The sequence below is a fragment of the Narcine bancroftii genome, chromosome 2, assembly GCF_036971445.1.
Source record: "Narcine bancroftii isolate sNarBan1 chromosome 2, sNarBan1.hap1, whole genome shotgun sequence".
Taxonomy (NCBI): domain Eukaryota; kingdom Metazoa; phylum Chordata; class Chondrichthyes; order Torpediniformes; family Narcinidae; genus Narcine; species Narcine bancroftii.
Window position 1 is genome coordinate 273,117,561 of NC_091470.1, and position 143,479 is coordinate 273,261,039.

Here is a 143,479-nt window from a genome sequence, read left to right on the forward strand (position 1 = left end):
GGATTCAGAGGTTGTAAATCAGAGATGGGGAATCAGAGGCGGGGAATCAGAGGTGGGGAAACAGAGTTGGGGAATCATATATGGGGAATCAGAGGTGGGGAATAAGAGGCGGAGAATGAGAAGCAGGGAATCAGAGGCGGGGAATCAGAGGCCAGGAATCAGAAGCCAGGAATCAGAGGCCGGTTATCAGAGGTGGGGAATCAGAGGCCGGGAATCAGAGATGGGGAATCAGAGGTGGTGAATCAGAGATGGGGAATCAGAGGAAGGGACTCAGAGGCGGGGAATCGGACGCGGGGAATCAGTGGCGGGGAATCAGGGCTGGGGAATCAGAGTCGGGGAATCAGAGATGGGGAATTGGAGGCGGGGAATCAGAGATGGGGAATCAGAGACGGGGAATCAGAGGCGGGGAAACAGAGGCCGGGAATCAGAGGCCAGGAATGAGAGGCCGGGAATCAGAGGCCAGTAGTCAGATGCCGGGAATCAGAGGTGGGGAATCAGAGGCAGGGAATCAGAGATGGGGAATCAGAGGTGGGGAATCAGCGGTGGTGAATCAGACGCGGGGATTCAGAGGTTGGAAATCAGAGATGGGGAATCAGAGGCGGGGAATCAGAGGCGGGGAAACAGAGTTGGGGAATCATATATGGGGAATCAAAGGTGTGGAATATGAGGCGGAGAATCAGAAGCAGGGAATCAGAGGCGGGGAATCAGAGGCCAGGAATCAGAAGCCAGGAATCAGAGGCCGGGAATCAGAGGTGGGGAATCAGAGGCCGGGAATCAGAGATGGGGAATCAGAGGTGGTGAATCAGAGATGGGGAATCAGAGTAAGGGACTCAGAGGCGGGGAATCAGACGCGGGGAATCAGTGGCGGGGAATCAGAGCTGGGGAATCAGAGTCGGGGAATCAGAGATGGGGAATTAGAGGCGGGGAATCAGAGATGGGGAATCAGAGACGGAGAATCAGAGGCGGGGAAACATAGTCGAGGAGTCAGATTTGGGGAATTAGACGTGGGGAATCAGAGGTTGTGAAATGAGAGATGGGGAATCAGAGGCGGGGAATCAGAGGCAGGGAATCAGACGCGGGGAATCAGAGGCCAGGAATCAGAAGCCAGGAATCAGAGGCCGGGAATCAGAGTTGGGGAATCATATATGGGGAATCAGAGGTGGGGAATAAGAGGCGGAGAATCAGAAGCAGGGAATCAGAGGCGGGGAATCAGAGGCCAGGAATCAGAAGCCAGGAATCAGAGGCCGGGAATCAGAGGTGGGGAATCAGAGGCCGGGAATCAGAGATGGGGAATCAGAGGTGGTGAATCAGAGATGGGGAATCAGAGGAAGGGACTCAGAGGCGGGGAATCAGACGCGGGGAATCAGTGGCGGGGAATCAGATGTGCGGAATCAGAGATGGGGAATCAGAGGCTGGGAATCAGAGGCGGGGAATCAGAGGCGGGGAATCAGAGGCCGGGAATCAGAGGCCGGGAATGAGAGGCCGGGAATCAGAGGCCGGTAGTCAGATGCCAGGAATCAGAGGTCGGGAATCAGAGGCAGGGAATCAGAGATGGGGAATCAGAGGCGGGGAATCAGCGGTGGTGAATCAGACGTGGGGATTCAGAGGTTGTAAATCAGAGATGGGGTATCAGAGGCGGGGAATCAGAGGCGGGGAAACAGAGTTGGGGAATCATATATGGGGAATCAGAGGTGGGGAATCAGAGTCCGGGAATCAGAGATGGGGAATCAGAGGTGGTGAATCAGAGATGGGGAATCAGAGGAAGGGACTCAGAGGCGGGGAATCAGACGCGGGGAATCAGTGGCGGGGAATCAGAGCTGGGGAATCAGAGTCGGGGAATCAGAGATGGGGAATTGGAGGCGGGGAATCAGAGATGGGGAATCAGAGACGGGGAATCAGAGGCGGGGAAACATAGGCGGGGAGTCAGATTTGGGGAATCAGAGGTGGGGAATCAGAGGTGGTGAAATGAGAGATGGGGAATCAGAGGCGGGGAATCAGAGGCAGGGAATCGGATGTGCGGAATCAGAGATGGGGAATCAGAGGTGGGGAATCAGAGGCGGTGTATCAGAGATGGGGAATCGGAGGCGGGGAATCAGAGGCAGGAAATCAGACACGGAGAATCAGAGGCTGGGAATCAGACGCGGGGAATCAGAGGCAGGGAATCAGAGTTGGGGATTCAGAGGCGTGGAATCAGATATGGGGAAACAGAGGCGGGGAATCAGAGGCGGGCAAACAGAGGCGGGGAATCAGATATGGGGAATCAGAGGTGGGGAATCAGAGGTGGTGAATCAGAGATGGGGAATCACAGGCGGGGAATCAGAGGCAGGGAATCAGACGCGGGGAATCAGAGGCGGGGAATCAGATCTGGAGAAACAGAGGCAGGGGATCAGAGGCGGGGAATAAGATATGGGGAATCAGAGGTGGGGAATCAGAGGTTAGGAATCAGAGGCAGGGAATCAGATGCTGGGAATCAGAGGCAGGGAATCAGATGCGGGGAATGAGAGGCGGGGAATCAGAGGTGGGGATTCAGAGGCGGGGAATCAGAGTTGGGGAATCAGAGGCGGGGAATTAGATATGGGGAAACAGAGGCGGGGAATCAGAGGCGGGGAAACAGAGGCGCGGAATCAGATATGGAGAATCAGAGATGGGGAATCAGAGGCAGGGAATCAGAATCAGAAGCGGGGAATCAGATGCCTGGAATAAGAGGCCGGGAATCAGAGGTGGGGAATCAGAGTCCGGGAATCAGCGATGGGGAATCAGAGGCGGGGAATGAGATATGGGGAATCAGAGGCGGGGAATCAGAGGCGGGTAAACAGAGGGGGGGAATCAAATATGCGGAATCAGAGATGGCGAATCAAAGGCGGTGAATCAGAGATGGGGAATCAGAGGCGGGGAATCAGAGGCATGGAATCAAACACGGGGAATCAGAGGCGGGGAATCAGAGCTGGGGAATCAGAGGCGGGGAATCAGAGTTGGGCAATCAGAGGCGGGGAATCAGATATGGCGAAACAGAGGCAGGGAATCAGAGGCGGGGAAACAGAGGCGGGGAATCAGATATGGGGAATCAGAGGTGGGGAATCAGAGGTTGGGAATCAGAGGCAGGGAATCAGAGGCGGGGAATCAGAGGCGGGGAATCAGAGGAAGGGAATCAGATGTGCGGAATCAGAGATGGGGAATCAGATGCAGGGAATCAGAGGCGGGGAATCAGAGGCGGGGAATCAGAGGCCGGGAATCTGAGGCCGGGAATGAGAGGCCGGGAATCAGAGGTGGGGAATCAGAGGCCGGGAATCAGAGATGGGGAATCAGAGGCGGGGAATCAGCGGTGGTGAATCAGACGCGGGGATTCAGAGGTTGTAAATCAGAGATGGGGAATCAGAGGCGGGGAATCAGAGGTGGGGAAACAGAGTTGGGGAATCATATATGGGGAATCAGAGGTGGGGAATAAGAGGCGGAGAATGAGAAGCAGGGAATCAGAGGCGGGGAATCAGAGGCCAGGAATCAGAAGCCAGGAATCAGAGGCCGGTTATCAGAGGTGGGGAATCAGAGGCCGGGAATCAGAGATGGGGAATCAGAGGTGGTGAATCAGAGATGGGGAATCAGAGGAAGGGACTCAGAGGCGGGGAATCAGACGCGGGGAATCAGTGGCGGGGAATCAGTGCTGGGGAATCAGAGTCGGGGAATCAGAGATGGGGAATTGGAGGCGGGGAATCAGAGATGGGGAATCAGAGACGGGGAATCAGAGGCGGGGAAACAGAGGCCGGGAATCAGAGGCCGGGAATGAGAGGCCGGGAATCAGAGGCCAGTAGTCAGATGACGGGAATCAGAGGTGGGGAATCAGAGGCAGGGAATCAGAGATGGGGAATCAGAGGTGGGGAATCAGCGGTGGTGAATCAGACGCGGGGATTCAGAGGTTGGAAATCAGAGATGGGGAATCAGAGGCGGGGAATCAGAGGCGGGGAAACAGAGTTGGGGAATCATATATGGGGAATCAAAGGTGTGGAATATGAGGCGGAGAATCAGAAGCAGGGAATCAGAGGCGGGGAATCAGAGTTGGGGAATCAGAGGCGGGGAATTAGATATGGGGAAACAGAGGCGGGGAATCAGAGGCGGGGAAACAGAGGCGCGGAATCAGATATGGAGAATCAGAGATGGGGAATCAGAGGCAGGGAATCAGAATCAGAAGCGGGGAATCAGATGCCTGGAATAAGAGGCCGGGAATCAGAGGTGGGGAATCAGAGTCCGGGAATCAGCGATGGGGAATCAGAGGCGGGGAATGAGATATGGGGAATCAGAGGCGGGGAATCAGAGGCGGGTAAACAGAGGGGGGGAATCAAATATGCGGAATCAGAGATGGCGAATCAAAGGCGGTGAATCAGAGATGGGGAATCAGAGGCGGGGAATCAGAGGCATGGAATCAAACACGGGGAATCAGAGGCGGGGAATCAGAGCTGGGGAATCAGAGGCGGGGAATCAGAGTTGGGCAATCAGAGGCGGGGAATCAGATATGGCGAAACAGAGGCAGGGAATCAGAGGCGGGGAAACAGAGGCGGGGAATCAGATATGGGGAATCAGAGGTGGGGAATCAGAGGTTGGGAATCAGAGGCAGGGAATCAGAGGCGGGGAATCAGAGGCGGGGAATCAGAGGAAGGGAATCAGATGTGCGGAATCAGAGATGGGGAATCAGATGCAGGGAATCAGAGGCGGGGAATCAGAGGCGGGGAATCAGAGGCCGGGAATCTGAGGCCGGGAATGAGAGGCCGGGAATCAGAGGTGGGGAATCAGAGGCCGGGAATCAGAGATGGGGAATCAGAGGCGGGGAATCAGCGGTGGTGAATCAGACGCGGGGATTCAGAGGTTGTAAATCAGAGATGGGGAATCAGAGGCGGGGAATCAGAGGTGGGGAAACAGAGTTGGGGAATCATATATGGGGAATCAGAGGTGGGGAATAAGAGGCGGAGAATGAGAAGCAGGGAATCAGAGGCGGGGAATCAGAGGCCAGGAATCAGAAGCCAGGAATCAGAGGCCGGTTATCAGAGGTGGGGAATCAGAGGCCGGGAATCAGAGATGGGGAATCAGAGGTGGTGAATCAGAGATGGGGAATCAGAGGAAGGGACTCAGAGGCGGGGAATCAGACGCGGGGAATCAGTGGCGGGGAATCAGTGCTGGGGAATCAGAGTCGGGGAATCAGAGATGGGGAATTGGAGGCGGGGAATCAGAGATGGGGAATCAGAGACGGGGAATCAGAGGCGGGGAAACAGAGGCCGGGAATCAGAGGCCGGGAATGAGAGGCCGGGAATCAGAGGCCAGTAGTCAGATGACGGGAATCAGAGGTGGGGAATCAGAGGCAGGGAATCAGAGATGGGGAATCAGAGGTGGGGAATCAGCGGTGGTGAATCAGACGCGGGGATTCAGAGGTTGGAAATCAGAGATGGGGAATCAGAGGCGGGGAATCAGAGGCGGGGAAACAGAGTTGGGGAATCATATATGGGGAATCAAAGGTGTGGAATATGAGGCGGAGAATCAGAAGCAGGGAATCAGAGGCGGGGAATCAGAGGCCAGGAATCAGAAGCCAGGAATCAGAGGCCGGGAATCAGAGGTGGGGAATCAGAGGCCGGGAATCAGAGATGGGGAATCAGAGGTGGTGAATCAGAGATGGGGAATCAGAGGAAGGGACTCAGAGGCGGGGAATCAGACGCGGGGAATCAGTGGCGGGGAATCAGAGCTGGGGAATCAGAGTCGGGGAATCAGAGATGGGGAATTAGAGGCGGGGAATCAGAGATGGGGAATCAGAGACGGAGAATCAGAGGCGGGGAAACATAGTCGAGGAGTCAGATTTGGGGAATTAGACGTGGGGAATCAGAGGTTGTGAAATGAGAGATGGGGAATCAGAGGTGGGGAGTCAGAGGTTGGGAATCAGAGGCAGGGAATCAGAGGCGGGGAATCAGAGGCGGGGAATCAGAGGCAGGGAATCAGATGTGCGGAATCAGAGATGGGGAATCAGAGGCAGGGAATCAGAGGCGGGGAATCAGAGGCGGGGAATCAGAGGCAGGGAATCAGAGGCCGGGAATGAGAGGCCGGGAATCAGAGGCCGGTAGTCAGAGGCCGGGAATCAGCGGTGGGGAATCAGAGGCAGGGAATCAGAGATGGGGAATCAGAGGCGGGGAATCAGCGGTGGTGAATAAGACGCGGGGATTCAGAGGTTGTAAATCAGAGATGGGGAATCAGAGGCGGGGAATTAGAGGCGGGGAAACAGAGTTGGGGAATCATATATGGGGAATCAAAGGTGGGGAATAAGAGGCGGAGAATCAGAAGCAGGGAATCAGAGGCGGGGAATCAGAGGCCAGGAATCAGAAGGCAGGAATCAGAGGCCGGGAATCAGAGCTGGGGAATCAGAGTCGGGGAATCAGAGATGGGGAATTGGAGGCGGGGAATCAGAGATGGGGAATCAGAGACGGGGAATCAGAGGCGGGGAAACATAGGCAGGGAGTCAGATTTGGGGAATCAGAGGTGGGGAATCAGAGGTGGTGAAATGAGAGATGGGGAATCAGAGGCGGGGAATCAGAGGCAGGGAATCAGACGCGGGGAATCAGAGGCGGGGAATCAGAGCTGGGGAATCAGAGGCGGGGAATCAGAGTTGGGGAATAAGAGGCGGGGAATCAGATATGGGGAATCAGAAGCGGGGAATCAGAGGTGGGGAAACAGAGGCGGGGAATCAGAGTTGGGGAATAAGAGGCGGGGAATCAGATATGGGGAAACAGAGGCGGGGAATCAGATGCAGTGAAACAGAGGCGGGGAATCAGATATGGGGAATCAGAGGTGGGGAATCAAAGGTTGGGAATCAGAGGCCTGGAATCAGAGGCGGGGAATCAGAGTCGGGGAATCAGAGGCAGGGAATCAGATGTGCGGAATCAGAGGAGGGGAATCAGAGCTGGGGAATTAGAGGCGAGGAATCAGAGTAGGGGAATCAGAGGCGGGGAATCAGAGTTGGGGAATCAGAGGCGGGGAATCAGATATGGGGAAACAGAGGCAGGGAATCAGAGGCGGGGAAACAGAGGCGGGGAATCAGATATGGGGAATCAGAGGTGGGGAATCAGAGGTTGGGAATCAGAGGCAGGGAATCAGAGGCGGGGAATCAGAGTCGGGGAATCAGAGGCAGGGAATCAGATGTGCGGAATCAGAGATGGGGAATCAGAGGCTGGGAATCAGAGGCGGGGAATCAGAGGCGGGGAATCAGAGGCCGGGAATCAGAGGCCGGGAATGAGAGGCCGGGAATCAGAGGCCGGTAGTCAGATGCCAGGAATCAGAGGTGGGGAATCAGAGGCAGGGAATCAGAGATGGGGAATCAGAGGCGGGGAATCAGCGGTGGTGAATCAGACGCGGGGATTCAGAGGTTGTAAATCAGAGATGGGGTATCAGAGGCGGGGAATCAGAGGCGGGGAAACAGAGTTGGGGAATCATATATGGGGAATCAGAGGTGGGGAATAAGAGGCGGAGAATCAGAAGCAGGGAATCAGAGGCGGGGAATCAGAGGCCTGGAATCAGAAGCCAGGAATCAGAGGCCGGGAATCAGAGGTGGGGAATCAGAGGCCGGGAATCAGAGATGGGGAATCAGAGGTGGTGAATCAGAGATGGGGAATCAGAGGAAGGGACTCAGAGGCGGGGAATCAGACGCGGGGAATCAGTGGCGGGGAATCAGATGTGCGGAATCAGAGATGGGGAATCAGAGGCTGGGAATCAGAGGCGGGGAATCAGAGGCGGGGAATCAGAGGCCGGGAATCAGAGGCCGGGAATGAGAGGCCGGGAATCAGAGGCCGGTAGTCAGATGCCAGGAATCAGAGGTCGGGAATCAGAGGCAGGGAATCAGAGATGGGGAATCAGAGGCGGGGAATCAGCGGTGGTGAATCAGACGTGGGGATTCAGAGGTTGTAAATCAGAGATGGGGTATCAGAGGCGGGGAATCAGAGGCGGGGAAACAGAGTTGGGGAATCATATATGGGGAATCAGAGGTGGGGAATCAGAGTCCGGGAATCAGAGATGGGGAATCAGAGGTGGTGAATCAGAGATGGGGAATCAGAGGAAGGGACTCAGAGGCGGGGAATCAGACGCGGGGAATCAGTGGCGGGGAATCAGAGCTGGGGAATCAGAGTCGGGGAATCAGAGATGGGGAATTGGAGGCGGGGAATCAGAGATGGGGAATCAGAGACGGGGAATCAGAGGCGGGGAAACATAGGCGGGGAGTCAGATTTGGGGAATCAGAGGTGGGGAATCAGAGGTGGTGAAATGAGAGATGGGGAATCAGAGGCGGGGAATCAGAGGCAGGGATTCGGATGTGCGGAATCAGAGATGGGGAATCAGAGGTGGGGAATCAGAGGCGGTGTATCAGAGATGGGGAATCAGAGGCGGGGAATCATAGGCAGGAAATCAGACACGGAGAATCAGAGGCTGGGAATCAGACGCGGGGAATCAGAGGCAGGGAATCAGAGTTGGGGATTCAGAGGCGTGGAATCAGATATGGGGAAACAGAGGCGGGGAATCAGAGGCGGGCAAACAGAGGCGGGGAATCAGATATGGGGAATCAGAGGTGGGGAATCAGAGGTGGTGAATCAGAGATGGGGAATCACAGGCGGGGAATCAGAGGCAGGGAATCAGACGCGGGGAATCAGAGGCGGGGAATCAGATCTGGAGAAACAGAGGCAGGGGATCAGAGGCGGGGAATAAGATATGGGGAATCAGAGGTGGGGAATCAGAGGTTAGGAATCAGAGGCAGGGAATCAGATGCTGGGAATCAGAGGCAGGGAATCAGATGCGGGGAATGAGAGGCGTGGAATCAGAGGTGGGGATTCAGAGGCGGGGAATCAGAGTTGGGGAATCAGAGGCGGGGAATTAGATATGGGGAAACAGAGGCGGGGAATCAGAGGCGGGGAAACAGAGGCGCGGAATCAGATATGGAGAATCAGAGATGGGGAATCAGAGGCAGGGAATCAGAATCAGAAGCGGGGAATCAGATGCCTGGAATAAGAGGCCGGGAATCAGAGGTGGGGAATCAGAGTCCGGGAATCAGCGATGGGGAATCAGAGGCGGGGAATGAGATATGGGGAATCAGAGGCGGGGAATCAGAGGCGGGTAAACAGAGGGGGGGAATCAAATATGCGGAATCAGAGATGGCGAATCAAAGGCGGTGAATCAGAGATGGGGAATCAGAGGCGGGGAATCAGAGGCATGGAATCAAACACGGGGAATCAGAGGCGGGGAATCAGAGCTGGGGAATCAGAGGCGGGGAATCAGAGTTGGGGAATCAGAGGCGGGGAATCAGATATGGCGAAACAGAGGCAGGGAATCAGAGGCGGGGAAACAGAGGCGGGGAATCAGATATGGGGAATCAGAGGTGGGGAATCAGAGGTTGGGAATCAGAGGCAGGGAATCAGAGGCGGGGAATCAGAGGCGGGGAATCAGAGGAAGGGAATCAGATGTGCGGAATCAGAGATGGGGAATCAGATGCAGGGAATCAGAGGCGGGGAATCAGAGGCGGGGAATCAGAGGCCGGGAATCTGAGGCCGGGAATGAGAGGCCGGGAATCAGAGGTGGGGAATCAGAGGCCGGGAATCAGAGATGGGGAATCAGAGGCGGGGAATCAGCGGTGGTGAATCAGACGCGGGGATTCAGAGGTTGTAAATCAGAGATGGGGAATCAGAGGCGGGGAATCAGAGGTGGGGAAACAGAGTTGGGGAATCATATATGGGGAATCAGAGGTGGGGAATAAGAGGCGGAGAATGAGAAGCAGGGAATCAGAGGCGGGGAATCAGAGGCCAGGAATCAGAAGCCAGGAATCAGAGGCCGGTTATCAGAGGTGGGGAATCAGAGGCCGGGAATCAGAGATGGGGAATCAGAGGTGGTGAATCAGAGATGGGGAATCAGAGGAAGGGACTCAGAGGCGGGGAATCGGACGCGGGGAATCAGTGGCGGGGAATCAGGGCTGGGGAATCAGAGTCGGGGAATCAGAGATGGGGAATTGGAGGCGGGGAATCAGAGATGGGGAATCAGAGACGGGGAATCAGAGGCGGGGAAACAGAGGCCGGGAATCAGAGGCCGGGAATGAGAGGCCGGGAATCAGAGGCCAGTAGTCAGATGCCGGGAATCAGAGGTGGGGAATCAGAGGCAGGGAATCAGAGATGGGGAATCAGAGGTGGGGAATCAGCGGTGGTGAATCAGACGCGGGGATTCAGAGGTTGGAAATCAGAGATGGGGAATCAGAGGCGGGGAATCAGAGGCGGGGAAACAGAGTTGGGGAATCATATATGGGGAATCAAAGGTGTCGAATATGAGGCGGAGAATCAGAAGCAGGGAATCAGAGGCGGGGAATCAGAGGCCAGGAATCAGAAGCCAGGAATCAGAGGCCGGGAATCAGAGGTGGGGAATCAGAGGCCGGGAATCAGAGATGGGGAATCAGAGGTGGTGAATCAGAGATGGGGAATCAGAGGAAGGGACTCAGAGGCGGGGAATCAGACGCGGGGAATCAGTGGCGGGGAATCAGAGCTGGGGAATCAGAGTCGGGGAATCAGAGATGGGGAATTAGAGGCGGGGAATCAGAGATGGGGAATCAGAGACGGAGAATCAGAGGCGGGGAAACATAGTCGAGGAGTCAGATTTGGGGAATTAGACGTGGGGAATCAGAGGTTGTGAAATGAGAGATGGGGAATCAGAGGCGGGGAATCAGAGGCAGGGAATCAGACGCGGGGAATCAGAGGCCAGGAATCAGAAGCCAGGAATCAGAGGCCGGGAATCAGAGTTGGGGAATCATATATGGGGAATCAGAGGTGGGGAATAAGAGGCGGAGAATCAGAAGCAGGGAATCAGAGGCGGGGAATCAGAGGCCAGGAATCAGAAGCCAGGAATCAGAGGCCGGGAATCAGAGGTGGGGAATCAGAGGCCGGGAATCAGAGATGGGGAATCAGAGGTGGTGAATCAGAGATGGGGAATCAGAGGAAGGGACTCAGAGGCGGGGAATCAGACGCGGGGAATCAGTGGCGGGGAATCAGATGTGCGGAATCAGAGATGGGGAATCAGAGGCTGGGAATCAGAGGCGGGGAATCAGAGGCGGGGAATCAGAGGCCGGGAATCAGAGGCCGGGAATGAGAGGCCGGGAATCAGAGGCCGGTAGTCAGATGCCAGGAATCAGAGGTCGGGAATCAGAGGCAGGGAATCAGAGATGGGGAATCAGAGGCGGGGATTCAGCGGTGGTGAATCAGACGTGGGGATTCAGAGGTTGTAAATCAGAGATGGGGTATCAGAGGCGGGGAATCAGAGGCGGGGAAACAGAGTTGGGGAATCATATATGGGGAATCAGAGGTGGGGAATCAGAGTCCGGGAATCAGAGATGGGGAATCAGAGGTGGTGAATCAGAGATGGGGAATCAGAGGAAGGGACTCAGAGGCGGGGAATGAGACGCGGGGAGTCAGTGGCGGGGAATCAGAGCTGGGGAATCAGAGTCGGGGAATCAGAGATGGGGAATTGGAGGCGGGGAATCAGAGATGGGGAATCAGAGACGGGGAATCAGAGGCGGGGAAACATAGGCGGGGAGTCAGATTTGGGGAATCAGAGGTGGGGAATCAGAGGTGGTGAAATGAGAGATGGGGAATCAGAGGCGGGGAATCAGAGGCAGGGAATCGGATGTGCGGAATCAGAGATGGGGAATCAGAGGTGGGGAGTCAGAGGCGGTGTATCAGAGATGGGGAATCAGAGGCGGGGAATCAGAGGCAGGAAATCAGACACGGAGAATCAGAGGCTGGGAATCAGACGCGGGGAATCAGAGGCAGGGAATCAGAGTTGGGGATTCAGAGGCGTGGAATCAGATATGGGGAAACAGAGGCGGGGAATCAGAGGCGGGCAAACAGAGGCGGGGAATCAGATATGGGGAATCAGAGGTGGGGAATCAGAGGTGGTGAATCAGAGATGGGGAATCACAGGCGGGGAATCAGAGGCAGGGAATCAGACGCGGGGAATCAGAGGCGGGGAATCAGATCTGGAGAAACAGAGGCAGGGGATCAGAGGCGGGGAATAAGATATGGGGAATCAGAGGTGGGGAATAAGAGGTTAGGAATCAGAGGCAGGGAATCAGATGCTGGGAATCAGAGGCAGGGAATCAGATGCGGGGAATGAGAGGCGGGGAATCAGAGGTGGGGATTCAGAGGCGGGGAATCAGAGTTGGGGAATCAGAGGCGGGGAATTAGATATGGGGAAACAGAGGCGGGGAATCAGAGGCGGGGAAACAGAGGCGCGGAATCAGATATGGAGAATCAGAGATGGGGAATCAGAGGCAGGGAATCAGAATCAGAAGCGGGGAATCAGATGCCTGGAATAAGAGGCCGGGAATCAGAGGTGGGGAATCAGAGTCCGGGAATCAGCGATGGGGAATCAGAGGCGGGGAATGTGATATGGGGAATCAGAGGCGGGGAATCAGAGGCGGGTAAACAGAGGGGGGGAATCAAATATGCGGAATCAGAGATGGCGAATCAAAGGCGGTGAATCAGAGATGGGGAATCAGAGGCGGGGAATCAGAGGCATGGAATCAAACACGGGGAATCAGAGGCGGAGAATCAGAGCTGGGGAATCAGAGGCGGGGAATCAGAGTTGGGCAATCAGAGGCGGGGAATCAGATATGGCGAAACAGAGGCAGGGAATCAGAGGCGGGGAAACAGAGGCGGGGAATCAGATATGGGGAATCAGAGATGGGGAATCAGAGGTTGGGAATCAGAGGCAGGGAATCAGAGGCGGGGAATCAGAGGCGGGGAATCAGAGGAAGGGAATCAGATGTGCGGAATCAGAGATGGGGAATCAGATGCAGGGAATCAGAGGCGGGGAATCAGAGGCGGGGAATCAGAGGCCGGGAATCTGAGGCCGGGAATGAGAGGCCGGGAATCAGAGGTGGGGAATCAGAGGCCGGGAATCAGAGATGGGGAATCAGAGGCGGGGAATCAGCGGTGGTGAATCAGACGCGGGGATTCAGAGGTTGTAAATCAGAGATGGGGAATCAGAGGCGGGGAATCAGAGGTGGGGAAACAGAGTTGGGGAATCATATATGGGGAATCAGAGGTGGGGAATAAGAGGCGGAGAATGAGAAGCAGGGAATCAGAGGCGGGGAATCAGAGGCCAGGAATCAGAAGCCAGGAATCAGAGGCCGGTTATCAGAGGTGGGGAATCAGAGGCCGGGAATCAGAGATGGGGAATCAGAGGTGGTGAATCAGAGATGGGGAATCAGAGGAAGGGACTCAGAGGCGGGGAATCAGACGCGGGGAATCAGTGGCGGGGAATCAGTGCTGGGGAATCAGAGTCGGGGAATCAGAGATGGGGAATTGGAGGCGGGGAATCAGAGATGGGGAATCAGAGACGGGGAATCAGAGGCGGGGAAACAGAGGCCGGGAATCAGAGGCCGGGAATGAGAGGCCGGGAATCAGAGGCCAGTAGTCAGATGCCGGGAATCAGAGGTGGGGAATCAGAGGCAGGGAATCAGAGATGGGGAATCAGAGGTGGGGAATCAGCGGTGGTGAATCAGACGCGGGGATTCAGAGGTTGGAAATCAGAGATGGGGAATCAGAGGCGGGGAATCAGAGGCGGGGAAACAGAGTTGGGGAATCATATATGGGGAATCAAAGGTGTGGAATATGAGGCGGAGAATCAGAAGCAGGGAATCAGAGGCGGGGAATCAGAGGCCAGGAATCAGAAGCCAGGAATCAGAGGCCGGGAATCAGAGGTTGGGAATCAGAGGCCGGGAATCAGAGATGGGGAATCAGAGGTGGTGAATCAGAGATGGGGAATCAGAGGAAGGGACTCAGAGGCGGGGAATCAGACGCGGGGAATCAGTGGCGGGGAATCAGAGCTGGGGAATCAGAGTCGGGGAATCAGAGATGGGGAATTAGAGGCGGGGAATCAGAGATGGGGAATCAGAGACGGAGAATCAGAGGCGGGGAAACATAGTCGAGGAGTCAGATTTGGGGAATTAGACGTGGGGAATCAGAGGTTGTGAAATGAGAGATGGGGAATCAGAGGCGGGGAATCAGAGGCAGGGAATCAGACGCGGGGAATCAGAGGCGGGGAATCAGAGCTGGGGAATCAGAGGCGGGGAATCAGAGTTGGGGAATAAGAGGCGGGGAATCAGACGCGGGGAATCAGTGGCGGGGAATCAGAGCTGGGGAATCAGAGTCGGGGAATCAGAGATGGGGAATTGGAGGCGGGGAATCAGAGATGGGGAATCAGAGACGGGGAATCAGAGGCGGGGAAACATAGTCGAGGAGTCAGATTTGGGGAATTAGAGGTGGGGAATCAGAGGTGGTGAAATGAGATATGGGGAATCAGAGGCGGGGAATCACAGGCAGGGAATCAGACGCGGGGAATCAGAGGCGGGGAATCAGAGCTGGGGAATCAGAGGCGGGCAATCAGAGTTGGGGAAACAGAGGCGGGGAATCAGATATGGGTAATCAGAGGTGGGGAATCATGGGCGTGGAATCAGAGGCAGGGAATTAGATGTGGTGAATCAGAGATGGGGAATCAGAGGCAGGGAATCAGAATCACAAGCGGGGTATCAGAGGCCGTGAATCAGAGGCAGGGAATCAGAGGCAGGGGATCAAACACGGGGAATCAGAGGCTGGGAATCAGAGCTGGGGAAGCAGAGCTGGGGAATCACAGGCGGGGAATCAGAGTTGGGGAATCAGAGGCGGGTAATCAGATATGGGGAAACAGGGGCGGGAATCAGAGGCGGTGAAACAGAGGCGGGGAATCAGATATGGTGAATCAGAGGTGGGGAATCAGAGGTTGGGAATCAGAGGACTGGAATCAGATGCGGGGAATCAGAGGCAGGGAATCAGATGCGGGGAATCAGAGGCGGGGAATCAGAGCTGGGGAATCAGAGGCGGGGAATCAGAGTTGGGGAATCAGAGGCGGGGAATCAGAGTTGGGGAATCAGAGGCGGGGAATCAGATATGGGGAAACAGAGGCAGGGAATCAGAGGAGGGGAAACAGAGGCGGGGAATCAGATATGGGGAATCAGAGGTGGGGAATCAGAGGTTGGGAATCAGAGGCAGGGAATCAGAGGCGGGGAATCAGAGGTGGGGAATCAGAGGCAGGGAATCAGATGTGCGGAATCAGAGATGGGGAATCAGAGGCAGGGAATCAGAGGCGGGGAATCAGAGGCGGGGAATCAGAGGCCGGGAATCTGAGGCGGGGAATGAGAGGCCGGGAATCAGAGGCCGGTAGTCAGAGGCCGGGAATCAGAGGTGGGGAATCAGAGGCAGGGAATCAGAGATGGGGAATCAGAGGCGGGGAATCAGCGGTGGTGAATCAGACGCGGGGATTCAGAGGTTGTAAATCAGAGATGGGGAATCAGAGGCGGGGAATCAGAGGCGGGGAATCAGATCTGGAGAAACAGAGGCAGGGGATCAGAGGCGGGGAATAAGATATGGGGAATCAGAGGTGGGGAATCAGAGGTTAGGAATCAGAGGCAGGGAATCAGATGCTGGGAATCAGAGGCAGGGAATCAGATGCGGGGAATGAGAGGCGGGGAATCAGAGGTGGGGATTCAGAGGCGGGGAATCAGAGTTGGGGAATCAGAGGTGGTGAATCAGAGATGGGGAATCAGAGGAAGGGACTCAGAGGCGGGGAATCGGACGCGGGGAATCAGTGGCGGGGAATCAGGGCTGGGGAATCAGAGTCGGGGAATCAGAGATGGGGAATTGGAGGCGGGGAATCAGAGATGGGGAATCAGAGACGGGGAATCAGAGGCGGGGAAACAGAGGCCGGGAATCAGAGGCCGGGAATGAGAGGCCGGGAATCAGAGGCCAGTAGTCAGATGCCGGGAATCAGAGGTGGGGAATCAGAGGCAGGGAATCAGAGATGGGGAATCAGAGGTGGGGAATCAGCGGTGGTGAATCAGACGCGGGGATTCAGAGGTTGGAAATCAGAGATGGGGAATCAGAGGCGGGGAATCAGAGGCGGGGAAACAGAGTTGGGGAATCATATATGGGGAATCAAAGGTGTCGAATATGAGGCGGAGAATCAGAAGCAGGGAATCAGAGGCGGGGAATCAGAGGCCAGGAATCAGAAGCCAGGAATCAGAGGCCGGGAATCAGAGGTGGGGAATCAGAGGCCGGGAATCAGAGATGGGGAATCAGAGGTGGTGAATCAGAGATGGGGAATCAGAGGAAGGGACTCAGAGGCGGGGAATCAGACGCGGGGAATCAGTGGCGGGGAATCAGAGCTGGGGAATCAGAGTCGGGGAATCAGAGATGGGGAATTAGAGGCGGGGAATCAGAGATGGGGAATCAGAGACGGAGAATCAGAGGCGGGGAAACATAGTCGAGGAGTCAGATTTGGGGAATTAGACGTGGGGAATCAGAGGTTGTGAAATGAGAGATGGGGAATCAGAGGCGGGGAATCAGAGGCAGGGAATCAGATGCGGGGAATCAGAGGCCAGGAATCAGAAGCCAGGAATCAGAGGCCGGGAATCAGAGTTGGGGAATCATATATGGGGAATCAGAGGTGGGGAATAAGAGGCGGAGAATCAGAAGCAGGGAATCAGAGGCGGGGAATCAGAGGCCAGGAATCAGAAGCCAGGAATCAGAGGCCGGGAATCAGAGGTGGGGAATCAGAGGCCGGGAATCAGAGATGGGGAATCAGAGGTGGTGAATCAGAGATGGGGAATCAGAGGAAGGGACTCAGAGGCGGGGAATCAGACGCGGGGAATCAGTGGCGGGGAATCAGATGTGCGGAATCAGAGATGGGGAATCAGAGGCTGGGAATCAGAGGCGGGGAATCAGAGGCGGGGAATCAGAGGCCGGGAATCAGAGGCCGGGAATGAGAGGCCGGGAATCAGAGGCCGGTAGTCAGATGCCAGGAATCAGAGGTCGGGAATCAGAGGCAGGGAATCAGAGATGGGGAATCAGAGGCGGGGATTCAGCGGTGGTGAATCAGACGTGGGGATTCAGAGGTTGTAAATCAGAGATGGGGTATCAGAGGCGGGGAATCAGAGGCGGGGAAACAGAGTTGGGGAATCATATATGGGGAATCAGAGGTGGGGAATCAGAGTCCGGGAATCAGAGATGGGGAATCAGAGGTGGTGAATCAGAGATGGGGAATCAGAGGAAGGGACTCAGAGGCGGGGAATGAGACGCGGGGAGTCAGTGGCGGGGAATCAGAGCTGGGGAATCAGAGTCGGGGAATCAGAGATGGGGAATTGGAGGCGGGGAATCAGAGATGGGGAATCAGAGACGGGGAATCAGAGGCGGGGAAACATAGGCGGGGAGTCAGATTTGGGGAATCAGAGGTGGGGAATCAGAGGTGGTGAAATGAGAGATGGGGAATCAGAGGCGGGGAATCAGAGGCAGGGAATCGGATGTGCGGAATCAGAGATGGGGAATCAGAGGTGGGGAGTCAGAGGCGGTGTATCAGAGATGGGGAATCAGAGGCGGGGAATCAGAGGCAGGAAATCAGACACGGAGAATCAGAGGCTGGGAATCAGACGCGGGGAATCAGAGGCAGGGAATCAGAGTTGGGGATTCAGAGGCGTGGAATCAGATATGGGGAAACAGAGGCGGGGAATCAGAGGCGGGCAAACAGAGGCGGGGAATCAGATATGGGGAATCAGAGGTGGGGAATCAGAGGTGGTGAATCAGAGATGGGGAATCACAGGCGGGGAATCAGAGGCAGGGAATCAGACGCGGGGAATCAGAGGCGGGGAATCAGATCTGGAGAAACAGAGGCAGGGGATCAGAGGCGGGGAATAAGATATGGGGAATCAGAGGTGGGGAATAAGAGGTTAGGAATCAGAGGCAGGGAATCAGATGCTGGGAATCAGAGGCAGGGAATCAGATGCGGGGAATGAGAGGCGGGGAATCAGAGGTGGGGATTCAGAGGCGGGGAATCAGAGTTGGGGAATCAGAGGCGGGGAATTAGATATGGGGAAACAGAGGCGGGGAATCAGAGGCGGGGAAACAGAGGCGCGGAATCAGATATGGAGAATCAGAGATGGGGAATCAGAGGCAGGGAATCAGAATCAGAAGCGGGGAATCAGATGCCTGGAATAAGAGGCCGGGAATCAGAGGTGGGGAATCAGAGTCCGGGAATCAGCGATGGGGAATCAGAGGCGGGGAATGTGATATGGGGAATCAGAGGCGGGGAATCAGAGGCGGGTAAACAGAGGGGGGGAATCAAATATGCGGAATCAGAGATGGCGAATCAAAGGCGGTGAATCAGAGATGGGGAATCAGAGGCGGGGAATCAGAGGCATGGAATCAAACACGGGGAATCAGAGGCGGAGAATCAGAGCTGGGGAATCAGAGGCGGGGAATCAGAGTTGGGCAATCAGAGGCGGGGAATCAGATATGGCGAAACAGAGGCAGGGAATCAGAGGCGGGGAAACAGAGGCGGGGAATCAGATATGGGGAATCAGAGGTGGGGAATCAGAGGTTGGGAATCAGAGGCAGGGAATCAGAGGCGGGGAATCAGAGGCGGGGAATCAGAGGAAGGGAATCAGATGTGCGGAATCAGAGATGGGGAATCAGATGCAGGGAATCAGAGGCGGGGAATCAGAGGCGGGGAATCAGAGGCCGGGAATCTGAGGCCGGGAATGAGAGGCCGGGAATCAGAGGTGGGGAATCAGAGGCCGGGAATCAGAGATGGGGAATCAGAGGCGGGGAATCAGCGGTGGTGAATCAGACGCGGGGATTCAGAGGTTGTAAATCAGAGATGGGGAATCAGAGGCGGGGAATCAGAGGTGGGGAAACAGAGTTGGGGAATCATATATGGGGAATCAGAGGTGGGGAATAAGAGGCGGAGAATGAGAAGCAGGGAATCAGAGGCGGGGAATCAGAGGCCAGGAATCAGAAGCCAGGAATCAGAGGCCGGTTATCAGAGGTGGGGAATCAGAGGCCGGGAATCAGAGATGGGGAATCAGAGGTGGTGAATCAGAGATGGGGAATCAGAGGAAGGGACTCAGAGGCGGGGAATCAGACGCGGGGAATCAGTGGCGGGGAATCAGTGCTGGGGAATCAGAGTCGGGGAATCAGAGATGGGGAATTGGAGGCGGGGAATCAGAGATGGGGAATCAGAGACGGGGAATCAGAGGCGGGGAAACAGAGGCCGGGAATCAGAGGCCGGGAATGAGAGGCCGGGAATCAGAGGCCAGTAGTCAGATGCCGGGAATCAGAGGTGGGGAATCAGAGGCAGGGAATCAGAGATGGGGAATCAGAGGTGGGGAATCAGCGGTGGTGAATCAGACGCGGGGATTCAGAGGTTGGAAATCAGAGATGGGGAATCAGAGGCGGGGAATCAGAGGCGGGGAAACAGAGTTGGGGAATCATATATGGGGAATCAAAGGTGTGGAATATGAGGCGGAGAATCAGAAGCAGGGAATCAGAGGCGGGGAATCAGAGGCCAGGAATCAGAAGCCAGGAATCAGAGGCCGGGAATCAGAGGTTGGGAATCAGAGGCCGGGAATCAGAGATGGGGAATCAGAGGTGGTGAATCAGAGATGGGGAATCAGAGGAAGGGACTCAGAGGCGGGGAATCAGACGCGGGGAATCAGTGGCGGGGAATCAGAGCTGGGGAATCAGAGTCGGGGAATCAGAGATGGGGAATTAGAGGCGGGGAATCAGAGATGGGGAATCAGAGACGGAGAATCAGAGGCGGGGAAACATAGTCGAGGAGTCAGATTTGGGGAATTAGACGTGGGGAATCAGAGGTTGTGAAATGAGAGATGGGGAATCAGAGGCGGGGAATCAGAGGCAGGGAATCAGACGCGGGGAATCAGAGGCGGGGAATCAGAGCTGGGGAATCAGAGGCGGGGAATCAGAGTTGGGGAATAAGAGGCGGGGAATCAGACGCGGGGAATCAGTGGCGGGGAATCAGAGCTGGGGAATCAGAGTCGGGGAATCAGAGATGGGGAATTGGAGGCGGGGAATCAGAGATGGGGAATCAGAGACGGGGAATCAGAGGCGGGGAAACATAGTCGAGGAGTCAGATTTGGGGAATTAGAGGTGGGGAATCAGAGGTGGTGAAATGAGATATGGGGAATCAGAGGCGGGGAATCACAGGCAGGGAATCAGACGCGGGGAATCAGAGGCGGGGAATCAGAGCTGGGGAATCAGAGGCGGGCAATCAGAGTTGGGGAAACAGAGGCGGGGAATCAGATATGGGTAATCAGAGGTGGGGAATCATGGGCGTGGAATCAGAGGCAGGGAATTAGATGTGGTGAATCAGAGATGGGGAATCAGAGGCAGGGAATCAGAATCACAAGCGGGGTATCAGAGGCCGTGAATCAGAGGCAGGGAATCAGAGGCAGGGGATCAAACACGGGGAATCAGAGGCTGGGAATCAGAGCTGGGGAAGCAGAGCTGGGGAATCACAGGCGGGGAATCAGAGTTGGGGAATCAGAGGCGGGTAATCAGATATGGGGAAACAGGGGCGGGAATCAGAGGCGGTGAAACAGAGGCGGGGAATCAGATATGGTGAATCAGAGGTGGGGAATCAGAGGTTGGGAATCAGAGGACTGGAATCAGATGCGGGGAATCAGAGGCAGGGAATCAGATGCGGGGAATCAGAGGCGGGGAATCAGAGCTGGGGAATCAGAGGCGGGGAATCAGAGTTGGGGAATCAGAGGCGGGGAATCAGAGTTGGGGAATCAGAGGCGGGGAATCAGATATGGGGAAACAGAGGCAGGGAATCAGAGGAGGGGAAACAGAGGCGGGGAATCAGATATGGGGAATCAGAGGTGGGGAATCAGAGGTTGGGAATCAGAGGCAGGGAATCAGAGGCGGGGAATCAGAGGTGGGGAATCAGAGGCAGGGAATCAGATGTGCGGAATCAGAGATGGGGAATCAGAGGCAGGGAATCAGAGGCGGGGAATCAGAGGCGGGGAATCAGAGGCCGGGAATCTGAGGCGGGGAATGAGAGGCCGGGAATCAGAGGCCGGTAGTCAGAGGCCGGGAATCAGAGGTGGGGAATCAGAGGCAGGGAATCAGAGATGGGGAATCAGAGGCGGGGAATCAGCGGTGGTGAATCAGACGCGGGGATTCAGAGGTTGTAAATCAGAGATGGGGAATCAGAGGCGGGGAATCAGAGGCGGGGAATCAGATCTGGAGAAACAGAGGCAGGGGATCAGAGGCGGGGAATAAGATATGGGGAATCAGAGGTGGGGAATCAGAGGTTAGGAATCAGAGGCAGGGAATCAGATGCTGGGAATCAGAGGCAGGGAATCAGATGCGGGGAATGAGAGGCGGGGAATCAGAGGTGGGGATTCAGAGGCGGGGAATCAGAGTTGGGGAATCAGAGGCGGGGAATTAGATATGGGGAAACAGAGGCGGGGAATCAGAGGCGGGGAAACAGAGGCGCGGAATCAGATATGGAGAATCAGAGATGGGGAATCAGAGGCAGGGAATCAGAATCAGAAGCGGGGAATCAGATGCCTGGAATAAGAGGCCGGGAATCAGAGGTGGGGAATCAGAGGCAGGGAATCAGCGATGGGGAATCAGAGGCGGGGAATGAGATATGGGGAATCAGAGGCGGGGAATCAGAGGCGGGTAAACAGAGGGGGGGAATCAAATATGCGGAATCAGAGATGGCGAATCAAAGGCGGTGAATCAGAGATGGGGAATCAGAGGCGGGGAATCAGAGGCATGGAATCAAACACGGGGAATCAGAGGCGGGGAATCAGAGCTGGGGAATCAGAGGCGGGGAATCAGAGTTGGGGAATCAGAGGCGGGGAATCAGATATGGCGAAACAGAGGCAGGGAATCAGAGGCGGGGAAACAGAGGCGGGGAATCAGATATGGGGAATCAGAGGTGGGGAATCAGAGGTTGGGAATCAGAGGCAGGGAATCAGAGGCGGGGAATCAGAGGCGGGGAATCAGAGGAAGGGAATCAGATGTGCGGAATCAGAGATGGGGAATCAGATGCAGGGAATCAGAGGCGGGGAATCAGAGGCGGGGAATCAGAGGCCGGGAATCTGAGGCCGGGAATGAGAGGCCGGGAATCAGAGGTGGGGAATCAGAGGCCGGGAATCAGAGATGTGGAATCAGAGGCGGGGAATCAGCGGTGGTGAATCAGACGCGGGGATTCAGAGGTTGTAAATCAGAGATGGGGAATCAGAGGCGGGGAATCAGAGGTGGGGAAACAGAGTTGGGGAATCATATATGGGGAATCAGAGGTGGGGAATAAGAGGCGGAGAATGAGAAGCAGGGAATCAGAGGCGGGGAATCAGAGGCCAGGAATCAGAAGCCAGGAATCAGAGGCCGGTTATCAGAGGTGGGGAATCAGAGGTTGTAAATCAGAGATGGGGAATCAGAGGTGGTGAATCAGAGATGGGGAATCAGAGGAAGGGACTCAGAGGCGGGGAATCGGACGCGGGGAATCAGAGGCGGGGAATCAGAGCTGGGGAATCAGAGTCGGGGAATCAGAGATGGGGAATTGGAGGCGGGGAATCAGAGATGGGGAATCAGAGACGGGGAATCAGAGGCGGGGAAACAGAGGCCGGGAATCAGAGGCCGGGAATGAGAGGCAGGGAATCAGAGGCCAGTAGTCAGATGCCGGGAATCAGAGGTGGGGAATCAGAGGCAGGGAATCAGAGATGGGGAATCAGAGGTGGGGAATCAGCGGTGGTGAATCAGACGCGGGGATTCAGAGGTTGGAAATCAGAGATGCGGAATCAGAGGCGGGGAATCAGAGGCGGGGAAACAGAGTTGGGGAATCATATATGGGGAATCAAAGGTGTGGAATATGAGGCGGAGAATCAGAAGCAGGGAATCAGAGGCGGGGAATCAGAGGCCAGGAATCAGAAGCCAGGAATCAGAGGCCGGGAATCAGAGGTGGGGAATCAGAGGCCGGGAATCAGAGATGGGGAATCAGAGGTGGTGAATCAGAGATGGGGAATCAGAGGAAGGGACTCAGAGGCGGGGAATCAGACGCGGGGAATCAGTGGCGGGGAATCAGAGCTGGGGAATCAGAGTCGGGGAATCAGAGATGGGGAATTAGAGGCGGGGAATCAGAGATGGGGAATCAGAGACGGAGAATCAGAGGCGGGGAAACATAGTCGAGGAGTCAGATTTGGGGAATTAGACGTGGGGAATCAGAGGTTGTGAAATGAGAGATGGGGAATCAGAGGCGGGGAATCAGAGGCAGGGAATCAGACGCGGGGAATCAGAGGCGGGGAATCAGAGCTGGGGAATCAGAGGCGGGGAATCAGAGTTGGGGAATAAGAGGCGGGGAATCAGACGCGGGGAATCAGTGGCGGGGAATCAGAGCTGGGGAATCAGAGTCGGGGAATCAGAGATGGGGAATTGGAGGCGGGGAATCAGAGATGGGGAATCAGAGACGGGGAATCAGAGGCGGGGAAACATAGTCGAGGAGTCAGATTTGGGGAATTAGAGGTGGGGAATCAGAGGTGGTGAAATGAGATATGGGGAATCAGAGGCGGGGAATCACAGGCAGGGAATCAGACGCGGGGAATCAGAGGCGGGGAATCAGAGCTGGGGAATCAGAGGCGGGCAATCAGAGTTGGGGAAACAGAGGCGGGGAATCAGATATGGGTAATCAGAGGTGGGGAATCATGGGCGTGGAATCAGAGGCAGGGAATTAGATGTGGTGAATCAGAGATGGGGAATCAGAGGCAGGGAATCAGAATCACAAGCGGGGTATCAGAGGCCGTGAATCAGAGGCAGGGAATCAGAGGCAGGGAATCAGATGCGGGGAATGAGAGGCGGGGAATCAGAGGTGGGGATTCAGAGGCGGGGAATCAGAGTTGGGGAATCAGAGGCGGGGAATTAGATATGGGGAAACAGAGGCGGGGAATCAGAGGCGGGGAAACAGAGGCGCGGAATCAGATATGGAGAATCAGAGATGGGGAATCAGAGGCAGGGAATCAGAATCAGAAGCGGGGAATCAGATGCCTGGAATAAGAGGCCGGGAATCAGAGGTGGGGAATCAGAGTCCGGGAATCAGCGATGGGGAATCAGAGGCGGGGAATGAGATATGGGGAATCAGAGGCGGGGAATCAGAGGCGGGTAAACAGAGGGGGGGAATCAAATATGCGGAATCAGAGATGGCGAATCAAAGGCGGTGAATCAGAGATGGGGAATCAGAGGCGGGGAATCAGAGGCATGGAATCAAACACGGGGAATCAGAGGCGGGGAATCAGAGCTGGGGAATCAGAGGCGGGGAATCAGAGTTGGGGAATCAGAGGCGGGGAATCAGATATGGCGAAACAGAGGCAAGGAATCAGAGGCGGGGAATCAGCGGTGGTGAATCAGACGCGGGGATTCAGAGGTTGTAAATCAGAGATGGGGAATCAGAGGCGGGGAATCAGAGGTGGGGAAACAGAGTTGGGGAATCATATATGGGGAATCAGAGGTGGGGAATAAGAGGCGGAGAATGAGAAGCAGGGAATCAGAGGCGGGGAATCAGAGGCCAGGAATCAGAAGCCAGGAATCAGAGGCCGGTTATCAGAGGTGGGGAATCAGAGGCCGGGAATCAGAGATGGGGAATCAGAGGTGGTGAATCAGAGATGGGGAATCAGAGGAAGGGACTCAGAGGCGGGGAATCAGACGCGGGGAATCAGTGGCGGGGAATCAGTGCTGGGGAATCAGAGTCGGGGAATCAGAGATGGGGAATTGGAGGCGGGGAATCAGAGATGGGGAATCAGAGACGGGGAATCAGAGGCGGGGAAACAGAGGCCGGGAATCAGAGGCCGGGAATGAGAGGCCGGGAATCAGAGGCCAGTAGTCAGATGCCGGGAATCAGAGGTGGGGAATCAGAGGCAGGGAATCAGAGATGGGGAATCAGAGGTGGGGAATCAGCGGTGGTGAATCAGACGCGGGGATTCAGAGGTTGGAAATCAGAGATGGGGAATCAGAGGCGGGGAATCAGAGGCGGGGAAACAGAGTTGGGGAATCATATATGGGGAATCAAAGGTGTGGAATATGAGGCGGAGAATCAGAAGCAGGGAATCAGAGGCGGGGAATCAGAGGCCAGGAATCAGAAGCCAGGAATCAGAGGCCGGGAATCAGAGGTTGGGAATCAGAGGCCGGGAATCAGAGATGGGGAATCAGAGGTGGTGAATCAGAGATGGGGAATCAGAGGAAGGGACTCAGAGGCGGGGAATCAGACGCGGGGAATCAGTGGCGGGGAATCAGAGCTGGGGAATCAGAGTCGGGGAATCAGAGATGGGGAATTAGAGGCGGGGAATCAGAGATGGGGAATCAGAGACGGAGAATCAGAGGCGGGGAAACATAGTCGAGGAGTCAGATTTGGGGAATTAGACGTGGGGAATCAGAGGTTGTGAAATGAGAGATGGGGAATCAGAGGCGGGGAATCAGAGGCAGGGAATCAGACGCGGGGAATCAGAGGCGGGGAATCAGAGCTGGGGAATCAGAGGCGGGGAATCAGAGTTGGGGAATAAGAGGCGGGGAATCAGACGCGGGGAATCAGTGGCGGGGAATCAGAGCTGGGGAATCAGAGTCGGGGAATCAGAGATGGGGAATTGGAGGCGGGGAATCAGAGATGGGGAATCAGAGACGGGGAATCAGAGGCGGGGAAACATAGTCGAGGAGTCAGATTTGGGGAATTAGAGGTGGGGAATCAGAGGTGGTGAAATGAGATATGGGGAATCAGAGGCGGGGAATCACAGGCAGGGAATCAGACGCGGGGAATCAGAGGCGGGGAATCAGAGCTGGGGAATCAGAGGCGGGCAATCAGAGTTGGGGAAACAGAGGCGGGGAATCAGATATGGGTAATCAGAGGTGGGGAATCATGGGCGTGGAATCAGAGGCAGGGAATTAGATGTGGTGAATCAGAGATGGGGAATCAGAGGCAGGGAATCAGAATCACAAGCGGGGTATCAGAGGCCGTGAATCAGAGGCAGGGAATCAGAGGCAGGGGATCAAACACGGGGAATCAGAGGCTGGGAATCAGAGCTGGGGAAGCAGAGCTGGGGAATCACAGGCGGGGAATCAGAGTTGGGGAATCAGAGGCGGGTAATCAGATATGGGGAAACAGGGGCGGGAATCAGAGGCGGTGAAACAGAGGCGGGGAATCAGATATGGTGAATCAGAGGTGGGGAATCAGAGGTTGGGAATCAGAGGACTGGAATCAGATGCGGGGAATCAGAGGCAGGGAATCAGATGCGGGGAATCAGAGGCGGGGAATCAGAGCTGGGGAATCAGAGGCGGGGAATCAGAGTTGGGGAATCAGAGGCGGGGAATCAGAGTTGGGGAATCAGAGGCGGGGAATCAGATATGGGGAAACAGAGGCAGGGAATCAGAGGAGGGGAAACAGAGGCGGGGAATCAGATATGGGGAATCAGAGGTGGGGAATCAGAGGTTGGGAATCAGAGGCAGGGAATCAGAGGCGGGGAATCAGAGGTGGGGAATCAGAGGCAGGGAATCAGATGTGCGGAATCAGAGATGGGGAATCAGAGGCAGGGAATCAGAGGCGGGGAATCAGAGGCGGGGAATCAGAGGCCGGGAATCTGAGGCGGGGAATGAGAGGCCGGGAATCAGAGGCCGGTAGTCAGAGGCCGGGAATCAGAGGTGGGGAATCAGAGGCAGGGAATCAGAGATGGGGAATCAGAGGCGGGGAATCAGCGGTGGTGAATCAGACGCGGGGATTCAGAGGTTGTAAATCAGAGATGGGGAATCAGAGGCGGGGAATCAGAGGCGGGGAATCAGATCTGGAGAAACAGAGGCAGGGGATCAGAGGCGGGGAATAAGATATGGGGAATCAGAGGTGGGGAATCAGAGGTTAGGAATCAGAGGCAGGGAATCACATGCTGGGAATCAGAGGCAGGGAATCAGATGCGGGGAATGAGAGGCGGGGAATCAGAGGTGGGGATTCAGAGGCGGGGAATCAGAGTTGGGGAATCAGAGGCGGGGAATTAGATATGGGGAAACAGAGGCGGGGAATCAGAGGCGGGGAAACAGAGGCGCGGAATCAGATATGGAGAATCAGAGATGGGGAATCAGAGGCAGGGAATCAGAATCAGAAGCGGGGAATCAGATGCCTGGAATAAGAGGCCGGGAATCAGAGGTGGGGAATCAGAGTCCGGGAATCAGCGATGGGGAATCAGAGGCGGGGAATGAGATATGGGGAATCAGAGGCGGGGAATCAGAGGCGGGTAAACAGAGGGGGGGAATCAAATATGCGGAATCAGAGATGGCGAATCAAAGGCGGTGAATCAGAGATGGGGAATCAGAGGCGGGGAATCAGAGGCATGGAATCAAACACGGGGAATCAGAGGCGGGGAATCAGAGCTGGGGAATCAGAGGCGGGGAATCAGAGTTGGGGAATCAGAGGCGGGGAATCAGATATGGCGAAACAGAGGCAGGGAATCAGAGGCGGGGAAACAGAGGCGGGGAATCAGATATGGGGAATCAGAGGTGGGGAATCAGAGGTTGGGAATCAGAGGCAGGGAATCAGAGGCGGGGAATCAGAGGCGGGGAATCAGAGGAAGGGAATCAGATGTGCGGAATCAGAGATGGGGAATCAGATGCAGGGAATCAGAGGCGGGGAATCAGAGGCGGGGAATCAGAGGCCGGGAATCTGAGGCCGGGAATGAGAGGCCGGGAATCAGAGGTGGGGAATCAGAGGCCGGGAATCAGAGATGTGGAATCAGAGGCGGGGAATCAGCGGTGGTGAATCAGACGCGGGGATTCAGAGGTTGTAAATCAGAGATGGGGAATCAGAGGCGGGGAATCAGAGGTGGGGAAACAGAGTTGGGGAATCATATATGGGGAATCAGAGGTGGGGAATAAGAGGCGGAGAATGAGAAGCAGGGAATCAGAGGCGGGGAATCAGAGGCCAGGAATCAGAAGCCAGGAATCAGAGGCCGGTTATCAGAGGTGGGGAATCAGAGGTTGTAAATCAGAGATGGGGAATCAGAGGTGGTGAATCAGAGATGGGGAATCAGAGGAAGGGACTCAGAGGCGGGGAATCGGACGCGGGGAATCAGAGGCGGGGAATCAGAGCTGGGGAATCAGAGTCGGGGAATCAGAGATGGGGAATTGGAGGCGGGGAATCAGAGATGGGGAATCAGAGACGGGGAATCAGAGGCGGGGAAACAGAGGCCGGGAATCAGAGGCCGGGAATGAGAGGCAGGGAATCAGAGGCCAGTAGTCAGATGCCGGGAATCAGAGGTGGGGAATCAGAGGCAGGGAATCAGAGATGGGGAATCAGAGGTGGGGAATCAGCGGTGGTGAATCAGACGCGGGGATTCAGAGGTTGGAAATCAGAGATGCGGAATCAGAGGCGGGGAATCAGAGGCGGGGAAACAGAGTTGGGGAATCATATATGGGGAATCAAAGGTGTGGAATATGAGGCGGAGAATCAGAAGCAGGGAATCAGAGGCGGGGAATCAGAGGCCAGGAATCAGAAGCCAGGAATCAGAGGCCGGGAATCAGAGGTGGGGAATCAGAGGCCGGGAATCAGAGATGGGGAATCAGAGGTGGTGAATCAGAGATGGGGAATCAGAGGAAGGGACTCAGAGGCGGGGAATCAGACGCGGGGAATCAGTGGCGGGGAATCAGAGCTGGGGAATCAGAGTCGGGGAATCAGAGATGGGGAATTAGAGGCGGGGAATCAGAGATGGGGAATCAGAGACGGAGAATCAGAGGCGGGGAAACATAGTCGAGGAGTCAGATTTGGGGAATTAGACGTGGGGAATCAGAGGTTGTGAAATGAGAGATGGGGAATCAGAGGCGGGGAATCAGAGGCAGGGAATCAGACGCGGGGAATCAGAGGCGGGGAATCAGAGCTGGGGAATCAGAGGCGGGGAATCAGAGTTGGGGAATAAGAGGCGGGGAATCAGACGCGGGGAATCAGTGGCGGGGAATCAGAGCTGGGGAATCAGAGTCGGGGAATCAGAGATGGGGAATTGGAGGCGGGGAATCAGAGATGGGGAATCAGAGACGGGGAATCAGAGGCGGGGAAACATAGTCGAGGAGTCAGATTTGGGGAATTAGAGGTGGGGAATCAGAGGTGGTGAAATGAGATATGGGGAATCAGAGGCGGGGAATCACAGGCAGGGAATCAGACGCGGGGAATCAGAGGCGGGGAATCAGAGCTGGGGAATCAGAGGCGGGCAATCAGAGTTGGGGAAACAGAGGCGGGGAATCAGATATGGGTAATCAGAGGTGGGGAATCATGGGCGTGGAATCAGAGGCAGGGAATTAGATGTGGTGAATCAGAGATGGGGAATCAGAGGCAGGGAATCAGAATCACAAGCGGGGTATCAGAGGCCGTGAATCAGAGGCAGGGAATCAGAGGCAGGGAATCAGATGCGGGGAATGAGAGGCGGGGAATCAGAGGTGGGGATTCAGAGGCGGGGAATCAGAGTTGGGGAATCAGAGGCGGGGAATTAGATATGGGGAAACAGAGGCGGGGAATCAGAGGCGGGGAAACAGAGGCGCGGAATCAGATATGGAGAATCAGAGATGGGGAATCAGAGGCAGGGAATCAGAATCAGAAGCGGGGAATCAGATGCCTGGAATAAGAGGCCGGGAATCAGAGGTGGGGAATCAGAGTCCGGGAATCAGCGATGGGGAATCAGAGGCGGGGAATGAGATATGGGGAATCAGAGGCGGGGAATCAGAGGCGGGTAAACAGAGGGGGGGAATCAAATATGCGGAATCAGAGATGGCGAATCAAAGGCGGTGAATCAGAGATGGGGAATCAGAGGCGGGGAATCAGAGGCATGGAATCAAACACGGGGAATCAGAGGCGGGGAATCAGAGCTGGGGAATCAGAGGCGGGGAATCAGAGTTGGGGAATCAGAGGCGGGGAATCAGATATGGCGAAACAGAGGCAAGGAATCAGAGGCGGGGAAACAGAGGCGGGGAATCAGATATGGGGAATCAGAGGTGGGGAATCAGAGGTTGGGAATCAGAGGCAGGGAATCAGAGGCGGGGAATCAGAGACGGGGAATCAGAGGAAGGGAATCAGATGTGCGGAATCAGAGATGGGGAATCAGATGCAGGGAATCAGAGGCGGGGAATCAGAGGCGGGGAATCAGAGGCCGGGAATCTGAGGCCGGGAATGAGAGGCCGGGAATCAGAGGTGGGGAATCAGAGGCCGGGAATCAGAGATGGGGAATCAGAGGCGGGGAATCAGCGGTGGTGAATCAGACGCGGGGATTCAGAGGTTGTAAATCAGAGATGGGGAATCAGAGGCGGGGAATCAGAGGTGGGGAAACAGAGTTGGGGAATCATATATGGGGAATCAGAGGTGGGGAATCAGAGGCGGAGAATCAGAAGCAGGGAATCAGAGGCGGGGAATCAGAGGCCAGGAATCAGAAGCCAGGAATCAGAGGCCGGTTATCAGAGGTGGGGAATCAGAGGCCGGGAATCAGAGATGGGGAATCAGAGGTGGTGAATCAGAGATGTGGAATCAGAGGAAGGGACTCAGAGGCGGGGAATCGGACGCGGGGAATCAGTGGCGGGGAATCAGTGCTGGGGAATCAGAGTCGGGGAATCAGAGATGGGGAATTGGAGGCGGGGAATCAGAGATGGGGAATCAGAGACGGGGAATCAGAGGCGGGGAAACAGAGGCCGGGAATCAGAGGCCGGGAATGAGAGGCCGGGAATCAGAGGCCAGTAGTCAGATGCCGGGAATCAGAGGTGGGGAATCAGAGGCAGGGAATCAGAGATGGGGAATCAGAGGTGGGGAATCAGCGGTGGTGAATCAGACGCGGGGATTCAGAGGTTGGAAATCAGAGATGGGGAATCAGAGGCGGGGAATCAGAGGCGGGGAAACAGAGTTGGGGAATCATATATGGGGAATCAAAGGTGTGGAATATGAGGCGGAGAATCAGAAGCAGGGAATCAGAGGCGGGGAATCAGAGGCCAGGAATCAGAAGCCAGGAATCAGAGGCCGGGAATCAGAGGTGGGGAATCAGAGGCCGGGAATCAGAGATGGGGAATCAGAGGTGGTGAATCAGAGATGGGGAATCAGAGGAAGGGACTCAGAGGCGGGGAATCAGACGCGGGGAATCAGTGGCGGGGAATCAGAGCTGGGGAATGAGAGTCGGGGAATCAGAGATGGGGAATTAGAGGCGGGGAATCAGAGATGGGGAATCAGAGACGGAGAATCAGAGGCGGGGAAACATAGTCGAGGAGTCAGATTTGGGGAATTAGACGTGGGGAATCAGAGGTTGTGAAATGAGAGATGGGGAATCAGAGGCGGGGAATCAGAGGCAGGGAATCAGACGCGGGGAATCAGAGGCGGGGAATCAGAGCTGGGGAATCAGAGGCGGGGAATCAGAGTTGGGGAATAAGAGGCGGGGAATCAGACGCGGGGAATCAGTGGCGGGGAATCAGAGCTGGGGAATCAGAGTCGGGGAATCAGAGATGGGGAATTGGAGGCGGGGAATCAGAGATGGGGAATCAGAGACGGGGAATCAGAGGCGGGGAAACATAGTCGAGGAGTCAGATTTGGGGAATTAGAGGTGGGGAATCAGAGGTGGTGAAATGAGATATGGGGAATCAAGAGGCGGGGAATCACAGGCAGGGAATCAGACGCGGGGAATCAGAGGCGGGGAATCAGAGCTGGGGAATCAGAGGCGGGCAATCAGAGTTGGGGAAACAGAGGCGGGGAATCCGATATGGGTAATCAGAGGTGGGGAATCATGGGCGTGGAATCAGAGGCAGGGAATTAGATGTGGTGAATCAGAGATGGGGAATCAGAGGCAGGGAATCAGAATCACAAGCGGGGTATCAGAGGCCGTGAATCAGAGGCAGGGAATCAGAGGCAGGGGATCAAACACGGGGAATCAGAGGCTGGGAATCAGAGCTGGGGAAGCAGAGCTGGGGAATCACAGGCGGGGAATCAGAGTTGGGGAATCAGAGGCGGGTAATCAGATATGGGGAAACAGGGGCGGGAATCAGAGGCGGTGAAACAGAGGCGGGGAATCAGATATGGTGAATCAGAGGTGGGGAATCAGAGGTTGGGAATCAGAGGACTGGAATCAGATGCGGGGAATCAGAGGCAGGGAATCAGATGCGGGGAATCAGAGGCGGGGAATCAGAGCTGGGGAATCAGAGGCGGGGAATCAGAGTTGGGGAATCAGAGGCGGGGAATCAGAGTTGGGGAATCAGAGGCGGGGAATCAGATATGGGGAAACAGAGGCAGGGAATCAGAGGAGGGGAAACAGAGGCGGGGAATCAGATATGGGGAATCAGAGGTGGGGAATCAGAGGTTGGGAATCAGAGGCAGGGAATCAGAGGCGGGGAATCAGAGGTGGGGAATCAGAGGCAGGGAATCAGATGTGCGGAATCAGAGATGGGGAATCAGAGGCAGGGAATCAGAGGCGGGGAATCAGAGGCGGGGAATCAGAGGCCGGGAATCTGAGGCGGGGAATGAGAGGCCGGGAATCAGAGGCCGGTAGTCAGAGGCCGGGAATCAGAGGTGGGGAATCAGAGGCAGGGAATCAGAGATGGGGAATCAGAGGCGGGGAATCAGAGGTGGTGAATCAGACGCGGGGATTCAGAGGTTGTAAATCAGAGATGGGGAATCAGAGGCGGGGAATCAGAGGCGGGGAATCAGATCTGGAGAAACAGAGGCAGGGGATCAGAGGCGGGGAATAAGATATGGGGAATCAGAGGTGGGGAATCAGAGGTTAGGAATCAGAGGCAGGGAATCAGATGCTGGGAATCAGAGGCAGGGAATCAGATGCGGGGAATGAGAGGCGGGGAATCAGAGGTGGGGATTCAGAGGCGGGGAATCAGAGTTGGGGAATCAGAGGCGGGGAATTAGATATGGGGAAACAGAGGCGGGGAATCAGAGGCGGGGAAACAGAGGCGCGGAATCAGATATGGAGAATCAGAGATGGGGAATCAGAGGCAGGGAATCAGAATCAGAAGCGGGGAATCAGATGCCTGGAATAAGAGGCCGGGAATCAGAGGTGGGGAATCAGAGTCCGGGAATCAGCGATGGGGAATCAGAGGCGGGGAATGAGATATGGGGAATCAGAGGCGGGGAATCAGAGGCGGGTAAACAGAGGGGGGGAATCAAATATGCGGAATCAGAGATGGCGAATCAAAGGCGGTGAATCAGAGATGGGGAATCAGAGGCGGGGAATCAGAGGCATGGAATCAAACACGGGGAATCAGAGGCGGGGAATCAGAGCTGGGGAATCAGAGGCGGGGAATCAGAGTTGGGGAATCAGAGGCGGGGAATCAGATATGGCGAAACAGAGGCAGGGAATCAGAGGCGGGGAAACAGAGGCGGGGAATCAGATATGGGGAATCAGAGGTGGGGAATCAGAGGTTGGGAATCAGAGGCAGGGAATCAGAGGCGGGGAATCAGAGGCGGGGAATCAGAGGAAGGGAATCAGATGTGCGGAATCAGAGATGGGGAATCAGATGCAGGGAATCAGAGGCGGGGAATCAGAGGCGGGGAATCAGAGGCCGGGAATCTGAGGCCGGGAATGAGAGGCCGGGAATCAGAGGTGGGGAATCAGAGGCCGGGAATCAGAGATGTGGAATCAGAGGCGGGGAATCAGCGGTGGTGAATCAGACGCGGGGATTCAGAGGTTGTAAATCAGAGATGGGGAATCAGAGGCGGGGAATCAGAGGTGGGGAAACAGAGTTGGGGAATCATATATGGGGAATCAGAGGTGGGGAATAAGAGGCGGAGAATGAGAAGCAGGGAATCAGAGGCGGGGAATCAGAGGCCAGGAATCAGAAGCCAGGAATCAGAGGCCGGTTATCAGAGGTGGGGAATCAGAGGCCGGGAATCAGAGATGGGGAATCAGAGGTGGTGAATCAGAGATGGGGAATCAGAGGAAGGGACTCAGAGGCGGGGAATCGGACGCGGGGAATCAGAGGCGGGGAATCAGAGCTGGGGAATCAGAGTCGGGGAATCAGAGATGGGGAATTGGAGGCGGGGAATCAGAGATGGGGAATCAGAGACGGGGAATCAGAGGCGGGGAAACAGAGGCCGGGAATCAGAGGCCGGGAATGAGAGGCAGGGAATCAGAGGCCAGTAGTCAGATGCCGGGAATCAGAGGTGGGGAATCAGAGGCAGGGAATCAGAGATGGGGAATCAGAGGTGGGGAATCAGCGGTGGTGAATCAGACGCGGGGATTCATAGGTTGGAAATCAGAGATGCGGAATCAGAGGCGGGGAATCAGAGGCGGGGAAACAGAGTTGGGGAATCATATATGGGGAATCAAAGGTGTGGAATATGAGGCGGAGAATCAGAAGCAGGGAATCAGAGGCGGGGAATCAGAGGCCAGGAATCAGAAGCCAGGAATCAGAGGCCGGGAATCAGAGGTGGGGAATCAGAGGCCGGGAATCAGAGATGGGGAATCAGAGGTGGTGAATCAGAGATGGGGAATCAGAGGAAGGGACTCAGAGGCGGGGAATCAGACGCGGGGAATCAGTGGCGGGGAATCAGAGCTGGGGAATCAGAGTCGGGGAATCAGAGATGGGGAATTAGAGGCGGGGAATCAGAGATGGGGAATCAGAGACGGAGAATCAGAGGCGGGGAAACATAGTCGAGGAGTCAGATTTGGGGAATTAGACGTGGGGAATCAGAGGTTGTGAAATGAGAGATGGGGAATCAGAGGCGGGGAATCAGAGGCAGGGAATAAGACGCGGGGAATCAGAGGTGGGGAATCAGAGCTGGGGAATCAGAGGCGGGGAATCAGAGTTGGGGAATAAGAGGCGGGGAATCAGACGCGGGGAATCAGTGGCGGGGAATCAGAGCTGGGGAATCAGAGTCGGGGAATCAGAGATGGGGAATTGGAGGCGGAGAATCAGAGATGGGGAATCAGAGACGGGGAATCAGAGGCGGGGAAACATAGTCGAGGAGTCAGATTTGGGGAATTAGAGGTGGGGAATCAGAGGTGGTGAAATGAGATATGGGGAATCAGAGGCGGGGAATCACAGGCAGGGAATCAGACGCGGGGAATCAGAGGCGGGGAATCAGAGCTGGGGAATCAGAGGCGGGCAATCAGAGTTGGGGAAACAGAGGCGGGGAATCAGATATGGGTAATCAGAGGTGGGGAATCATGGGCGTGGAATCAGAGGCAGGGAATTAGATGTGGTGAATCAGAGATGGGGAATCAGAGGCAGGGAATCAGAATCACAAGCGGGGTATCAGAGGCCGTGAATCAGAGGCAGGGAATCAGAGGCAGGGGATCAAACACGGGGAATCAGAGGCTGGGAATCAGAGCTGGGGAAGCAGAGCTGGGGAATCACAGGCGGGGAATCAGAGTTGGGGAATCAGAGGCGGGTAATCAGATATGGGGAAACAGGGGCGGGAATCAGAGGCGGTGAAACAGAGGCGGGGAATCAGATATGGTGAATCAGAGGTGGGGAATCAGAGGTTGGGAATCAGAGGACTGGAATCAGATGCGGGGAATCAGAGGCAGGGAATCAGATGCGGGGAATCAGAGGCGGGGAATCAGAGCTGGGGAATCAGAGGCGGGGAATCAGAGTTGGGGAATCAGAGGCGGGGAATCAGAGTTGGGGAATCAGAGGCGGGGAATCAGATATGGGGAAACAGAGGCAGGGAATCAGAGGAGGGGAAACAGAGGCGGGGAATCAGATATGGGGAATCAGAGGTGGGGAATCAGAGGTTGGGAATCAGAGGCAGGGAATCAGAGGCGGGGAATCAGAGGTGGGGAATCAGAGGCAGGGAATCAGATGTGCGGAATCAGAGATGGGGAATCAGAGGCAGGGAATCAGAGGCGGGGAATCAGAGGCGGGGAATCAGAGGCCGGGAATCTGAGGCGGGGAATGAGAGGCCGGGAATCAGAGGCCGGTAGTCAGAGGCCGGGAATCAGAGGTGGGGAATCAGAGGCAGGGAATCAGAGATGGGGAATCAGAGGCGGGGAATCAGCGGTGGTGAATCAGACGCGGGGATTCAGAGGTTGTAAATCAGAGATGGGGAATCAGAGGCGGGGAATCAGAGGCGGGGAAACAGAGTTGGGGAATCATATATGGGGAATCAGAGGTGGGGAATAAGATGCAGAGAATCAGAAGCAGGGAATCAGAGGCGGGGAATCAGAGGCCAGGAATCACAAGCCAGGAATCAGAGGCCCGGAATCAGAGGTGGGGAATCAGAGGCCGGGAATCAGAGATGGGTAATCAGAGGTGGTGAATCAGAGATGGGGAATCAGAGGAAGGGACTCAGAGGTGGGGAATCAGACGCGGGGAATGAGAGGCGGGGAATAAGAGGTGGGGATTCAGAGGCGGGGAATCAGAGTTGGGGAATCAGAGGCGGGGAATTAGAAATGGGGAAACAGAGGCGGGGAATCAGAGTTGGGGAATCAGAGGCGGGGAATTAGATATGGGGAAACAGAGGCGGGGAATCAGAGGCGGGGAAACAGAGGCGCGGAATCAGATATGGAGAATTAGAGATGGGGAATCAGAGGCAGGGAATCAGAATCAGAAGCGGGGAATCAGAGGCCGGGAATCAGAGGCCGGGAATCAGATGCCGGGAATAAGAGGCCGGGAATCAGAGGTGGGGAATCAGATTCCGGGAATCAGAGATGGGGAATCAGAGGCGGGGAATGAGATATGGGGAATCAGAGGCGGGGAATCAGAGGCGGGTAAACAGAGGCGGGGAATGAGATATGGGGAATCAGAGGCGGGGAATCAGATGCTGGGAATCAGAGGCCGGGAATCAGATGCCGGGAATAAGAGGCCGGGAATCAGAGGTGGGGAATCAGATTCCGGGAATCAGAGATGGCGAATCAAAGGCGGTGAATCAGAGATGGGGAATCAGAGGCGGGGAATCAGAGGCATGGAATCAAACATGGGGAATCAGAGGCGGGGAATCAGAGCTGGGGAATCAGAGGCGGGGAATCAGAGTTGGGGAATCAGAGGCGGGGAATCAGATATGGGGAAACAGAGGCAGGGAATCAGAGGCGGGGAAACAGAGGCGGGGAATCAGATATGGGGAATCAGAGGTGGGGAATCAGAGGTTGGGAATCAGAGGCAGGGAATCAGAGGCGGGGAATCAGAGGCGGGGAATCAGAGGCAGGGAATCAGATGTGCGGAATCAGAGATGGGGAATCAGAGGCAGGGAATCAGAGGCGGGGAATCAGAGGAGGGGAATCAGAGGCCGGGAATCACAGGCTGGGAATGAGAGGCCGGGAATCAGAGGCTGGAAGTCAGAGGCCGGGAATCAGAGGTGGGGAATCAGAGGCCGGGAATCAGAGATGGGGAATCAGAGGCGGGGAATCAGCGGTGGTGAATCAGACGCGGGGATTCAGAGGTTGTAAATCAGAGATGGGGAATCAGAGGCGGGGAATCAGAGGCGGGGAAACAGAGTTGGGGAATCATATATGGGGAATCAGAGGTGGGGAATAAGAGGCGGAGAATCAGAAGCAGGGAATCAGAGGCGGGGAATAAGAGGCCAGGAATCAGAAGCCAGGAATCAGAGGCCGGGAATCAGAGGTGGGGAATCAGAGGCCGGGAATCAGAGGCCGGGAATCAGATGCCGGGAATAAGAGGCCGGGAATCAGAGGTGGGGAATCAGAGTCCGGGAATCAGAGATGGGGAATCAGAGGCGGGGAATGAGATATGGGGAATCAGAGGCAGGGGATCAGAGGCGGGGAATCAGATATGGGGAATCAGAGGTGGGGAATCAGAGGTTAGGAATCAGAGGCAGGGAATCAGATGCTGGGAATCAGAGGCAGAGAATCAGATGAGGGGAATGAGAGGCGGGGAATCAGAGGTGGGGATTCAGAGGCGGGGAATCAGAGTTGGGGAATCAGAGGCAGGGAATTAGATATGGGGAAACAGAGGCGGGGAATCAGAGGCGGGGAAACAGAGGCGAGGTATCAGATATGGAGAATCAGAGATGGGGAATCAGAGGCAGGGAATCAGAATCAGAAGCGGGGAATCAGAGGCCGGGAATCAGAGGCCGGGAATCAGATGCCGGGAATAAGAGGCCGGGAATCAGAGGTGGGGAATCAGAGTCCGGGAATCAGAGATGGGGAATCAGAGGCGGGGAATGAGATATGGGGAATCAGAGGCGGGGAATCAGAGGCGGGTAAACAGAGGCGGGGAATCAGATATGCGGAATCAGAGGTGGCGAATCAAAGGTGGTGCATCAGAGATGGGGAATCAGAGGCGGGGAATCAGAGGCATGGAATCAAACACAGGGAATCAGAGGTGGGGAATCAGAGCTGGGGAATCAGAGGCGGGGAATCAGAGTTGGGGAATCAGAGGCGGGGAATCAGATATGGGGAAACAGAGGCAGGGAATCAGAGGCGGGGAAACAGAGGTGGGGAATCAGATATGGGGAATCAGAGGTGGGGAATCAGAGTTTGGGAATCAGAGGCAGGGAATCAGAGGCGGGGAATCAGATATGGGGAATCAGAGGTGGGGAATCAGAGGTTGGGAATCAGAGGCAGGGAATCAGAGGCGGGGAATCAGAGGCGGGGAATCAGAGGCAGGGAATCAGATGTGCGGAATCAGAGATGGGGAATCAGAGGCAGGGAATCAGAGGCGGGGAATCAGAGGAGGGGAATCAGAGGCCGGGAATCACAGGCTGGGAATGAGAGGCCGGGAATCAGAGGCTGGAAGTCAGAGGCCGGGAATCAGAGGTGGGGAATCAGAGGCCGGGAATCAGAGATGGGGAATCAGAGGCGGGGAATCAGCGGTGGTGAATAGGACGCGGGGATTCAAAGGTTGTAAATCAGAGATGGGGAATCAGAGGCGGGGAATCAGAGGCGGGGAAACAGAGTTGGGGAATCATATATGGGGAATCAGAGGTGGGGAATAAGAGGCGGAGAATCAGAAGCAGGTAATCAGAGGCGGGGAATCAGAGGCCAGGAATCAGAAGCCAGGAATCAGAGGCCGGGAATCAGAGGTGGGGAATCAGAGGCCGGGAATCAGAGATGGGGAATCAGAGGTGGTGAATCAGAGATGAGGAATCAGAGGAAGGGACTCAGAGGCGGGGACTCAGACGAGGGGAATCAGTGGCGGGGAATCAGAGCTGGGGAATCAGAGTCGGGGAATCAGAGATGGGGAATTGGAGGCGGGGAATCAGAGATGGGGAATCAGAGACGGGGAATCAGAGGCGGGGAAACAGAGACCGGGAATCAGAGGCCGGGAATGAGAGGCCGGGAATCAGAGGCCGGTAGTCAGAGGCCGGGAATCAGAGGTGGGGAATCAGAGGCAGGGAATCAGAGATGGGGAATCAGAGGCGGGGAATCAGCGGTGGTGAATCAGACGCGGGGATTCAGAGGTTGGAAATCAGAGATGGGGAATCAGAGGCGGGGAATCAGAGGCGGGGAAACAGAGTTGGGGAATCATATATGGGGAATCAAAGGTGGGGAATAAGAGGCGGAGAATCAGAAGCAGGGAATCAGAAGCGGGGAATCAGAGGCCAGGAATCAGAAGCCAGGAATCAGAGGCCGGGAATCAGAGTTGGGGATTCAGAGGCGTGGAATCAGATATGGGGAAACAGAGGCGGGGAATCAGAGGCGGGCAAACAGAGGCGGGGAATCAGATATGGGGAATCAGAGGTGGGGAATCAGAGGTGGTGAATCTGAGATTGGGAATCACAGGCCGGGAATCAGAGGCAGGGAATCAGACGCGGGGAATCAGAGGCGGGGAATCAGATTTGGGGAATCAGAAGCGGGGAATCAGAGTTGGGGAATCTGAGGCGGGGAATCAGATATGGGGAAACAGAGGCAGGGGATCAGAGGCGGGGAATCAGATATGGGGAATCAGAGGTGGGGAATCAGAGGTTAGGAATCAGAGGCAGGGAATCAGATGCTGGGAATCAGAGGCAGGGAATCAGATGAGGGGAATGAGAGGCGGGGAATCAGAGGTGGGGATTCAGAGGCGGGGAATCAGAGTTGGGGAATCAGAGGCGGGGAATTAGATATGGGGAAACAGAGGCGGGGAATCAGAGGCGGGGAAACAGAGGCGAGGTATCAGATATGGAGAATCAGAGATGGGGAATCAGAGGCAGGGAATCAGAATCAGAAGCGGGGAATCAGAGGCCGGGAATCAGAGGCCGGGAATCAGATGCCGGGAATAAGAGGCCGGGAATCAGAGGTGGGGAATCAGAGTCCGGGAATCAGAGATGGGGAATCAGAGGCGGGGAATGAGATATGGGGAATCAGAGGCGGGGAATCAGAGGCGGGTAAACAGAGGCGGGGAATCAGATATGCGGAATCAGAGGTGGCGAATCAAAGGCGGTGAATCAGAGATGGGGAATCAGAGGCGGGGAATCAGAGGCATGGAATCAAACACGGGGAATCAGAGGTGGGGAATCAGAGCTGGGGAATCAGAGGCGGGGAATCAGAGTTGGGGAATCAGAGGCGGGGAATCAGATATGGGGAAACAGAGGCAGGGAATCAGAGGCGGGAAAACAGAGGCGGGGAATCAGATATGGGGAATCAGAGGTGGGGAATCAGAGTTTGGGAATCAGAGGCAGGGAATCAGAGGCGGGGAATCAGAGGCGGGGAATCAGAGGCAGGGAATCAGATGTGCGGAATCAGAGATGGGGAATCAGAGGCAGGGAATCAGAGGCGGGGAATCAGAGGCGGGGAATCAGAGGCCGGGAATCAGAGGCCGGGAATGAGAGGCCGGGAATCAGAGGCCGGTAGTCAGAGGCCGGGAATCAGAGGTGGGGAATCAGAGGCAGGGAATCACAGCTGGGGAATCAGAGGCGGGGAATCAGAGCTTGGGAATCACAGGCGGGGAATCAGAGTTGGGGAATCAGAGGCGGGGAATCAGATATGGGGAAACAGGGGCGGGAATCAGAGGCGGTGAAACAGAGGCGGGGAATCAGATATAGGGAATCAGAGGTGGGGAATCAGAGGTTGGGAATCAGAGGCCTGGAATCAGAGGCAGGGAATCAGATGCGGGGAATCAGAGGCGGGGAATCAGAGCTGGGGAATCAGAGGCGGGGTATCAGAGTTGGGGAATCAGAGGCGGGGAATCAGAGTTGGGGAATCAGAGGCGGGGAATCAGATATGGGGAAACAGAGGCAGGGAATCAGAGGTGGGGAAACAGAGGCGGGGAATCAGATATGGGGAATCAGAGGTGGGGAATCAGAGGTTGGGATTCAGAGGCAGGGAATCAGAGGCGGGGAATCAGAGGCGGGGAATCAGAGGCAGGGAATCAGATGTGCGGAATCAGAGATGGGGAATCAGAGGCAAGGAATCAGAGGCGGGGCATCAGAGGCGGGGAATCAGAGGCCGGGAATCAGAGGCTGGGAATGAGAGGCCGGGAATCAGAGGCCGGTAGTCAGAGGCCGGGAATCAGAGGTGAAGAATCAGAGGCAGCGAATCAGAGATGGGGAATCAGAGGCGGGGAATCAGCGGTGGTGAATCAGATGCGGGGATTCAGAGGTTGTAAATCAGAGATGGGGAATCAGAGGCGGGGAATCAGAGGAGGGGAAACAGAGTTGGGGAATCATATATGGGGAATCAGAGGTGGGGAATAAGAGGCGGAGAATCAGAAGCAGGGAATCAGAGGCGGGGAATCAGAGATGGGGAATCAGAGGTGGTGAATCAGAGATGGGGAATCAGAGGAAGGGACTCAGAGGCGGGGAATCAGACGCGGAGAATCAGTGGCGGGGAATCAGAGCTGGGGATTCAGAGTCGGGGAATCAGAGATGGGGAATTGGAGGCGGGGAATCAGAGATGGGGAATCAGAGACGGGGAATCAGAGTCGGGGAAACATAGATGGGGAGTCAGATTTGGGGAATCAGAGGTGGGGAATCAGACGTGGTGAATTGAGAGATGGGGAATCAGAGGCGGGGAATCAGAGGCAGGGAATCGGATGTGCGGTATCAGAGATGGGGAATCAGAGGTGGGGAATCAGAGGCGGTGTATCAGAGATGGGGAATCAGAGGCGGGGAATCAGAGGCAGGAAATCAGACACGGGGAATCAGAGGCTGGGAATCAGACGCGGGGAATCAGAGGCGGGGAATCAGAGCTGGGGAATCAGAGGCAGGGAATCAGAGTTGGGGATTCAGATGCGTGGAAGCAGATATGGGGAAACAGAGGCGGGGAATCAGAGGCGGGCAAACAGAGGCGGGGAATCAGATATGGGGAATCAGAGGTGGGGAATAAGAGGTGGTGAATCTGAGATTGGGAATCACAGGCGGGGAATCAGAGGCAGGGAATCAGACGCGGGGAATCAGTGGCGGGGTATCAGATCTGGGGAATCAGAGGCGGGGAATCAGATATGGGGAAACAGAGGCAGGGGATCAGAGGCGGGGAATCAGATATGGGGAATCAGAAGTGGGGAATCAGAGGTTAGGAATCAGAGGCAGGGAATCAGATGCTGGGAATCAGAGGCAGGGAATCAGATGAGGGGAATGAGAGGCGGGGAATCAGAGGTGGGGAAACAGAGGCGGGGAATCAGAGGCGGGCAAACAGAGGCGGGGAATCAGATATGGGGAATCAGAGGTGGGGAATCAGAGGTGGTGAATCTGAGATTGGGAATCACAGGCGGGGAATCAGAGGCAGGGAATCAGACGCGGGGAATCAGAGGCGGGGAATCAGATATGGGGAATCAGAGGCGGGGAATCAGAGTTGGGGAATCAGAGGCGGGGAATCAGATATGGGGAAACAGAGGCAGGGGATCAGAGGCGGGGAATCAGATATGGGGAATCAGAGGTGGGGAATCAGAGGTTAGGAATCAGAGGCAGGGAATCAGATGCTGGGAATCAGAGGCGGGGAATTAGATATGGGGAAACAGAGGCGGGGAATCAGAGGCGGGGAAACAGAGGCGAGGTATCAGATATGGAGAATCAGAGATGGGGAATCAGAGGCAGGGAATCAGAATCAGAAGCGGGGAATCAGAGGCCAGGAATCAGAGGCCGGGAATCAGAGGCCAGGGATCAGAAGCCAGGAATCAGAGGCCGGGAATCAGAGGTGGGGAATCAAAGGCCAGGAATCAGAGATGGGGAATCAGAGGTGGTGAATCAGAGATGAGGAATCAGAGGAAGGGACTCAGAGGCGGGGAATCAGACGCGGAGAATCAGTGGCGGGGAATCAGAGCTGGGGATTCAGAGTCGGAGAATCAGAGATGGGGAATTGGAGGCGGGGAAACAGAGATGGGGAATCAGAGACGGGGAATCAGAGGCGGGGAAACATAGGTGGGGAGTCAGATTTGGGGAATCAGAGGTGGGGAATCAGTCGTGGTGAAATGAGAGATGGGGAATCAGAGGCGGGGAATCAGAGGCAGGGAATCGGATGTGCGGAATCAGAGATGGGGAATCAGAGGCGGGGAATCAGAGGCATGGAATCAAACACGGGGAATCAGAGGTGGGGAATCAGAGCTGGGGAATCAGAGGCGGGGAATCAGAGTTGGGGAATCAGAGGCGGGGAATCAGATATGGGGAAACAGAGGCAGGGAATCAGAGGCGGGAAAACAGAGGCGGGGAATCAGATATGGGGAATCAGAGGTGGGGAATCAGAGTTTGGGAATCAGAGGCAGGGAATCAGAGGCGGGGAATCAGAGGCGGGGAATCAGAGGCAGGGAATCAGATGTGCGGAATCAGAGATGGGGAATCAGAGGCAGGGAATCAGAGGCGGGGAATCAGAGGCGGGGAATCAGAGGCCGGGAATCAGAGGCCGGGAATGAGAGGCCGGGAATCAGAGGCCGGTAGTCAGAGGCCGGGAATCAGAGGTGGGGAATCAGAGGCAGGGAATCACAGCTGGGGAATCAGAGGCGGGGAATCAGAGCTTGGGAATCACAGGCGGAAAATCAGAGTTGGGGAATCAGAGGCGGGGAATCAGATATGGGGAAACAGGGGCGGGAATCAGAGGCGGTGAAACAGAGGCGGGGAATCAGATATAGGGAATCAGAGGTGGGGAATCAGAGGTTGGGAATCAGAGGCCTGGAATCAGAGGCAGGGAATCAGATGCGGGGAATCAGAGGCGGGGAATCAGAGCTGGGGAATCAGAGGCGGGGTATCAGAGTTGGGGAATCAGAGGCGGGGAATCAGAGTTGGGGAATCAGAGGCGGGGAATCAGATATGGGGAAACAGAGGCAGGGAATCAGAGGTGGGGAAACAGAGGCGGGGAATCAGATATGGGGAATCAGAGGTGGGGAATCAGAGGTTGGGATTCAGAGGCAGGGAATCAGAGGTGGGGAATCAGAGGCGGGGAATCAGAGGCAGGGAATCAGATGTGCGGAATCAGAGATGGGAAATCAGAGGCAAGGAATCAGAGGCGGGGCATCAGAGGCGGGGAATCAGAGGCCGGGAATCAGAGGCTGGGAATGAGAGGCCGGGAATCAGAGGCCGGTAGTCAGAGGCCGGGAATCAGAGGTGGGGAATCAGAGGCAGGGAATCAGAGATGGGGAATCAGAGGCGGGGAATCAGCGGTGGTGAATCAGATGCGGGGATTCAGAGGTTGTAAATCAGAGATGGGGAATCAGAGGTGGGGAATCAGAGGAGGGGAAACAGAGTTGGGGAATCATATATGGGGAATCAGAGGTGGGGAATAAGAGGCGGAGAATCAGAAGCAGGGAATCAGAGGCGGGGAATCAGAGATGGGGAATCAGAGGTGGTGAATCAGAGATGGGGAATCAGAGGAAGGGACTCAGAGGCGGGGAATCAGACGCGGAGAATCAGTGGCGGGGAATCAGAGCTGGGGATTCAGAGTCGGGGAATCAGAGATGGGGAATTGGAGGCGGGGAATCAGAGATGGGGAATCAGAGACGGGGAATCAGAGTCGGGGAAACATAGGTGGGGAGTCAGATTTGGGGAATCAGAGGTGGGGAATCAGACGTGGTGAATTGAGAGATGGGGAATCAGAGGCGGGGAATCAGAGGCAGGGAATCGGATGTGCGGAATCAGAGATGGGGAATCAGAGGTGGGGAATCAGAGGCGGTGTATCAGAGATGGGGAATCAGAAGCGGGGAATCAGAGGCAGGAAATCAGACACGGGGAATCAGAGGCTGGGAATCAGACGCGGGGAATCAGAGGCGGGGAATCAGAGCTGGGGAATCAGAGGCAGGGAATCAGAGTTGGGGATTCAGATGCGTGGAAGCAGATATGGGAAAACAGAGGCGGGGAATCAGAGGCGGGCAAACAGAGGCGGGGAATCAGATATGGGGAATCAGAGGTGGGGAATAAGAGGTGGTGAATCTGAGATTGGGAATCACAGGCGGGGAATCAGAGGCAGGGAATCAGACGCGGGGAATCAGAGGCGGGGTATCAGATATGGGGAATCAGAGGCGGGGAATCAGATATGGGGAAACAGAGGCAGGGGATCAGAGGCGGGGAATCAGATATGGGGAATCAGAAGTGGGGAATCAGAGGTTAGGAATCAGAGGCAGGGAATCAGATGCTGGGAATCAGAGGCAGGGAATCAGATGAGGGGAATGAGAGGCGGGGAATCAGAGGTGGGGAAACAGAGGCGGGGAATCAGAGGCGGGCAAACAGAGGCGGGGAATCAGATATGGGGAATCAGAGGTGGGGAATCAGAGGTGGTGAATCTGAGATTGGGAATCACAGGCGGGGAATCAGAGGCAGGGAATCAGACGCGGGGAATCAGAGGCGGGGAATCAGATATGTGGAATCAGAGGCGGGGAATCAGAGTTGGGGAATCAGAGGCGGGGAATCAGATATGGGGAAACAGAGGCAGGGGATCAGAGTCGGGGAATCAGATATGGGGAATCAGAGGTGGGGAATCAGAGGTTAGGAATCAGAGGCAGGGAATCAGATGCTGGGAATCAGAGGCGGGGAATTAGATATGGGGAAACAGAGGCGGGGAATCAGAGGCGGGGAAACAGAGGCGAGGTATCAGATATGGAGAATCAGAGATGCGGAATCAGAGGCAGGGAATCAGAATCAGAAGCGGGGAATCAGAGGCCAGGAATCAGAGGCCGGGAATCAGAGGCCAGGAATCAGAAGCCAGGAATCAGAGGCCGGGAATCAGAGGTGGGGAATCAGAGGCCAGGAATCAGAGATGGGGAATCAGAGGTGGTGAATCAGAGATGAGGAATCAGAGGAAGGGACTCAGAGGCGGGGAATCAGACGCGGAGAATCAGTGGCGGGGAATCAGAGCTGGGGATTCAGAGTCGGAGAATCAGAGATGGGGAATTGGAGGCGGGGAATCAGAGATGGGGAATCAGAGACGGGGAATCAGAGGCGGGGAAACATAGGTGGGGAGTCAGATTTGGGGAATCAGAGGTGGGGAATCAGTCGTGGTGAAATGAGAGATGGGGAATCAGAGGCGGGGAATCAGAGGCAGGGAATCGGATGTGCGGAATCAGAGATGGGGAATCAGAGGTGGGGAATCAGAGGCGGTGTATCAGAGATGGGGAATCAGAGGCGGGGAATCAGATATGGTGAATCAGAGATGGGGAATCAGAGGAAGGGACTCAGAGGCGGGGAATCAGACGCGGAGAATCAGTGGCGGGGAATCAGAGCTGGGGAATCAGAGTCGGGGAATCAGAGATGGGGAATTGGAGGCGGGGAATCAGAGGCATGGAATCAAACACGGGGAATCAGAGGCGGGGAATCAGAGCTGGGGAATCAGTGGCGGGGAATCAGAGTTGGGGATTCAGAGGCGGGGAATCAGATATGGGGAAACAGAGGCAGGGAATCAGAGGCGGGGAAACAGAGGCGGGGAATCAGATATGGGGAATCAGAGGTTGGGAATCAGAGGCAGGGAATCAGAGGCGGGGAATCAGAGGCGGGGAATCAGAGGAAGGGAATCAGATGTGCGGAATCAGAGATGGGGAATCAGAGGCAGGGAATCAGAGGCGGGGAATCAGAGGCGGGGAATCAGAGGCCGGGAATCAGAGGCCGGGAATGAGAGGCCGGGAATCAGAGGCCGGTAGTCAGAGGCCGGGAATCAGAGATGGGGAATCAGAGACGGGGAATCAGATATGGGGAAACAGAGGCAGGGGATCAAAGGCGGGGAATCAGATATGGGGAATCAGAGGTGGGGAATCAGAGGTTGGGAATCAGAGGCAGGGAATCAGATGCTGGGAATCAGAGGCAGGGGATCAGATGCCGGGAATAAGAGGCCGGGAATCAGAGGTGGGGAATCAGAGGTGGGGAATCAGAGTCCGGGAATCAGAGATGGGGAATCAGAGGCGGGGAATGAGATATGGGGAATCAGAGGCGGGGAATCAGAGGCGGGTAAACAGAGGCGGGGAATCAGATATGCGGAATCAGAGGTGGCGAATCAAACGCGGTGAATCAGAGATGGGGAATCAGACGCGGGGAATCAGAGGCATGGAATCAAACACGGGGTATCAGAGGCGGGGAATCAGAGCTGGGGAATCAGAGGCTGGGAATCAGAGTTGGGGAATCAGAGGCGGGGAATCAGATATGGGGAAACAGAGCCAGGGAATCAGAGGCGGGGTAACAGAGGCGGGGAATCAGATATGGGGAATCAGAGGTGGGGAGTCAGAGGTTGGGAATCAGAGGCAGGGAATCAGAGGCGGGGAATCAGAGGCGGGGAATCAGAGGCAGGGAATCAGATGTGCGGAATCAGAGATGGGGAATCAGAGGCAGGGAATCAGAGGCGGGGAATCAGAGGCGGGGAATCAGAGGCAGGGAATCAGAGGCCGGGAATGAGAGGCCGGGAATCAGAGGCCGGTAGTCAGAGGCCGGGAATCAGCGGTGGGGAATCAGAGGCAGGGAATCAGAGATGGGGAATCAGAGGCGGGGAATCAGCGGTGGTGAATAAGACGCGGGGATTCAGAGGTTGTAAATCAGAGATGGGGAATCAGAGGCGGGGAATTAGAGGCGGGGAAACAGAGTTGGGGAATCATATATGGGGAATCAAAGGTGGGGAATTGGAGGCGGGGAATCAGAGATGGGGAATCAGAGACGGGGAATCAGAGGCGGGGAAACATAGGCAGGGAGTCAGATTTGGGGAATCAGAGGTGGGGAATCAGAGGTGGTGAAATGAGAGATGGGGAATCAGAGGCGGGGAATCAGAGGCAGGGAATCAGACGCGGGGAATCTGAGGCGGGGAATCAGAGCTGGGGAATCAGAGGCGGGGAATCAGAGTTGGGGAATAAGAGGCGGGGAATCAGATATGGGGAATCAGAAGCGGGGAATCAGAGGTGGGGAAACAGAGGCAGGGAATCAGAGTTGGGGAATAAGAGGCAGGGAATCAGATATGCGGAAACAGAGGCGGGGAATCAGAGGCAGTGAAACAGAGGCGGGGAATCAGATATGGGGAATCAGAGGTGGGGAATCAGACGTGGTGAATTGAGAGATGGGGAATCAGAGGCGGGGAATCAGAGGCAGGGAATCGGATGTGCGGAATCAGAGATGGGGAATCAGAGGTGGGGAATCAGAGGCGGTGTATCAGAGATGGGGAATCAGAGGCGGGGAATCAGAGGCAGGAAATCAGACACGGGGAATCAGTGGCTGGGAATCAGACGCGGGGAATCAGAGGCGGGGAATCAGAGCTGGGGAATCAGAGGCAGGGAATCAGAGTTGGGGATTCAGATGCGTGGAAGCAGATATGGGGAAACAGAGGCGGGGAATCAGAGGCGGGCAAACAGAGGCGGGGAATCAGATATGGGGAATCAGAGGTGGGGAATAAGAGGTGGTGAATCTGAGATTGGGAATCACAGGCGGGGAATCAGAGGCAGGGAATCAGACGCGGGGAATCAGTGGCGGGGTATCAGATCTGGGGAATCAGAGGCGGGGAATCAGATATGGGGAAACAGAGGCAGGGGATCAGAGGCGGGGAATCAGATATGGGGAATCAGAAGTGGGGAATCAGAGGTTAGGAATCAGAGGCAGGGAATCAGATGCTGGGAATCAGAGGCAGGGAATCAGATGAGGGGAATGAGAGGCGGGGAATCAGAGGTGGGGAAACAGAGGCGGGGAATCAGAGGCGGGCAAACAGAGGCGGGGAATCAGATATGGGGAATCAGAGGTGGGGAATCAGAGGTGGTGAATCTGAGATTGGGAATCACAGGCGGGGAATCAGAGGCAGGGAATCAGACGCGGGGAATCAGAGGCGGGGAATCAGATATGGGGAATCAGAGGCGGGGAATCAGAGTTGGGGAATCAGAGGCGGGGAATCAGATATGGGGAAACAGAGGCAGGGGATCAGAGGCGGGGAATCAGATATGGGGAATCAGAGGTGGGGAATCAGAGGTTAGGAATCAGAGGCAGGGAATCAGATGCTGGGAATCAGAGGCGGGGAATTAGATATGGGGAAACAGAGGCGGGGAATCAGAGGCGGGGAAACAGAGGCGAGGTATCAGATATGGAGAATCAGAGATGGGGAATCAGAGGCAGGGAATCAGAATCAGAAGCGGGGAATCAGAGGCCAGGAATCAGAGGCCGGGAATCAGAGGCCAGGAATCAGAAGCCAGGAATCAGAGGCCGGGAATCAGAGGTGGGGAATCAAAGGCCAGGAATCAGAGATGGGGAATCAGAGGTGGTGAATCAGAGATGAGGAATCAGAGGAAGGGACTCAGAGGCGGGGAATCAGACGCGGAGAATCAGTGGCGGGGAATCAGAGCTGGGGATTCAGAGTCGGAGAATCAGAGATGGGGAATTGGAGGCGGGGAATCAGAGATGGGGAATCAGAGACGGGGAATCAGAGGCGGGGAAACATAGGTGGGGAGTCAGATTTGGGGAATCAGAGGTGGGGAATCAGTCGTGGTGAAATGAGAGATGGGGAATCAGAGGCGGGGAATCAGAGGCAGGGAATCGGATGTGCGGAATCAGAGATGGGGAATCAGAGGCGGGGAATCAGAGGCATGGAATCAAACACGGGGAATCAGAGGTGGGGAATCAGAGCTGGGGAATCAGAGGCGGGGAATCAGAGTTGGGGAATCAGAGGCGGGGAATCAGATATGGGGAAACAGAGGCAGGGAATCAGAGGCGGGAAAACAGAGGCGGGGAATCAGATATGGGGAATCAGAGGTGGGGAATCAGAGTTTGGGAATCAGAGGCAGGGAATCAGAGGCGGGGAATCAGAGGCGGGGAATCAGAGGCAGGGAATCAGATGTGCGGAATCAGAGATGGGGAATCAGAGGCAGGGAATCAGAGGCGGGGAATCAGAGGCGGGGAATCAGAGGCCGGTAGTCAGAGGCCGGGAATCAGAGGTGGGGAATCAGAGGCAGGGAATCACAGCTGGGGAATCAGAGGCGGGGAATCAGAGCTTGGGAATCACAGGCGGGGAATCAGAGTTGGGGAATCAGAGGCGGGGAATCAGATATGGGGAAACAGGGGCGGGAATCAGAGGCGGTGAAACAGAGGCGGGGAATCAGATATAGGGAATCAGAGGTGGGGAATCAGAGGTTGGGAATCAGAGGCCTGGAATCAGAGGCAGGGAATCAGATGCGGGGAATCAGAGGCGGGGAATCAGAGCTGGGGAATCAGAGGCGGGGTATCAGAGTTGGGGAATCAGAGGCGGGGAATCAGAGTTGGGGAATCAGAGGCGGGGAATCAGATATGGGGAAACAGAGGCAGGGAATCAGAGGTGGGGAAACAGAGGCGGGGAATCAGATATGGGGAATCAGAGGTGGGGAATCAGAGGTTGGGATTCAGAGGCAGGGAATCAGAGGTGGGGAATCAGAGGCGGGGAATCAGAGGCAGGGAATCAGATGTGCGGAATCAGAGATGGGGAATCAGAGGCAAGGAATCAGAGGCGGGGCATCAGAGGCGGGGAATCAGAGGCCGGGAATCAGAGGCTGGGAATGAGAGGCCGGGAATCAGAGGCCGGTAGTCAGAGGCCGGGAATCAGAGGTGGGGAATCAGAGGCAGGGAATCAGAGATGGGGAATCAGAGGCGGGGAATCAGCGGTGGTGAATCAGATGCGGGGATTCAGAGGTTGTAAATCAGAGATGGGGAATCAGAGGCGGGGAATCAGAGGAGGGGAAACAGAGTTGGGGAATCATATATGGGGAATCAGAGGTGGGGAATAAGAGGCGGAGAATCAGAAGCAGGGAATCAGAGGCGGGGAATCAGAGATGGGGAATCAGAGGTGGTGAATCAGAGATGGGGAATCAGAGGAAGGGATTCAGAGGCGGGGAATCAGACGCGGAGAATCAGTGGCGGGGAATCAGAGCTGGGGATTCAGAGTCGGGGAATCAGAGATGGGGAATTGGAGGCGGGGAATCAGAGATGGGGAATCAGAGACGGGGAATCAGAGTCGGGGAAACATAGGTGGGGAGTCAGATTTGGGGAATCAGAGGTGGGGAATCAGACGTGGTGAATTGAGAGATGGGGAATCAGAGGCGGGGAATCAGAGGCAGGGAATCGGATGTGCGGAATCAGAGATGGGGAATCAGAGGTGGGGAATCAGAGGCGGTGTATCAGAGATGGGGAATCAGAGGCGGGGAATCAGAGGCAGGAAATCAGACACGGGGAATCAGAGGCTGGGAATCAGACGCGGGGAATCAGAGGCGGGGAATCAGAGCTGGGGAATCAGAGGCAGGGAATCAGAGTTGGGGATTCAGATGCGTGGAAGCAGATATGGGGAAACAGAGGCGGGGAATCAGAGGCGGGCAAACAGAGGCGGGGAATCAGATATGGGGAATCAGAGGTGGGGAATAAGAGGTGGTGAATCTGAGATTGGGAATCACAGGCGGGGAATCAGAGGCAGGGAATCAGACGCGGGGAATCAGAGGCGGGGTATCAGATCTGGGGAATCAGAGGCGGGGAATCAGATATGGGGAAACAGAGGCAGGGGATCAGAGGCGGGGAATCAGATATGGGGAATCAGAAGTGGGGAATCAGAGGTTAGGAATCAGAGGCAGGGAATCAGATGCTGGGAATCAGAGGCAGGGAATCAGATGAGGGGAATGAGAGGCGGGGAATCAGAGGTGGGGAAACAGAGGCGGGGAATCAGAGGCGGGCAAACAGAGGCGGGGAATCAGATATGGGGAATCAGAGGTGGGGAATCAGAGGTGGTGAATCTGAGATTGGGAATCACAGGCGGGGAATCAGAGGCAGGGAATCAGACGTGGGGAATCAGAGGCGGGGAATCAGATATGGGGAATCAGAGGCGGGGAATCAGAGTTGGGGAATCAGAGGCGGGGAATCAGATATGGGGAAACAGAGGCAGGGGATCAGAGGCGGGGAATCAGATATGGGGAATCAGAGGTGGGGAATCAGAGGTTAGGAATCAGAGGCAGGGAATCAGATGCTGGGAATCAGAGGCGGGGAATTAGATATGGGGAAACAGAGGCGGGGAATCAGAGGCGGGGAAACAGAGGCGAGGTATCAGATATGGAGAATCAGAGATGGGGAATCAGAGGCAGGGAATCAGAATCAGAAGCGGGGAATCAGAGGCCAGGAATCAGAGGCCGGGAATCAGAGGCCAGGAATCAGAAGCCAGGAATCAGAGGCCGGGAATCAGAGGTGGGGAATCAGAGGCCAGGAATCAGAGATGGGGAATCAGAGGTGGTGAATCAGAGATGAGGAATCAGAGGAAGGGACTCAGAGGCGGGGAATCAGACGCGGAGAATCAGTGGCGGGGAATCAGAGCTGGGGATTCAGAGTCGGAGAATCAGAGATGGGGAATTGGAGGCGGGGAATCAGAGATGGGGAATCAGAGACGGGGAATCAGAGGCGGGGAAACATAGGTGGGGAGTCAGATTTGGGGAATCAGAGGTGGGGAATCAGTCGTGGTGAAATGAGAGATGGGGAATCAGAGGCGGGGAATCAGAGGCAGGGAATCGGATGTGCGGAATCAGAGATGGGGAATCAGAGGTGGGGAATCAGAGGCGGTGTATCAGAGATGGGGAATCAGAGGCGGGGAATCAGATATGGTGAATCAGAGATGGGGAATCAGAGGAAGGGACTCAGAGGCGGGGAATCAGACGCGGAGAATCAGTGGCGGGGAATCAGAGCTGGGGAATCAGAGTCGGGGAATCAGAGATGGGGAATTGGAGGCGGGGAATCAGAGGCATGGAATCAAACACGGGGAATCAGAGGCGGGGAATCAGAGCTGGGGAATCAGTGGCGGGGAATCAGAGTTGGGGATTCAGAGGCGGGGAATCAGATATGGGGAAACAGAGGCAGGGAATCAGAGGCGGGGAAACAGAGGCGGGGAATCAGATATGGGGAATCAGAGGTTGGGAATCAGAGGCAGGGAATCAGAGGCGGGGAATCAGAGGCGGGGAATCAGAGGAAGGGAATCAGATGTGCGGAATCAGAGATGGGGAATCAGAGGCAGGGAATCAGAGGCGGGGAATCAGAGGCGGGGAATCAGAGGCCGGGAATCAGAGGCCGGGAATGAGAGGCCGGGAATCAGAGGCCGGTAGTCAGAGGCCGGGAATCAGAGATGGGGAATCAGAGACGGGGAATCAGATATGGGGAAACAGAGGCAGGGGATCAAAGGCGGGGAATCAGATATGGGGAATCAGAGGTGGGGAATCAGAGGTTGGGAATCAGAGGCAGGGAATCAGATGCTGGGAATCAGAGGCAGGGGATCAGATGCCGGGAATAAGAGGCCGGGAATCAGAGGTGGGGAATCAGAGGTGGGGAATCAGAGTCCGGGAATCAGAGATGGGGAATCAGAGGCGGGGAATGAGATATGGGGAATCAGAGGCGGGGAATCAGAGGCGGGTAAACAGAGGCGGGGAATCAGATATGCGGAATCAGAGGTGGCGAATCAAACGCGGTGAATCAGAGATGGGGAATCAGACGCGGGGAATCAGAGGCATGGAATCAAACACGGGGTATCAGAGGCGGGGAATCAGAGCTGGGGAATCAGAGGCTGGGAATCAGAGTTGGGGAATCAGAGGCGGGGAATCAGATATGGGGAAACAGAGCCAGGGAATCAGAGGCGGGGTAACAGAGGCGGGGAATCAGATATGGGGAATCAGAGGTGGGGAGTCAGAGGTTGGGAATCAGAGGCAGGGAATCAGAGGCGGGGAATCAGAGGCGGGGAATCAGAGGCAGGGAATCAGATGTGCGGAATCAGAGATGGGGAATCAGAGGCAGGGAATCAGAGGCGGGGAATCAGAGGCGGGGAATCAGAGGCAGGGAATCAGAGGCCGGGAATGAGAGGCCGGGAATCAGAGGCCGGTAGTCAGAGGCCGGGAATCAGAGGTGGTGAAATGAGAGATGGGGAATCAGAGGCGGGGAATCAGAGGCAGGGAATCAGACGCGGGGAATCAGAGGCGGGGAATCAGAGCTGGGGAATCAGAGGCGGGGAATCAGAGTTGGGGAATAAGAGGCGGGGAATCAGATATGGGGAATCAGAAGCGGGGAATCAGAGGTGGGGAAACAGAGGCAGGGAATCAGAGTTGGGGAATAAGAGGCAGGGAATCAGATATGCGGAAACAGAGGCGGGGAATCAGAGGCAGTGAAACAGAGGCGGGGAATCAGATATGGGGAATCAGAGGTGGGGAATCAAAGGTTGGGAATCAGAGGCCTGGAATCAGAGGCGGGGAATCAGAGGCAGGGAATTAGATGCGGGGAATCAGAGGAGGGGAATCAGAGCTGGGGAATTAGAGGCGGGGAATCAGAGTAGGGGAATCAGAGGTGGGGAATCAGAGTTGGGGAATCAGAGGCGGGGAATCAGATATGGGGAAACAGAGGCAGGGAATCAGAGGCGGGGAAACAGAGGCGGGGAATCAGATATGGGGAATCAGAGGTGGGGAATCAGAGGTTGGGAATCAGAGGCAGGGAATCAGAGGCGGGGAATCAGAGTTGGGGAATCAGAGGCAGGGAATCAGATGTGCGGAATCAGAGATGGGGAATCAGAGGCTGGGAATCAGAGGCGGGGAATCAGAGGCGGGGAATCAGAGGCCGGGAATCAGAGGCCGGGAATGAGAGGCCGGGAATCAGAGGCCGGTAGTCAGATGCCAGGAATCAGAGGTGGGGAATCAGAGGCAGGGAATCAGAGATGGGGAATCAGAGGCGGGGAATCAGCGGTGGTGAATCAGACGCGGGGATTCAGAGGTTGTAAATCAGAGATGGGGTATCAGAGGCGGGGAATCAGAGGCGGGGAAACAGAGTTGGGGAATCATATATGGGGAATCAGAGGTGGGGAATAAGAGGCGGAGAATCAGAAGCAGGGAATCAGAGGCGGGGAATCAGAGGCCAGGAATCAGAAGCCAGGAATCAGAGGCCGGGAATCAGAGGTGGGGAATCAGAGGCCGGGAATCCGAGATGGGGAATCAGAGGTGGTGAATCAGAGATGGGGAATCAGAGGAAGGGACTCAGAGGCGGGGAATCAGACGCGGGGAATCAGTGGCGGGGAATCAGATGTGCGGAATCAGAGATGGGGAATCAGAGGCTGGGAATCAGAGGCGGGGAATCAGAGGCGGGGAATCAGAGGCCGGGAATCAGAGGCCGGGAATGATAGGCCGGGAATCAGAGGCCGGTAGTCAGATGCCAGGAATCAGAGGTGGGGAATCAGAGGCAGGGAATCAGAGATGGGGAATCAGAGGCGGGGAATCAGCGGTGGTGAATCAGACGCGGGGATTCAGAGGTTGTAAATCAGAGATGGGGTATCAGAGGCGGGGAATCAGAGGCGGGGAAACAGAGTTGGGGAATCATATATGGGGAATCAGAGGTGGGGAATAAGAGGCGGAGAATCAGAAGCAGGGAATCAGAGGCGGGGAATCAGAGGCCAGGAATCAGAAGCCAGGAATCAGAGGCCGGGAATCAGAGGTTGGGAATCAGAGGCCGGGAATCAGAGATGGGGAATCAGAGGTGGTGAATCAGAGATGGGGAATCAGAGGAAGGGACTCAGAGGCGGGGAATCAGACGCGGGGAATCAGTGGCGGGGAATCAGAGCTGGGGAATCAGAGTCGGGGAATCAGAGATGGGGAATTGGAGGCGGGGAATCAGAGATGGGGAATCAGAGACGGGGAATCAGAGGCGGGGAAACATAGGCGGGGAGTCAGATTTGGGGAATCAGAGGTGGGGAATCAGAGGTGGTGAAATGAGAGATGGGGAATCAGAGGCGGGGAATCAGAGGCAGGGAATCGGATGTGCGGAATCAGAGATGGGGAATCAGAGGTGGGGAATCAGAGGCGGTGTATCAGAGATGGGGAATCAGAGGCGGGGAATCAGAGGCAGGAAATCAGACACGGAGTATCAGAGGCTGGGAATCAGACGCGGGGAATCAGAGGCAGGGAATCAGAGTTGGGGATTCAGAGGCGTGGAATCAGATATGGGGAAACAGAGGCGGGGAATCAGAGGCGGGCAAACAGAGGCGGGGAATCAGATATGGGGAATCAGAGGTGGGGAATCAGAGGTGGTGAATCAGAGATGGGGAATCACAGGCGGGGAATCAGAGGCAGGGAATCAGACGCGGGGAATCAGAGGCGGGGAATCAGATCTGGGGAATCAGAGGCGGGGAATCAGAGTTGGGGAATCAGAGGCGGGGAATCAGATATGGAGAAACAGAGGCAGGGGATCAGAGGCGTGGAATCAGATATGGGGAATCAGAGGTGGGGAATCAGAGGTTAGGAATCAGAGGCAGGGAATCAGATGCTGGGAATCAGAGGCAGGGGATCAGATGCGGGGAATGAGAGGCGGGGAATCAGAGGTGGGGATTCAGAGGCGGGGAATCAGAGTTGGGGAATCAGAGGCGGGGAATTAGATATGGGGAAACAGAGGCGGGGAATCAGAGGCGGAGAAACAGAGGCGCGGAATCAGATATGGAGAATCAGAGATGGGGAATCAGAGGCAGGGAATCAGAATCATAAGCGGGGAATCAGATGCTGGGAATCAGAGGCAGGGGATCAGATGCGGGGAATGAGAGGCGGGGAATCAGAGGTGGGGATTCAGAGGCGGGGAATCAGAGTTGGGGAATCAGAGGCGGGGAATTAGATATGGGGAAACAGAGGCGGGGAATCAGAGGCGGGGAAACAGAGGAGCGGAATCAGATATGGAGAATCAGAGATGGGGAATCAGAGGCGGGGAATCAGATATGGGGAATCAGAGGTGGGGAATCAGAGGTTAGGAATCAGAGGCAGGGAATCAGATGCTGGGAATCAGAGGCAGGGAATCAGACGCGGGGAATCAGAGGCGGGGAATCAGATCTGGGGAATCAGAGGCGGGGAATCAGAGTTGGGGAATCAGAGGCGGGGAATCAGATATGGAGAAACAGAAGCAGGGGATCAGAGGCGGGGAATCAGATATGGGGAATCAGAGGTGGGGAATCAGAGGTTAGGAATCAGAGGCAGGGAATCAGATGCTGGGAATCAGAGGCAGGGGATCAGATGCGGGGAAACAGAGGCGGGGAATCAGAGGCGGTGAAACAGAGGCGCGGAATCAGATATGGAGAATCAGAGATGGGGAATCAGAGGCAGGGAATCAGAATCATAAGCGGGGAATCAGATGCCTGGAATAAGAGGCCGGGAATCAGAGGTGGGGAATCAGAGTCCGGGAATCAGAGATGGGGAATCAGAGGCGGGGAATGAGATATGGGGAATCAGAGGCGGGGAATCAGAGGCGGGTAAACAGAGGGGGGGAATCAAATATGCGGAATCAGAGATGGCGAATCAAAGGCGGTGAATCAGAGATGGGGAATCAGAGGCGGGGAATCAGAGGCATGGAATCAAACACGGGGAATCAGAGGCGGGGAATCAGAGCTGGGGAATCAGAGGCGGGGAATCAGAGTTGGGGAATCAGAGGCGGGGAATCAGATATGGCGAAACAGAGGCAGGGAATCAGAGGCGGGGAAACAGAGGCGGGGAAGCAGATATGGGGAATCAGAGGTGGGGAATCAGAGGTTGGGAATCAGAGGCAGGGAATCAGAGGCGGGGAATCAGAGGCGGGGAATCAGAGGAAGGGAATCAGATGTGCGGAATCAGAGATGGGGAATCAGAGGCAGGGAATCAGAGGCGGGGAATCAGAGGCGGGGAATCAGAGGCCGGGAATCAGAGGCCGGGAATGAGAGGCCGGGAATCAGAGGTGGGGAATCAGAGGCCGGGAATCGGAGATGGGGAATCAGAGGCGGGGAATCAGCGGTGGTGAATCAGACGCGGGGATTCAGAGGTTGTAAATCAGAGATGGGGAATCAGAGGCGGGGAATCAGAGGTGGGGAAACAGAGTTGGGGAATCATATATGGGGAATCAGAGGTGGGGAATAAGAGGCGGAGAATGAGAAGCAGGGAATCAGAGGCGGGGAATCAGAGGCCAGGAATCAGAAGCCAGGAATCAGAGGCCGGTTATCAGAGGTGGGGAATCAGAGGCCGGGAATCAGAGATGGGGAATCAGAGGTGGTGAATCAGAGATGGGGAATCAGAGGAAGGGACTCAGAGGCGGGGAATCAGACGCGGGGAATCAGTGGCGGGGAATCAGAGCTGGGGAATCAGAGTCGGGGAATCAGAGATGGGGAATTGGAGGCGGGGAATCAGAGATGGGGAATCAGAGACGGGGAATCAGAGGCGGGGAAACAGAGGCCGGGAATCAGAGGCCGGGAATGAGAGGCCGGGAATCAGAGGCCAGTAGTCAGATGCCGGGAATCAGAGGTGGGGAATCAGAGGCAGGGAATCAGAGATGGGGAATCAGAGGCGGGGAATCAGCGGTGGTGAATCAGACGCGGGGATTCAGAGGTTGGAAATCAGAGATGGGGAATCAGAGACGGGGAATCAGAGGCGGGGAAACAGAGTTGGGGAATCATATATGGGGAATCAAAGGTGTGGAATAAGAGGCGGAGAATCAGAAGCAGGGAATCAGAGGCGGGGAATCAGAGGCCAGGAATCAGAAGCCAGGAATCAGAGGCCGGGAATCAGAGGTGGGGAATCAGAGGCCGGGAATCAGAGATGGGGAATCAGAGGTGGTGAATCAGAGATGGGGAATCAGAGGAAGGGACTCAGAGGCGGGGAATCAGACGCGGGGAATCAGTGGCGGGGAATCAGAGTTGGGGAATCAGAGTCGGGGAATCAGAGATGGGGAATTAGAGGCGGGGAATCAGAGATGGGGAATCAGAGACGGAGAATCAGAGGTGGGGAAACATAGTCGAGGAGTCAGATTTGGGGAATTAGAGGTGGGGAATCAGAGGTGGTGAAATGAGAGATGGGGAATCAGAGGCGGGGAATCAGAGGCAGGGAATCAGACGCGGGGAATCAGAGGCGGGGAATCAGAGCTGGGGAATCAGAGGCGGGGAATCAGAGTTGGGGAATAAGAGGCGGGGAATCAGACGCGGGGAATCAGTGGCGGGGAATCAGAGCTGCGGAATCAGAGTCGGGGAATCAGAGATGGGGAATTGGAGGCGGGGAATCAGAGATGGGGAATCAGAGACGGGGAATCAGAGGCGGGGAAACATAGTCGAGGAGTCAGATTTGGGGAATTAGAGGTGGGGAATCAGAGGTGGTGAAATGAGAGATGGGGAATCAGAGGCGGGGAATCACAGGCAGGGAATCAGACGCGGGGAATCAGAGGCGGGGAATCAGAGCTGGGGAATCAGAGGCGGGCAATCAGAGTTGGGGAAACAGAGGCGGGGAATCAGATATGGGTAATCAGAGGTGGGGAATCAGGGGCGTGGAATCAGAGGCAGGGAATTAGATGTGGTGAATCAGAGATGGGGAATCAGAGGCAGGGAATCAGAATCACAAGCGGGGTATCAGAGGCCGTGAATCAGAGGCAGGGAATCAGAGGCAGGGGATCAAACACGGGGAATCAGAGGCTGGGAATCAGAGCTGGGGAATAAGAGCTGGGGAATCACAGGCGGGGAATCAGAGTTGGGGAATCAGAGGCGGGTAATCAGATATGGGGAAACAGGGGCGGGAATCAGAGGCGGTGAAACAGAGGCGGGGAATCAGATATGGTGAATCAGAGGTGGGGAATCAGAGGTTGGGAATCAGAGGACTGGAATCAGATGCGGGGAATCAGAGGCAGGGAATCAGATGCGGGGAATCAGAGGCGGGGAATCAGAGCTGGGGAATCAGAGGCGGGGAATCAGAGTTGGGGAATCAGAGGCGGGGAATCAGAGTTGGGGAATCAGAGGCGGGGAATCAGATATGGGGAAACAGAGGCAGGGAATCAGAGGAGGGGAAACAGAGGCGGGGATTCAGATATGGGGAATCAGAGGTGGGGAATCAGAGGTTGGGAATCAGAGGCATGGAATCAGAGGCGGGGAATCAGAGGTGGGGAATCAGAGGCAGGGAATCAGATGTGCTGAATCAGAGATGGGGAATCAGAGGCAGGGAATCAGAGGCGGGGAATCAGAGGCGGGGAATCAGAGGCCGGGAATCTGAGGCCGGGAATGAGAGGCCGGGAATCAGAGGCCGGTAGTCAGAGGCCGGGAATCAGAGGTGGGGAATCAGACGCAGGGAATCAGAGATGGGGAATCAGAAGCGGGGAATCAGCGGTGGTGAATCAGACGCGGGGATTCAGAGGTTGTAAATCAGAGATGGGGAATCAGAGGCGGGGAATCAGAGGCGGGGAAACAGAGTTGGGGAATCATATATGGGGAATCAGAGGTGGGGAATAAGATGCGGAGAATCAGAAGCAGGGAATCAGAGGCGGGGAATCAGAGGCCAGGAATCAGAAGCCAGGAATCAGAGGCCCGGAATCAGAGGTGGGGAATCAGAGGCCGGGAATCAGAGATGGGTAATCAGAGGTGGTGAATCAGAGATGGGGAATCAGAGGAAGGGACTCAGAGGTGGGGAATCAGACGCGGGGAATGAGAGGCGGGGAATCAGAGGTGGGGATTCAGAGGCGGGGAATCAGAGTTGGGGAATCAGAGGCGGGGAATTAGAAATGGGGAAACAGAGGCAGGGAATCAGAGTTGGGGAATCAGAGGCGGGGAATTAGATATGGGGAAACAGAGGCGGGGAATCAGAGGCGGGGAAACAGAGGCGCGGAATCAGATATGGAGAATTAGAGATGGGGAATCAGAGGCAGGGAATCAGAATCAGAAGCGGGGAATCAGAGGCCGGGAATCAGAGGCCGGGAATCAGATGCCGGGAATAAGAGGCCGGGAATCAGAGGTGGGGAATCAGAGTCCGGGAATCAGAGATGGGGAATCAGAGGCGGGGAATGAGATATGGGGAATCAGAGGCGGGGAATCAGAGGCGGGTAAACAGAGGCGGGGAATTAGATATGCGGAATCAGAGATGGGGAATCAAAGGCGGTGAATCAGAGATGGGGAATCAGAGGCGGGGAATCAGAGGCATGGAATCAAACACGGGGAATCAGAGGCGGGGAATCAGAGCTGGGGAATCAGAGGCGGGGAATCAGAGTTGGGGAATCAGAGGCGGGGAATCAGATATGGGGAAACAGAGGCAAGGAATCAGAGGCGGGGAAACAGAGGCGGGGAATCATATATGGGGAATCAGAGGTGGGGAATCAGAGGTTGGGAATCAGAGGCAGGGAATCAGAGGCGGGGAATCAGAGGCGGGGAATCAGAGGCAGGGAATCAGATGTGCGGAATCAGAGATGGGGAATCAGAGGCAGGGAATCAGAGGCGGGGAATCAGAGGAGGGGAATCAGAGGCCGGGAATCACAGGCTGGGAATGAGAGGCCGGGAATCAGAGGCTGGAAGTCAGAGGCCGGGAATCAGAGGTGGGGAATCAGAGGCAGGGAATCAGAGATGGGGAATCAGAGGCGGGGAATCAGCGGTGGTGAATCAGACGCGGGGATTCAGAGGTTGTAAATCAGAGATGGGGAATCAGAGGCGGGGAATCAGAGGCGGGGAAACAGAGTTGGGGAATCATATATGGGGAATCAGAGGTGGGGAATAAGAGGCGGAGAATCAGAAGCAGGGAATCAGAGGCGGGGAATCAGAGGCCAGGAATCAGAAGCCAGGAATCAGAGGCCGGGAATCAGAGGTGGAGAATCAGAGGCCGGGAATCAGAGATGGGGAATCAGAGGTCGTGAATCAGAGATGGGGAATCAGAGGAAGGGACTCAGAGGCGGGGAATCAGACGAGGGGAATCAGTGGCGGGGAATCAGAGCTGGGGAATCAGAGTCGGGGAATCAGAGATGGGGAATTGGAGGCGGGGAATCAGAGATGGGGAATCAGAGACGGGGAATCAGAGGCGGGGAAACAGAGACCGTGAATCAGAGGCCGGGAATGAGAGGCCGGGAATCAGAGGCCGGTAGTCAGAGGCCGGGAATCAGAGGTGGGGAATCAGAGGCAGGGAATCAGAGATGGGGAATCAGAGGCGGGGAATCAGCGGTGGTGAATCAGACGCGGGGATTCAGAGGTTGGAAATCAGAGATGGGGAATCAGAGGTGGGGAATCAGAGGCGGGGAAACAGAGTTGGGGAATCATATATGGGGAATCAAAGGTGGGGAATAAGAGGCGGAGAATCAGAAGCAGGGAATCAGAAGCGGGGAATCAGAGGCCAGGAATCAGAAGCCAGGAATCAGAGGCCGGGAATCAGAGTTGGGGATTCTGAGGCGTGGAATCAGATATGGGGAAACAGAGGCGGGGAATCAGAGGCGGGCAAACAGAGGCGGGGAATCAGATATGGGGAATCAGAGGTGGGGAATCAGAAGTGGTGAATCTGAGATTGGGAATCACAGGCCGGGAATCAGAGGCAGGGAATCAGACGCGGGGAATCAGAGGCGGGGAATCAGATTTGGGGAATCAGAAGCGGGGAATCAGAGTTGGGGAATCTGAGGCGGGGAATCAGATATTGGGAAACAGAGGCAGGGGATCAGAGGCGGGGAATCAGATATGGGGAATCAGAGGTGGGGAATCAGAGGTTAGGAATCAGAGGCAGGGAATCAGATGCTGGGAATCAGAGGCAGGGAATCAGATGAGGGTAATGAGAGGCGGGGAATCAGAGGTGGGGATTCAGAGGCGGGGAATCAGAGTTGGGGAATCAGAGGCGGGGAATTAGATATGGGGAAACAGAGGCGGGGAATCAGAGGCGGGGAAACAGAGGCGAGGTATCAGATATGGAGAATCAGAGATGGGGAATCAGAGGCAGGGAATCAGAATCAGAAGCGGGGAATCAGAGGCCGGGAATCAGAGGCCGGGAATCAGATGCCGGGAATAAGAGGCCGGGAATCAGAGGTGGGGAATCAGAGTCCGGGAATCAGAGATGGGGAATCAGAGGCGGGGAATGAGATATGGGGAATCAGAGGCGGGGAATCAGAGGCGGGTAAACAGAGGCGGGGAATCAGATATGCGGAATCAGAGGTGGCGAATCAAAGGCGGTGAATCAGAGATGGGGAAACAGAGGCAGGGAATCAGAGGCGGGGAAACAGAGGCGGGGAATCAGATATGGGGAATCAGAGGTGGGGAATCAGAGTTTGGGAATCAGAGTTTGGGAATCAGAGGCGGGGAATCAGAGGCAGGGAATCAGAGGCAGGGAATCAGATGTGCGGAATCAGAGATGGGGAATCAGAGGCAGGGAATCAGAGGCGGGGAATCAGAGGCGGGGAATCAGAGGCCGGGAATCAGAGGCCGGGAATGAGAGGCCGGGAATCAGAGGCCGATAGTCAGAGGCCGGGAATCAGAGGTGGGGAATCAGAGGCAGGGAATCAGAGCTGGGGAATCAGAGGCGGGGAATCAGAGCTGGGGAATCAGAGTTGGGGAATCAGAGGCGGGGAATCAGAGTTGGGGAATCAGAGGCGGGGAATCAGATATGGGGAAACAGAGGCAGGGAATCAGAGGTGGAGAAAGAGAGGTGGGGAATCAGATATGGGGAATCAGAGGTGGGGAATCAGAGGTTGGGAATCAGAGGCAGGGAATCAGAGGCGGGGAATCAGAGGCGGGGAATCAGAGGCAGGGAATCAGATGTGCGGAATCAGAGATGGGGAATCAGAGGCAGGGAATCAGAGGCGGGGCATCAGAGGCGGGGAATCAGAGGCCGGGAATAAGAGGCCGGGAATGAGAGGCCGGGAATCAGAGGCCGGTAGTCAGAGGCCGGGAATCAGAGGTGGGGAATCAGAGGCAGGGAATCAGAGATGTGGAATCAGAGGCGGGGAATCAGCGGTGGTGAATCAGATGCGGGGATTCAGAGGTTGTAAATCAGAGATGGGGAATCAGAGGCGGGGAATCAGAGGAGGGGAAACAGAGTTGGGGAATCATATATGGGGAATCAGAGGTGGGGAATAAGAGGCGGAGAATCAGAAGCAGGGAATCAGAGGCGGGGAATCAGAGGCCAGGAATCAGAAGCCAAGAATCAGAGGCCGGGAATCAGAGGTGGGGAATCAGAGGCCGGGAATCAGAGATGGGGAATCAGAGGTGGTGAATCAGAGATGGGGAATCAGAGGAAGGGACTCAGAGGCGGGGAGTCAGACGCGGAGAATCAGTGGCGGGGAATCAGAGCTGGGGATTCAGAGTCGGGGAATCAGAGATGGGGAATTGGAGGCGGGGAATCAGAGATGGGGAATCAGAGACGGGGAATCAGAGGCGGGGAAACATAGGTGGGGAGTCAGATTTGGGGAATCAGAGGTGGGGAATCAGACGTGGTGAAATGAGAGATGGGGAATCAGAGGCGGGGAATCAGAGGCAGGGAATCGGATGTGCGGAATCAGAGATGGGGAATCAGAGGTGGGGAATCAGAGGCGGTGTATCAGAGATGGGGAATCAGAGGCGGGGAAGCAGAGGCAGGAAATCAGACACGGGGAATCAGAGGCTGGGAATCAGATGCGGGGAATCAGAGGCGGGGAATCAGAGCTGGGGAATCAGAGGCAGGGAATCAGAGTTGGGGATTCAGATGCGTGGAAGCAGATATGGGGAAACAGAGGCGGGGAATCAGAGGCGGGCAAACAGAGGCGGGGAATCAGATATGGGGAATCAGAGGTGGGGAATAAGAGGTGGTGAATCTGAGATTGGGAATCACAGGCGGGGAATCAGAGGCAGGGAATCAGACGCGGGGAATCAGAGGCGGGGTATCAGATCTGGGGAATCAGAGGCGGGGAATCAGATATGGGGAAACAGAGGCAGGGGATCAGAGGCGGGGAATCAGATATGGGGAATCAGAAGTGGGGAATCAGAGGTGGGGATTCAGAGGCGGGGAATCAGATATGGGGAAACAGAGGCAAGGAATCAGAGGCGGGGAAACAGAGGCGGGGAATCAGATATGGGGAATCAGAGGTGGGGAATCAGAGGTTGGGAATCAGAGGCAGGGAATCAGAGGCGGGGAATCAGAGGCGGGGAATCAGAGGCAGGGAATCAGATGTGCGGAATCAGAGATGGGGAATCAGAGGCAGGGAATCAGAGGTGGGGAATCAGAGGTGGTGAATCTGAGATTGGGAATCACAGGCCGGGAATCAGAGGCAGGGAATCAGACGCGGGGAATCAGAGGCGGGGAATCAGATTTGGGGAATCAGAAGCGGGGAATCAGAGTTGGGGAATCTGAGGCGGGGAATCAGATATTGGGAAACAGAGGCAGGGGATCAGAGGCGGGGAATCAGATATGGGGAATCAGAGGTGGGGAATCAGAGGTTAGGAATCAGAGGCAGGGAATCAGATGCTGGGAATCAGAGGCAGGGAATCAGATGAGGGTAATGAGAGGCGGGGAATCAGAGGTGGGGATTCAGAGGCGGGGAATCAGAGTTGGGGAATCAGAGGCGGGGAATTAGATATGGGGAAACAGAGGCGGTGAATCAGAGGCGGGGAAACAGAGGCGAGGTATCAGATATGGAGAATCAGAGATGGGGAATCAGAGGCAGGGAATCAGAATAAGAAGCGGGGAATCAGAGGCCGGGAATCAGAGGCCGGGAATCAGATGCCGGGAATAAGAGGCCGGGAATCAGAGGTGGGGAATCAGAGTCCGGGAATCAGAGATGGGGAATCAGAGGCGGGGAATGAGATATGGGGAATCAGAGGCGGGGAATCAGAGGCGGGTAAACAGAGGCGGGGAATCAGATATGCGGAATCAGAGGTGGCGAATCAAAGGCGGTGAATCAGAGATGGGGAAACAGAGGCAGGGAATCAGAGGCGGGGAATCAGATATGGGGAATCAGAGGTGGGGAATCAGAGTTTGGGAATCAGAGTTTGGGAATCAGAGGCGGGGAATCAGAGGCAGGGAATCAGAGGCAGGGAATCAGATGTGCGGAATCAGAGATGGGGAATCAGAGGCAGGGAATCAGAGGCGGGGAATCAGAGGCGGGGAATCAGAGGCCGGGAATCAGAGGCCGGGAATGAGAGGCCGGGAATCAGAGGCCGATAGTCAGAGGCCGGGAATCAGAGGTGGGGAATCAGAGGCAGGGAATCAGAGCTGGGGAATCAGAGGCGGGGAATCAGAGCTGGGGAATCAGAGGCGGGGAATCAGAGTTGGGGAATCAGAGGCGGGGAATCAGAGTTGGGGAATCAGAGGCGGGGAATCAGATATGGGGAAACAGAGGCAGGGAATCAGAGGTGGAGAAAGAGAGGTGGGGAATCAGATATGGGGAATCAGAGGTGGGGAATCAGAGGTTGGGAATCAGAGGCAGGGAATCAGAGGCGGGGAATCAGAGGCGGGGAATCAGAGGCAGGGAATCAGATGTGCGGAATCAGAGATGGGGAATCAGAGGCAGGGAATCAGAGGCGGGGCATCAGAGGCGGGGAATCAGAGGCCGGGAATAAGAGGCCGGGAATGAGAGGCCGGGAATCAGAGGCCGGTAGTCAGAGGCCGGGAATCAGAGGTGGGGAATCAGAGGCAGGGAATCAGAGATGTGGAATCAGAGGCGGGGAATCAGCGGTGGTGAATCAGATGCGGGGATTCAGAGGTTGTAAATCAGAGATGGGGAATCAGAGGCGGGGAATCAGAGGAGGGGAAACAGAGTTGGGGAATCATATATGGGGAATCAGAGGTGGGGAATAAGAGGCGGAGAATCAGAAGCAGGGAATCAGAGGCGGGGAATCAGAGGCCAGGAATCAGAAGCCAAGAATCAGAGGCCGGGAATCAGAGGTGGGGAATCAGAGGCCGGGAATCAGAGATGGGGAATCAGAGGTGGTGAATCAGAGATGGGGAATCAGAGGAAGGGACTCAGAGGCGGGGAATCAGACGCGGAGAATCAGTGGCGGGGAATCAGAGCTGGGGATTCAGAGTCGGGGAATCAGAGATGGGGAATTGGAGGCGGGGAATCAGAGATGGGGAATCAGAGACGGGGAATCAGAGGCGGGGAAACATAGGTGGGGAGTCAGATTTGGGGAATCAGAGGTGGGGAATCAGACGTGGTGAAATGAGAGATGGGGAATCAGAGGCGGGGAATCAGAGGCAGGGAATCGGATGTGCGGAATCAGAGATGGGGAATCAGAGGTGGGGAATCAGAGGCGGTGTATCAGAGATGGGGAATCAGAGGCGGGGAAGCAGAGGCAGGAAATCAGACACGGGGAATCAGAGGCTGGGAATCAGATGCGGGGAATCAGAGGCGGGGAATCAGAGCTGGGGAATCAGAGGCAGGGAATCAGAGTTGGGGATTCAGATGCGTGGAAGCAGATATGGGGAAACAGAGGCGGGGAATCAGAGGCGGGCAAACAGAGGAGGGGAATCAGATATGGGGAATCAGAGGTGGGGAATAAGAGGTGGTGAATCTGAGATTGGGAATCACAGGCGGGGAATCAGAGGCAGGGAATCAGACGCGGGGAATCAGAGGCGGGGTATCAGATCTGGGGAATCAGAGGCGGGGAATCAGATATGGGGAAACAGAGGCAGGGGATCAGAGGCGGGGAATCAGATATGGGGAATCAGAAGTGGGGAATCAGAGGTGGGGATTCAGAGGCGGGGAATCAGATATGGGGAAACAGAGGCAAGGAATCAGAGGCGGGGAAACAGAGGCGGGGAATCAGATATGGGGAATCAGAGGTGGGGAATCAGAGGTTGGGAATCAGAGGCAGGGAATCAGAGGCGGGGAATCAGAGGCGGGGAATCAGAGGCAGGGAATCAGATGTGCGGAATCAGAGATGGGGAATCAGAGGCAGGGAATCAGAGGTGGGGAATCAGAGGTGGTGAATCTGAGATTGGGAATCACAGGCCGGGAATCAGAGGCAGGGAATCAGACGCGGGGAATCAGAGGCGGGGAATCAGATTTGGGGAATCAGAAGCGGGGAATCAGAGTTGGGGAATCTGAGGCGGGGAATCAGATATTGGGAAACAGAGGCAGGGGATCAGAGGCGGGGAATCAGATATGGGGTATCAGAAGTGGGGAATCAGAGGTTAGGAATCAGAGGCAGGGAATCAGATGCTGGGAATCAGAGGCAGGGAATCAGATGAGGGTAATGAGAGGCGGGGAATCAGAGGTGGGGATTCAGAGGCGGGGAATCAGAGTTGGGGAATCAGAGGCGGGGAATTAGATATGGGGAAACAGAGGCGGGGAATCAGAGGCGGGGAAACAGAGGCGAGGTATCAGATATGGAGAATCAGAGATGGGGAATCAGAGGCAGGGAATCAGAATCAGAAGCGGGGAATCAGAGGCCGGGAATCAGAGGCCGGGAATCAGATGCCGGGAATAAGAGGCCGGGAATCAGAGGTGGGGAATCAGAGTCCGGGAATCAGAGATGGGGAATCAGAGGCGGGGAATGAGATATGGGGAATCAGAGGCGGGGAATCAGAGGCGGGTAAACAGAGGCGGGGAATCAGATATGCGGAATCAGAGGTGGCGAATCAAAGGCGGTGAATCAGAGATGGGGAAACAGAGGCAGGGAATCAGAGGCGGGGAAACAGAGGCGGGGAATCAGATATGGGGAATCAGAGGTGGGGAATCAGAGTTTGGGAATCAGAGTTTGGGAATCAGAGGCGGGGAATCAGAGGCAGGGAATCAGAGGCAGGGAATCAGATGTGCGGAATCAGAGATGGGGAATCAGAGGCAGGGAATCAGAGGCGGGGAATCAGAGGCGGGGAATCAGAGGCCGGGAATCAGAGGCCGGGAATGAGAGGCCGGGAATCAGAGGCCGATAGTCAGAGGCCGGGAATCAGAGGTGGGGAATCAGAGGCAGGGAATCAGAGCTGGGGAATCAGAGGCGGGGAATCAGAGCTGGGGAATCAGAGGCGGGGAATCAGAGTTGGGGAATCAGAGGCGGGGAATCAGAGTTGGAAAATCAGAGGCGGGGAATCAGATATGGGGAAACAGAGGCAGGGAATCAGAGGTGGAGAAAGAGAGGTGGGGAATCAGATATGGGGAATCAGAGGTGGGGAATCAGAGGTTGGGAATCAGAGGCAGGGAATCAGAGGCGGGGAATCAGAGGCGGGGAATCAGAGGCAGGGAATCAGATGTGCGGAATCAGAGATGGGGAATCAGAGGCAGGGAATCAGAGGCGGGGCATCAGAGGCGGGGAATCAGAGGCCGGGAATAAGAGGCCGGGAATGAGAGGCCGGGAATCAGAGGCCGGTAGTCAGAGGCCGGGAATCAGAGGTGGGGAATCAGAGGCAGGGAATCAGAGATGTGGAATCAGAGGCGGGGAATCAGCGGTGGTGAATCAGATGCGGGGATTCAGAGGTTGTAAATCAGAGATGGGGAATCAGAGGCGGGGAATCAGAGGAGGGGAAACAGAGTTGGGGAATCATATATGGGGAATCAGAGGTGGGGAATAAGAGGCGGAGAATCAGAAGCAGGGAATCAGAGGCGGGGAATCAGAGGCCAGGAATCAGAAGCCAAGAATCAGAGGCCGGGAATCAGAGGTGGGGAATCAGAGGCCGGGAATCAGAGATGGGGAATCAGAGGTGGTGAATCAGAGATGGGGAATCAGAGGAAGGGACTCAGAGGCGGGGAATCAGACGCGGAGAATCAGTGGCGGGGAATCAGAGCTGGGGATTCAGAGTCGGGGAATCAGAGATGGGGAATTGGAGGCGGGGAATCAGAGATGGGGAATCAGAGACGGGGAATCAGAGGCGGGGAAACATAGGTGGGGAGTCAGATTTGGGGAATCAGAGGTGGGGAATCAGACGTGGTGAAATGAGAGATGGGGAATCAGAGGCGGGGAATCAGAGGCAGGGAATCGGATGTGCGGAATCAGAGATGGGGAATCAGAGGTGGGGAATCAGAGGCGGTGTATCAGAGATGGGGAATCAGAGGCGGGGAATCAGAGTTGGGGATTCAGATGCGTGGAAGCAGATATGGGGAAACAGAGGCGGGGAATCAGAGGCGGGCAAACAGAGGCGGGGAATCAGATATGGGGAATCAGAGGTGGGGAATAAGAGGTGGTGAATCTGAGATTGGGAATCACAGGCGGGGAATCAGAGGCAGGGAATCAGACGCGGGGAATCAGAGGCGGGGTATCAGATCTGGGGAATCAGAGGCGGGGAATCAGATATGGGGAAACAGAGGCAGGGGATCAGAGGCGGGGAATCAGATATGGGGAATCAGAAGTGGGGAATCAGAGGTGGGGATTCAGAGGCGGGGAATCAGAGTTGGGGAATCAGAGGCGGGGAATTAGATATGGGGAAACAGAGGCGGGGAATCAGAGGCGGGGAAACAGAGGCGAGGTATCAGATATGGAGAATCAGAGATGGGGAATCAGAGGCAGGGAATCAGAATCAGAAGCGGGGAATCAGAGGCCGGGAATCAGAGGCCGGGTATCAGATGCCGGGAATAAGAGGCCGGGAATCAGAGGTGGGGAATCAGAGTCCGGGAATCAGAGGCGGGGAATCAGATATGGGGAATCAGAGATGGGGAATCAGAGGCGGGGAATCAGCGGTCGTGAATCAGACGCGGGGATTCAGAGATTGGAAATCAGAGATGGGGAATCAGAGGCGGGGAATCAGAGGCGGGGAAACAGAGTTGGGGAATCATATATGGGGAATCAAAGGTGGGGAATAAGAGGCGGAGAATCAGAAGCAGGGAATCAGAGGCGGGGAATCAGAGGCCAGGAATCAGAAGCCAGGAATCAGAGGCCGGGAATCAGAGTTGGGGATTCAGAGGCGTGGAATCAGATATGGGGAAACAGAGGCGGGGAATCAGAGGCGGGCAAACAGAGGCGGGGAATCAGATATGGGGAATCAGAGGTGGGGAATCAGAGGTGGTGAATCTGAGATTGGGAATCACAGGCGGGGAATCAGAGGCAGGGAATCAGACGCGGGGAATCAGAGGCGGGGAATCAGACGCAGGGAATCAGAGATGGGGAATCAGAGGCGGGGAATCAGCGGTGGTGAATCAGACGCGGGGATTCAGAGGTTGTAAATCAGAGATGGGGAATCAGAGGCGGGGAATCAGAGGCGGGGAAACAGAGTTGGGGAATCATATATGGGGAATCATAGGTGGGGAATAAGATGCGGAGAATCAGAAGCAGGGAATCAGAGGCGGGGAATCAGAGGCCAGGAATCAGAAGCCAGGGATCAGAGGCCCGGAATCAGAGGTGGGGAATCAGAGGCCGGGAATCAGAGATGGGTAATCAGAGGTGGTGAATCAGAGATGGGGAATCTGAGGAAGGGACTCAGAGGTGGGGAATCAGACGCGGGGAATGAGAGGCGGGGAATCAGAGGTGGGGATTCAGAGGCGGGGAATCAGAGTTGGGGAATCAGAGGCGGGGAATTAGAAATGGGGAAACAGAGGCGGGGAATCAGAGTTGGGGAATCAGAGGCGGGGAATTAGATATGGGGAAACAGAGGCGGGGAATCAGAGGCGGGGAAACAGAGGCGCGGAATCAGATATGGAGAATTAGAGATGGGGAATCAGAGGCAGGGAATCAGAATCAGAAGCGGGGAATCAGAGGCCGGGAATCAGAGGCCGGGAATCAGATGCCGGGAATAAGAGGCCGGGAATCAGAGGTGGGGAATCAGAGTCCGGGAATCAGAGATGGGGAATCAGAGGCGGGGAATGAGATATGGGGAATCAGAGGCGGGGAATCAGAGGCGGGTAAACAGAGGCGGGGAATCAGATATGCGGAATCAGAGATGGCGAATCAAAGGCGGTGAATCAGAGATGGGGAATCAGAGGCGGGGAATCAGAGGCATGGAATCAAACACGGGGAATCAGAGGCGGGGAATCAGAGCTGGGGAATCAGAGGCGGGGAATCAGAGTTGGGGAATCAGAGGCGGGGAATCAGATATGGGGAAACAGAGGCAAGGAATCAGAGGCGGGGAAACAGAGGCGGGGAATCAGATATGGGGAATCAGAGGTGGGGAATCAGAGGTTGGGAATCAGAGGCAGGGAATCAGAGGCGGGGAATCAGAGGCGGGGAATCAGAGGCAGGGAATCAGATGTGCGGAATCAGAGATGGGGAATCAGAGGCAGGGAATCAGAGGCGGGGAATCAGAGGAGGGGAATCAGAGGCCGGGAATCACAGGCTGGGAATGAGAGGCCGGGAATCAGAGGCTGGAAGTCAGAGGCCGGGAATCAGAGGTGGGGAATCAGAGGCCGGAAATCAGAGATGGGGAATCAGAGGCGGGGAATCAGCGGTGGTGAATCAGACGCGGGGATTCAGAGGTTGTAAATCAGAGATGGGGAATCAGAGGCGGGGAATCAGAGGCGGGGAAACAGAGTTGGGGAATCATATATGGGGAATCAGAGGTGGGGAATAAGAGGCGGAGAATCAGAAGCAGGGAATCAGAGGCGGGGAATCAGAGGCCAGGAATCAGAAGCCAGGAATCAGAGGCCGGGAATCAGAGGTGGGGAATCAGAGGCCGGGAATCAGAGATGGGGAATCAGAGGTCGTGAATCAGAGATGGGGAATCAGAGGAAGGGACTCAGAGGCGGGGAATCAGACGAGGGGAATCAGTGGCGGGGATTCAGAGCTGGGGAATCAGAGTCGGGGAATCAGAGATGGGGAATTGGAGGCGGGGAATCAGAGATGGGGAATCAGAGACGGGGAATCAGAGGCGGGGAAACAGAGACCGTGCATCAGAGGCCGGGAATGAGAGGCCGGGAATCAGAGGCCGGTAGTCAGAGGCCGGGAATCAGAGGTGGGGAATCAGAGGCAGGGAATCAGAGATGGGGAATCAGAGGCGGGGAATCAGCGGTGGTGAATCAGACGCGGGGATTCAGAGGTTGGAAATCAGAGATGGAGAATCAGAGGTGGGGAATCAGAGGCGGGGAAACAGAGTTGGGGAATCATATATGGGGAATCAAAGGTGGGGAATAAGAGGCGGAGAATCAGAAGCAGGGAATCAGAAGCGGGGAATCAGAGGCCAGGAATCAGAAGCCAGGAATCAGAGGCCGGGAATCAGAGTTGGGGATTCAGAGGCGTGGAATCAGATATGGGGAAACAGAGGCGGGGAATCAGAGGTGGGCAAACAGAGGCGGGGAATCAGATATGGGGAATCAGAGGTGGGGAATCAGAGGTGGTGAATCTGAGATTGGGAATCACAGGCCGGGAATCAGAGGCAGGGAATCAGACGTGGGGAATCAGAGGCGGGGAATCAGATTTGGGGAATCAGAAGCGGGGAATCAGAGTTGGGGAATCTGAGGCGGGGAATCAGATATTGGGAAACAGAGGCAGGGGATCAGAGGCGGGGAATCAGATATGGGGAATCAGAGGTGGGGAATCAGAGGTTAGGAATCAGAGGCAGGGAATCAGATGCTGGGAATCAGAGGCAGGGAATCAGATGAGGGGAATGACAGGCGGGGAATCAGAGGTGGGGATTCAGAGGCGGGGAATCAGAGTTGGGGAATCAGAGGCGGGGAATTAGATATGGGGAAACAGAGGCGGGGAATCAGAGGCGGGGAAACAGAGGCGAGGTATCAGATATGGAGAATCAGAGATGGGGAATCAGAGGCAGGGAATCAGAATAAGAAGCGGGGAATCAGAGGCCGGGAATCAGAGGCCGGGAATCAGATGCCGGGAATAAGAGGCCGGGAATCAGAGGTGGGGAATCAGAGTCCGGGAATCAGAGATGGGGAATCAGAGGCGGGGAATGAGATATGGGGAATCAGAGGCGGGGAATCAGAGGCGGGTAAACAGAGGCGGGGAATCAGATATGCGGAATCAGAGGTGGCGAATCAAAGGCGGTGAATCAGAGATGGGGAATCAGAGGCGGGGAATCAGAGGCATGGAATCAATCACGGGGAATCAGAGGTGGGGAATCAGAGCTGGGGAATCAGAGGCGGGGAATCAGAGTTGGGGAATCAGAGGCGGGGAATCAGATATGGGGAAACAGAGGCAGGGAATCAGAGGCGGGGAAACAGAGGCGGGGAATCAGATATGGGGAATCAGAGGTGGGGAATCAGAGTTTGGGAATCAGAGGCAGGGAATCAGAGGCGGGGAATCAGAGGCGGGGAATCAGAGGCAGGGAATCAGATGTGCGGAATTAGAGATGGGGAATCAGAGGCAGGGAATCAGAGGCGGGGAATCAGAGGCGGGGAATCAGAGGCCGGGAATCAGAGGCCGGGAATGAGAGGCCGGGAATCAGAGGCCGATAGTCAGAGGCCGGGAATCAGAGGTGGGGAATCAGAGGCAGGGAATCAGAGCTGGGGAATCAGAGGCGGGGAATCAGAGCTGGGGAATCAGAGGCGGGGAATCAGAGTTGGGGAATCAGAGGCGGGGAATCAGAGTTGGGGAATCAGAGGCTGGGAATCAGATATGGGGAAACAGAGGCAGGGAATCAGAGGCAGGGAATCAGAGGTGGGGAAACAGAGGTGGGGAATCAGAGGTGGGGAATCAGAGGTTGGGAATCAGAGGCAGGGAATCAGAGGCGGGGAATCAGAGGCGGGGAATCAGAGGCAGGGAATCAGATGTGCGGAATCAGAGATGGGGAATCAGAGGCAGGGAATCAGAGGTGGGGCATCAGAGGCGGGGAATCAGAGGCCGGGAATCAGAAGCCGGGAATGAGAGGCCGGGAATCAGAGGCCGGTAGTCAGAGGCCGGGAATCAGAGGTGGGGAATCAGAGGCAGGGAATCAGAGATGGGGAATCAGAGGCGGGGAATCAGCGGTGGTGAATCAGATGCGGGGATTCAGAGGTTGTAAATCAGAGATGGGGAATCAGAGGCGGGGAATCAGAGGAGGGGAAACAGAGTTGGGGAATCATATATGGGGAATCAGAGGTGGGGAATAAGAGGCGGAGAATCAGAAGCAGGGAATCAGAGGCGGGGAATCAGAGGCCAGGAATCAGAAGACAAGAATCAGAGGCCGGGAATCAGAGGTGGGGAATCAGAGGCCGGGAATCAGAGATGGGGAATCAGAGGTGGTGAATCAGAGATGGGGAATCAGAGGAAGGGACTCAGAGGCGGGGAATCAGACGCGGAGAATCAGTGGCGGGGAATCAGAGCTGGGGATTCAGAGTCGGGGAATCAGAGATGGGCAATTGGAGGCGGGGAATCAGAGATGGGGAATCAGAGACGGGGAATCAGAGGCGGGGAAACATAGGTGGGGAGTCAGATTTGGGGAATCAGAGGTGGGGAATCAGACGTGGTGAAATGAGAGATGGGGAATCAGAGGCGGGGAATCAGAGGCAGGGAATCGGATGTGCGGAATCAGAGATGGGGAATCAGAGGTGGGGAATCAGAGGCGGTGTATCAGAGATGGGGATTCAGAGGCGGGGAAGCAGAGGCAGGAAATCAGACACGGGGAATCAGAGGCTGGGAATCAGACGCGGGGAATCAGAGGCGGGGAATCAGAGCTGGGGAATCAGAGGCAGGGAATCAGAGTTGGGGATTCAGATGCGTGGAAGCAGATATGGGGAAACAGAGGCGGGGAATCAGAGGCGGGCAAACAGAGGCGGGGAATCAGATATGCGGAATCAGAGTTGGGGAATAAGAGGTGGTGAATCTGAGATTGGGAATCACAGGCGGGGAATCAGAGGCAGGGAATCAGACGCGGGGAATCAGAGGCGGGGTATCAGATCTGGGGAATCAGAGGCGGGGAATCAGATATGGGGAAACAGAGGCAGGGGATCAGAGGCGGGGAATCAGATATGGGGAATCAGAAGTGGGGAATCAGAGGTTAGGAATCAGAGGCAGGGAATCAGATGCTGGGAATAAGAGGCAGGGAATCAGATGAGGGGAATGAGAGGCGGGGAATCAGAGGTGGGGATTCAGAGGCGGGGAATCAGAGTTGGGGAATCAGAGGCGGGGAATTAGATATGGGGAAACAGAGGCGGGGAATCAGAGGCGGGGAAACAGAGGCGAGGTATCAGATATGGAGAATCAGAGATGGGGAATCAGAGGCAGGGAATCAGAATCAGAAGCGGGGAATCAGAGGCCGGGAATCAGAGGCCGGGTATCAGATGCCGGGAATAAGAGGCCGGGAATCAGAGGTGGGGAATCAGAGTCCGGGAATCAGAGATGGGGAATCAGAGGCGGGGAATGAGATATGGGGAATCAGAGGCGGGGAATCAGAGGCGGGTAAACAGAGGCGGGGAATCAGATATGCGGAATCAGAGGTGGCGAATCAAAGGCGGTGAATCAGAGATGGGGAATCAGAGGCGGGGAATCAGAGGCATGGAATCAAACACGGGGAATCAGAGGCGGGGAATCAGAGCTGGGGAATCAGAGGCGGGGAATCAGAGTTGGGGAATCAGAGGCGGGGAATCAGATATGGGGAAACAGAGGCAGGGAATCAGAGGCGGGGAAACAGAGGCGGGGAATCAGATATGGGGAATCAGAGATGGGGAATCAGAGGCGGGGAATCAGCGGTCGTGAATCAGACGCGGGGATTCAGAGATTGGAAATCAGAGATGGGGAATCAGAGGCGGGGAATCAGAGGCGGGGAAACAGAGTTGGGAATCATATATGGGGAATCAAAGGTGGGGAATAAGAGGCGGAGAATCAGAAGCAGGGAATCAGAGGCGGGGAATCAGAGGCCAGGAATCAGAAGCCAGGAATCAGAGGCCGGGAATCAGAGTTGGGGATTCAGATGCGTGGAAGCAGATATGGGGAAACAGAGGCGGGGAATCAGAGGCGGGCAAACAGAGGCGGGGAATCAGATATGGGGAATCAGAGGTGGGGAATAAGAGGTGGTGAATCTGAGATTGGGAATCACAGGCGGGGAATCAGAGGCAGGGAATCAGACGCGGGGAATCAGAGGCGGGGTATCAGATCTGGGGAATCAGAGGCGGGGAATCAGATATGGGGAAACAGAGGCAGGGGATCAGAGGCGGGGAATCAGATATGGGGAATCAGAAGTGGGGAATCAGAGGTGGGGATTCAGAGGCGGGGAATCAGAGTTGGGGAATCAGAGGCGGGGAATTAGATATGGGGAAACAGAGGCAGGGAATCAGAGGCGGGGAAACAGAGGCGAGGTATCAGATATGGAGAATCAGAGATGGGGAATCAGAGGCAGGGAATCAGAATCAGAAGCGGGGAATCAGAGGCCGGGAATCAGAGGCCGGGTATCAGATGCCGGGAATAAGAGGCCGGGAATCAGAGGTGGGGAATCAGAGTCCGGGAATCAGAGGCGGGGAATCAGATATGGGGAATCAGAGATGGGGAATCAGAGGCGGGGAATCAGCGGTCGTGAATCAGACGCGGGGATTCAGAGATTGGAAATCAGAGATGGGGAATCAGAGGCGGGGAATCAGAGGCGGGGAAACAGAGTTGGGGAATCATATATGGGGAATCAAAGGTGGGGAATAAGAGGCGGAGAATCAGAAGCAGGGAATCAGAGGCGGGGAATCAGAGGCCAGGAATCAGAAGCCAGGAATCAGAGGCCGGGAATCAGAGTTGGGGATTCAGAGGCGTGGAATCAGATATGGGGAAACAGAGGCGGGGAATCAGAGGCGGGCAAACAGAGGCGGGGAATCAGATATGGGGAATCAGAGGTGGGGAATCAGAGGTGGTGAATCTGAGATTGGGAATCACAGGCGGGGAATCAGAGGCAGGGAATCAGACGCGGGGAATCAGAGGCGGGGAATCAGACGCAGGGAATCAGAGATGGGGAATCAGAGGCGGGGAATCAGCGGTGGTGAATCAGACGCGGGGATTCAGAGGTTGTAAATCAGAGATGGGGAATCAGAGGCGGGGAATCAGAGGCGGGGAAACAGAGTTGGGGAATCATATATGGGGAATCAGGGGTGGGGAATAAGATGCGGAGAATCAGAAGCAGGGAATCAGAGGCGGGGAATCAGAGGCCAGGAATCAGAAGCCAGGGATCAGAGGCCCGGAATCAGAGGTGGGGAATCAGAGGCCGGGAATCAGAGATGGGTAATCAGAGGTGGTGAATCAGAGATGGGGAATCAGAGGAAGGGACTCAGACGTGGGGAATCAGACGCGGGGAATGAGAGGCGGGGAATCAGAGGTGGGGATTCAGAGGCGGGGAATCAGAGTTGGGGAATCAGAGGCGGGGAATTAGAAATGGGGAAACAGAGGCGGGGAATCAGAGTTGGGGAATCAGAGGCGGGGAATTAGATATGGGGAAACAGAGGCGGGGAATCAGAGGCGGGGAAACAGAGGCGCGGAATCAGATATGGAGAATTAGAGATGGGGAATCAGAGGCAGGGAATCAGAATCAGAAGCGGGGAATCAGAGGCCGGGAATCAGAGGCCGGGAATCAGATGCCGGGAATAAGAGGCCGGGAATCAGAGGTGGGGAATCAGAGTCCGGGAATCAGAGATGGGGAATCAGAGGCGGGGAATGAGATATGGGGAATCAGAGGCGGGGAATCAGAGGCGGGTAAACAGAGGCGGGGAATCAGATATGCGGAATCAGAGATGGCGAATCAAAGGCGGTGAATCAGAGATGGGGAATCAGAGGCGGGGAATCAGAGGCATGGAATCAAACACGGGGAATCAGAGGCGGGGAATCAGAGCTGGGGAATCAGAGGCGGGGAATCAGAGTTGGGGAATCAGAGGCGGGGAATCAGATATGGGGAAACAGAGGCAAGGAATCAGAGGCGGGGAATCAGATATGGGGAATCAGAGGTGGGGAATCAGAGGTTGGGAATCAGAGGCAGGGAATCAGAGGCGGGGAATCAGAGGCGGGGAATCAGAGGCAGGGAATCAGATGTGCGGAATCAGAGATGGGGAATCAGAGGCAGGGAATCAGAGGCGGGGAATCAGAGGAGGGGAATCAGAGGCCGGGAATCACAGGCTGGGAATGAGAGGCCGGGAATCAGAGGCTGGAAGTCAGAGGCCGGGAATCAGAGGAGGGGAATCAGAGGCCGGAAATCAGAGATGGGGAATCAGAGGCGGGGAATCAGCGGTGGTGAATCAGACGCGGGGATTCAGAGGTTGTAAATCAGAGATGGGGAATCAGAGGCGGGGAATCAGAGGCGGGGAAACAGAGTTGGGGAATCATATATGGGGAATCAGAGGTGGGGAATAAGAGGCGGAGAATCAGAAGCAGGGAATCAGAGGCGGGGAATCAGAGGCCAGGAATCAGAAGCCAGGAATCAGAGGCCGGGAATCAGAGGTGGGGAATCAGAGGCCGGGAATCAGAGATGGGGAATCAGAGGTCGTGAATCAGAGATGGGGAATCAGAGGAAGGGACTCAGAGGCGGGGAATCAGACGAGGGGAATCAGTGGCGGGGAATCAGAGCTGGGGAATCAGAGTCGGGGAATCAGAGATGGGGAATTGGAGGCGGGGAATCAGAGATGGGAATCAGAGACGGGGAATCAGAGGCGGGGAAACAGAGACCGTGAATCAGAGGCCGGGAATGAGAGGCCGGGAATCAGAGGCCGGTAGTCAGAGGCCGGGAATCAGAGGTGGGGAATCAGAGGCAGGGAATCAGAGATGGGGAATCAGAGGCGGGGAATCAGCGGTGGTGAATCAGACGCGGGGATTCAGAGGTTGGAAATCAGAGATGGAGAATCAGAGGTGGGGAATCAGAGGCGGGGAAACAGAGTTGGGGAATCATATATGGGGAATCAAAGGTGGGGAATAAGAGGCGGAGAATCAGAAGCAGGGAATCAGAAGCGGGGAATCAGAGGCCAGGAATCAGAAGCCAGGAATCAGAGGCCGGGAATCAGAGTTGGGGATTCAGAGGCGTGGAATCAGATATGGGGAAACAGAGGCGGGGAATCAGAGGCGGGCAAACAGAGGCGGGGAATCAGATATGGGGAATCAGAGGTGGGGAATCAGAGGTGGTGAATATGAGATTGGGAATCACAGGCCGGGAATCAGAGGCAGGGAATCAGACGCGGGGAATCAGAGGCGGGGAATCAGATTTGGGGAATCAGAAGCGGGGAATCAGAGTTGGGGAATCTGAGGCGGGGAATCAGATATTGGGAAACAGAGGCAGGGGATCAGAGGCGGGGAATCAGATATGGGGAATCAGAGGTGGGGAATCAGAGGTTAGGAATCAGAGGCAGGGAATCAGATGCTGGGAATCAGAGGCAGGGAATCAGATGAGGGGAATGACAGGCGGGGAATCAGAGGTGGGGATTCAGAGGCGGGGAATCAGAGTTGGGGAATCAGAGGCGGGGAATTAGATATGGGGAAACAGAGGCGGGGAATCAGAGGCGGGGAAACAGAGGCGAGGTATCAGATATGGAGAATCAGAGATGGGGAATCAGAGGCAGGGAATCAGAATAAGAAGCGGGGAATCAGAGGACGGGAATCAGAGGCCGGGAATCAGATGCCGGGAATAAGAGGCCGGGAATCAGAGGTGGGGAATCAGAGTCCGGGAATCAGAGATGGGGAATCAGAGGCGGGGAATGAGATATGGGGAATCAGAGGCGGGGAATCAGAGGCGGGTAAACAGAGGCGGGGAATCAGATATGCGGAATCAGAGGTGGCGAATCAAAGGCGGTGAATCAGAGATGGGGAATCAGAGGCGGGGAATCAGAGGCATGGAATCAAACACGGGGAATCAGAGGTGGGGAATCAGAGCTGGGGAATCAGAGGCGGGGAATCAGAGTTGGGGAATCAGAGGCGGGGAATCACATATGGGGAAACAGAGGCAGGGAATCAGAGGCGGGGAAACAGAGGCGGGGAATCAGATATGGGGAATCAGAGGTGGGGAATCAGAGTTTGGGAATCAGAGGCAGGGAATCAGAGGCGGGGAATCAGAGGCGGGGAATCAGAGGCAGGGAATCAGATGTGCGGAATCAGAGATGGGGAATCAGAGGCAGGGAATCAGAGGCGGGGAATCAGAGGCGGGGAATCAGAGGCCGGGAATCAGAGGCCGGGAATGAGAGGCCGGGAATCAGAGGCCGATAGTCAGAGGCCGGGAATCAGAGGTGGGGAATCAGAGGCAGGGAATCAGAGCTGGGGAATCAGAGGCGGGGAATCAGAGCTGGGGAATCAGAGGCGGGGAATCAGAGTTGGGGAATCAGAGGCGGGGAATCAGAGTTGGGGAATCAGAGGCTGGGAATCAGATATGGGGAAACAGAGGCAGGGAATCAGAGGTGGGGAAACAGAGGTGGGGAATCAGATATGGGGAATCAGAGGTGGGGAATCAGAGGTTGGGAATCAGAGGCAGGGAATCAGAGGCGGGGAATCAGAGGCGGGGAATCAGAGGCAGGGAATCAGATGTGCGGAATCAGAGATGGGGAATCAGAGGCAGGGAATCAGAGGTGGGGCATCAGAGGCGGGGAATCAGAGGCCGGGAATCAGAAGCCGGGAATGAGAGGCCGGGAATCAGAGGCCGGTAGTCAGAGGCCGGGAATCAGAGGTGGGGAATCAGAGGCAGGGAATCAGAGATGGGGAATCAGAGGCGGGGAATCAGCGGTGGTGAATCAGATGCGGGGATTCAGAGGTTGTAAATCAGAGATGGGGAATCAGAGGCGGGGAAGCAGAGGAGGGGAAACAGAGTTGGGGAATCATATATGGGGAATCAGAGGTGGGGAATAAGAGGCGGAGAATCAGAAGCAGGGAATCAGAGGCGGGGAATCAGAGGCCAGGAATCAGAAGCCAAGAATCAGAGGCCGGGAATCAGAGATGGGGAATCAGAGGTGGTGAATCAGAGATGGGGAATCAGAGGAAGGGACTCAGAGGCGGGGAATCAGACGCGGAGAATCAGTGGAGGGGAATCAGAGCTGGGGATTCAGAGTCGGGGAATCAGAGATGGGCAATTGGAGGCGGGGAATCAGAGATGGGGAATCAGAGACGGGGAATCAGAGGCGGGGAAACATAGGTGGGGAGTCAGATTTGGGGAATCAGAGGTGGGGAATCAGACGTGGTGAAATGAGAGATGGGGAATCAGAGGCGGGGAATCAGAGGCAGGGAATCGGATGTGCGGAATCAGAGATGGGGAATCAGAGGTGGGGAATCAGAGGCGGTGTATCAGAGATGGGGAATCAGAGGCGGGGAAGCAGAGGCAGGAAATCAGACACGGGGAATCAGAGGCTGGGAATCAGACGCGGGGAATCAGAGGCGGGGAATCAGAGCTGGGGAATCAGAGGCAGGGAATCAGAGTTGGGGATTCAGATGCGTGGAAGCAGATATGGGGAAACAGAGGCGGGGAATCAGAGGCGGGCAAACAGAGGCGGGGAATCAGATATGCGGAATCAGAGGTGGGGAATAAGAGGTGGTGAATCTGAGATTGGGAATCACAGGTCGGGGAATCAGAGGCAGGGAATCAGACGCGGGGAATCAGAGGCGGGGTATCAGATCTGGGGAATCAGAGGCGGGGAATCAGATATGGGGAAACAGAGGCAGGGGATCAGAGGCGGGGAATCAGATATGGGGAATCAGAAGTGGGGAATCAGAGGTTAGGAATCAGAGGCAGGGAATCAGATGCTGGGAATAAGAGGCAGGGAATCAGATGAGGGGAATGAGAGGCGGGGAATCAGAGGTGGGGATTCAGAGGCGGGGAATCAGAGTTGGGGAATCAGAGGCGGGGAATTAGATATGGGGAAACAGAGGCGGGGAATCAGAGGCGGGGAAACAGAGGCGAGGTATCAGATATGGAGAATCAGAGATGGGGAATCAGAGGCAGGGAATCAGAATCAGAAGCGGGGAATCAGAGGCCGGGAATCAGAGGCCGGGTATCAGATGCCGGGAATAAGAGGCCGGGAATCAGAGGTGGGGAATCAGAGTCCGGGAATCAGAGATGGGGAATCAGAGGCGGGGAATCAGATGTGCGGAATCAGAGATGTGGAATCAGAGGCAGGGAATCAGAGGCGGGGAATCAGAGGAGGGGAATCAGAGGCCGGGAATCACAGGCTGGGAATGAGAGGCCGGGAATCAGAGGCTGGAAGTCAGAGGCCGGGAATCAGAGGTGGGGAATCAGAGGCCGGAAATCAGAGATGGGGAATCAGAGGCGGGGAATCAGCGGTGGTGAATCAGACGCGGGGATTCAGAGGTTGTAAATCAGAGATGGGGAATCAGAGGTCGTGAATCAGAGATGGGGAATCAGAGGAAGGGACTCAGAGGCGGGGAATCAGACGAGGGGAATCAGTGGCGGGGAATCAGAGCTGGGGAATCAGAGTCGGGGAATCAGAGATGGGGAATTGGAGGCGGGGAATCAGAGATGGGGAATCAGAGACGGGGAATCAGAGGCGGGGAAACAGAGACCGTGAATCAGAGGCCGGGAATGAGAGGCCGGGAATCAGAGGCGGGGAATCAGCGGTGGTGAATCAGACGCGGGGATTCAGAGGTTGGAAATCAGAGATGGAGAATCAGAGGTGGGGAATCAGAGGCGGGGAAACAGAGTTGGGGAATCATATATGGGGAATCAAAGGTGGGGAATAAGAGGCGGAGAATCAGAAGCAGGGAATCAGAAGCGGGGAATCAGAGGCCAGGAATCAGAAGCCAGGAATCAGAGGCCGGGAATCAGAGTTGGGGATTCAGAGGCGTGGAATCAGATATGGGGAAACAGAGGCGGGGAATCAGAGGCGGGCAAACAGAGGCGGGGAATCAGATATGGGGAATCAGAGGTGGGGAATCAGAGGTGGTGAATCTGAGATTGGGAATCACAGGCCGGGAATCAGAGGCAGGGAATCAGACGCGGGGAATCAGAGGCGGGGAATCAGATTTGGGGAATCAGAAGCGGGGAATCAGAGTTGGGGAATCTGAGGCGGGGAATCAGATATTGGGAAACAGAGGCAGGGGATCAGAGGCGGGGAATCAGATATGGGGAATCAGAGGTGGGGAATCAGAGGTTAGGAATCAGAGGCAGGGAATCAGATGCTGGGAATCAGAGGCAGGGAATCAGATGAGGGGAATGACAGGCGGGGAATCAGAGGTGGGGATTCAGAGGCGGGGAATCAGAGTTGGGGAATCAGAGGCGGGGAATTAGATATGGGGAAACAGAGGCGGGGAATCAGAGGCGGGGAAACAGAGGCGAGGTATCAGATATGGAGAATCAGAGATGGGGAATCAGAGGCAGGGAATCAGAATAAGAAGCGGGGAATCAGAGGCCGGGAATCAGAGGCCGGGAATCAGATGCCGGGAATAAGAGGCCGGCAATCAGAGGTGGGGAATCAGAGTCCGGGAATCAGAGATGGGGAATCAGAGGCGGGGAATGAGATATGGGGAATCAGAGGCGGGGAATCAGAGGCGGGTAAACAGAGGCGGGGAATCAGATATGCGGAATCAGAGGTGGCGAATCAAAGGCGGTGAATCAGAGATGGGGAATCAGAGGCGGTGAATCAGAGGCATGGAATCAAACACGGGGAATCAGAGGTGGGGAATCAGAGCTGGGGAATCAGAGGCGGGGAATCAGAGTTGGGGAATCAGAGGAGGGGAATCAGATATGGGGAAACAGAGGCAGGGAATCAGAGGCGGGGAAACAGAGGCGGGGAATCAAATATGGGGAATCAGAGGTGGGGAATCAGAGTTTGGGAATCAGAGGCAGGGAATCAGAGTCGGGGAATGAGAGGCGGGGAATCAGAGGCAGGGAATCAGATGTGCGGAATCAGAGATGGGGAATCAGAGGCAGGGAATCAGAGGCGGGGAATCAGAGGCGGGGAATCAGAGGCCGGGAATCAGAGGCCGGGAATGAGAGGCCGGGAATCAGAGGCCGATAGTCAGAGGCCGGGAATCAGAGGTGGGGAATCAGAGGCAGGGAATCAGAGCTGGGGAATCAGAGGCGGGGAATCAGAGCTGGGGAATCAGAGGCGGGGAATCAGAGTTGGGGAATCAGAGGCGGGGAATCAGAGTTGGGGAATCAGAGGCTGGGAATCAGATATGGGGAAACAGAGGCAGGGAATCAGAGGTGGGGAAACAGAGGTGGGGAATCAGATATGGGGAATCAGAGGTGGGGAATCAGAGGTTGGGAATCAGAGGCAGGGAATCAGAGGCGGGGAATCAGAGGCGGGGAATCAGAGGCAGGGAATCAGATGTGCGGAATCAGAGATGGGGAATCAGAGGCAGGGAATCAGAGGTGGGGCATCAGAGGCGGGGAATCAGAGGCCGGGAATCAGAAGCCGGGAATGAGAGGCCGGGAATCAGAGGCCGGTAGTCAGAGGCCGGGAATCAGAGGTGGGGAATCAGAGGCAGGGAATCAGAGATGGGGAATCAGAGGCGGGGAATCAGCGGTGGTGAATCAGATGCGGGGATTCAGAGGTTGTAAATCAGAGATGGGGAATCAGAGGCGGGGAATCAGAGGAGGGGAAACAGAGTTGGGGAATCATATATGGGGAATCAGAGGTGGGGAATAAGAGGCGGAGAATCAGAAGCAGGGAATCAGAGGCGGGGAATCAGAGGCCAGGAATCAGAAGCCAAGAATCAGAGGCCGGGAATCAGAGGTGGGGAATCAGAGGCCGGGAATCAGAGGTGGGGAATCAGAGGTGGTGAATCAGAGATGGGGAATCAGAGGAAGGGACTCAGAGGCGGGGAATCAGACGCGGAGAATCAGTGGCGGGGAATCAGAGCTGGGGATTCAGAGTCGGGGAATCAGAGATGGGCAATTGGAGGCGGGGAATCAGAGATGGGGAATCAGAGACGGGGAATCAGAGGCGGGGAAACATAGGTGGGGAGTCAGATTTGGGGAATCAGAGGTGGGGAATCAGACGTGGTGAAATGAGAGATGGGGAATCAGAGGCGGGGAATCAGAGGCAGGGAATCGGATGTGCGGAATCAGAGATGGGGAATCAGAGGTGGGGAATCAGAGGCGGTGTATCAGAGATGGGGAATCAGAGGCGGGGAAGCAGAGGCAGGAAATCAGACACGGGGAATCAGAGGCTGGGAATCAGATGCGGGGAATCAGAGGCGGGGAATCAGAGCTGGGGAATCAGAGGCAGGGAATCAGAGTTGGGGATTCAGATGCGTGGAAGCAGATATGGGGAAACAGAGGCGGGGAATCAGAGGCGGGCAAACAGAGGCGGGGAATCAGATATGCGGAATCAGAGGTGGGGAATAAGAGGTGGTGAATCTGAGATTGGGAATCACAGGTCGGGGAATCAGAGGCAGGGAATCAGACGCGGGGAATCAGAGGCGGGGTATCAGATCTGGGGAATCAGAGGCGGGGAATCAGATATGGGGAAACAGAGGCAGGGGATCAGAGGCGGGGAATCAGATATGGGGAATCAGAAGTGGGGAATCAGAGGTTAGGAATCAGAGGCAGGGAATCAGATGCTGGGAATAAGAGGCAGGGAATCAGATGAGGGGAATGAGAGGCGGGGAATCAGAGGTGGGGATTCAGAGGCGGGGAATCAGAGTTGGGGAATCAGAGGCGGGGAATTAGATATGGGGAAACAGAGGCGGGGAATCAGAGGCGGGGAAACAGAGGCGAGGTATCAGATATGGAGAATCAGAGATGGGGAATCAGAGGCAGGGAATCAGAATCAGAAGCGGGGAATCAGAGGCCGGGAATCAGAGGCCGGGTATCAGATGCCGGGAATAAGAGGCCGGGAATCAGAGGTGGGGAATCAGAGTCCGGGAATCAGAGATGGGGAATCAGAGGCGGGGAATGAGATATGGGGAATCAGAGGCGGGGAATCAGAGGCGGGTAAACAGAGGCGGGGAATCAGATATGCAGAATCAGAGGTGGCGAATCAAAGGCGGTGAATCAGAGATGGGGAATCAGAGGCGGGGAATCAGAGGCATGGAATCAAACACGGGGAATCAGAGGCGGGGAATCAGAGCTGGGGAATCAGAGGCGGGGAATCAGAGTTGGGGAATCAGAGGCGGGGAATCAGATATGGGGAAACAGAGGCAGGGAATCAGAGGCGGGGAAACAGAGGCGGGGAATCAGATATGGGGAATCAGAGATGGGGAATCAGAGGCGGGGAATCAGCGGTCCTGAATCAGACGCGGGGATTCAGAGATTGGAAATCAGAGATGGGGAATCAGAGGCGGGGAATCAGAGGCGGGGAAACAGAGTTGGGAATCATATATGGGGAATCAAAGGTGGGGAATAAGAGGCGGAGAATCAGAAGCAGGGAATCAGAGGCGGGGAATCAGAGGCCAGGAATCAGAAGCCAGGAATCAGAGGCCGGGAATCAGAGTTGGGGATTCAGATGCGTGGAAGCAGATATGGGGAAACAGAGGCGGGGAATCAGAGGCGGGCAAACAGAGGCGGGGAATCAGATATGGGGAATCAGAGGTGGGGAATAAGAGGTGGTGAATCTGAGATTGGGAATCACAGGCGGGGAATCAGAGGCAGGGAATCAGACGCGGGGAATCAGAGGCGGGGTATCAGATCTGGGGAATCAGAGGCGGGGAATCAGATATGGGGAAACAGAGGCAGGGGATCAGAGGCGGGGAATCAGATATGGGGAATCAGAAGTGGGGAATCAGAGGTGGGGATTCAGAGGCGGGGAGTCAGAGTTGGGGAATCAGAGGCGGGGAATTAGATATGGGGAAACAGAGGCGGGGAATCAGAGGCGGGGAAACAGAGGCGAGGTATCAGATATGGAGAATCAGAGATGGGGAATCAGAGGCAGGGAATCAGAATCAGAAGCGGGGAATCAGAGGCCGGGAATCAGAGGCCGGGTATCAGATGCCGGGAATAAGAGGCCGGGAATCAGAGGTGGGGAATCAGAGTCCGGGAATCAGAGGCGGGGAATCAGATATGGGGAATCAGAGATGGGGAATCAGAGGCGGGGAATCAGCGGTCGTGAATCAGACGCGGGGATTCAGAGATTGGAAATCAGAGATGGGGAATCAGAGGCGGGGAATCAGAGGCGGGGAAACAGAGTTGGGGAATCATATATGGGGAATCAAAGGTGGGGAATAAGAGGCGGAGAATCAGAAGCAGGGAATCAGAGGCGGGGAATCAGAGGCCAGGAATCAGAAGCCAGGAATCAGAGGCCGGGAATCAGAGTTGGGGATTCAGAGGCGTGGAATCAGATATGGGGAAACAGAGGCGGGGAATCAGAGGCGGGCAAACAGAGGCGGGGAATCAGATATGGGGAATCAGAGGTGGGGAATCAGAGGTGGTGAATCTGAGATTGGGAATCACAGGCGGGGAATCAGAGGCAGGGAATCAGACGCGGGGAATCAGAGGCGGGGAATCAGACGCAGGGAATCAGAGATGGGGAATCAGAGGCGGGGAATCAGCGGTGGTGAATCAGACGCGGGGATTCAGAGGTTGTAAATCAGAGATGGGGAATCAGAGGCGGGGAATCAGAGGCGGGGAAACAGAGTTGGGGAATCATATATGGGGAATCAGAGGTGGGGAATAAGATGCGGAGAATCAGAAGCAGGGAATCAGAGGCGGGGAATCAGAGGCCAGGAATCAGAAGCCAGGGATCAGAGGCCCGGAATCAGAGGTGGGGAATCAGAGGCCGGGAATCAGAGATGGGTAATCAGAGGTGGTGAATCAGAGATGGGGAATCAGAGGAAGGGTCTCACAGGTGGGGAATCAGACGCGGGGAATGAGAGGCGGGGAATCAGAGGTGGGGATTCAGAGGCGGGGAATCAGAGTTGGGGAATCAGAGGCGGGGAATTAGAAATGGGGAAACAGAGGCGGGGAATCAGAGTTGGGGAATCAGAGGCGGGGAATTAGATATGGGGAAACAGAGGCGGGGAATCAGAGGCGGGGAAACAGAGGCGCGGAATCAGATATGGAGAATTAGAGATGGGGAATCAGAGGCAGGGAATCAGAATCAGAAGCGGGGAATCAGAGGCCGGGAATCAGAGGCCGGGAATCAGATGCCGGGAATAAGAGGCCGGGAATCAGAGGTGGGGAATCAGAGTCCGGGAATCAGAGATGGGGAATCAGAGGCGGGGAATGAGATATGGGGAATCAGAGGCGGGGAATCAGAGGCGGGTAAACAGAGGCGGGGAATCAGATATGCGGAATCAGAGATGGCGAATCAAAGGCGGTGAATCAGAGATGGGGAATCAGAGGCGGGGAATCAGAGGCATGGAATCAAACACGGGGAATCAGAGGCGGGGAATCAGAGCTGGGGAATCAGAGGCGGGGAATCAGAGTTGGGGAATCAGAGGCGGGGAATCAGATATGGGGAAACAGAGGCAAGGAATCAGAGGCGGGGAAACAGAGGCGGGGAATCAGATATGGGGAATCAGAGGTGGGGAATCAGAGGTTGGGAATCAGAGGCAGGGAATCAGAGGCGGGGAATCAGAGGCGGGGAATCAGAGGCAGGGAATCAGATGTGCGGAATCAGAGATGGGGAATCAGAGGCAGGGAATCAGAGGCGGGGAATCAGAGGAGGGGAATCAGAGGCCGGGAATCACAGGCTGGGAATGAGAGGCCGGGAATCAGAGGCTGGAAGTCAGAGGCCGGGAATCAGAGGTGGGGAATCAGAGGCCGGAAATCAGAGATGGGGAATCAGAGGCGGGGAATCAGCGGTGGTGAATAAGACGCGGGGATTCAGAGGTTGTAAATCAGAGATGGGGAATCAGAGGCGGGGAATCAGAGGCGGGGAAACAGAGTTGGGGAATCATATATGGGGAATCAGAGGTGGGGAATAAGAGGCGGAGAATCAGAAGCAGGGAATCAGAGGCGGGGAATCAGAGGCCAGGAATCAGAAGCCAGGAATCAGAGGCCGGGAATCAGAGGTGGGGAATCAGAGGCCGGGAATCAGAGATGGGGAATCAGAGGTCGTGAATCAGAGATGGGGAATCAGAGGAAGGGACTCAGAGGCGGGGAATCAGACGAGGGGAATCAGTGGCGGGGAATCAGAGCTGGGGAATCAGAGTCGGGGAATCAGAGATGGGGAATTGGAGGCGGGGAATCAGAGATGGGGAATCAGAGACGGGGAATCAGAGGCGGGGAAACAGAGACCGTGAATCAGAGGCCGGGAATGAGAGGCCGGGAATCAGAGGCCGGTAGTCAGAGGCCGGGAATCAGAGGTGGGGAATCAGAGGCAGGGAATCAGAGATGGGGAATCAGAGGCGGGGAATCAGCGGTGGTGAATCAGACGCGGGGATTCAGAGGTTGGAAATCAGAGATGGAGAATCAGAGGTGGGGAATCAGAGGCGGGGAAACAGAGTTGGGGAATCATATATGGGGAATCAAAGGTGGGGAATAAGAGGCGGAGAATCAGAAGCAGGGAATCAGAAGCGGGGAATCAGAGGCCAGGAATCAGAAGCCAGGAATCAGAGGCCGGGAATCAGAGTTGGGGATTCAGAGGCGTGGAATCAGATATGGGGAAACAGAGGCGGGGAATCAGAGGCGGGCAAACAGAGGCGGGGAATCAGATATGGGGAATCAGAGGTGGGGAATCAGAGGTGGTGAATATGAGATTGGGAATCACAGGCCGGGAATCAGAGGCAGGGAAACAGACGCGGGGAATCAGAGGCGGGGAATCAGATTTGGGGAATCAGAAGCGGGGAATCAGAGTTGGGGAATCTGAGGCGGGGAATCAGATATTGGGAAACAGAGGCAGGGGATCAGAGGCGGGGAATCAGATATGGGGAATCAGAGGTGGGGAATCAGAGGTTAGGAATCAGAGGCAGGGAATCAGATGCTGGGAATCAGAGGCAGGGAATCAGATGAGGGGAATGACAGGCGGGGAATCAGAGGTGGGGATTCAGAGGCGGGGAATCAGAGTTGGGGAATCAGAGGCGGGGAATTAGATATGGGGAAACAGAGGCGGGGAATCAGAGGCGGGGAAACAGAGGCGAGGTATCAGATATGGAGAATCAGAGATGGGGAATCAGAGGCAGGGAATCAGAATAAGAAGCGGGGAATCAGAGGCCGGGAATCAGAGGCCGGGAATCAGATGCCGGGAATAAGAGGCCGGGAATCAGAGGTGGCGAATAAGAGTCCGGGAATCAGAGATGGGGAATCAGAGGCGGGGAATGAGATATGGGGAATCAGAGGCGGGGAATAAGAGGCGGGTAAACAGAGGCGGGGAATCAGATATGCGGAATCAGAGGTGGCGAATCAAAGGCGGTGAATCAGAGATGGGGAATCAGAGGCGGGGAATCAGAGGCATGGAATCAAACACGGGGAATCAGAGGTGGGGAATCAGAGCTGAGGTATCAGAGGCGGGGAATCAGAGTTGGGGAATCAGAGGCGGGGAATCAGATATGGGGAAACAGAGGCAGGGAATCAGAGGCGGGGAAACAGAGGCGGGGAATCAGATATGGGGAATCAGAGGTGGGGAATCAGAGTTTGGGAATCAGAGGCAGGGAATCAGAGGCGGGGAATCAGAGGCGGGGAATCAGAGGCAGGGAATCAGATGTGCGGAATCAGAGATGGGGAATCAGAGGCAGGGAATCAGAGGCGGGGAATCAGAGGCGGGGAGTCAGAGGCCGGGAATCAGAGGCCGGGAATGAGAGGCCGGGAATCAGAGGCCGATAGTCAGAGGCCGGGAATCAGAGGTGGGGAATCAGAGGCAGGGAATCAGAGCTGGGGAATCAGAGGCGGGGAATCAGAGCTGGGGAATCAGAGGCGGGGAATCAGAGTTGGGGAATCAGAGGCGGGGAATCAGAGTTGGGGAATCAGAGGCGGGGAATCAGATATGGGGAAACAGAGGCAGGGAATCAGAGGTTGGGAAACAGAGGTGGGGAATCAGATATGGGGAATCACAGGTGGGGAATCAGAGGTTGGGAATCAGAGGCAGGGAATCAGAGGCGGGGAATCAGAGGCGGGGAATCAGAGGCAGGGAATCAGATGTGCGGAATCAGAGATGGGGAATCAGAGGCAGGGAATCAGAGGTGGGGCATCAGAGGCGGGGAATCAGAGGCCGGGAATCAGAAGCCGGGAATGAGAGGCCGGGAATCAGAGGCCGGTAGTCAGAGTCCGGGAATCAGAGGTGGGGAATCAGAGGCAGGGAATCAGAGATGGGGAATCAGAGGCGGGGAATCAGCGGTGGTGAATCAGATGCGGGGATTCAGAGGTTGTAAATCAGAGATGGGGAATCAGAGGCGGGGAATCAGAGGAGGGGAAACAGAGTTGGGGAATCATATATGGGGAATCAGAGGTGGGGAATAAGAGGCGGAGAATCAGAAGCAGGGAATCAGAGGCGGGGAATCAGAGGCCAGGAATCAGAAGCCAAGAATCAGAGGCCGGGAATCAGAGGTGGGGAATCAGAGGCCGGGAATCAGAGATGGGGAATCAGAGGTGGTGAATCAGAGATGGGGAATCAGAGGAAGGGACTCAGAGGCGGGGAATCAGACGCGGAGAATCAGTGGCGGGGAATCAGAGCTGGGGATTCAGAGTCGGGGAATCAGAGATGGGCAATTGGAGGCGGGGAATCAGAGATGGGGAATCAGAGACGGGGAATCAGAGGCGGGGAAACATAGGTGGGGAGTCAGATTTGGGGAATCAGAGGTGGGGAATCAGACGTGGTGAAATGAGAGATGGGGAATCAGAGGCGGGGAATCAGAGGCAGGGAATCGGATGTGCGGAATCAGAGATGGGGAATCAGAGGTGGGGAATCAGAGGCGGTGTATCAGAGATGGGGAATCAGAGGCGGGGAAGCAGAGGCAGGAAATCAGACACGGGGAATCAGAGGCTGGGAATCAGACGCGGGGTATCAGAGGCGGGGAATCAGAGCTGGGGAATCAGAGGCAGGGAATCAGAGTTGGGGATTCAGATGCGTGGAAGCAGATATGGGGAAACAGAGGCGGGGAATCAGAGGCGGGCAAACAGAGGCGGGGAATCAGATATGCGGAATCAGAGGTGGGGAATAAGAGGTGGTGAATCTGAGATTGGGAATCACAGGCGGGGAATCAGAGGCAGGGAATCAGACGCGGGGAATCAGAGGCGGGGTATCAGATCTGGGGAATCAGAGGCGGGGAATCAGATATGGGGAAACAGAGGCAGGGGATCAGAGGCGGGGAATGAGATATGGGGAATCAGAAGTGGGGAATCAGAGGTTAGGAATCAGAGGCAGGGAATCAGATGCTGGGAATAAGAGGCAGGGAATCAGATGAGGGGAATGAGAGGCGGGGAATCAGAGGTGGGGATTCAGAGGCGGGGAATCAGAGTTGGGGAATCAGAGGCGGGGAATTAGATATGGGGAAACTGAGGCGGGGAATCAGAGGCGGGGAAACAGAGGCGAGGTATCAGATATGGAGAATCAGAGATGGGGATTCAGAGGCAGGGAATCAGAATCAGAAGCGGGGAATCAGAGGCCGGGAATCAGAGGCCGGGTATCAGATGCCGGGAATAAGAGGCCGGGAATCAGAGGTGGGGAATCAGAGTCCGGGAATCAGAGATGGGGAATCAGAGGCGGGGAATCAGATGTGCGGAATCAGAGATGGGGAATCAGAGGCAGGGAATCAGAGGCGGGGAATCAGAGGTGGGGAGTCAGATTTGGGGAATCAGAGGTGGGGAATCAGACGTGGTGAAATGAGAGATGGGGAATCAGAGGCGGGGAATCAGAGGCAGGGAATCGGATGTGCGGAATCAGAGATGGGGAATCAGAGGTGGGGAATCAGAGGCGGTGTATCAGAGATGGGGAATCAGAGGCGGGGAAGCAGAGGCAGGAAATCAGACACGGGGAATCAGAGGCTGGGAATCAGACGCGGGGAATCAGAGGCGGGGAATCAGAGCTGGGGAATCAGAGGCAGGGAATCAGAGTTGGGGATTCAGATGCGTGGAAGCAGATATGGGGAAACAGAGGTGGGGAATCAGAGGCGGGCAAACAGAGGCGGGGAATCAGATATGCGGAATCAGAGGTGGGGAATAAGAGGTGGTGAATCTGAGATTGGGAATCACAGGCGGGGAATCAGAGGCAGGGAATCAGACGCGGGGAATCAGAGGCGGGGTATCAGATCTGGGGAATCAGAGGCGGGGAATCAGATATGGGGAAACAGAGGCAGGGGATCAGAGGCGGGGAATCAGATATGGGGAATCAGAAGTGGGGAATCAGAGGTTAGGAATCAGAGGCAGGGAATCAGATGCTGGGAATAAGAGGCAGGGAATCAGATGAGGGGAATGAGAGGCGGGGAATCAGAGGTGGGGATTCAGAGGCGGGGAATCAGAGTTGGGGAATCAGAGGCGGGGAATTAGATATGGGGAAACAGAGGCGGGGAATCAGAGGCGGGGAAACAGAGGCGAGGTATCAGATATGGAGAATCAGAGATGGGGAATCAGAGGCAGGGAATCAGAATCAGAAGCGGGGAATCAGAGGCCGGGAATCAGAGGCCGGGTATCAGATGCCGGGAATAAGAGGCCGGGAATCAGAGGTGGGGAATCAGAGTCCGGGAATCAGAGATGGGGAATCAGAGGCGGGGAATGAGATATGGGGAATCAGAGGCGGGGAATCAGAGGCGGGTAAACAGAGGCTGGGAATCAGATATGCGGAATCAGAGGTGGCGAATCAAAGGCGGTGAATCAGAGATGGGGAATCAGAGGCGGGGAATCAGAGGCATGGAATCAAACACGGGGAATCAGAGGCGGGGAATCAGAGCTGGGGAATCAGAGGCGGGGAATCAGAGTTGGGGAATCAGAGGCGGGGAATCAGATATGGGGAAACAGAGGCAGGGAATCAGAGGCGGAGAAACAGAGGCGGGGAATCAGATATGGGGAATCAGAGATGGGGAATCAGAGGCGGGGAATCAGCGGTCGTGAATCAGACGCGGGGATTCAGAGATTGGAAATCAGAGATGGGGAATCAGAGGCGGGGAATCAGAGGCGGGGAAACAGAGTTGGGAATCATATATGGGGAATCAAAGGTGGGGAATAAGAGGCGGAGAATCAGAAGCAGGGAATCAGAGGCGGGGAATCAGAGGCCAGGAATCAGAAGCCAGGAATCAGAGGCCGGGAATCAGAGTTGGGGATTCAGATGCGTGGAAGCAGATATGGGGAAACAGAGGCGGGGAATCAGAGGCGGGCAAACAGAGGCGGGGAATCAGATATGGGGAATCAGAGGTGGGGAATAAGAGGTGGTGAATCTGAGATTGGGAATCACAGGCGGGGAATCAGAGGCAGGGAATCAGACGCGGGGAATCAGAGGCGGGGTATCAGATCTGGGGAATCAGAGGCGGGGAATCAGATATGGGGAAACAGAGGCAGGGGATCAGAGGCGGGGAATCAGATATGGGGAATCAGAAGTGGGGAATCAGAGGTGGGGATTCAGAGGCGGGGAATCAGAGTTGGGGAATCAGAGGCGGGGAATTAGATATGGGGAAACAGAGGCGGGGAATCAGAGGCGGGGAAACAGAGGCGAGGTATCAGATATGGAGAATCAGAGATGGGGAATCAGAGGCAGGGAATCAGAATCAGAAGCGGGGAATCAGAGGCCGGGAATCAGAGGCCGGGTATCAGATGCCGGGAATAAGAGGCCGGGAATCAGAGGTGGGGAATCAGAGTCCGGGAATCAGAGGCGGGGAATCAGATATGGGGAATCAGAGATGGGGAATCAGAGGCGGGCAATCAGCGGTCGTGAATCAGACGCGGGGATTCAGAGATTGGAAATCAGAGATGGGGAATCAGAGGCGGGGAATCAGAGGCGGGGAAACAGAGTTGGGGAATCATATATGGGGAATCAAAGGTGGGGAATAAGAGGCGGAGAATCAGAAGCAGGGAATCAGAGGCGGGGAATCAGAGGCCAGGAATCAGAAGCCAGGAATCAGAGGCCGGGAATCAGAGTTGGGGATTCAGAGGCGTGGAATCAGATATGGGGAAACAGAGGCGGGGAATCAGAGGCGGGCAAACAGAGGCGGGGAATCAGATATGGGGAATCAGAGGTGGGGAATCAGAGGTGGTGAATCTGAGATTGGGAATCACAGGCGGGGAATCAGAGGCAGGGAATCAGACGCGGGGAATCAGAGGCGTAGAATAAGACGCAGGGAATCAGAGATGGGGAATCAGAGGCGGGGAATCAGCGGTGGTGAATCAGACGCGGGGATTCAGAGGTTGTAAATCAGAGATGGGGAATCAGAGGCGGGGAATCAGAGGCGGGGAAACAGAGTTGGGGAATCATATATGGGGAATCAGAGGTGGGGAATAAGATGCGGAGAATCAGAAGCAGGGAATCAGAGGCGGGGAATCAGAGGCCAGGAATCAGAAGCCAGGGATCAGAGGCCCGGAATCAGAGGTGGGGAATCAGAGGCCGGGAATCAGAGATGGGTAATCAGAGGTGGTGAATCAGAGATGGGGAATCAGAGGAAGGGTCTCAGAGGTGGGGAATCAGACGCGGGGAATGAGAGGCGGGGAATCAGAGGTGGGGATTCAGAGGCGGGGAATCAGAGTTGGGGAATCAGAGGCGGGGAATTAGAAATGGGGAAACAGAGGCGGGGAATAAGAGTTGGGGAATCAGAGGCGGGGAATTAGATATGGGGAAACAGAGGCGGGGAATCAGAGGCGGGGAAACAGAGGCGCGGAATCAGATATGGAGAATTAGAGATGGGGAATCAGAGGCAGGGAATCAGAATCAGAAGCGGGGAATCAGAGGCCGGGAATCAGAGGCCGGGAATCAGATGCCGGGAATAAGAGGCCGGGAATCAGAGGTGGGGAATCAGAGTCCGGGAATCAGAGATGGGGAATCAGAGGCGGGGAATGAGATATGGGGAATCAGAGGCGGGGAATCAGAGGCGGGTAAACAGAGGCGGGGAATCAGATATGCGGAATCAGAGATGGCGAATCAAAGGCGGTGAATCAGAGATGGGGAATCAGAGGCGGGGAATCAGAGGCATGGAATCAAACACGGGGAATCAGAGGCGGGGAATCAGAGCTGGGGAATCAGAGGCGGGGAATCAGAGTTGGGGAATCAGAGGCGGGGAATCAGATATGGGGAAACAGAGGCAAGGAATCAGAGGCGGGGAAACAGAGGCGGGGAATCAGATATGGGGAATCAGAGGTGGGGAATCAGAGGTTGGGAATCAGAGGCAGGGAATCAGAGGCGGGGAATCAGAGGCGGGGAATCAGAGGCAGGGAATCAGATGTGCGGAATCAGAGATGGGGAATCAGAGGCAGGGAATCAGAGGCGGGGAATCAGAGGAGGGGAATCAGAGGCCGGGAATCACAGGCTGGGAATGAGAGGCCGGGAATCAGAGGCTGGAAGTCAGAGGCCGGGAATCAGAGGTGGGGAATCAGAGGCCGGAAATCAGAGATGGGGAATCAGAGGCGGGGAATCAGCGGTGGTGAATCAGACGCGGGGATTCAGAGGTTGTAAATCAGAGATGGGGAATCAGAGGCGGGGAATCAGAGGCGGGGAAACAGAGTTGGGGAATCATATATGGGGAATCAGAGGTGGGGAATAAGAGGCGGAGAATCAGAAGCAGGGAATCAGAGGCGGGGAATCAGAGGCCAGGAATCAGAAGCCAGGAATCAGAGGCCGGGAATCAGAGGTGGGGAATCAGAGGCCGGGAATCAGAGATGGGGAATCAGAGGTCGTGAATCAGAGATGGGGAATCAGAGGAAGGGACTCAGAGGCGGGGAATCAGACGAGGGGAATCAGTGGCGGGGAATCAGAGCTGGGGAATCAGAGTCGGGGAATCAGAGATGGGGAATTGGAGGCGGGGAATCAGAGATGGGGAATCAGAGACGGGGAATCAGAGGCGGGGAAACAGAGACCGTGAATCAGAGGCCGGGAATGAGAGGCCGGGAATCAGAGGCCGGTAGTCAGAGGCCGGGAATCAGAGGTGGGGAATCAGAGGCAGGGAATCAGAGATGGGGAATCAGAGGCGGGGAATCAGCGGTGGTGAATCAGACGCGGGGATTCAGAGGTTGGAAATCAGAGATGGAGAATCAGAGGTGGGGAATCAGAGGCGGGGAAACAGAGTTGGGGAATCATATATGGGGAATCAAAGGTGGGGAATAAGAGGCGGAGAATCAGAAGCAGGGAATCAGAAGCGGGGAATAAGAGGCCAGGAATCAGAAGCCAGGAATCAGAGGCCGGGAATCAGAGTTGGGGATTCAGAGGCGTGGAATCAGATATGGGGAAACAGAGGCGGGGAATCAGAGGCGGGCAAACAGAGGCGGGGAATCAGATATGGGGAATCAGAGGTGGGGAATCAGAAGTGGTGAATATGAGATTGGGAATCACAGGCCGGGAATCAGAGGCAGGGAATCAGACGCGGGGAATCAGAGGCGGGGAATCAGATTTGGGGAATCAGAAGCGGGGAATCAGAGTTGGGGAATCTGAGGCGGGGAATCAGATATTGGGAAACAGAGGCAGGGGATCAGAGGCGGGGAATCAGATATGGGGAATCAGAGGTGGGGAATCAGAGGTTAGGAATCAGAGGCAGGGAATCAGATGCTGGGAATCAGAGGCAGGGAATCAGATGAGGGGAATGACAGGCGGGGAATCAGAGGTGGGGATTCAGAGGCGGGGAATCAGAGTTGGGGAATCAGAGGCGGGGAATTAGATATGGGGAAACAGAGGCGGGGAATCAGAGGCGGGGAAACAGAGGCAAGGTATCAGATATGGAGAATCAGAGATGGGGAATCAGAGGCAGGGAATCAGAATAAGAAGCGGGGAATCAGAGGCCGGGAATCAGAGGCCGGGAATCAGATGCCGGGAATAAGAGGCCGGGAATCAGAGGTGGGGAATCAGAGTCCGGGAATCAGAGATGGGGAATCAGAGGCGGGGAATGAGATATGGGGAATCAGAGGCGGGGAATAAGAGGCGGGTAAACAGAGGCGGGGAATCAGATATGCGGAATCAGAGGTGGCGAATCAAAGGCGGTGAATCAGAGATGGGGAATCAGAGGCGGGGAATCAGAGGCATGGAATCAAACACGGGGAATCAGAGGTGGGGAATCAGAGCTGGGGAATCAGAGGCGGGGAATCAGAGTTGGGGAATCAGAGGCGGGGAATCAGATATGGGGAAACAGAGGCAGGGAATCAGAGGCGGGGAAACAGAGGCGGGGAATCAGATATGGGGAATCAGAGGTGGGGAATCAGAGTTTGGGAATCAGAGGCAGGGAATCAGAGGCGGGGAATCAGAGGCGGGGAATCAGAGGCAGGGAATCAGATGTGCGGAATCAGAGATGGGGAATCAGAGGCAGGGAATCAGAGGCGGGGAATCAGAGGCGGGGAATCAGAGGCCGGGAATCAGAGGCCGGGAATGAGAGGCCGGGAATCAGAGGCCGATAGTCAGAGGCCGGGAATCAGAGGTGGGGAATCAGAGGCAGGGAATCAGAGCTGGGGAATCAGAGGCGGGGAATCAGAGCTGGGGAATCAGAGGCGGGGAATCAGAGTTGGGGAATCAGAGGCGGGGAATCAGAGTTGGGGAATCAGAGGCGGGGAATCAGATATGGGGAAACAGAGGCAGGGAATCAGAGGTGGGGAAACAGAGGTGGGGAATCAGATATGGGGAATCACAGGTGGGGAATCAGAGGTTGGGAATCAGAGGCAGGGAATCAGAGGCGGGGAATCAGAGGCGGGGAATCAGAGGCAGGGAATCAGATGTGCGGAATCAGAGATGGGGAATCAGAGGCAGGGAATCAGAGGTGGGGCATCAGAGGCGGGGAATCAGAGGCCGGGAATCAGAAGCCGGGAATGAGAGGCCGGGAATCAGAGGCCGGTAGTCAGAGGCCGGGAATCAGAGGTGGGGAATCAGAGGCAGGGAATCAGAGATGGGGAATCAGAGGCGGGGAATCAGCGGTGGTGAATCAGATGCGGGGATTCAGAGGTTGTAAATCAGAGATGGGGAATCAGAGGCGGGGAATCAGAGGAGGGGAAACAGAGTTGGGGAATCATATATGGGGAATCAGAGGTGGGGAATAAGAGGCGGAGAATCAGAAGCAGGGAATCAGAGGCGGGGAATCAGAGGCCAGGAATCAGAAGCCAAGAATCAGAGGCCGGGAATCAGAGGTGGGGAATCAGAGGCCGGGAATCAGAGATGGGGAATCAGAGGTGGTGAATCAGAGATGGGGAATCAGAGGAAGGGACTCAGAGGCGGGGAATCAGACGCGGAGAATCATTGGCGGGGAATCAGAGCTGGGGATTCAGAGTCGGGGAATCAGAGATGGGCAATTGGAGGCGGGGAATCAGAGATGGGGAATCAGAGACGGGGAATCAGAGGCGGGGAAACATAGGTGGGGAGTCAGATTTGGGGAATCAGAGGTGGGGAATCAGACGTGGTGAAATGAGAGATGGGGAATCAGAGGCGGGGAATCAGAGGCAGGGAATCGGATGTGCGGAATCAGAGATGGGGAATCAGAGGTGGGGAATCAGAGGCGGTGTATCAGAGATGGGGAATCAGAGGCGGGGAAGCAGAGGCAGGAAATCAGACACGGGGAATCAGAGGCTGGGAATCAGACGCGGGGAATCAGAGGCGGGGAATCAGGGCTGGGGAATCAGAGGCAGGGAATCAGAGTTGGGGATTCAGATGCGTGGAAGCAGATATGGTGAAACAGAGGCGGGGAATCAGAGGCGGGCAAACAGAGGCGGGGAATCAGATATGCGGAATCAGAGGTGGGGAATAAGAGGTGGTGAATCTGAGATTGGGAATCACAGGCGGGGAATCAGAGGCAGGGAATCAGATGCGGGGAATCAGAGGCGGGGTATCAGATCTGGGGAATCAGAGGCGGGGAATCAGATATGGGGAAACAGAGGCAGGGGATCAGAGGCGGGGAATCAGATATGGGGAATCAGAAGTGGGGAATCAGAGGTTAGGAATCAGAGGCAGGGAATCAGATGCTGGGAATAAGAGGCAGGGAATCAGATGAGGGGAATGAGAGGCGGGGAATCAGAGGTGGGGATTCAGAGGCGGGGAATCAGAGTTGGGGAATCAGAGGCGGGGAATTAGATATGGGGAAACAGAGGCGGGGAATCAGAGGCGGGGAAACAGAGGCGAGGTATCAGATATGGAGAATCAGAGATGGGGATTCAGAGGCAGGGAATCAGAATCAGAAGCGGGGAATCAGAGGCCGGGAATCAGAGGCAGGGTATCAGATGCTGGGAATAAGAGGCCGGGAATCAGAGGTGGGGAATCAGAGTCCGGGAATCAGAGATGGGGAATCAGAGGCGGGGAATCAGATGTGCGGAATCAGAGATGGGGAATCAGAGGCAGGGAATCAGAGGCGGGGAATCAGAGGTGGGGAGTCAGATTTGGGGAATCAGAGGTGGGGAATCAGACGTGGTGAAATGAGAGATGGGGAATCAGAGGCGGGGAATCAGAGGCAGGGAATCGGATGTGCGGAATCAGAGATGGGGAATCAGAGGTGGGGAATCAGAGGCGGTGTATCAGAGATGGGGAATCAGAGGCGGGGAAGCAGAGGCAGGAAATCAGACACGGGGAATCAGAGGCTGGGAATCAGACGCGGGGAATCAGAGGCGGGGAATCAGAGCTGGGGAATCAGAGGCAGGGAATCAGAGGCGGGCAAACAGAGGCGGGGAATCAGATATGCGGAATCAGAGGTGGGGAATAAGAGGTGGTGAATCTGAGATTGGGAATCTCACGCGGGGAATCAGAGGCAGGGAATCAGACGCGGGGAATCAGAGGCGGGGTATCAGATCTGGGGAATCAGAGGCGGGGAATCAGATATGGGGAAACAGAGGCAGGGGATCAGAGGCGGGGAATCAGATATGGGGAATCAGAAGTGGGGAATCAGAGGTTAGGAATCAGAGGCAGGGAATCAGATGCTGGGAATAAGAGGCAGGGAATCAGATGAGGGGAATGAGAGGCGGGGAATCAGAGTCCGGGAATCAGAGATGGGGAATCAGAGGCGGGGAATGAGATATGGGGAATCAGAGGCGGGTAAACAGAGGCGGGGAATCAGATATGCGGAATCAGAGGTGGCGAATCAAAGGCGGTGAATCAGAGATGGGGAATCAGAGGCGGGGAATCAGAGGCATGGAATCAAACACGGGGAATCAGAGGCGGGGAATCAGAGCTGGGGAATCAGAGGCGGGGAATCAGAGTTGGGGAATCAGAGGCGGGGAATTAGATATGGGGAAACAGAGGCGGGGAATCAGAGGCGGGGAAACAGAGGCGAGGTATCAGATATGGAGAATCAGAGATGGGGAATCAGAGGCAGGGAATCAGAATCAGAAGCGGGGAATCAGAGGCCGGGAATCAGAGGCCGGGTATCAGATGCCGGGAATAAGAGGCCGGGAATCAGAGGTGGGGAATCAGAGTCCGGGAATCAGAGATGGGGAATCAGAGGCGGGGAATGAGATATGGGGAATCAGAGGCGGGTAAACAGAGGCGGGGAATCAGATATGCGGAATCAGAGGTGGCGAATCAAAGGCGGTGAATCAGAGATGGGGAATCAGAGGCGGGGAATCAGAGGCATGGAATCAAACACGGGGAATCAGAGGCGGGGAATCAGAGCTGGGGAATCAGAGGCGGGGAATCAGAGTTGGGGAATCAGAGGCGGGGAATCAGATATGGGGAAACAGAGGCAGGGAATCAGAGGCGGAGAAACAGAGGCGGGGAATCAGATGTGGGGAATCAGAGATGGGGAATCAGAGGCGGGGAATCAGCGGTCGTGAATCAGACGCGGGGATTCAGAGATTGGAAATCAGAGATGGGGAATCAGAGGCGGGGAATCAGAGGCGGGGAAACAGAGTTGGGAATCATATATGGGGAATCAAAGGTGGGGAATAAGAGGCGGAGAATCAGAAGCAGGGAATCAGAGGCGGGGAATCAGAGGCCAGGAATCAGAAGCCAGGAATCAGAGGCCGGGAATCAGAGTTGGGGATTCAGATGCGTGGAAGCAGATATGGGGAAACAGAGGCGGGGAATCAGAGGCGGGCAAACAGAGGCGGGGAATCAGATATGGGGAATCAGAGGTGGGGAATAAGAGGTGGTGAATCTGAGATTGGGAATCACAGGCGGGGAATCAGAGGCAGGGAATCAGACGCGGGGAATCAGAGGCGGGGTATCAGATCTGGGGAATCAGAGGCGGGGAATCAGATATGGGGAAACAGAGGCAGGGGATCAGAGGCGGGGAATCAGATATGGGGAATCAGAAGTGGGGAATCAGAGGTGGGGATTCAGAGGCGGGGAATCAGAGTTGGGGAATCAGAGGCGGGGAATTAGATATGGGGAAACAGAGGCGGGGAATCAGAGGCGGGGAAACAGAGGCGAGGTATCAGATATGGAGAATCAGAGATGGGGAATCAGAGGCAGGGAATCAGAATCAGAAGCGGGGAATCAGAGGCCGGGAATCAGAGGCCGGGTATCAGATGCCGGGAATAAGAGGCCGGGAATCAGAGGTGGGGAATCAGAGTCCGGGAATCAGAGGCGGGGAATCAGATATGGGGAATCAGAGATGGGGAATCAGAGGCGGGGAATCAGCGGTCGTGAATCAGACGCGGGGATTCAGAGATTGGAAATCAGAGATGGGGAATCAGAGGCGGGGAATCAGAGGCGGGGAAACAGAGTTGGGGAATCATATATGGGGAATCAAAGGTGGGGAATAAGAGGCGGAGAATCAGAAGCAGGGAATCAGAGGCGGGGAATCAGAGGCCAGGAATCAGAAGCCAGGAATCAGAGGCCGGGAATCAGAGTTGGGGATTCAGAGGCGTGGAATCAGATATGGGGAAACAGAGGCGGGGAATCAGAGGCGGGCAAACAGAGGCGGGGAATCAGATATGGTGAATCAGAGGTGGGGAATCAGAGGTGGTGAATCTGAGATTGGGAATCACAGGCGGGGAATCAGAGGCAGGGAATCAGACGCGGGGAATCAGAGGCGGGGAATCAGACGCAGGGAATCAGAGATGGGGAATCAGAGGCGGGGAATCAGCGGTGGTGAATCAGACGTGGGGATTCAGAGGTTGTAAATCAGAGATGGGGAATCAGAGGCGGGGAATCAGAGGCGGGTAAACAGAGTTGGGGAATCATATATGGGGAATCAGAGGTGGGGAATAAGATGCGGAGAATCAGAAGCAGGGAATCAGAGGCGGGGAATCAGAGGCCAGGAATCAGAAGCCAGGGATCAGAGGCCCGGAATCAGAGGTGGGGAATCAGAGGACGGGAATCAGAGATGGGTAATCAGAGGTGGTGAATCAGAGATGGGGAATCAGAGGAAGGGACTCAGAGGTGGGGAATCAGACGCGGGGAATGAGAGGCGGGGAATCAGAGGTGGGGATTCAGAGGCGGGGAAACAGAGTTGGGGAATCATATATGGGGAATCAGAGGTGGGGAATAAGAGGCGGAGAATCAGAAGCAGGGAATCAGAGGCGGGGAATCAGAGGCCAGGAATCAGAAGCCAGGAATCAGAGGCCGGGAATCAGAGGTGGGGAATCAGAGGCCGGGAATCAGAGATGGGGAATCAGAGGTCGTGAATCAGAGATGGGGAATCAGAGGAAGGGACTCAGAGGCGGGGAATCAGACGAGGGGAATCAGTGGCGGGGAATCAGAGCTGGGGAATCAGAGTCGGGGAATCAGAGATGGGGAATTGGAGGCGGGGAATCAGAGATGGGGAATCAGAGACGGGGAATCAGAGGCGGGGAAACAGAGACCGTGAATCAGAGGCCGGGAATGAGAGGCCGGGAATCAGAGGCCGGTAGTCAGAGGCCGGGAATCAGAGGTGGGGAATCAGAGGCAGGGAATCAGAGATGGGGAATCAGAGGCGGGGAATCAGCGGTGGTGAATCAGACGCGGGGATTCAGAGGTTGGAAATCAGAGATGGAGAATCAGAGGTGGGGAATCAGAGGCGGGGAAACAGAGTTGGGGAATCATATATGGGGAATCAAAGGTGGGGAATAAGAGGCGGAGAATCAGAAGCAGGGAATCAGAAGCGGGGAATAAGAGGCCAGGAATCAGAAGCCAGGAATCAGAGGCCGGGAATCAGAGTTGGGGATTCAGAGGCGTGGAATCAGATATGGGGAAACAGAGGCGGGGAATCAGAGGCGGGCAAACAGAGGCGGGGAATCAGATATGGGGAATCAGAGGTGGGGAATCAGAGGTGGTGAATATGAGATTGGGAATCACAGGCCGGGAATCAGAGGCAGGGAATCAGACGCGGGGAATCAGAGGCGGGGAATCAGATTTGGGGAATCAGAAGCGGGGAATCAGAGTTGGGGAATCTGAGGCGGGGAATCAGATATTGGGAAACAGAGGCAGGGGATCAGAGGCGGGGAATCAGATATGGGGAATCAGAGGTGGGGAATCAGAGGTTAGGAATCAGAGGCAGGGAATCAGATGCTGGGAATCAGAGGCAGGGAATCAGATGAGGGGAATGACAGGCGGGGAATCAGAGGTGGGGATTCAGAGGCGGGGAATCAGAGTTGGGGAATCAGAGGCGGGGAATTAGATATGGGGAAACAGAGGCGGGGAATCAGAGGCGGGGAAACAGAGGCGAGGTATCAGATATGGAGAATCAGAGATGGGGAATCAGAGGCAGGGAATCAGAATAAGAAGCGGGGAATCAGAGGCCGGGAATCAGAGGCCGGGAATCAGATGCCGGGAATAAGAGGCCGGGAATCAGAGGTGGGGAATCAGAGTCCGGGAATCAGAGATGGGGAATCAGAGGCGGGGAATGAGATATGGGGAATCAGAGGCGGGGAATAAGAGGCGGGTAAACAGAGGCGGGGAATCAGATATGCGGAATCAGAGGTGGCGAATCAAAGGCGGTGAATCAGAGATGGGGAATCAGAGGCGGGGAATCAGAGGCATGGAATCAAACACGGGGAATCAGAGGTGGGGAATCAGAGCTGGGGAATCAGAGGCGGGGAATCAGAGTTGGGGAATCAGAGGCGGGGAATCAGATATGGGGAAACAGAGGCAGGGAATCAGAGGCGGGGAAACAGAGGCGGGGAATCAGATATGGGGAATCAGAGGTGGGGAATCAGAGTTTGGGAATCAGAGGCAGGGAATCAGAGGCGGGGAATCAGAGGCGGGGAATCAGAGGCAGGGAATCAGATGTGCGGAATCAGAGATGGGGAATCAGAGGCAGGGAATCAGAGGCGGGGAATCAGAGGCGGGGAATCAGAGGCCGGGAATCAGAGGCCGGGAATGAGAGGCCGGGAATCAGAGGCCGATAGTCAGAGGCCGGGAATCAGAGGTGGGGAATCAGAGGCAGGGAATCAGAGCTGGGGAATCAGAGGCGGGGAATCAGAGCTGGGGAATCAGAGGCGGGGAATCAGAGTTGGGGAATCAGAGGCGGGGAATCAGAGTTGGGGAATCAGAGGCGGGGAATCAGATATGGGGAAACAGAGGCAGGGAATCAGAGGTGGGGAAACAGAGGTGGGGAATCAGATATGGGGAATCACAGGTGGGGAATCAGAGGTTGGGAATCAGAGGCAGGGAATCAGAGGCGGGGAATCAGAGGCGGGGAATCAGAGGCAGGGAATCAGATGTGCGGAATCAGAGATGGGGAATCAGAGGCAGGGAATCAGAGGTGGGGCATCAGAGGCGGGGAATCAGAGGCCGGGAATCAGAAGCCGGGAATGAGAGGCCGGGAATCAGAGGCCGGTAGTCAGAGGCCGGGAATCAGAGGTGGGGAATCAGAGGCAGGGAATCAGAGATGGGGAATCAGAGGCGGGGAATCAGCGGTGGTGAATCAGATGCGGGGATTCAGAGGTTGTAAATCAGAGATGGGGAATCAGAGGCGGGGAATCAGAGGAGGGGAAACAGAGTTGGGGAATCATATATGGGGAATCAGAGGTGGGGAATAAGAGGCGGAGAATCAGAAGCAGGGAATCAGAGACGGGGAATCAGAGGCCAGGAATCAGAAGCCAAGAATCAGAGGCCGGGAATCAGAGGTGGGGAATCAGAGGCCGGGAATCAGAGATGGGGAATCAGAGGTGGTGAATCAGAGATGGGGAATCAGAGGAAGGGACTCAGAGGCGGGGAATCAGACGCGGAGAATCATTGGCGGGGAATCAGAGCTGGGGATTCAGAGTCGGGGAATCAGAGATGGGCAATTGGAGGCGGGGAATCAGAGATGGGGAATCAGAGACGGGGAATCAGAGGCGGGGAAACATAGGTGGGGAGTCAGATTTGGGGAATCAGAGGTGGGGAATCAGACGTGGTGAAATGAGAGATGGGGAATCAGAGGCGGGGAATCAGAGGCAGGGAATCGGATGTGCGGAATCAGAGATGGGGAATCAGAGGTGGGGAATCAGAGGCGGTGTATCAGAGATGGGGAATCAGAGGCGGGGAAGCAGAGGCAGGAAATCAGACACGGGGAATCAGAGGCTGGGAATCAGACGCGGGGAATCAGAGGCGGGGAATCAGGGCTGGGGAATCAGAGGCAGGGAATCAGAGTTGGGGATTCAGATGCGTGGAAGCAGATATGGGGAAACAGAGGCGGGGAATCAGAGGCGGGCAAACAGAGGCGGGGAATCAGATATGCGGAATCAGAGGTGGGGAATAAGAGGTGGTGAATCTGAGATTGGGAATCACAGGCGGGGAATCAGAGGCAGGGAATCAGACGCGGGGAATCAGAGGCGGGGTATCAGATCTGGGGAATCAGAGGCGGGGAATCAGATATGGGGAAACAGAGGCAGGGGATCAGAGGCGGGGAATCAGATATGGGGAATCAGAAGTGGGGAATCAGAGGTTAGGAATCAGAGGCAGGGAATCAGATGCTGGGAATAAGAGGCAGGGAATCAGATGAGGGGAATGAGAGGCGGGGAATCAGAGGTGGGGATTCAGAGGCGGGGAATCAGAGTTGGGGAATCAGAGGCGGGGAATTAGATATGGGGAAACAGAGGCGGGGAATCAGAGGCGGGGAAACAGAGGCGAGGTATCAGATATGGAGAATCAGAGATGGGGATTCAGAGGCAGGGAATCAGAATCAGAAGCGGGGAATCAGAGGCCGGGAATCAGAGGCCGGGTATCAGATGCTGGGAATAAGAGGCCGGGAATCAGAGGTGGGGAATCAGAGTCCGGGAATCAGAGATGGGGAATCAGAGGCGGGGAATCAGATGTGCGGAATCAGAGATGGGGAATCAGAGGCAGGGAATCAGAGGCGGGGAATCAGAGGTGGGGAGTCAGATTTGGGGAATCAGAGGTGGGGAATCAGACGTGGTGAAATGAGAGATGGGGAATCAGAGGCGGGGAATCAGAGGCAGGGAATCGGATGTGCGGAATCAGAGATGGGGAATCAGAGGTGGGGAATCAGAGGCGGTGTATCAGAGATGGGGAATCAGAGGCGGGGAAGCAGAGGCAGGAAACCAGACACGGGGAATCAGAGGCTGGGAATCAGACGCGGGGAATCAGAGGCGGGGAATCAGAGCTGGGGAATCAGAGGCAGGGAATCAGAGTTGGGGATTCAGATGCGTGGAAGCAGATATGGGGAAACAGAGGTGGGGAATCAGAGGCGGGCAAACAGAGGCGGGGAATCAGATATGCGGAATCAGAGGTGGGGAATAAGAGGTGGTGAATCTGAGATTGGGAATCACAGGCGGGGAATCAGAGGCAGGGAATCAGACGCGGGGAATCAGAGGCGGGGTATCAGATCTGGGGAATCAGAGGCGGGGAATCAGATATGGGGAAACAGAGGCAGGGGATCAGAGGCGGGGAATCAGATATGGGGAATCAGAAGTGGGGAATCAGAGGTTAGGAATCAGAGGCAGGGAATCAGATGCTGGGAATAAGAGGCAGGGAATCAGATGAGGGGAATGAGAGGCGGGGAATCAGAGGTGGGGATTCAGAGGCGGGGAATCAGAGTTGGGGAATCAGAGGCGGGGAATTAGATATGGGGAAACAGAGGCGGGGAATCAGAGGCGGGGAAACAGAGGCGAGGTATCAGATATGGAGAATCAGAGATGGGGAATCAGAGGCAGGGAATCAGAATCAGAAGCGGGGAATCAGAGGCCGGGAATCAGAGGCCGGGTATCAGATGCCGGGAATAAGAGGCCGGGAATCAGAGGTGGGGAATCAGAGTCCGGGAATCAGAGATGGGGAATCAGAGGCGGGGAATGAGATATGGGGAATCAGAGGCGGGGAATCAGAGGCGGGTAAACAGAGGCGGGGAATCAGATATGCGGAATCAGAGGTGGCGAATCAAAGGCGGTGAATCAGAGATGGGGAATCAGAGGCGGGGAATCAGAGGCATGGAATCAAACACGGGGAATCAGAGGCGGGGAATCAGAGCTGGGGAATCAGAGGCGGGGAATCAGAGTTGGGGAATCAGAGGCGGGGAATCAGATATGGGGAAACAGAGGCAGGGAATCAGAGGCGGAGAAACAGAGGCGGGGAATCAGATATGGGGAATCAGAGATGGGGAATCAGAGGCGGGGAATCAGCGGTCGTGAATCAGACGCGGGGATTCAGAGATTGGAAATCAGAGATGGGGAATCAGAGGCGGGGAATCAGAGGCGGGGAAACAGAGTTGGGAATCATATATGGGGAATCAAAGGTGGGGAATAAGAGGCGGAGAATCAGAAGCAGGGAATCAGAGGCGGGGAATCAGAGGCCAGGAATCAGAAGCCAGGAATCAGAGGCCGGGAATCAGAGTTGGGGATTCAGATGCGTGGAAGCAGATATGGGGAAACAGAGGCGGGGAATCAGAGGCGGGCAAACAGAGGCGGGGAATCAGATATGGGGAATCAGAGGTGGGGAATAAGAGGTGGTGAATCTGAGATTGGGAATCACAGGCGGGGAATCAGAGGCAGGGAATCAGACGCGGGGAATCAGAGGCGGGGTATCAGATCTGGGGAATCAGAGGCGGGGAATCAGATATGGGGAAACAGAGGCAGGGGATCAGAGGCGGGGAATCAGATATGGGGAATCAGAAGTGGGGAATCAGAGGTGGGGATTCAGAGGCGGGGAATCAGAGTTGGGGAATCAGAGGCGGGGAATTAGATATGGGGAAACAGAGGCGGGGAATCAGAGGCGGGGAAACAGAGGCGAGGTATCAGATATGGAGAATCAGAGATGGGGAATCAGAGGCAGGGAATCAGAATCAGAAGCGGGGAATCAGAGGCCGGGAATCAGAGGCCGGGTATCAGATGCCGGGAATAAGAGGCCGGGAATCAGAGGTGGGGAATCAGAGTCCGGGAATCAGAGGCGGGGAATCAGATATGGGGAATCAGAGATGGGGAATCAGAGGCGGGGAATCAGCGGTCGTGAATCAGACGCGGGGATTCAGAGATTGGAAATCAGAGATGGGGAATCAGAGGCGGGGAATCAGAGGCGGGGAAACAGAGTTGGGGAATCATATATGGGGAATCAAAGGTGGGGAATAAGAGGCGGAGAATCAGAAGCAGGGAATCAGAGGCGGGGAATCAGAGGCCAGGAATCAGAAGCCAGGAATCAGAGGCCGGGAATCAGAGTTGGGGATTCAGAGGCGTGGAATCAGATATGGGGAAACAGAGGCAGGGAATCAGAGGCGGGCAAACAGAGGCGGGGAATCAGATATGGTGAATCAGAGGTGGGGAATCAGAGGTGGTGAATCTGAGATTGGGAATCACAGGCGGGGAATCAGAGGCAGGGAATCAGACGCGGGGAATCAGAGGCGGGGAATCAGACGCAGGGAATCAGAGATGGGGAATCAGAGGCGGGGAATCAGCGGTGGTGAATCAGACGCGGGGATTCAGAGGTTGTAAATCAGAGATGGGGAATCAGAGGCGGGGAATCAGAGGCGGGGAAACAGAGTTGGGGAATCATATATGGGGAATCAGAGGTGGGGAATAAGATGCGGAGAATCAGAAGCAGGGAATCAGAGGCGGGGAATCAGAGGCCAGGAATCAGAAGCCAGGGATCAGAGGCCCGGAATCAGAGGTGGGGAATCAGAGGACGGGAATCAGAGATGGGTAATCAGAGGTGGTGAATCAGAGATGGGGAATCAGAGGAAGGGACTCAGAGGTGGGGAATCAGACGCGGGGAATGAGAGGCGGGGAATCAGAGGTGGGGATTCAGAGGCGGGGAATCAGAGTTGGGGAATCAGAGGCGGGGAATTAGAAATGGGGAAACAGAGGCGGGGAATCAGAGTTGGGGAATCAGAGGCGGGGAATTAGATATGGGGCAACAGAGGCGGGGAATCAGAGGCGGGGAAACAGAGGCGCGGAATCAGATATGGAGAATTAGAGATGGGGAATCAGAGGCAGGGAATCAGAATCAGAAGCGGGGAATCAGAGGCCGGGAATCAGAGGCCGGGAATCAGATGCCGGGAATAAGAGGCCGGGAATCAGAGGTGGGGAATCAGAGGCGGGGAATGAGATATGGGGAATCAGAGGCGGGGAATCAGAGGCGGGTAAACAGAGGCGGGGAATCAGATATGCGGAATCAGAGATGGCGAATCAAAGGCGGTGAATCAGAGATGGGGAATCAGAGGCGGGGAATCAGAGGCATGGAATCAAACACGGGGAATCAGAGGCGGGGAATCAGAGCTGGGGAATCAGAGGCGGGGAATCAGAGTTGGGGAATCAGAGGCGGGGAATCAGATATGGGGAAACAGAGGCAAGGAATCAGAGGCGGGAAAACAGAGGCGGGGAATCAGATATGGGGAATCAGATGTGGGGAATCAGAGGTTGGGAATCAGAGGCAGGGAATCAGAGGCGGGGAATCAGAGGCGGGGAATCAGAGGCAGGGAATCAGATGTGCGGAATCAGAGATGGGGAATCAGAGGCAGGGAATCAGAGGCGGGGAATCAGAGGAGGGGAATCAGAGGCCGGGAATCACAGGCTGGGAATGAGAGGCCGGGAATCAGAGGCTGGAAGTCAGAGGCCGGGAATCAGAGGTGGGGAATCAGAGGCCGGAAATCAGAGATGGGGAATCAGAGGCGGGGAATCAGCGGTGGTGAATCAGACGCGGGGATTCAGAGGTTGTAAATCAGAGTTGGGGAATCAGAGGCGGGGAATCAGAGGCGGGGAAACAGAGTTGGGGAATCATATATGGGGAATCAGAGGTGGGGAATAAGAGGCGGAGAATCAGAAGCAGGGAATCAGAGGCGGGGAATCAGAGGCCAGGAATCAGAAGCCAGGAATCAGAGGCCGGGAATCAGAGGTGGGGAATCAGAGGCCGGGAATCAGAGATGGGGAATCAGAGGTCGTGAATCAGAGATGGGGAATCAGAGGAAGGGACTCAGAGGCGGGGAATCAGACGAGGGGAATCAGTGGCGGGGAATCAGAGCTGGGGAATCAGAGTCGGGGAATCAGAGATGGGGAATTGGAGGCGGGGAATCAGAGATGGGGAATCAGAGACGGGGAATCAGAGGCGGGGAACAGAGACCGTGAATCAGAGGCCGGGAATGAGAGGCCGGGAATCAGAGGCCGGTAGTCAGAGGCCGGGAATCAGAGGTGGGGAATCAGAGGCAGGGAATCAGAGATGGGGAATCAGAGGCGGGGAATCAGCGGTGGTGAATCAGACGCGGGGATTCAGAGGTTGGAAATCAGAGATGGAGAATCAGAGGTGGGGAATCAGAGGCGGGGAAACAGAGTTGGGGAATCATATATGGGGAATCAAAGGTGGGGAATAAGAGGCGGAGAATCAGAAGCAGGGAATCAGAAGCGGGGAATCAGAGGCCAGGAATCAGAAGCCAGGAATCAGAGGCCGGGAATCAGAGTTGGGGATTCAGAGGCGTGGAATCAGATATGGGGAAACAGAGGCGGGGAATCAGAGGCGGGCAAACAGAGGCGGGGAATCAGATATGGGGAATCAGAGGTGGGGAATCAGAGGTGGTGAATATGAGATTGGGAATCACAGGCCGGGAATCAGAGGCAGGGAATCAGACGCGGGGAATCAGAGGCGGGGAATCAGATTTGGGGAATCAGAAGCGGGGAATCAGAGTTGGGGAATCTGAGGCGGGGAATCAGATATTGGGAAACAGAGGCAGGGGATCAGAGGCGGGGAATCAGATATGGGGAATCAGAGGTGGGGAATCAGAGGTTAGGAATCAGAGGCAGGGAATCAGATGCTGGGAATCAGAGGCAGGGAATCAGATGAGGGGAATGACAGGCGGGGAATCAGAGGTGGGGATTCAGAGGCGGGGAATCAGAGTTGGGGAATCAGAGGCGGGGAATTAGATATGGGGAAACAGAGGCGGGGAATCAGAGGCGGGGAAACAGAGGCGAGGTATCAGATATGGAGAATCAGAGATGGGGAATCAGAGGCAGGGAATCAGAATAAGAAGCGGGGAATCAGAGGCCGGGAATCAGAGGCCGGGAATCAGATGCCGGGAATAAGAGGCCGGGAATCAGAGGTGGGGAATCAGAGTCCGGGAATCAGAGATGGGGAATCAGAGGCGGGGAATGAGATATGGGGAATCAGAGGCGGGGAATCAGAGGCGGGTAAACAGAGGCGGGGAATCAGATATGCGGAATCAGAGGTGGCGAATCAAAGGCGGTGAATCAGAGATGGGGAATCAGAGGCGGGGAATCAGAGGCATGGAATCAAACACGGGGAATCAGAGGTGGGGAATCAGAGCTGGGGAATCAGAGGCGGGGAATCAGAGTTGGGGAATCAGAGGCGGGGAATCAGATATGGGGAAACAGAGGCAGGGAATCAGAGGCGGGGAAACAGAGGCGGGGAATCAGATATGGGGAATCAGAGGTGGGGAATCAGAGTTTGGGAATCAGAGGCAGGGAATCAGAGGCGGGGAATCAGAGGCGGGGAATCAGAGGCAGGGAATCAGATGTGCGGAATCAGAGATGGGGAATCAGAGGCAGGGAATCAGAGGCGGGGAATCAGAGGCGGGGAATCAGAGGCCGGGAATCAGAGGCCGGGAATGAGAGGCCGGGAATCAGAGGCCGATAGTCAGAGGCCGGGAATCAGAGGTGGGGAATCAGAGGCAGGGAATCAGAGCTGGGGAATCAGAGGCGGGGAATCAGAGCTGGGGAATCAGAGGCGGGGAATCAGAGTTGGGGAATCAGAGGCGGGGAATCAGAGTTGGGGAATCAGAGGCTGGGAATCAGATATGGGGAAACAGAGGCAGGGAATCAGAGGTGGGGAAACAGAGGTGGGGAATCAGATATGGGGAATCAGAGGTGGGGAATCAGAGGTTGGGAATCAGAGGCAGGGAATCAGAGGCGGGGAATCAGAGGCGGGGAATCAGAGGCAGGGAATCAGATGTGCGGAATCAGAGATGGGGAATCAGAGGCAGGGAATCAGAGGTGGGGCATCAGAGGCGGGGAATCAGAGGCCGGGAATCAGAAGCCGGGAATGAGAGGCCGGGAATCAGAGGCCGGTAGTCAGAGGCCGGGAATCAGAGGTGGGGAATCAGAGGCAGGGAATCAGAGATGGGGAATCAGAGGCGGGGAATCAGCGGTGGTGAATCAGATGCGGGGATTCAGAGGTTGTAAATCAGAGATGGGGAATCAGAGGCGGGGAATCAGAGGCGGGAAATCAGAGTTGGGGAATCAGAGGCTGGGAATCAGATATGGGGAAACAGAGGCAGGGAATCAGAGGTGGGGAAACAGAGGTGGGGAATCAGATATGGGGAATCAGAGGTGGGGAATCAGAGGTTGGGAATCAGAGGCAGGGAATCAGAGGCGGGGAATCAGAGGTGGGGAATAAGAGGCGGAGAATCAGAAGCAGGGAATCAGAGGCGGGGAATCAGAGGCCAGGAATCAGAAGCCAGGAATCAGAGGCCGGGAATCAGAGTTGGGGATTCAGAGGCATGGAATCAGATATGGGGAAACAGAGGCGGGGAATCAGAGGCGGGCAAACAGAGGCGGGGAATCAGATATGGGGAATCAGAGGTGGGGAATCAGAGGTGGTGAATCTGAGATTGGGAATCACAGGCGGGGAATCAGAGGCAGGGAATCAGACGCGGGGAATCAGAGGCGGGGAATCAGATCTGGGGAATCAGAGGCGGGGAATCAGAGTTGGGGAATCAGAGGCGGGGAATCAGATATGGGGAAACAGAGGCAGGGGATCAGAGGCGGGGAATCAGATATGGGGAATCAGAGGTGGGGAATCAGAGGTTAGGAATCAGAGGCAGGGAATCAGATGCTGGGAATCAGAGGCAGGGAATCAGATGAGGGGAATGGAGGCGGGGAATCAGAGGTGGGGATTCAGAGGCGGGGAATCAGAGTTGGGGAATCAGAGGCGGGGAATTAGATATGGGGAAACAGAGGCGGGGAATCAGAGGTGGGGAAACACAGGCGAGGTATCAGATATGGAGAATCAGAGATGGGGAATCAGAGGCAGGGAATCAGAATCAGAAGCGGGGAATCAGAGGCCAGGAATCAGAGGCCGGGAATCAGATGCCGGGAATAAGAGGCCGGGAATCAGAGGTGGGGAATCAGAGTCCGGGAATCAGAGATGGGGAATCAGAGGCGGGGAATGAGATATGGGGAATCAGAGGCGGGGAATCAGAGTCGGGTAAACAGAGGCGGGGAATCAGATATGCGGAATCAGATGTGGCGAATCAAAGGCGGTGAATCAGAGATGGGGAATCAGAGGCGGGGAATCAGAGGCATGGAATCAAACACGGGGAATCAGAGGCGGGGAATCAGAGCTGGGGAATCAGAGGCGGGGAATCAGAGTTGGGGATTCAGAGGCGGGGAATCAGATATGGGGAAACAGAGGCAGGGAATCAGAGGCGGGGAAACAGAGGCGGGGAATCAGATATGGGGAATCAGAGGTGGGGATCAGAGTTTGGGAATCAGAGGCAGGGAATCAGAGGCGGGGAATCAGAGGTGGGGAATCAGAGGCAGGGAATCAGATGTGCGGAATCAGAGATGGGGAATCAGAGGCAGGGAATCAGAGGCGGGGAAACAGAGGCGGGGAATCAGAGGCCGGGAATCAGATATGGGGAATCAGAGGTGGGGAATCAGAGGTTGGGAATCAGAGGCAGGGAATCAGAGGCGGGGAATCAGAGGCGGGGAATCAGAGGCAGGGAATCAGATGTGCGGAATCAGAGATGGGGAATCAGAGGCAGGGAATCAGAGGCGGGGCATCAGAGGCGGGGAATCAGAGGCCGGGAATCAGAGGCCGGGAATGAGAGGCCGGGAATCAGAGGCCGGTAGTCAGAGGCCGGGAATCAGAGGTGGGGAATCAGAGGCAGGGAATCAGAGATGGGGAATCAGAGCGGGGAATCAGCGGTGGTGAATCAGATGCGGGGATTCAGAGGTTGTAAATCAGAGATGGGGAATCAGAGGCGGGGAATCAGAGGAGGGGAAACAGAGTTGGGGAATCATATATGGGGAATCAGAGGTGGGGAATAAGAGGCGGAGAATCAGAAGCAGGGAATCAGAGGCGGGGAATCAGAGGCCAGGAATCAGAAGCCAGGAATCAGAGGCCGGGAATCAGAGGTGGGGAATCAGAGGCCGGGAATCAGAGATGGGGAATCAGAGGTGGTGAATCAGAGATGAGGAATCAGAGGAAGGGACTCAGAGGCGGGGAATCAGACGCGGAGAATCAGTGGCGGGGAATCAGAGCTGGGGATTCAGAGTCGGGGAATCAGAGATGGGGAATTGGTGGCGGGGAATCAGAGATGGGGAATCAGAGACGGGGAATCAGAGGCGGGGAAACATAGGTTGGGAGTCAGATTTGGGGAATCAGAGGTGGGGAATCAGACGTGGTGAAATGAGAGATGGGGAATCAGAGGTGGGGAATCAGAGGCAGGGAATCGGATGTGCGGAATCAGAGATGGGGAATCAGAGGTGGGGAATCAGAGGCGGTGTATCAGAGATGGGGAATCAGAGGCGGGGAATCAGAGGCAGGAAATCAGACACGGGGAATCAGAGGCTGGGAATCAGACGCGGGGAATCAGAGGCGGGGAATCAGAGCTGGGGAATCAGAGGCAGGGAATCAGAGTTGGGGATTCAGATGCGTGGAAGCAGATATGGGGAAACAGAGGCGGGGAATCAGAGGCGGGCAAACAGAGGCGGGGAATCAGATATGGGGAATCAGAGGTGGGGAATCAGAGGTGGTGAATCTGAGATTGGGAATCACAGGCGGGGAATCAGAGGCAGGGAATCAGACGCGGGGAATCAGAGGCGGGGTATCAGATCTGGGGAATCAGAGGCGGGGAATCAGAGTTCGGGAATCAGAGGCGGGGTATCAGATATGGGGAAACAGAGGCAGGGGATCAGAGGCGGGGAATCAGATATGGGGAATCAGAAGTGGGGAATCAGAGGTTAGGAATCAGAGGCAGGGAATCAGATGCTGGGAATCAGAGGCAGGGAATCAGATGAGGGGAATGAGAGGCGGGGAATCAGAGGTGGGGATTCAGAGGCGGGGAATCAGAGTTGGGGAATCAGAGGCGGGGAATTAGATATGGGGAAACAGAGGCGGGGAATCAGAGGCGGGGAAACAGAGGCGAGGTATCAGATATGGAGAATCAGAGATGGGGAATCAGAGGCAGGGAATCAGAATCAGAAGCGGGGAATCAGAGGCCGGGAATCAGAGGCCGGGAATCAGATGCCGGGAATAAGAGGCCGGGAATCAGAGGTGGGGAATCAGAGTCCGGGAATCAGAGATGGGGAATCAGAGGCGGGGAATGAGATATGGGGATTCAGAGGCGGGGAATCAGAGGCGGGTAAACAGAGGCGGGGAATCAGATATGCGGAATCAGAGGTGGAGAATCAAAGGCGGTGAATCAGAGATGGGGAATCAGAGGCGGGGAATCAGAGGCATGGAATCAAACACGGGGAATCAGAGGCGGGGAATCAGAGCTGGGGAATCAGAGGCGGGGAATCAGAGTTGGGGAATCAGAGGCGGGGAATCAGAGATGGGGAATCAGAGGTGGTGAATCAGAGATGGGGAATCAGAGGAAGGGACTCAGAGGCGGGGAATCAGACGCGGGGAATCAGTGGCGGGGAATCAGAGCTGGGGAATCAGAGTCAGGGAATCAGAGATGGGGAATTAGAGGCGGGGAATCAGAGATGGGGAATCAGAGACGGAGAATCAGAGGCGGGGAAACATAGTCGAGGAGTCAGATTTGGGGAATTAGAGGTGGGGAATCAGAGGTGGTGAAATGAGAGATGGGGAATCAGAGGCGGGGAATCAGAGGCAGGGAATCAGACGCGGGGAATCAGAGGCGGGGAATCAGAGCTGGGGAATCAGAGGCGGGGAATCAGAGTTGGGGAATAAGAGGCGGGGAATCAGACGCGGGAAATCAGTGGCGGGGAATCAGAGCTGGGGAATCAGAGTCGGGGAATCAGAGATGGGGAATCAGAGACGGGGAATCAGAGGCGGGGAAACATAGTCGAGGAGTCAGATTTGGGGAATTAGAGGTGGGGAATCAGAGGTGGTGAAATGAGATATGGGGAATCAGAGGCGGGGAATCACAGGCAGGGAATCAGACGCGGGGAATCAGAGGCGGGGAATCAGAGCTGGGGAATCAGAGGCGGGCAATCAGAGTTGGGGAAACAGAGGCGGGGAATCAGATATGGGTAATCAGAGGTGGGGAATCAGGGGCGTGGAATCAGAGGCAGGGAATTAGATGTGGTGAATCAGAGATGGGGAATCAGAGGCAGGGAATCAGAATCACAAGCGGGGTATCAGAGGCCGTGAATCAGAGGCAGGGAATCAGAGGCAGGGGATCAAACACGGGGAATCAGAGGCTGGGAATCAGAGCTGGGGAATCAGAGCTGGGGAATCACAGGCGGGGAATCAGAGTTGGGGAATCAGAGGCGGGTAATCAGATATGGGGAAACAGGGGCAGGAATCAGAGGCGGTGAAACAGAGGCGGGGAATCAGATATGGTGAATCAGAGGTGGGGAATCAGAGGTTGGGAATCAGAGGACTGGAATCAGATGCGGGGAATCAGAGGCAGGGAATCAGATGCGGGGAATCAGAGGCGGGGAATCAGAGCTGGGGAATCAGAGGCGGGGAATCAGAGTTGTGGAATCAGAGGCGGGGAATCAGAGTTGGGGAATCAGAGGCGGGGAATCAGACATGGGGAAACAGAGGCAGGGAATCAGAGGAGGGGAAACAGAGGCGGGGAATCAGATATGGGGAATCAGAGGTGGGGAATCAGAGGTTGGGAATCAGAGGCAGGGAATCAGAGGCGGGGAATCAGAGGTGGGGAATCAGAGGCAGGGAATCAGATGTGCGGAATCAGAGATGGGGAATCAGAGGCAGGGAATCAGAGGTGGGGAATCAGAGGCGGGGAATCAGAGGCCGGGAATATGAGGCGGGGAATGAGAGGCCGGGAATCAGAGGCCGGTAGTCAGAGGCCGGGAATCAGAGGTGGGGAATCAGAGGCAGGGAATCAGAGATGGGGAATCAGAGGCGGGGAATCAGCGGTGGTGAATCAGACGCGGGGATTCAGAGGTTGTAAATCAGAGATGGGGAATCAGAGGCGGGGAATCAGAGGCGGGGAAACAGAGTTGGGGAATCATATATGGGGAATCAGAGGTGGGGAATAAGATGCGGAGAATCAGAAACAGGGAATCAGAGGCCGGGAATCAGAGATGGGTAATCAGAGGTGGTGAATTAGAGATGGGGAATCAGAGGAAGGGACTCAGAGGTGGGGAATCAGACGCGGGGAATGAGAGGCGGGGAATCAGAGGTGGGGATTCAGAGGCGGGGAATCAGAGTTGGGGAATCAGAGGCGGGGAATTAGAAATGGGGAAACAGAGGCGGGGAATCAGAGTTGGGGAATCAGAGGCGGGGAATTAGAAATGGGGAAACAGAGGCGGGGAATTAGAGATGGGGAATCAGAGGCAGGGAATCAGAATCAGAAGCGGGGAATCAGAGGCCGGGAATCAGAGGCCGGGAATCAGATGCCGGGAATAAGAGGCCGGGAATCAGAGGTGGGGAAACAGATTCCGGGAATCAGAGATGGGGAATCAGAGGCGGGGAATGAGATATGGGGAATCAGAGGCGGGGAATCAGAGGTGGGTAAACAGAGGCGGGGAATCAGATATGCGGAATCAGAGATGGCGAATCAAAGGCGGTGAATCAGAGATGGGGAATCAGAGGCGGGGAATCAGAGGCATGGAATCAAACACGGGGAATCAGAGGCGGGGAATCAGAGCTGGGGATTCAGAGGCGGGGAATCAGAGTTGGGGAATCAGAGGCGGGGAATCAGATATGGGGAAACAGAGGCAGGGAATCAGAGGCGGGGAAACAGAGGCGGGGAATCAGATATGGGGAATCAGAGGTGGGGAATCTGAGGTTGGGAATCAGAGGCAGGGAATCAGAGGCGGGGAATCAGAGGCGGGGAATCAGAGGCAGGGAATCAGATGTGCGGAATCAGAGATGGGGAATCAGAGGCAGGGAATCAGAGGTGGGGAATCAGAGGAGGGGAATCAGAGGCCGGGAATCACAGGCTGGGAATGAGAGGCCGGGAATCAGAGGCTGGAAGTCAGAGGCCGGGAATCAGAGGTGGGGAATCAGAGGCCGGGAATCAGAGATGGGGAATCAGAGGCGGGGAATCAGCGGTGGTGAATCAGACGCGGGGATTCAGAGGTTGTAAATCAGAGATGGGGAATCAGAGGCGGGGAATCAGAGGCGGGGAAACAGAGGCGAGGTATCAGATATGGAGAATCAGAGATGGGGAATCAGAGGCAGGGAATCAGAATCAGAAGCGGGGAATCAGAGGCCGGGAATCAGAGGCCGGGAATCAGATGCCGGGAATAAGAGGCCGGGAATCAGAGGTGGGGAATCAGAGTCCGGGAATCAGAGATGGGGAATCAGAGGCGGGGAATGAGATATGGGGAATCAGAGGCGGGGAATCAGAGGCGGGTAAACAGAGGCGGGGAATCAGATATGCGGAATCAGAGGTGGCGAATCAAAGGCGGTGAATCAGAGATGGGGAATCAGAGGCGGGGAATCAGAGGCATGGAATCAAACACGGGGAATCAGAGGTGGGGAATCAGAGCTGGGGAATCAGAGGCGGGGAATCAGAGTTGGGGAATCAGAGGCGGGGAATCAGATATGGGGAAACAGAGGCAGGGAATCAGAGGCGGGGAAACAGAGGCGGGGAATCAGATATGGGGAATCAGAGGTGGGGAATCAGAGTTTGGGAATCAGAGGCAGGGAATCAGAGGCGGGGAATCAGAGGCGGGGAATCAGAGGCAGGGAATCAGATGTGCGGAATCAGAGATGGGGAATCAGAGGCAGGGAATCAGAGGCGGGGAATCAGAGGCGGGGAATCAGAGGCCGGGAATCAGAGGCCGGGAATGAGAGGCCGGGAATCAGAGGCCGGTAGTCAGAGGCCGGGAATCAGAGGTGGGGAATCAGAGGCAGGGAATCAGAGCTGGGGAATCAGAGGCGGGGAATCAGAGCTTGGGAATCACAGGCTGGGAATCAGAGTTGGGGAATCAGAGGCGGGGAATCAGATATGGGGAAACAGGGGCGGGAATCAGAGGCGGTGAAACAGAGGCGGGGAATCAGATATAGGGAATCAGAGGTGGGGAATCAGAGGTTGGGAATCAGAGGCCTGGAATCAGAGGCAGGGAATCAGATGCGGGGAATCAGAGGCGGGGAATCAGAGCTGGGGAATCAGAGGCGGGGAATCAGAGTTGGGGAATCAGAGGCGGGGAATCAGAGTTGGGGAATCAGAGGCGGTGAATCAGATATGGGGAAACAGAGGCAGGGAATCAGAGGTGGGGAAACAGAGGCGGGGAATCAGATATGGGGAATCAGAGGTGGGGAATCAGAGGTTGGGAATCAGAGGCAGGGAATCAGAGGCGGGAAATCAGAGGCGGGGAATCAGAGGCAGGGAATCAGATGTGCGGAATCAGAGATGGGGAATCAGAGGCAAGGAATCAGAGGCGGGGCATCAGAGGCGGGGAATCAGAGGCCGGGAATCAGAGGCCGGGAATGAGAGGCCGGGAATCAGAGGCCGGTAGTCAGAGGCCGGGAATCAGAGGTGGGGAATCAGAGGCAGGGAATCAGAGATGGGGAATCAGAGGCGGGGAATCAGCGGTGGTGAATCAGATGCGGGGATTCAGAGGTTGTAAATCAGAGATAGGGAATCAGAGGCGGGGAATCAGAGGAGGGGAAACAGAGTTGGGGAATCATATATGGGGAATTAGAGGTGGGGAATAAGAGGCGGAGAATCAGAAGCAGGGAATCAGAGGCGGGGAATCAGAGATGGGGAATCAGAGGTGGTGAATCAGAGATGGGGAATCAGAGGAAGGGACTCAGAGGCGGGGAATCAGACGCTGAGAATCAGTGGCGGGGAATCAGAGCTGGGGATTCAGAGTCGGGGAATCAGAGATGGGGAATTGGAGGCGGGGAATCAGAGATGGGGAATCAGAGACGGGGAATCAGAGGCGGGGAAACATAGGTGGGGAGTCAGATTTGGGGAATCAGAGTTGGGGAATCAGACGTGGTGAAATGAGAGATGGGGAATCAGAGGCGGGGAATCAGAGGCAGGGAATCGGATGTGCGGAATCAGAGATGGGGAATCAGAGGTGGGGAATCAGAGGCGGTGTATCAGAGATGGGGAATCAGAGGCGGGGAATCAGAGGCAGGAAATCAGACACGGGGAATCAGAGGCTTGGAATCAGACGCGGGGAATCAGAGGCGGGGAATCAGAGCTTGGGAATCAGAGGCAGGGAATCAGAGTTGGGGATTCAGATGCGTGGAAGCAGATATGGGGAAACAGAGGCGGGGAATCAGAGGTGGGCAAACAGAGGCGGGGAATCAGATATGGGGAATCAGAGGTGGGGAATAAGAGGTGGTGAATCTGAGATTGGGAATCACAGGCGGGGAATCAGAGGCAGGGAATCAGATGCGGGGAATCAGAGGCGGGGTATCAGATCTGGGGAATCAGAGGCGGGGAATCAGATATGGGGAAACAGAGGCAGGGGATCAGAGGCGGGGAATCAGATATGGGGAATCAGAAGTGGGGAATCAGAGGTTAGGAATCAGAGGCAGGGAATCAGATGCTGGGAATCAGAGGCAGGGAATCAGATGAGGGGAATGACAGGCGGGGAATCAGAGGTGGGGATTCAGAGGCGGGGAATCAGAGTTGGGGAATCAGAGGCGGGGAATTAGATATGGGGAAACAGAGGCGGGGAATCAGAGGCGGGGAAACAGAGGCGAGGTATCAGATATGGAGAATCAGAGATGGGGAATCAGAGGCAGGGAATCAGAATCAGAAGCGGGGAATCAGAGGCCGGGAATCAGAGGCCGGGTATCAGATGCCGGGAATAAGAGGCCGGGAATCAGAGGTGGGGAATCAGAGTCCGGGAATCAGAGATGGTGAATCAGAGGCGGGGAATGAGATATGGGGAATCAGAGGCGGGGAATCAGCGGCGGGTAAACAGAGGCGGGGAATCAGATATGCGGAATCAGAGGTGGCGAATCAAAGGCGGTGAATCAGAGATGGGGAATCAGAGGCGGGGAATCAGAGGCATGGAATCAAACACTGGGAATCAGAGGCGGGGAATCAGAGCTGGGGAATCAGAGGCGGGGAATCAGAGTTGGGGAATCAGAGGCGGGGAATCAGATATGGGGAAACAGAGGCAGGGAATCAGAGGCGGGGAAACAGAGGCGGCAAATCAGATATGGGGAATCAGAGATGGGGAATCAGAGGCGGGGAATCAGCGGTCGTGAATCAGACGCGGGGATTCAGAGATTGGAAATCAGAGATGGGGAATCAGAGGCGGGGAATCAGAGGCGGGGAAACAGAGTTGGGGAATCATATATGGGGATTCAAAGGTGGGGAATAAGAGGCGGAGAATCAGAAGCAGGGAATCAGAGGCGGGGAATCAGAGGCCAGGAATCAGAAGCCAGGAATCAGAGGCCGGGAATCAGAGTTGGGGATTCAGAGGCGTGGAATCAGATATGGGGAAACAGAGGCGGGGAATCAGAGGCGGGCAAACAGAGGCGGGGAATCAGATATGGGGAATCAGAGGTGGGGAATCAGAGGTGGTGAATCTGAGATTGGGAATCACAGGCGGGGAATCAGAGGCAGGGAATCAGACGCAGGGAATCAGAGGCGGGGAATCAGATCTGGGGAATCAGAGGCGGGGAATCAGAGTTGGGGAATCAGAGGCGGGGAATCAGATATGGGGAAACAGAGGCAGGGGATCAGAGGCGGGGAATCAGATATGGGGAATCAGAGGTGGGGAATCAGAGGTTAGGAATCAGAGGCAGGGAATCAGATGCTGGGAATCAGAGGCAGGGAATCAGATGAGGGGAATGGAGGCGGGGAATCAGAGGTGGGGATTCAGAGGCGGGGAATCAGAGTTGGGGAAACAGAGGCGGGGAATCAGAGGCGGGGAAACAGAGGCGAGGTATCAGATATGGAGAATCAGAGATGGGGAATCAGAGGCAGGGAATCAGAATCAGAAGCGGGGAATCAGAGGCCAGGAATCAGAAGCCAGGAATCAGAGGCCGGGAATCAGAGGTGGGGAATCAGAGGCCGGGAATCAGAGATGGGGAATCAGAGGTGGTGAATCAGAGATGGGGAATCAGAGGAAGGGACTCAGAGGCGGGGAATCAGACGAGGGGAATCAGTGGCGGGGAATCAGAGCTGGGGAATCAGAGTCGGGGAATCAGAGATGGGGAATTGGAGGCGGGGAATCAGAGATGGGGAATCAGAGACGGGGAATCAGAGGCGGGGAAACAGAGACCGGGAATCAGAGGCCGGGAATGAGAGGCCGGGAATCAGAGATGGGGAATCAGAGGCGGGGAATCAGCGGTGGTGAATCAGACGCGGGGATTCAGAGGTTGGAAATCAGAGATGGGGAATCAGAGGTGGGGAATCAGAGGCGGGGAAACAGAGTTGGGGAATCATATATGGTGAATCAAAGGTGGGGAATAAGAGGCGGAGAATCAGAAGCAGGGAATCAGAAGCGGGGAATCAGAGGCCAGGAATCAGAAGCCAGGAATCAGAGGCCGGGAATCAGAGTTGGGGATTCAGAGGCGTGGAATCAGATATGGGGAAACAGAGGCGGGGAATCAGAGGAGGGCAAACAGAGGAGGGGAATCAGATATGGGGAATCAGAGGTGGGGAATCAGAGGTGGTGAATCTGAGATTGGGAATCACAGGCCGGGAATCAGAGGCAGGGAATCAGACGCGGGGAATCAGAGGCGGGGAATCAGATTTGGGGAATCAGAAGCGGGGAATCAGTGTTGGGGAATCTGAGGCGGGGAATCAGATATGGGGAAACAGAGGCAGGGGATCAGAGGCGGGGAATCAGATATGGGGAATCAGAGGTGGGGAATCAGAGGTTAGGAATCAGAGGCAGGGAATCAGATGCTGGGAATCAGAGGCAGGGAATCAGATGAGGGGAATGAGAGGCGGGGAATCAGAGGTGGGGATTCAGAGGCGGGGAATCAGAGTTGGGGAATCAGAGGCGGGGAATTAGATATGGGGAAACAGAGGCGGGGAATCAGAGGCGGGGAAACAGAGGCGAGGTATCAGATATGGAGAATCAGAGATGGGGAATCAGAGGCAGGGAATCAGAATCAGATGCGGGGAATCAGAGGCCGGGAATCAGAGGCCGGGAATCAGATGCCGGGAATAAGAGGCCGGGAATCAGAGGTGGGGAATCAGAGTCCGGGAATCAGAGATGGGGAATCAGAGGCGGGGAATGAGATATGGGGAATCAGAGGCGGGGAATCAGAGGCGGGTAAACAGAGGCGGGGAATCAGATATGCGGAATCAGAGGTGGCGAATCAAAGGCGGTGAATCAGAGATGGGGAATCAGAGGCGGGGAATCAGAGGCATGGAATCAAACACGGGGAATCAGAGGTGGGGAATCAGAGCTGGGGAATCAGAGGCGGGGAATCAGAGTTGGGGAATCAGAGGCGGGGAATCAGATATGGGGAAACAGAGGCAGGGAATCAGAGGCGGGGAAACAGAGGCGGGGAATCAGATATGGGGAATCAGAGGTGGGGAATCAGAGTTTGGGAATCAGAGGCAGGGAATCAGAGGCGGGGAATCAGAGGCGGGGAATCAGAGGCAGGGAATCAGATGTGCGGAATCAGAGATGGGGAATCAGAGGCAGGGAATCAGAGGCGGGGAATCAGAGGCGGGGAATCAGAGGCCGGGAATCAGAGGCCGGGAATGAGAGGCCGGGAATCAGAGGCCCGTAGTCAGAGGCCGGGAATCAGAGGTGGGGAATCAGAGGCAGGGAATCAGAGCTGGGGAATCAGAGGCGGGGAATCAGAGCTTGGGAATCACAGGCTGGGAATCAGAGTTGGGGAATCAGAGGCGGGGAATCAGATATGGGGAAACAGGGGCGGGAATCAGAGGCGGTGAAACAGAGGCGGGGAATCAGATATAGGGAATCAGAGGTGGGGAATCAGAGGTTGGGAATCAGAGGCCTGGAATCAGAGGCAGGGAATCAGATGCGGGGAATCAGAGGCGGGGAATCAGAGCTGGGGAATCAGAGGCGGGGAATCAGAGTTGGGGAATCAGAGGCGGGGAATCAGAGTTGGGGAATCAGAGGCGGGGAATCAGATATGGGGAAACAGAGGCAGGGAATCAGAGGTGGGGAAACAGAGGCGGGGAATCAGATATGGGGAATCAGAGGTGGGGAATCAGAGGTTGGGAATCAGAGGCAGGGAATCAGAGGCGGGGAATCAGAGGCGGGGAATCAGAGGCAGGGAATCAGATGTGCGGAATCAGAGATGGGGAATCAGAGGCAAGGAATCAGAGGCGGGGCATCAGAGGCGGGGAATCAGAGGCCGGGAATCAGAGGCCGGGAATGAGAGGCCGGGAATCAGAGGCCGGTAGTCAGAGGCCGGGAATCAGAGGTGGGGAATCAGAGGCAGGGAATCAGAGATGGGGAATCAGAGGCGGGGAATCAGCGGTGGTGAATCAGATGCGGGGATTCAGAGGTTGTAAATCAGAGATGGGGAATCAGAGGCGGGGAATCAGAGGAGGGGAAACAGAGTTGGGGAATCATATATGGGGAATCAGAGGTGGGGAATAAGAGGCGGAGAATCAGAAGCAGGGAATCAGAGGCGGGGAATCAGAGATGGGGAATCAGAGGTGGTGAATCAGAGATGGGGAATCAGAGGAAGGGACTCAGAGGCGGGGAATCAGACGCTGAGAATCAGTGGCGGGGAATCAGAGCTGGGGATTCAGAGTCGGGGAATCAGAGATGGGGAATTGGAGGCGGGGAATCAGAGATGGGGAATCAGAGACGGGGAATCAGAGGCGGGGAAACATAGGTGGGGAGTCAGATTTGGGGAATCAGAGGTGGGGAATCAGACGTGGTGAAATGAGAGATGGGGAATCAGAGGCGGGGAATCAGAGGCAGGGAATCGGATGTGCGGAATCAGAGATGGGGAATCAGAGGTGGGGAATCAGAGGCGGTGTATCAGAGATGGGGAATCAGAGGCGGGGAATCAGAGGCAGGAAATCAGACACGGGGAATCAGAGGCTGGGAATCAGACGCGGGGAATCAGAGGCGGGGAATCAGAGCTGGGGAATCAGAGGCAGGGAATCAGAGTTGGGGATTCAGATGCGTGGAAGCAGATATGGGGAAACAGAGGCGGGGAATCAGAGGTGGGCAAACAGAGGCGGGGAATCAGATATGGGGAATCAGAGGTGGGGAATAAGAGGTGGTGAATCTGAGATTGGGAATCACAGGCGGGGAATCAGAGGCAGGGAATCAGATGCGGGGAATCAGAGGCGGGGTATCAGATCTGGGGAATCAGAGGCGGGGAATCAGATATGGGGAAACAGAGGCAGGGGATCAGAGGCGGGGAATCAGATATGGGGAATCAGAAGTGGGGAATCAGAGGTTAGGAATCAGAGGCAGGGAATCAGATGCTGGGAATCAGAGGCAGGGAAACAGATGAGGGGAATGACAGGCGGGGAAACAGAGGTGGGGATTCAGAGGCGGGGAATCAGAGTTGGGGAATCAGAGGCGGGGAATTAGATATGGGGAAACAGAGGCGGGGAATCAGAGGCGGTGAAACAGAGGCGAGGTATCAGATATGGAGAATCAGAGATGGGGAATCAGAGGCAGGGAATCAGAATCAGAAGCGGGGAATCAGAGGCCGGGAATCAGAGGCCGGGTATCAGATGCCGGGAATAAGAGGCCGGGAATCAGAGGTGGGGAATCAGAGTCCGGGAATCAGAGATGGTGAATCAGAGGCGGGGAATGAGATATGGGGAATCAGAGGCGGGGAATCAGCGGCGGGTAAACAGAGGCGGGGAATCAGATATGCGGAATCAGAGGTGGCGAATCAAAGGCGGTGAATCAGAGATGGGGAATCAGAGGCGGGGAATCAGAGGCATGGAATCAAACACTGGGAATCAGAGGCGGGGAATCAGAGCTGGGGAATCAGAGGCGGGGAATCAGAGTTGGGGAATCAGTAGCGGGGAATCAGATATGGGGAAACAGAGGCAGGGAATCAGAGGCGGGGAAACAGAGGCGGGGAATCAGATATGGGGAATCAGAGATGGGGAATCAGAGGCGGGGAATCAGCGGTCGTGAATCAGACGCGGGGATTCAGAGATTGGAAATCAGAGATGGGGAATCAGAGGCGGGGAATCAGAGGCGGGGAAACAGAGTTGGGGAATCATATATGGGGATTCAAAGGTGGGGAATAAGAGGCGGAGAATCAGAAGCAGGGAATCAGAGGCGGGGAATCAGAGGCCAGGAATCAGAAGCCAGGAATCAGAGGCCGGGAATCAGAGTTGGGGATTCAGAGGCGTGGAATCAGATATGGGGAAACAGAGGCGGGGAATCAGAGGCGGGCAAACAGAGGCGGGGAATAAGATATGGGGAATCAGAGGTGGGGAATCAGAGGTGGTGAATCTGAGATTGGGAATCACAGGCGGGGAATCAGAGGCAGGGAATCAGACGCGGGGAATCAGAGGCGGGGAATCAGATCTGGGGAATCAGAGGCGGGGAATCAGAGTTGGGGAATCAGAGGCGGGGAATCAGATATGGGGAAACAGAGGCAGGGGATCAGAGGCGGGGAATCAGATATGGGGAATCAGAGGTGGGGAATCAGAGGTTAGGAATCAGAGGCAGGGAATCAGATGCTGGGAATCAGAGGCAGGGAATCAGATGAGGGGAATGGAGGCGGGGAATCAGAGGTGGGGATTCAGAGGCGGGGAATCAGAGTTGGGGAATCAGAGGCGGGGAATTAGATATGGGGAAACAGAGGCGGGGAATCAGAGGCGGGGAAACAGAGGCGAGGTATCAGATATGGAGAATCAGAGATGGGGAATCAGAGGCAGGGAATCAGAATCAGAAGCGGGGAATCAGAGGCCAGGAATCAGAAGCCAGGAATCAGAGGCCGGGAATCAGAGGTGGGGAATCAGAGGCCGGGAATCAGAGATGGGGAATCAGAGGTGGTGAATCAGAGATGGGGAATCAGAGGAAGGGACTCAGAGGCGGGGAATCAGACGAGGGGAATCAGTGGCGGGGAATCAGAGCTGGGGAATCAGAGTCGGGGAATCAGAGATGGGGAATTGGAGGCGGGGAATCAGAGATGGGGAATCAGAGACGGGGAATCAGAGGCGGGGAAACAGAGACCGGGAATCAGAGGCCGGGAATGAGAGGCCGGGAATCAGAGGCCGGTAGTCAGAGGCCGGGAATCAGAGGTGGGGAATCAGAGGCAGGGAATCAGAGATGGGGAATCAGAGGCGGGGAATCAGCGGTGGTGAATCAGACGCGGGGATTCAGAGGTTGGAAATCAGAGATGGGGAATCAGAGGCGGGGAATCAGAGGCGGGGAAACAGAGTTGGGGAATCATATATGGTGAATCAAAGGTGGGGAATAAGAGGCGGAGAATCAGAAGCAGGGAATCAGAAGCGGGGAATCAGAGGCCAGGAATCAGAAGCCAGGAATCAGAGGCCGGGAATCAGAGTTGGGGATTCAGAGGCGTGGAATCAGATATGGGGAAACAGAGGCGGGGAATCAGAGGAGGGCAAACAGAGGAGGGGAATCAGATATGGGGAATCAGAGGTGGGGAATCAGAGGTGGTGAATCTGAGATTGGGAATCACAGGCCGGGAATCAGAGGCAGGGAATCAGACGCGGGGAATCAGAGGCGGGGAATCAGATTTGGGGAATCAGAAGCGGGGAATCAGAGTTGGGGAATCTGAGGCGGGGAATCAGATATGGGGAAACAGAGGCAGGGGATCAGAGGCGGGGAATCAGATATGGGGAATCAGAGGTGGGGAATCAGAGGTTAGGAATCAGAGGCAGGGAATCAGATGCTGGGAATCAGAGGCAGGGAATCAGATGAGGGGAATGAGAGGCGGGGAATCAGAGGTGGGGATTCAGAGGCGGGGAATCAGAGTTGGGGAATCAGAGGCGGGGAATTAGATATGGGGAAACAGAGGCGGGGAATCAGAGGCGGGGAAACAGAGGCGAGGTATCAGATATGGAGAATCAGAGATGGGGAATCAGAGGCAGGGAATCAGAATCAGAAGCGGGGAATCAGAGGCCGGGAATCAGAGGCCGGGAATCAGATGCCGGGCATAAGAGGCCGGGAATCAGAGGTGGGGAATCAGAGTCCGGGAATCAGAGATGGGGAATCAGAGGCGGGGAATGAGATATGGGGAATCAGAGGCGGGGAATCAGAGGCGGGTAAACAGAGGCGGGGAATCAGATATGCGGAATCAGAGGTGGCGAATCAAAGGCGGTGAATCAGAGATGGGGAATCAGAGGCGGGGAATCAGAGGCATGGAATCAAACACGGGGAATCAGAGGTGGGGAATCAGAGCTGGGGAATCAGAGGCGGGGAATCAGAGTTGGGGAATCAGAGGCGGGGAATCAGATATGGGGAAACAGAGGCAGGGAATCAGAGGCGGGGAAACAGAGGCGGGGAATCAGATATGGGGAATCAGAGGTGGGGAATCAGAGTTTGGGAATCAGAGGCAGGGAATCAGAGGCGGGGAATCAGAGGCGGGGAATCAGAGGCAGGGAATCAGATGTGCGGAATCAGAGATGGGGAATCAGAGGCAGGGAATCAGAGGCGGGGAATCAGAGGCGGGGAATCAGAGGCCGGGAATCAGAGGCCGGGAATGAGAGTCCGGGAATCAGAGGCCGGTAGTCAGAGGCCGGGAATCAGAGGTGGGGAATCAGAGGCAGGGAATCAGAGCTGGGGAATCAGAGGCGGGGAATCAGAGCTTGGGAATCACAGGCGGGGAATCAGAGTTGGGGAATCAGAGGCGGGGAATCAGATATGGGGAAACAGGGGCGGGAATCAGAGGCGGTGAAACAGAGGCGGGGAATCAGATATAGGGAATCAGAGGTGGGGAATCAGAGGTTGGGAATCAGAGGCCTGGAATCAGAGGCAGGGAATCAGATGCGGGGTATCAGAGGCGGGGAATCAGAGCTGGGGAATCAGAGGCGGGGAATCAGAGTTGCGGAATCAGAGGCCGGGAATCAGAGGTGGGGAATCAGAGTCCGGGAATCAGAGATGGTGAATCAGAGGCGGGGAATGAGATATGGGGAATCAGAGGGGGGGAATCAGAGGCGGGTAAACAGAGGCGGGGAATCAGATATGCGGAATCAGAGGTGGCGAATCAAAGGCGGTGAATCAGAGATGGGGAATCAGAGGCGGGGAATCAGAGGCATGGAATCAAACACGGGGAATCAGAGGCGGGGAATCAGAGCTGGGGAATCAGAGGCGGGGAATCAGAGTTGGGGAATCAGAGGCGGGGAATCAGATATGGGGAAACAGAGGCAGGGAATCAGAGGCGGGGAAACAGATGCGGGGAATCAGATATGGGGAATCAGAGATGGGGAATCAGAGGCGGGGAATCAGCGTTCGTGAATCAGACGCGGGGATTCAGAGATTGGAAATCAGAGATGGGGAATCAGAGGCGGGGAATCAGAGGCGGGGAAACAGAGTTGGGGAATCATATATTGGGAATCAAAGGTGGGGAATAAGAGGCGGAGAATCAGAAGCAGGGAATCAGAGGCGGGGAATCAGAGGCCAGGAATCAGAAGCCAGGAATCAGAGGCCGGGAATCAGAGTTGGGGATTCAGAGGCGTGGAATCAGATATGGGGAAACAGAGGCGGGGAATCAGAGGCGGGCAAACAGAGGCGGGGAATCAGATATGGGGAATCAGAGGTGGGGAATCAGAGGTGGTGAATCTGAGATTGGGAATCACAGGCGGGGAATCAGAGGCAGGGAATCAGACGCGGGGAATCAGAGGCGGGGAATCAGATCTGGGGAATCAGAGGCGGGGAATCAGAGTTGGGGAATCAGAGGCGGGGAATCAGATATGGGGAAACAGAGGCAGGCGATCAGAGGCGGGGAATCAGATATGGGGAATCAGAGGTGGGGAATCAGAGGTTAGGAATCAGAGGCAGGGAATCAGATGCTGGGAATCAGAGGCAGGGAATCAGATGAGGGGAATGGAGGCGGGGAATCAGAGGTGGGGATTCAGAGGCGGGGAATCAGAGTTGGGGAATCAGAGGCGGGGAATTAGATATGGGGAAACAGAGGCGGGGAATCAGAGGCGGGGAAACAGAGGCGAGGTATCAGATATGGAGAATCAGAGATGGGGAATCAGAGGCAGGGAATCAGAATCAGAAGCGGGGAATCAGAGGCCAGGAATCAGAGGCCGGGAATCAGACGCCGGGAATAAGAGGCCGGGAATCAGAGGTGGGGAATCAGAGTCCGGGAATCAGAGATGGGGAATCAGAGGCGGGGAATGAGATATGGGGAATCAGAGGCGGGGAATCAGAGTCGGGTAAACAGAGGCGGGGAATCAGATATGCGGAATCAGATGTGGCGAATCAAAGGCGGTGAATCAGAGATGGGGAATCAGAGGCGGGGAATCAGAGGCATGGAATCAAACACGGGGAATCAGAGGCGGGGAATCAGAGCTGGGGAATCAGAGGCGGGGAATCAGAGTTGGGGATTCAGAGGCGGGGAATCAGATATGGGGAAACAGAGGCAGGGAATCAGAGGCGGGGAAACAGAGGCGGGGAATCAGATATGGGGAATCAGAGGTGGGGAATGAGAGTTTGGGAATCAGAGGCAGGGAATCAGAGGCGGGGAATCAGAGGTGGGGAATCAGAGGCAGGGAATCAGATGTGCGGAATCAGAGATGGGGAATCAGAGGCAGGGAATCAGAGGTGGGGAATCAGAGGTGGGGAATCAGAGGCCGGGAATCAGAGGCGGGGAATCAGAGGTGGGGAATCAGAGGTTGGGAATCAGAGGCAGGGAATCAGAGGCGGGGAATCAGAGGCGGGGAATCAGAGGCAGGGAATCAGATGTGCGGAATCAGAGATGGGGAATCAGAGGCAGGGAATCAGAGGCGGGGCATCAGAGGCGGGGAATCAGAGGCCGGGAATCAGAGGTCGGGAATGAGAGGCCGGGAATCAGAGGCCGGTAGTCAGAGGCCGGGAATCAGAGGTGGGGAATCAGAGGCAGGGAATCAGAGATGGGGAATCAGAGGCGGGGAATCAGCGGTGGTGAATCAGATGCGGGGATTCAGAGGTTGTAAATCAGAGATGGGGAATCAGAGGCGGGGAATCAGAGGAGGGGAAACAGAGTTGGGGAATCATATATGGGGAATCAGAGGTGGGGAATAAGAGGCGGAGAATCAGAAGCAGGGAATCAGAGGCGGGGAATCAGAGGCCAGGAATCAGAAGCCAGGAATCAGAGGCCGGGAATCAGAGGTGGGGAATCAGAGGCCGGGAATCAGAGATGGGGAATCAGAGGTGGTGAATCAGAGATGAGGAATCAGAGGAAGGGACTCAGAGGCGGGGAATCAGACGCGGAGAATCAGTGGCGGGGAATCAGAGCTGGGGATTCAGAGTCGGGGAATCAGAGATGGGGAATTGGAGGCGGGGAATCATAGATGGGGAATCAGAGACGGGGAATCAGAGGCGGGGAAACATAGGTGGGGAGTCAGATTTCGGGAATCAGAGGTGGGAATCAGACGTGGTGAAATGAGAGATGGGGAATCAGAGGCGGGGAATCAGAGGCAGGGAATCGGATGTGCGGAATCAGAGATGGGGAATCAGAGGTGGGGAATCAGAGGCGGTGTATATGAGATGGGGAATCAGAGGCGGGGAATCAGATATGGTGAATCAGAGATGGGGAATCAGAGGAAGGGACTCAGAGGCGGGGAATCAGACGCGGAGAATCAGTGGCGGGGAATCAGAGCTGGGGAATCAGAGTCGGGGAATCAGAGATGGGGAATTGGAGGCGGGGAATCAGAGGCATGGAATCAAACACGGGGAATCAGAGGCGGGGAATCAGAGCTGGGGAATCAGAGGCGGGGAATCAGAGTTGGGGATTCAGAGGCGGGGAATCAGATATGGGGAAACAGAGGCAGGGAATCAGAGGCGGGGAAACAGAGGCGGGGAATCAGATATGGGGAATCAGAGGTTGGGAATCAGAGGCAGGGAATCAGAGGCGGGGAATCAGAGGCGGGGAATCAGAGGCAGGGAATCAGATGTGCGGAATCAGAGATGGGGAATCAGAGGCAGGGAATCAGAGGCGGGGAATCAGAGGCGGGGAATCAGAGGCCGGGAATCAGAGGCCGTGATTGAGAGGCCGGGAATCAGAGGCCGGTAGTCAGAGGCCGGGATTCAGAGATGGGGAATCAGAGGCGGGGAATCAGATATGGGGAAACAGAGGCAGGGGATCAGAGGCGGGGAATCAGATATGGGGAATCAGAGGTGGGGAATCAGAGGTTGGGAATCAGAGGCAGGGAATCAGATGCTGGGAATCAGAGGCAGGGGATCAGATGCCGGGAATAAGAGGCCGGGAATCAGAGGTGGGGAATCAGAGGTGGGGAATCAGAGTCCGGGAATCAGAGATGGGGAATCAGAGGCGGGGAATGAGATATGGGGAATCAGAGGCGGGGAATCAGAGGCGGGTAAACAGAGGCGGGGAATCAGATATGCGGAATCAGAGGTGGCGAATCAAACACGGTGAATCAGAGATGGGGAATCAGACGCGGGGAATCAGAGGCATGGAATCAAACACGGGGTATCAGAGGCGGGGAATCAGAGCTGGGGAATCAGAGGCTGGGAATCAGAGTTGGGGAATCAGAGGCGGGGAATCAGATATGGGGAAACAGAGGCAGGGAATCAGAGGCGGGGAAACAGAGGCGGGGAATCAGATATGGGGAATCAGAGGTGGGGAGTCAGAGGTTGGGAATCAGAGGCAGGGAATCAGAGGCGGGGAATCAGAGGCGGGGAATCAGAGGCAGGGAATCAGATGTGCGGAATCAGAGATGGGGAATCAGAGGCAGGGAATCAGAGGCGGGGAATCAGAGGCGGGGAATCAGAGGCAGGGAATCAGAGGCCGGGAATGAGAGGCCGGGAATCAGAGGCCGGTAGTCAGAGGCCGGGAATCAGCGGTGGGGAATCAGAGGCAGGGAATCAGAGATGGGGAATCAGAGGCGGGGAATCAGCGGTGGTGAATAAGACGCGGGGATTCAGAGGTTGTAAATCAGAGATGGGGAATCAGAGGCGGGGAATTAGAGGCGGGGAAACAGAGTTGGGGAATCATATATGGGGAATCAAAGGTGGGGAATAAGAGGTGGAGAATCAGAAGCAGGGAATCAGAGGCGGGGAATCAGAGGCCAGGAATCAGAAGCCAGGAATCAGAGGCCGGGAATCAGAGCTGGGGAATCAGAGTCGGGGAATCAGAGATGGGGAATTGGAGGCGGGGAATCAGAGATGGGGAATCAGAGACGGGGAATCAGAGGCGGGGAAACATAGGCAGGGAGTCAGATTTGGGGAATCAGAGGTGGGGAATCAGAGGTGGTGAAATGAGAGATGGGGAATCAGAGGCGGGGAATCAGAGGCAGGGAATCAGACGCGGGGAATCAGAGGCGGGGAATCAGAGCTGGGGAATCAGAGGCGGGGAATCAGAGTTGGGGAATAAGAGGCGGGGAATCAGATATGGGGAATCAGAAGCGGGGAATCAGAGGTGGGGAAACAGAGGCGGGGAATCAGAGTTGGGGAATAAGAGGCGGGGAATCAGATATGGGGAAACAGAGGCGGGGAATCAGAGGCAGTGAAACAGAGGCGGGGAATCAGATAAGGGGAATCAGAGGTGGGGAATCAAAGGTTGGGAATCAGAGGCCTGGAATCAGAGGCGGGGAATCAGAGGCAGGGAATCAGATGCGGGGAATCAGAGGAGGGGAATCAGAGCTGGGGAATTAGAGGCGGGGAATCAGAGTAGGGGAATCAGAGGCGGGGAATCAGAGTTGGGGAATCAGAGGCGGGGAATCAGATATGGGGAAACAGAGGCAGGGAATCAGAGGCGGGGAAACAGAGGCGGGGAATCAGATATGGGGAATAAGAGGTGGGGAATCAGAGGTTGGGAATCAGAGGCAGGGAATCAGAGGCGGGGAATCAGAGTCGGGGAATCAGAGGCAGGGAATCAGATGTGCGGAATCAGAGATGGGGAATCAGAGGCTGGGAATCAGAGGCGGGGAATCAGAGGCGGGGAATCAGAGGCCGGGAATCAGAGGCCGGGAATCAGAGGCCGGGAATCAGAGGCCGGTAGTCAGATGCCAGGAATCAGAGGTGGGGAATCAGAGGCAGGGAATCAGAGATGGGGAATCAGAGGCGGGGAATCAGCGGTGGTGAATCAGACGCGGGGATTCAGAGGTTGTAAATCAGAGATGGGGTATCAGAGGCGGGGAATCAGAGGCGGGGAAACAGAGTTGGGGAATCATATATGGGGAATCAGAGGTGGGGAATAAGAGGCGGAGAATCAGAAGCAGGGAATCAGAGGCGGGGAATCAGAGGCCAGGAATCAGAAGCCAGGAATCAGAGGCCGGGAATCAGAGGTGGGGAATCAGAGGCCGGGAATCTGAGATGGGGAATCAGAGGTGGTGAATCAGAGATGGGGAATCAGAGGAAGGGACTCAGAGGCGGGGAATCAGACGCGGGGAATCAGTGGCGGGGAATCAGATGTGCGGAATCAGAGATGGGGATTCAGAGGCTGGGAATCAGAGGCGGGGAATCAGAGGCCGGGAATCAGAGGCCGGGAATCAGAGGCCGGCAATGATAGGCCGGGAATCAGAGGCCGGTAGTCAGATGCCAGGAATCAGAGGTCGGGAATCAGAGGCAGGGAATCAGAGATGGGGAATCAGAGGCGGGGAATCAGCGGTGGTGAATCAGACGCGGGGATTCAGAGGTTGTAAATCAGAGATGGGGTATCAGAGGCGGGGAATCAGAGGAGGGGAAACAGAGTTGGGGAATCATATATGGGGAATCAGAGGTGGGGAATAAGAGGCGGAGAATCAGAAGCAGGGAATCAGAGGCGGGGAATCAGAGGCCAGGAATCAGAAGCCAGGAATCAGAGGCCGGGAATCAGAGGTGGGGAATCAGAGGCCGGGAATCAGAGATGGGGAATCAGAGGTGGTGAATCAGAGATGGGGAATCAGAGGAAGGGACTCAGAGGCGGGGAATCAGACGCGGGGAATCAGTGGCGGGGAATCAGAGCTGGGGAATCAGAGTCGGGGAATCAGAGATGGGGAATTGGAGGCGGGGAATCAGAGATGGGGAATCAGAGACGGGGAATCAGAGGCGGGGAAACATAGGCGGGGAGTCAGATTTGGGGAATCAGAGGTGGGGAATCAGAGGTGGTGAAATGAGAGATGGGGAATCAGAGGCGGGGAATCAGAGGCAGGGAATCGGATGTGCGGAATCAGAGATGGGGAATCAGAGGTGGGGAATCAGAGGCGGTGTATCAGAGATGGGGAATCAGAGGCGGGGAATCAGAGGCAGGAAATCAGACACGGAGAATCAGAGGCTGGGAATCAGACGCGGGGAATCAGAGGCAGGGAATCAGAGTTGGGGATTCAGAGGCGTGGAATCAGATATGGGGAAACAGAGGCGGGGAATCAGAGGCGGGCAAACAGAGTCGGGGAATCAGATATGGGGAATCAGAGGTGGGGAATCAGAGGTGGTGAATCAGAGATGGGGAATCACAGGCGGGGAATCAGAGGCAGTGAATCAGACGCGGGGAATCAGAGGCGGGGAATCAGATCTGGGGAATCAGAGGCGGGGAATCAGAGTTGGGGAATCAGAGGCGGGGAATCAGATATGGAGAAACAGAGGCAGGGGATCAGAGGCGGGGAATCAGATATGGGGAATCAGAGGTGGGGAATCAGAGGTTAGGAATCAGAGGCAGGGAATCAGATGCTGGGAATCAGAGGCAGGGGATCAGATGCGGGGAATGAGAGGCGGGGAATCAGAGGTGGGGATTCAGAGGCGGGGAATCAGAGTTGGGGAATCAGAGGCGGGGAATTAGATATGGGGAAACAGAGGCGGGGAATCAGAGGCGGGGAAACAGAGGCGCGGAATCAGATATGGAGAATCAGAGATGGGGAATCAGAGGCAGGGAATCAGAATCAGAAGCGGGGAATCAGATGCCTGGAATAAGAGGCCGGGAATCAGAGGTGGGGAATCAGAGTCCGGGAATCAGAGATGGGGAATCAGAGGCGGGGAATGAGATATGGGGAATCAGAGGCGGGGAATCAGAGGCGGGTAAACAGAGGGGGGGAATCAAATATGCGGAATCAGAGATGGCGAATCAAAGGCGGTGAATCAGAGATGGGGAATCAGAGGCGGGGAATCAGAGGCATGGAATCAAACACGGGGAATCAGAGGCGGGGAATCAGAGCTGGGGAATCAGAGGCGGGGAATCAGAGTTGGGGAATCAGAGGCGGGGAATCAGATATGGCGAAACAGAGGCAGGGAATCAGAGGCGGGGAAACAGAGGCGGGGAATCAGATATGGGGAATCAGAGGTGGGGAATCAGAGGTTGGGAATCAGAGGAAGGGAATCAGAGGCGGGGAATCAGAGGCGGGGAATCAGAGGAAGGGAATCAGATGTGCGGAATCAGAGATGGGGAATCAGAGGCAGGGAATCAGAGGCGGGGAATCAGAGGCGGGGAATCAGAGGCCGGGAATCAGAGGCCGGGAATGTGAGGCCGGGAATCAGAGGTGGGGAATCAGAGGCCGGGAATCGGAGATGGGGAATCAGAGGCGGGGAATCAGCGGTGGTGAATCAGACGCGGGGATTCAGAGGTTGTAAATCAGAGATGGGGAATCAGAGACGGGGAATCAGAGGCGGGGAAACATAGGCAGGGAGTCAGATTTGGGGAATCAGAGGTGGGGAATCAGAGGTGGTGAAATGAGAGATGGTGAATCAGAGGCGGGGAATCAGAGGCAGGGAATCAGACGCGGGGAATCAGAGGCGGGGAATCAGAGCTGGGGAATCAGAGGCGGGGAATCAGAGTTGGGGAATAAGAGGCGGGGAATCAGATATGGGGAATCAGAAGCGGGGAATCAGAGGTGGGGATACAGAGGCGGGGAATCAGAGTTGGGGAATAAGAGGCGGGGAATCAGATATGGGGAAACAGAGGCGGGGAATCAGAGGCAGTGAAACAGAGGCGGGGAATCAGATATGGGGAATCAGAGGTGGGGAATCAAAGGTTGGGAATCAGAGGCCTGGAATCAGAGGCGGGGAATCAGAGGCAGGGAATCAGATGCGGGGAATCAGAGGAGGGGAATCAGAGCTGGGGAATTAGAGGCGGGGAATCAGAGTAGGGGAATCAGAGGCGGGGAATCAGAGTTGGGGAATCAGAGGCGGGGAATCAGATATGGGGAAACAGAGGCAGGGAATCAGAGGCGGGGAAACAGAGGCGGGGAATCAGATATGGGGAATCAGAGGTGGGGAATCAGAGGTTGGGAATCAGAGGCAGGGAATCAGAGGCGGGGAATCAGAGTCGGGGAATCAGAGGCAGGGAATCAGATGTGCGGAATCAGAGATGGGGAATCAGAGGCTGGGAATCAGAGGCGGGGAATCAGAGGCGGGGAATCAGAGGCCGGGAATCAGAGGCCGGGAATCAGAGGCCGGGAATCAGAGGCCGGTAGTCAGATGCCAGGAATCAGAGGTGGGGAATCAGATGCAGGGAATCAGAGATGGGGAATCAGAGGCGGGGAATCAGCGGTGGTGAATCAGACGCGGGGATTCAGAGGTTGTAAATCAGAGATGGGGTATCAGAGGCGGGGAATGAGAGGCGGGGAAACAGAGTTGGGGAATCATATATGGGGAATCAGAGGTGGGGAATAAGAGGCGGAGAATCAGAAGCAGGGAATCAGAGGCGGGGAATCAGAGGCCAGGAATCAGAAGCCAGGAATCAGAGGCCGGGAATCAGAGGTGGGGAATCAGAGGCCGGGAATCAGAAATGGGGAATCAGAGGTGGTGAATCAGAGATGGGGAATCAGAGGAAGGGACTCAGAGGCGGGGAATCAGACGCGGGGAATCAGTGGCGGGGAATCAGATGTGCGGAATCAGAGATGGGGATTCAGAGGCTGGGAATCAGAGGCGGGGAATCAGAGGCTGGGAATCAGAGGCGGGGAATCAGAGGCGGGGAATCAGAGGCCGGGAATCAGAGGCCGGTAGTCAGATGCCAGGAATCAGAGGTCGGGAATCAGAGGCAGGGAATCAGAGATGGGGAATCAGAGGCGGGGAATCAGCGGTGGTGAATCAGACGCGGGGATTCAGAGGTTGTAAATCAGAGATGGGGTATCAGAGGCGGGGAATCAGAGGAGGGGAAACAGAGTTGGGGAATCATATATGGGGAATCAGAGGTGGGGAATAAGAGGCGGAGAATCAGAAGCAGGGAATCAGAGGCGGGGAATCAGAGGCCAGGAATCAGAAGCCAGGAATCAGAGGCCGGGAATCAGAGGTGGGGAATCAGAGGCCGGGAATCAGAGATGGGGAATCAGAGGTGGTGAATCAGAGATGGGGAATCAGAGGAAGGGACTCAGAGGCGGGGAATCAGACGCGGGAAATCAGTGGCGGGGAATCAGAGCTGGGGAATCAGAGTCGGGGAATCAGAGATGGGGAATTGGAGGCGGGGAATCAGAGATGGGGAATCAGAGACGGGGAATCAGAGGCGGGGAAACATAGGCGGGGAGTCAGATTTGGGGAATCAGAGGTGGGGAATCAGAGGTGGTGAAATGAGAGATGGGGAATCAGAGGCGGGGAATCAGAGGCAGGGAATCGGATGTGCGGAATCAGAGATGGGGAATCAGAGGTGGGGAATCAGAGGCGGTGTATCAGAGATGGGGAATCAGAGGCGGGGAATCAGAGGCAGGAAATCAGACACGGAGAATCAGAGGCTGGGAATCAGACGCGGGGAATCAGAGGCAGGGAATCAGAGGTGGGGATTCAGAGGCGTGGAATCAGATATGGGGAAACAGAGGCGGGGAATCAGAGGCGGGCAAACAGAGGCGGGGAATCAGATATGGGGAATCAGAGGTGGGGAATCAGAGGTGGTGAATCAGAGATGGGGAATCACAGGCGGGGAATCAGAGGCAGGGAATCAGACGCGGGGAATCAGAGGCGGGGAATCAGATCTGGGGAATCAGAGGCGGGGAATCAGAGTTGGGGAATCAGAGGCGGGGAATCAGATATGGAGAAACAGAGGCAGGGGATCAGAGGCGGGGAATCAGATATGGGGAATCAGAGGTGGGGAATCAGAGGTTAGGAATCAGAGGCAGGGAATCAGATGCTGGGAATCAGAGGCAGGGGATCAGATGCGGGGAATGAGAGGCGGGGAATCAGAGGTGGGGATTCAGAGGCGGGGAATCAGAGTTGGGAAATCAGAGGCGGGGAATTAGATATGGGGAAACAGAGGCGGGGAATCAGAGGCGGGGAAACAGAGGCGCGGAATCAGATATGGAGAATCAGAGATGGGGAATCAGAGGCAAGGAATCAGAATCAGAAGCGGGGAATCAGATGCCTGGAATAAGAGGCCGGGAATCAGAGGTGGGGAATCAGAGTCCGGGAATCAGAGATGGGGAATCAGAGGCGGGGAATGAGATATGGGGAATCAGAGGCGGGGAATCAGAGGCGGGTAAACAGAGGGGGGGAATCAAATATGCGGAATCAGAGATGGCGAATCAAAGGCGGTGAATCAGAGATGGGGAATCAGAGGCGGGGAATCAGAGGCATGGAATCAAACACGGGGAATCAGAGGCGGGGAATCAGAGCTGGGGAATCAGAGGCGGGGAATCAGAGTTGGGGAATCAGAGGCGGGGAATCAGATATGGCGAAACAGAGGCAGTGAATCAGAGGCGGGGAAACAGAGGCGGGGAATCTGATATGGGGAATCAGAGGTGGGGAATCAGAGGTTGGGAATCAGAGGCAGGGAATCAGAGGCGGGGAATCAGAGGCGGGGAATCAGAGGAAGGGAATCAGATGTGCGGAATCAGAGATGGGGAATCAGAGGCAGGGAATCAGAGGCGGGGAATCAGAGGCGGGGAATCAGAGGCCGGGAATCAGAGGCCGGGAATGAGAGGCCGGGAATCAGAGGTGGGGAATCAGAGGCCGGGAATCGGAGATGGGGAATCAGAGGCGGGGAATCAGCGGTGGTGAATCAGACGCGGGGATTCAGAGGTTGTAAATCAGAGATGGGGAATCAGAGGCGGGGAATCAGAGGTGGGGAAACAGAGTTGGGGAATCATATATGGGGAATCAGAGGTGGGGAATAAGAGGCGGAGAATGAGAAGCAGGGAATCAGAGGCGGGGAATCAGAGGCCAGGAATCAAAAGCCAGGAATCAGAGGCCGGTTATCAGAGGTGGGGAATCAGAGGCCGGGAATCAGAGATGGGGAATCAGAGGTGGTGAATCAGAGATGGGGAATCAGAGGAAGGGACTCAGAGGCGGGGAATCAGACGCGGGGAATCAGTGGCGGAGAATCAGAGCTGGGGAATCAGAGTCGGGGAATCAGAGATGGGGAATTGGAGGTGGGGAATCAGAGATGGGGAATCAGAGACGGGGAATCAGAGGCGGGGAAACAGAGGCCGGGAATCAGAGGCCGGGAATGAGAGGCCGGGAATCAGAGGCCAGTAGTCAGATGCCGGGAATCAGAGGTGGGGAATCAGAGGCAGGGAATCAGAGATGTGGAATCAGAGGCGGGGAATCAGCGGTGGTGAATCAGACGCGGGGATTCAGAGGTTGGAAATCAGAGATGGGGAATCAGAGGCGGGGAATCAGAGGCGGGGAAACAGAGTTGGGGAATCATATATGGGGAAATAAAGGTATGGAATAAGAGGCGGAGAATCAGAAGCAGGGAATCAGAGGCGGGGAATCAGAGGCCAGGAATCAGAAGCCAGGAATCAGAGGCCGGGAATCAGAGGTGGGGAATCAGAGGCCGGGAATCAGAGATGGGGAATCAGAGGTGGTGAATCAGAGATGGGGATTCAGAGGAAGGGACTCAGAGGCGGGGAATCAGACGCGGGGAATCAGTGGCGGGGAATCAGAGCTGGGGAATCAGAGTCGGGGAATCAGAGATGGGGAATTAGAGGCGGGGAATCAGAGATGGGGAATCAGAGACGGAGAATCAGAGGTGGGGAAACATAGTCGAGGAGTCAGATTTGGGGAATTAGAAGTGGGGAATCAGAGGTGGTGAAATGAGAGATGGGGAATCAGAGGCGGGGAATCAGAGGCAGGGAATCAGACGCGGGGAATCAGAGGCGGGGAATCAGAGCTGGGGAATCAGAGGCGGGGAATCAGAGTTGGGGAATAAGAGGCGGGGAATCAGACGCGGGGAATCAGTGGCGGGGAATCAGAGCTGGGGAATCAGAGTCGGGGAATCAGAGATGGGGAATTGGAGGCGGGGAATCAGAGGCCGTGAATCAGAGGCAGGGTATAAGAGGCAGTGGATCAAACACGGGGAATCAGAGGCTGGGAATCAGAGCTGGGGAATAAGAGCTGGGGAATCACAGGCGGGGAATCAGAGTTGGGGAATCAGAGGCGGGTAATCAGATATGGGGAAACAGGGGCGGGAATCAGAGGCGGTGAAACAGAGGCGGGGAATCAGATATGGTGAATCAGAGGTGGGGAATCAGAGGTTGGGAATCAGAGGACTGGAATCAGATGCGGGGAATCAGAGGCAGGGAATCAGATGCGGGGAATCAGAGGCGGGGAATCAGAGCTGGGGAATCAGAGGCGGGGAATTAGAGTTGGGGAATCAGAGGCGGGGA